The 143,646-nt window shown below is 44.0% G+C and overlaps 7 protein-coding genes across 9 annotated transcripts; 1 reads left to right on the top strand and 6 right to left on the bottom strand.

Annotated features, from left to right (window-relative positions):
• Nucleotides 1–4,607: 4,607 nt before the first annotated feature.
• LOC131496619 (olfactory receptor 10X1-like) lies at nt 4,608–5,563 on the bottom strand. Its single transcript, XM_058702413.1, has one exon. It carries the CDS (start codon nt 5,529–5,531, stop codon nt 4,608–4,610), a length of 924 nt encoding a protein of 307 aa, XP_058558396.1. The 5' UTR covers nt 5,532–5,563.
• A 12,066-nt stretch (nt 5,564–17,629) lies between these two features.
• LOC131495238 (olfactory receptor 10Z1) lies at nt 17,630–18,589 on the top strand. Its single transcript, XM_058699984.1, has one exon. The coding sequence runs from the start codon at nt 17,630–17,632 to the stop codon at nt 18,587–18,589; it is 960 nt and encodes a 319-aa protein (XP_058555967.1).
• A 5,122-nt stretch (nt 18,590–23,711) lies between these two features.
• SPTA1 (spectrin alpha, erythrocytic 1) lies at nt 23,712–89,307 on the bottom strand. Of its 3 annotated transcripts, none has more exons than XM_058700252.1 (52): nt 89,006–89,307; nt 87,780–88,019; nt 86,095–86,220; nt 84,300–84,440; nt 83,426–83,572; nt 81,264–81,397; nt 80,565–80,709; nt 78,256–78,410; nt 77,156–77,291; nt 76,954–77,055; nt 75,332–75,469; nt 74,629–74,739; nt 73,050–73,127; nt 72,747–72,902; nt 71,189–71,393; nt 69,547–69,728; nt 67,689–67,932; nt 66,331–66,453; nt 63,257–63,474; nt 62,388–62,480; nt 60,116–60,253; nt 59,196–59,347; nt 58,892–59,078; nt 57,212–57,313; nt 56,146–56,237; nt 55,218–55,362; nt 54,276–54,457; nt 52,217–52,316; nt 51,905–52,102; nt 50,967–51,110; nt 50,025–50,128; nt 49,256–49,418; nt 48,863–48,994; nt 48,225–48,362; nt 47,953–48,057; nt 46,450–46,658; nt 44,961–45,081; nt 44,335–44,456; nt 43,437–43,569; nt 39,666–39,764; nt 38,568–38,730; nt 37,870–37,946; nt 34,494–34,703; nt 31,041–31,337; nt 29,881–29,993; nt 28,698–28,715; nt 28,159–28,210; nt 26,972–27,159; nt 26,002–26,055; nt 25,471–25,617; nt 24,714–24,858; nt 23,713–24,194 (listed from the first exon to the last, which is right to left on the bottom strand). In XM_058700252.1, exons 2-52 carry the CDS (start codon nt 88,014–88,016, stop codon nt 24,069–24,071), a joined length of 7,227 nt encoding a protein of 2,408 aa, XP_058556235.1. In that variant the 5' UTR covers nt 88,017–88,019; nt 89,006–89,307; the 3' UTR covers nt 23,713–24,068. The 3 variants fall into 3 exon arrangements, with proteins under 3 accessions (XP_058556237.1, XP_058556235.1, XP_058556236.1); XM_058700253.1 differs by lacking the exon at nt 89,006–89,307 and adding an exon at nt 88,855–88,984; XM_058700254.1 differs by lacking the exon at nt 31,041–31,337 and having other exon boundaries at nt 23,712–24,194.
• A 10,761-nt stretch (nt 89,308–100,068) lies between these two features.
• Nucleotides 100,069–101,031, bottom strand: LOC131495625 (olfactory receptor 6K2). The gene has a single exon (XM_058700638.1). The coding sequence runs from the start codon at nt 101,029–101,031 to the stop codon at nt 100,069–100,071; it is 963 nt and encodes a 320-aa protein (XP_058556621.1).
• Nucleotides 101,032–109,971: 8,940 nt separating this feature from the next.
• On the bottom strand, nt 109,972–110,919 carry LOC131495626 (olfactory receptor 6K3-like). The gene has a single exon (XM_058700639.1). The coding sequence runs from the start codon at nt 110,917–110,919 to the stop codon at nt 109,972–109,974; it is 948 nt and encodes a 315-aa protein (XP_058556622.1).
• A 3,404-nt stretch (nt 110,920–114,323) lies between these two features.
• On the bottom strand, nt 114,324–118,068 carry LOC131495583 (olfactory receptor 6K3-like). Its single transcript, XM_058700577.1, has 2 exons — nt 117,090–118,068; nt 114,324–114,343 (listed from the first exon to the last, which is right to left on the bottom strand). Exons 1-2 carry the CDS (start codon nt 118,021–118,023, stop codon nt 114,324–114,326), a joined length of 954 nt encoding a protein of 317 aa, XP_058556560.1. The 5' UTR covers nt 118,024–118,068.
• A 3,919-nt stretch (nt 118,069–121,987) lies between these two features.
• LOC131495582 (olfactory receptor 6K3-like) lies at nt 121,988–122,938 on the bottom strand. The gene has a single exon (XM_058700576.1). The coding sequence runs from the start codon at nt 122,936–122,938 to the stop codon at nt 121,988–121,990; it is 951 nt and encodes a 316-aa protein (XP_058556559.1).
• Nucleotides 122,939–143,646: the final 20,708 nt, after the last annotated feature.

The raw sequence follows: 143,646 nt of genomic DNA, 5'->3' as shown, positions 1-143,646 counted from the left end.
GTTAAATCGAAACGATCACCTACGCATGTATCAGTATTCTCTTAATTTCTTTAAAAAGGCATATGCCCGTCTAAAAATTCTAGCAATGTGTTGGTAGATTTAAGTAAATGGAGCTATGTCATTGCAACTTTTCTATATTTTACTGGAAATCATTCAATATTAACTTTACATGGGATGTATGAAATTAAAAATGCATGCTACAATCTCTAGCTCGACGTATAAAACAATAGCGCGAGGAAAACTGCTCGAAAGCAAAAAGTTCTACTAATGCTACACTAATATCCGCATCTCGCTCATCTTTTGGACCCTCCTAACTGCTGCAGGTTACTGTGATTGACAGGGTGGTTACGAGAAGGGTTCCTGAGGCCACTGGTTACCATTTTGATTGGATTGTACTATCTTGTTTGGTTTTGGGATGGTTTTTACACACACTGTGTGTGAGCCTTTTGCCAATTGTATGTGTTGGGGGTATTTACTCTCAATCAATGGCGCTCCTTGTTTAGTCTGTATGTTTTTAAAAGAAAACACAGATTCAGAAAGTCATCCAAACAAATATAGAGCTCAGTGAACATTTTTGCAAGCAAAGACTTTCGTAATCCCTACCCAGATGAAGGAAGAGATCAAACTAGAGTTTGCCAGCGACTAGTCCTTCTGTGTGTCCCTCCCTATCCCAGCCTCCTCCCTCCAAAAGTAATCACTCTCTTAAATTGCACATTAATCTTCTCCTTCGATTTCTTTTCAGTTTTATGTGACTTGTCTGTCCATTTGCTGGCCAATTCTTCTTTAATGAACACAATTTCTCGATTTTAATTCACTCGATCTTCTCATTTTTAGGTAAGATTTTAACGTCCAGTTTAAACAATCTCTCATGTCCCAAGGATGTTGTGAAGACAATTTTTTTCATAGCAACATTTAGAAGGTTTATCATCTGCCTTTCGCAGTCAGGTTTTGATACCCAGAAACTGATTTTGCCACTGTTGTTGTTTCGGGAGACAGATTTCCTTTTGCCTCTACGGATATGCAACTTTGCAAGCGTGAGTTTTTGAAAAGTCTATTGTTGTCCAACCGCTCTGCAAAGCCATATTTATCATAAATATGCCCCAGTGCCCATGTGTGCGTGGGTCTTTGGGGCTCTCTTCTCCATGTTGGTGTCTTTGAAACGTGGACCACTTTCACACTGTGGCTGCATGATGAGACTTGATATCTGGTAAAACAAATCATGTTACGGTATTCTTCAAGAGAGTCATGGCTATTTGTAAATCCATATTAATTTTAAATCCCCTTATAGTTTTCACACGCAAGAAAGGACACTGTTGGGATTGTCACTGGGATTTCTTTGAAACCTAAGTTGGCATGGGGAGAATGGACATCTGCACCGCACGGAGTCTTCTAATCCGTGACAAAGAGCACCTCATCATTTGCATAGGTCTTTTAGGGTTATTTTAATAATGCTTTGCAGTTTTCCATGGAGACCTCTTGCATGACTTTTGGCAAACTTTTTCTAGGACTTTGACATTTCGGCACTTCAAAATGTGATATGGTTTCTGAAAACCAGATTCCAATTGTTGTGAATTTATGGGGATGTAGGTTATTTGCTCATGTACCAAGTCCTTAGCCTTAAAATGAAGGCTAATTCTAATGATTTGTCTGCTGATTAGTTTTGGATTTTCTAAATAAAAAACTTTATAATTCATGAGAAATGACTGTGTTTCTTCCTGTATACTCCTTCTGTCTTTTGCTCCATTTTACTGAACTGATTGTCTGGAATAAGACAGCAAGGGCACGATGGGAGAAGCCATTCTTGTCTTGTTCCTGAGTGAGCGGGGATGCATTTAAATGTTTCACAACGAAGTGAGAAGTTGGATTTTCGAATCCCAAGGCTGTACTCCCGAAACCAACATAACATAGTGTGTCAACTGCACTCAGATACAAAAGGAAGTTTGATCGCCTGATGAGTTTAAGTAAATATATTTGTAACGTCTATTTATTTATTTTGAGAGAGAGAGAGAGAGAGAACAGGAAGGGCAGAGAGAGAATCCCATGCAGGCACCCCACCGTGAGTGCAGAGCCAGATGCGGAGCTAGACCCCACGAACTGTGAGATCATGACATCATGAGATCATGAGCCAAAATCAAGAGTTAGACGCTTAACTAACCAGCCACCCAGGCGTCCCAGGAATATTCTTTTGATTCCTATTATGCTAATAGGTTTTGTTCATCCCTGAGTGGATATTCAACTTTATCCACAAGTTCTTCTTCATCAATAAAATAATTACTTGATTAATATCCCTTATTTTGATAATGTGATAAATTCTACTGATCTATTTCAAATGTGTCAACCTTGAATCTCTGAACTAAATCCAACTTGAGTTTTCCCTCCGAGTTCTGCGTCTATGCTCCTGAGCGAGAGGTCAAAATCCCGTTTCTAAATGGTACTGGTCCCAAAACTGAGTTGAAGAGTCTTTACTCTTTTCTATTCCAGGCAAGGTTTTGGGCACTTTTGGCATAACATCCACTTTAGAAAATTGCCAAAATCTCCTAGTGAAGTTTAAAGGATTCGGAGGTTTGTTTGCCTCTTGTTGATGTAGAATATATTAACTAAAATTCTATTTCTTGAAAATGAAACGGCTGGTTTCCTCAGGTCAGCTTTAATATGTGTTCTCTAGGAATTTTCCAACTTTGTGTAAGTTCTCAAATCCATGATCATGGAATCACTCACAGGATAGTCTCATCTTTTAGGTGTGGGTGTGAACTGAGAAGTGCCCCAATTTTCATTCCCATCATTGTTTAGTTTTATTTCCTGTCTTAATTTCTTCATCAGTCTCACCGGGGAACAAGACGATTTATGATTATTTTCAACATTCCACTTTTTGACTTTTTGAGCCACTGTACTGAAAACTATTATTTAATTAATTCTGCGCTTATCTATTCATTTTATTCTTTACGATCTTTTTGTGCTCGTTTATTATTCCTGTTTTGAATTCTTGACAGGAAAGCTTAGGTTATTAATTTTCAGCCTGTGAACTTATCTAATACGCATTTTGGAGGCTGTGGATTTCCATGTAAACACTGAAAAGCTATGTCCCACCAGCTTTGACTTGTAGTGTTTTCATTTTCTCCAATTCAAACCATTTTTCCAGGATTCCCAAGATTTTCATTTGATTCGTGATTTATTTACAAGTGTGTTTCTTGACTTTTACACCTGTAGGTATTTTCCAGCTCCCCTGCAAGTACTTATTTCTATCTCAGCAATGAATATTAAGTAGGCAACTAGCAATGCCTCCACAGTCACCATATGGGGCAGATGCAAGTTAATGGGTCCAAACTCAAGTTTAGGAACTTGAGTCTACACTTCATCATATTCTCTATGCCCACCATGACTGGGTAAATTGTTGGCATCTGTTTACAAGACTTTATGACTTCCTTAGATTGGATAGTCAGTTCTCAGGGTGGAACCAAAGTCGAAGAAACATTGTCATGGAGGCAGTGAGCACAGATTGAAGAGGGGACATATTCTGCCTGTATGTGAGGCACAAGATGGTCCCAGAGAAGAACATAGAGTCATGGCAAGAGGTAATCATAATCAGAGTGTGTTCATAATATTTTTTGTTCATTATCTCAGTTAGCTTAATAACTTCCCCGTAAATGATGGGGAACAGACATTGTCCCCACATTTGTCAAATACCGGATGCACACGAAACCCCAACACAAAGGTTACGTCCCACAGGAGAGAGCACGAATTGGGTTAACAATAGAACTGAGGAAAGAAGTCAGAAAATCCCCAGGATTTGATGTGATGTTCATCTGGTTTCCTTCACTGCACATCATATGTCTGCCAAAATTGTTCCAAAATACCTTTCATTGTCAAATCCTTCAATATCATAACATGTGCTTTTTTTTACACATTTGCTCTGAATGTCTTCCTTTTAAAGACCGTGGGGGTTATTTCCAGGCCTCGTCCAGGGACCCTGACTTTCAGAGAGACTCCACTGCCTTGTTTGCCTGTTGGATCAATGTTTCAAGATATCCTGTATATTCAGAGGGAGCTTCTGGCAGTCACGTGAAGAACACAGTCATGAACAGTGTTTAAAAGAAACTTCTGTAATCGTTATGGCATAGAACTGACCAAATATACACATCAATCCAGACATGCACAATAGACCGTTGATGATTTCTACATAGTATATCACTTATGAGAAATGTTTTTCTCCTGGGAGGCACGGCACAATGCCTGACAATGTTGCTTAGAAAAATTCCTCCACCATTGAATCTTTAGATATTTTAAAGCACCTCTTAGTGTTGTGGTCACAGGGGTTGTTTCTCCCTTCCACAATCTTGCTCTTCCAAAGCCATCCATGGTGCAGGATGCCCGGAGGGTGACTGACAGAAGTGTACTATCTTGAGGAACAGCCAGGAGAAGTAGAAGTAATTGAACAACTTTTTTAAAACTAAGTAAGGTTTGTGATTGTTTAGCTCCCAGTCTCTGGTTTCCTACATGCCAACCTCTGGTAAAAGGCCAATGGCAAGCCTTCTCCTGACATCGCATGGTAAATGCCTACTGACATTAGGGAACACACAATCATGCACCTACAAGCCAGGATTATGTATTCAGAAACTCCTCTTTGCCAGCAGCTTTCTGAACGCATTTTTCATGTCTCTATTCCTGAGGCTGAAAATGAGGGGGCTGAGGAAAGGGGTGATGACGGTGTAAGGGACAGCGATGAGTGTGTCATCTCCTCCCGAGCCTTCTGGCTTCAGATAGACAATAGCCGCGAAGCCAAAGTGGACGATGACCACAGTGAGATGAGAGGCGCAGGTAGAAAAGGCCTTCTGCTTGCCCTCGGCTGAAGGGATCCTGAAGACAGTGGACAGAATGAAAACGTAAGTGGTGACGATGAGCAGGAAGGTGCCCGTCAAGGCTGACACCGAGACCATTGTTACAACGAGTTCGGTGAGGTCGCTGTCTAGACAGGACAGCCTCACCACGGCCCGCATGTGGCAGAAGAAATGGTGGATGAGGTTGGGGTTGCAGAACGAGCCCCCGAATATCAGTGCGGTCTCTGTCACAGAGATAAGGAAGCCTCCGGCCCAAGCAGAGACCACCAGGTGCTCACACACCACATTGGTCATCAGCAGTGGGTATCGGAGAGGGTGGCAGATGGCCAGAAAGCGATCGTATCCCATCAGCGTGAGGATGATGCAGTTAGTGCCACCAAGTCCCAGGAAGAAACACATCTGCAAGCCACACCCCGGGACTGAAATGCTTCTCTTCTCAGTGAGCAGGTCTGCCAGCATCTTGGGGATGATGGTCAGCGTGTAGCAGGTCTCGGAGAAAGAGAGGGCACGGAGGAAGAGGTACATAGGGGTGTGGAGAGATCTGTCCGCCCAAGTTAGACCCAGGATGGCCAGGTTACCTGTGAGGGTGAGAAGGTAGAGGCCAAAAAAGAGCACGAAGAGGAACGTCCGCACGTGTGGGTACGAGGAGAAGCCCACAAGAATGAATTCTTTCAGGACTGTCTGGTTGGCCTTCATTGTGGCATGTCTGAAATGTGAAAGAAACAACAAGGAAATATTCAACTCTCCGTTATTCTTTGAAGGTTGTGGTGTGAATAAGACAGATGATCAGGGAGTTACGATGACCAATTGATTCTTCAATTTGTGTGGCAAAACACCATGTGTATGTAGGTCACGGGTTTTCCTAATTTTAGTTCATTTGTTATACCTTTATTAGGGGTGCAATTACTGATCGCTTGGTGGGTGACAGAAGACTCTTCGTGGCTTATTGTTTTAGCAGACTTTATTGGCTGGTAATATCATAAGAGGAAAAATCCTGTAATTAATGTCTAGATAAAGGAAATTCAGGTGTCTGAGGTCGGCCAGATTTGGATCAGACTCTGAATATAAAACCATTACCAAGTAGCTAATAGACAGAGTCAGGGTCTGACCAAGCAACTTGCACACAGAATATTGTCTGTAAATATCCAATGGGTAAAGATTCATAGTGGGTTTGTTAGTAATTTTGGGACCAAATGTAGACAATGGCTTATAATCGTAAGGATGCCCAAAGTCATGAACTCTTCTTGGAGGAGACATTTAGGTCCCATATATGAAAGAAATAAAAAACATTCTCCCTTCCCTGTACTCTGAGGAGAGGGAAGATCGGATACTCCAGGACCCTCCGGATTAATAGCGATTCATTACAGTAGGTGGATGCTACCCATAAACGGACTTTTTATCCAAATTCAGTTCAGGTGCAGCTGAGATTTTCCCATTCCTTCAGTGCCATACTCAGATTCCCAAAAAGGTCAACCCTAGAATTCTGCAAATTCTTTGATATTCTGCATCTCTTTTAATCTCATCCTCTTCTGAAATCTACAATATGCTGTTTTTCCTTGCATTTGACACATTCCCTCAGCCTTGTATTATGTTGATCCATCGTGTTTCCTCTGCCACATGTCAATATATTTAATAACTAGCATTGATAGGCTCTATGTCTTGCTAGTTTCCTTCTAATGTTGTTTGGTTTTATGCATGACAACGTGGATGAGAAGTGTGTAGGACAGCTGTGCAATGTGTATGGCAGCTGAGATTATTTCCCTCTTTTTAGCAAGAAGAGAGCTGTGTCTATGAAGGGGCATATTTGTAGCGAGAAGCCAGTGTTTTGACTGAATTGTACATTCTTACAATTTATCTTTTTTTCTCCTCCCGTAAAGAGTCTACGGTCACACATCTCTGTATGTCTCCGAGCGCTAATATGGAGCATTTGAAGAAGGTAATGATTCCCAATACACGTGCACGGATAGGTTAGTGATGGCAAAGAGGCTGAATCTAAAACAGTTTCTGTTTTACCTTGTTATTTGGCATTGGGCAGAATGTTGAGCCTGGAGATAACAAGTCTTTCCAGTCTTAAGTAGATATGGTGGAGGCTAAGATTAAGCATTCCGTCAGCAGAGTCAAGCTGGTCACCAACAGACAGAAGAAGCAGTGGGAAAATTGGCTGAATCTTTATTATTATTTTTGAAGAAGTTCTGAACTATAAGTCAATAGTTTTCACATATAAATCAATATGCATAAATATAAAAAATAAATATAATGGTAAAATTATAACATTTCCCAATGAAATATGCAGCCATGTGGACTCTAGCTTTGGGATCTCTTGATTCTTTAGTCCTCTTTGACCTGACATGACTTCCTTTTTCCTCAGGCCCCCCTGACATGTGACTAATCCTTCCCTCCATCCTTTCTCCTTTCCTGTAGCATGCTTTCCCTCCCTGTGTCCACACCCCACCTTCCATAAGTGAGTAATTATATTCCCCAAAGAAGATGAGAGCATTATTTTGCCTTCCTGCCTAAGGCTGTATTCTGAGGGGCTGTGTCTAAATGATCCTTGGGTTTCCTTCTGAGGCCGTTAAGGCAAAGGTCCTCAGCACCCAAATGGAGCATGAAACTCCTTGGGATCCACACCCACTCTTGCAGATTGTGGTTCCACTTTGCCCTGAAAGAGCCTTGTGAAAACTCGAGATTGTCTCAGAAGACCGTCTCCCCTCTCACAAATGCTAGGTGCCATACACCCTTCCGTTATCATGAGCGATTGTGAAGATTTCCTGCCTCAATAGAACACTGTACACACTCACATTTCCAAATTCTCTAGACTCTCCACGGGAACCCTGTCAGTAGAGCAATGAGACGGACAGTGGAACCAAAAGATTGCCTAAGTACCCCAAAGTGGGTGAGAGGAGAGAATATTGGCAAAGCGATTGTTTTTAGTACCTGGCACCCATGGGGCAAAATTGAAGCTCTTTGACACATACGAATTGCGGACGGTCTGATTCCACACCATACGCCATATCCCCTCCTAAACAGCCAGGGGGGTTGTGTTCTAATCCATCATTTCATTCAGAAACATCTTGAAAATGCAAAGAATCAGTAATACATATTCCAACACAGCCTTTCTTACTTAATCTTACTTTACTTGTGAGTTAAATGCCTACTTGGTAAATCATCACTAGAAGAGTGTGAATTTCAGAATCTTCCCGTAGTTCTGGCATATTCTGAATGCGTGTGAGTATTATACCCCACCCTATGCTCAACGATGTCAGAAGTTGTCCCCAAATCAAGTTGTATCAAATTTAATTTGCAACCTGGATCCACTGACAAAAGAAATACACACCGTTTCCAGAGTCCCAGAGAAATGGTACTTTGGAGAAAGTGCAGAGTCCATTCACTACAAGAGTTTCCTACCTTGTGTCTGTTATCAGCGCTCCAAAGCCAATTCAATGTTAGTGTTCTATTTTCCACGATGGTCTTCACATTGTGGGAAGCCTGCTTTGCTCTTCGCTCAGAAGACACAGAGATCCACTTAGTATAAAAGCCATTGTCTAAGAGCCTGTGGTTTTAACTTTATCGCTGCTAGTTGAGTGACCTTAGCAAAGTCCTTGTGCCTTCTGGATCTAAGTTTCCCCAGCTGGGAAGTGATTTGGTGCCAGCCTTAGCTTTCTGTGGCCCTAGAGTTTTCCACATGAGCTGTGAGGCTGGGCCACACGTGCCACCGTGTGTCTCTACCACTCACTCATCACAGTGGTTAAGAACCTTTTCTTCCACCGGTTTGGAGATATTGCCTGATTATGATTAGCACTTGTGGGTCCTCAGCTCTAGAGGTTTGGCTCTGGTTAGGAGACCCTAAGGGATTCCTCTCTTCTTGCATCAGAGGGAGCAGGAGAACTTTCTGACTCAACTTTGTAATTTTCTCTCATTAGTTCCAGGGCTGTTTTGTAACATGTGACCAAGAAAACTCTGCCTGGAATCTCTGGGGATTTAAAGCTTGCAGAGTTCCTATCCAGTCCATGCTAATTCCTCAGTTTTGTTTGGCAGGGAGGGGAGTGAACTGCATCCCTAATGCTCTCCCCCTCCCTCACAGTCTGGCCCTCTCATCACCAGCTCCACCCCTGGGTATTTAGGGCCTACAATGTTTGAAGACCGTACTCTGAAGGAACTCACCAAATTATAATGGCGTCTTCTTACAGGGAAATTGTACCTTGGTGGATGAAAGAAAATGAAACCAATTTGATTCTACTACACGACTTTTAAAATGTGTTAAAAAAAAAAAACCTCGCCATCTTAGCGTTGGTTAGGATTGGAAGTAGGGGAACTCATAGACCATTGTTGGGAATGTAAAAATTATAAAATGCTTTAAAAGTTAGTCAAGTATTTTGTCAATTTCTTAGCATCTTCAGTCCATTCAAGTTCAGTGAAAGTGGTCTATATTCACATTTCTCTGCAGTGCCCTCTAAATACAACTAGAAAAAATGGAAATAATCCAACAGTCCTCATGTGACTCTGGAAGAGGCATCACGGAAGATGGATTGGCCAGGGTTCTCCGTGCTTGAAGATCACCACCACAGAGGGTTTCCAAGGATTTCTTTTTGTCCCTCAGGTAGTCCAGCTGGGGTGTGGAGAGCTCTGCACCCTGCAATCGGAAAATGTTCACAGGCAAAGGCAAAGGAAAAAACAAATAAATAAAAGCACAGATGTTCTTTCTGGCAAGGGACCAAGAAAGGGGAAGTGCAGCAGGGAATTAGTAGGGGAGACCCACAGCCGAAGGCAGCGGGGACCCTATTGGCTGTACCTGCCGGGTCAGCCCCCACCTCACCCCAGGCAGCCAGGCCTCATCTGCCCACAGCAGCATCACCAGCTGGGCCTAGGGGCATAGGTAACCTATCCTAAAAATCACACAAGAAAAATCATACCCTGGGCCTCAAGACAAATGAACATTTTTAAGTTTTTTTTTAATTCTAGTTCGTTAACAAATAGTGTCGTGTTAGTTTGAGGTGTACAATATAGGATTCAACATATCCACACATCATCACGTGCTCATCACAACAGGTGCACTCCTTAATCTATCTATTTGCCAGAAATATAAAGGGAAATTATAGGGAGGACATCTGGTTCTCTAACCATGTTGGATTCAAATCGGAAATCAAGAACAGAAAGACGGTAGGAAAATCTTCAACACATGGAGATTAAACGATATGAAGCTATCCATGGTTGTAAGGGAGATCTCAATAGAAATGAAATAATTAATAAACTGATGCAAAATGAAATGACAACATATCCAAATGTGTGGGTTGCAGCTAGAGCATCCTGAAAGGGTATTTATAGCACATTAGAGAAGAGAGGTCTCTATGAAATGACTTAAATTCCTATCTCAAGAAACTAGAAAAAAATAACAAAATTGATCCCCAATTTGATGTATGGGCTCATTGCAATCCTTTTAAAACCTCCTCCCAATTTTTTTTATAGAGAACAACAAACATATTCTAATTTACATGTAAACTAACAAGTTCTTGAAGATATGTAACAATCTTAAAGAAGAATCAAATGGAAATCATTGCGTCCAATATTAAAACCTACCTCATGCCTACACTCATCAAGATCGCGAGATATTGGCAGAATGTATTCCAGTCTGACTCCACTTTGTGGTTTTCTGAAAGCTTTTATACTTTACCCCCCAGCCCCCTTCCCTTCTGCCACACAGCTGGGCAAGCTGATAAGAAACCAGGGGCTCTGCCCTCGGGTGCCTGCAGGGGTTGAAACCACACAGTTCTGCGTGGGGAAGCTCGCCCTGCATTCACTCCCTAGCCATCACAGACATGACCAGCCCGTCTCCTTCCTCTGTCCACGGTCACTGCAGTCGGCCTGGGCAATGCCCTTTACATTGAGAGCTGTCCCTATATTCCTTTGTGTGAGTAGGTAAATATATGTGTATATATATATATATATTTTTTTTTTCTTCATTAAAATTAAAATCACCGCATATATCAAGTTCCATATAGCATATATTGATATGTTCACTCCATTCTTTATAACTCATTTAAAAAAGAAATATTCAGGGGTTCCTGGGTGGCTCAGTGGGTCAAGCATTGGACTTCGGCTCAGGTCATGAATTCACAGTTTGTGCATTCAAGCCCCACATCAGGCTCTATGCTGACAGCTCAGAGCCTGGAGCCTGCTTCAGATTCTGTGTCTCCCTCTCTCTCTGCCCCTACCCAACTCACACTCTGTTTCTGTCTCTCTCAAAAATAAATAAAACACTAAAAAAATAATTTTTTCAATGTAAAATTATCCCTGAATGGAAGTGGTGCTTTAAAAATTACCTTATATATCAATGAGTAACATTTTTTTTTGCATAAATGAGACAGTTCAGGATCAATTTTATTCTAAAAAAATTTTTTTTCTAGAAAAGCAGTGTTACTCAATTCTTTGAATTCCTTCTAAGTTATATTTCATTAATACCCGAATGGTCTATCATCAAAAGTTATTTTTAATAATTTATTGGAGTATAATTTTATCAGTTCCCTTTTCTACTTTCTCCAAAACAATGATACGGATTCTATTTGACTTGAAAACATGTTCACTGTTGATCATCAACATTCATTTTTTTCAGTTTCTGAAAACTTTATCATAATTGGGTTTTCCAGTTGTTACAAAATGATTGTCAGTTATGATTGCTTATCTATTAATTGCAAACACGTTGCCTAACTTGATGTATTCAGAAGTTTGGGGAAAATAAAAACACTGTTGATTTCAATCACCTTGGCCAGTAGATTTTTACTGAAAGCCTCTGAGCCTGCAGCACGCTGTAGCTGTCTATCTGCTTATCCCTCTATTTGCCTCGCTGTAAAGGTCCGAGATACAGGTTTCACTCGGTAGATTTAGGAAACGTTCTGATAACACAGAGCTGAGAACAATAGTTGTCAGACCCCAGAGTAGAAAGACCTTCCCCGTTCTTCCAACTTAGTACAATTGAAAATTCTGGCCATTACCGAAGAAGACACACCTGAGTGCTGGAAAGGGTAAGAGCAGCTCGGGGCTTTGGGGCCCAAAGCACAATATGGTGACAAGTTCCCTGGGTCTTGTTGCCTAAGTCCCTCAGTCTTAGAGCTGCTGGAGTCCACAACCTGGAGACAGTAATCAGACCCCCTGCAAGACTCACCAACCAACAAATAAACACCCCTGCTGCTAATTCCATCCATCTTCTCTACTGTCTTTCTAGTCTTTATTTATTTCCGTGCCCGTCTTTGTTATTTCCTTCCTTCTGCTGTCTTTGGGTTTAGTGTGTTCTTTTTCTAGTTCTGTCAGGTGTCAAGATAGGCTCTGTATTCGGGATCTTTCTTTCTTCTCAATGAGCGTTATTTATCAATACAAATTTTCCTGTAACAGATGCTTTTGATGCATCTTGTAAGTTTGGGATTGTCGTCTGTGGCAAGATATATATTTTTGTGTTTCTCTTTTGAGTTGTCCTCTGACCCACTGGTAATTCAGAAGTGTGTTGTTTAATTTGCATTTTCATAACTAATCAAACCTGAGTTCAAGACCTGGGACTTTTCTATCATTTCAGCAAGTTCCTTAATGCTGTTTTCCAATCATAGCCACAGGGACCATCAGGGAGGTGATGTCAACAACCGTTATAAAACTTTCTTGTTCTTTGGATTCAGAAACGGACACAGAGGGTGTGAATGGTGTTGCTTGTGGATTTTTTTTACTCAACCTAATGCTTCTGAGATTTTTCCATGCTGTTTCACATTTCTTTATTTTTCATTTCCAGGTATTATTTCATTGCAGGAATATTCTAGAACTTGTTTAGGCATTCACATGCTCATGGTCATTTGCACTGCTTTACGTTTTCAATAAGTATAAATTAAGCAGCTAAAACATAATTATACAAGTCTCTGTGTGACAATATGCTTACTCGCTCTGACTATAGCTTTGTAGAAATTGGCATTTCTTGTTTTGTTAAAGATTAGTTGGCCATACATTTGTGCGTCAATCCCTGGGTTTTCTCTTCTGTTCCATTGATCTATGTGTCTGTTTTTGTGCCAGTACCATTCTGTCTTGATGACGACAGCTTCATAATATAGCTTGAAGTCCATATTGTGATGAATTGAGCTTTGATTTTCTTTTTCAAGTTTGCTTTGGCTGCTTGGGATCTTTTCTGGTTCCATACACATGTTAGACTTGTTTGTTTTAGCTTGGTGAAGAATGCTGGTATTATTGCGATGGGGATTTTATTGAATGTTTAGATTTCTTTGGGTAGTATGGACATTTCCACAATGTTTGTTCTTCTAATCCATGAGCATCGATGTTTTTCCATCTCTTGGTGTCTTCTTCAATTTCTTTCATAAGCTTTCTTTAGTTTTCAGCATATACATCTTTTTATCTCTTTGGTTAGGTTTATTCCTCGGTATCTTATGGTTTTTGATTAATCATAAATGGGCTAGATTTCTTGAATTCTCTTTCTGTTTCTTCATTATTGGTGTACAGAAAGGCAAAGAGTTCTGTATGTTCATTTTATATCCTGTGACTTTGCTCAATTTATGTATCAGTTCTAGCAATTATTTGGTGGAGTCTTGCAGGTTTTCCACAAGGAGTGTTATGTAATCGGCAAATAGTGAAAATTTGACATCTTCCTCGCTGATTTATATGCCCTTTCTTTTTGTCGTCTGATTGCTGAGGTTTCCAGTACTATGTTAAATAGTCATGGTGAGAATGGACATCCCAGTCTTGTTGAGGATAATATTAGCTGTGGGTCCGCAGTGAGCTTGGAGCTTGCTTAAGATTGCCTATCTCTTTCTTTGCCCCTCTCTCCTCCTTGCACACACTCTCTCTTTAATAAAAAAGGGAATTTCTTATTTTTGGTGACTAATATGAAGAAAAGCAATTGATTTGAGAACTTTCTAAGTGTACTTATTGTATTTGTAGTCCTTCTATGGATTTAATAAGATTTTTTAAGTACTCAGTCGCGTTATCTGCAAATGAAGGGTTTTATCATCCCTTTCAAATTATTACATCTTTTCTATCTTTTACTGATATTATTACACTGGTCTGGTCTTCTGGCACAATGTTGTGTAGAGTGGTCAGATTGCTTATCCAAGGGAAAAGAATTCAATATTTTACAATGTGGAAGGAGTAGGAACAGAGTTGTTTTTTTTACATATAATAATAGATATTTATTTTTCCAAATAATCTTTGTACAAATATTGAGATGAGTAGCTTATCTTTTTTCTGTTAATTTGACTAATTTAGTGAATGGTTTCAACATATTTTCAAATAGTAAATCGGTCCTGCATTCTTGGAATAAATCCCCTTTTGTCATGAAACGTTATTCTTTTTACATACTGATGGAATACATTATTTTTCATTAAATAGGCTCAATTTTGGAGATGAGAGAAGAAAGGACTGATGAACTGAAAAATAATACAAATAAGTTGATCTGAAGAAGGAAAAAAAGGGTTAAAATGAATCCATTCTGTCAGATTTTTTGAGACGATATCGAGTAGTCCAACATTTGTGTAATGGGAAGATCAGAAGGAAATGAAAAGATACAGGGGATGAGAATATTTCAAGAAATAATAGCTGAAAACTGCCCAAATTTGGTAGAACACAATGAGGTAGAAAGTCATGATGTTCAATAAATCACAAGTAAGAAAAACACAAAAGCATATGTAAACACACCATACACAAATAGATGAAAGCCAAAGTTAAAGAGAAAATGTTGAAACAACAGGAGAATTTGCATAGAATAAAATGACAATGTCATTAAGGGCAGTGTGTGCATTAGAAATTAGGGAGGACAGAGACACTGAAAATGACATAGGGGAAGACGAAGAAAGGTACTCCATGGACTAGGAATTTTTTATCCAGCAAAACTATATTTCACGAATGAAGGCAAAATGAAAAAAATCCTCAGATAAACAAAAATGAGGAGAGTCGCTAGCCAGCATGCAGTGTAAGCTATACTAAGAGAAGGCTGAAGGAAAATGAAGCCCACGATAACCTGGATACACAGGGGAGAACAAAGAACCCTGAAATTGAATGTGAGGTTAAATATAAAAGTTTATATACGCACATGTTAAGTACTATCTTAGTTTCTTTAAAAGGCATATGGCTGTTTAAAAATTATAGGAATGTGTTGGTGGATTTAAGTAAATGGAGTCATGTCATTGCAACTTTTCCATATTTTGCTAGAAATCATTCAATATTAAGTTTACGTAGAATGTGTTAAATTAAAAATGCACGCTACAGTCTCTAGGTCGACAGATGAAACAGTAGCAAGTGCTACGGAAATTGCTAGAAAGCCAATAGTTGTACTCTTATACTAATGTCCATGTCTTGCTCATCTTTTGGACCCTTAACTCCTGTTTTTAAGTTTATTTATTTTGAGAGAGAGCAGGGAGAGGCAGAGAGAGAGAGGGAGAGAGAGAATCCCAAGCAGGTTCCGTGCTGCCAGTGAGGAGCCCGATGCGGGGCTTGAACTTCAGAACCCTGAAATCAGGATCTGAGATCAAGAGTTGGATGGTTAACCGACTGATCCACTCAGGTGCCCCTTGGACCCTTCTGACTGATGCAGGTTACCATAAATGACACGGTAGTGAAGAGAAGCGTTCCTGAGGCCACTTGTTGTCGTGTTGGCCCTTGTCACCTTCTCTTCAGTAAGTTATTTACGTTCTCTATGCTTCAGTCTTCTTATCCGAAAAGGGAGGGTAATCAGAATAATCTTTAAATATTTTGAGTGTTCAGTTCATCTAATGAAGTCAGCAAAATGTCTGGCACTGAATGCATTTTAACAATCATCATTACCATTTCTCCTGAGCCAGCGAATGGGCAAAAATGTGTATTGGAGGGGTGGATTCACACTGCTGGTGTACTCGAGAACAATGCGCATTGAGCGAAGAGTTAGATAAGATGACGAAGCCTGGAATTTCTGGATATTTTCAGGTTTCAGGATGGTCTGACGGATGGATTAAAAATCTGGGTACAGTTATTGCAGTATTGGAGAAAGATGGAAATAAAGTAAGGTTCCTTTTGAAAAATGTGTCTGGTGGCACCTGGGTGGCTCAGTTGGTTAAGCACCTGACTCTTGATTTCAGCCTAGGTCGTGATCTCACGTTTCGTGGGATGGAGCCCCGCGTCGGGCTCTGCACTCAGAGTGTGGAGCCCACCTGGGATCCTCTCTCTTTGCCCATCCTCTGCTCTCTGTCTCTCTCTCAAAAAATAGATAAGCTTTAAAAAGATGCGTGTGAAAAAGTGGAGTGGACAGATGAGGATAGGTGAAGGGGGTAAACCTGGGAAATGACGGTGCTCTCAGCATGTGAGCATGAGTGTGTGTGCACCTGTGAAACTGGACACAGGTCAGAAACAGTCATCTCCAGCTCGTGAGACAACAGCAGGGGAAGGTGAATTCCTGTGTTCTTAGTATACATCTTACAGGGAGACTCTAAGAGGTTGAATCTGAGTTCTGCGATCTTGGATGGGTCACTTAGACTCTATTGGGCTTGGTTTCCTCTTCCATGAAATGCGACTGTCAACTGTCTTTCACCAGGGCATTTGAAGCTTTAAAAGAGATTTGACAGGTGAAAATAATAAATATAATATTTAGCACATATCGAGTTGTTGTTTGAATAATGATGCTAGCATCTGTTTGTTCACGGTTCCTCTTATGGTTTCCCCAAAAGAATACTCACAGCTAATGGCAAACGCCATTAGAGGTGCTTCCTGACACTACACCCATGGGGACAGGGGACCCTCAGAGAGAGAAGCTGTTTCCGTGGAAGCAGAGATGACTCACCTCCTGGGTCCACAGGTGTGGAAGCTGTCCTGGTATAACCTGGGAACATCGCCTTTTGCCCACAGCAGGAGTTTCTGAGATGGATCTCAGGTCTCTTCTCCTGCAGGCAGGGTGGCGGGGCGGCGCATAGAGCATGGTCGCTGAGAAGGAGGGCTTGCCTCCCCATGAGCCTCTTCGGGTGAGGGTGAGTAGAGAGCCCCCCCTGCCCAGTCTCCCAGCGGCAGCCCCTGGCGGCTGATCGGTGTGCTGGGGACCCGCCCCTTCCCTGAGTTCTGATGCTTCCTCCAGTGCTAGGCGTGGACTCATATGGAAAAGACTTTGGGAGAGCGACACAGACAAGGGATTCTTGCTGAGCTCCGTGTTCATGGGAGTGCATGTCCCACGGTGTCTGAGAAGAGTCGTCACTAGGGGAAGGAATGTTAGATTAGGACGCACTTTTCCTCGAGTCTCGGTTCTGCTGCCTGACTCATAAAACAATGTCCATTAAGCCACCCCCCATCGCGTTCTAACAGGAGACGCGTATGTGTCCACGTGAATATTCTTATGCGGGTGTATATATGATGTCGGTATGAATATATGTGTGGTGCACACATCTGCTTATTTATGTGCTATCTCAATAGATGTGCAATTTATAGCATGCCTGATGTATTTGTGATTTGTGGATATGGTCATTAATGGCGAACGTGCAGTGTACTGAGGAGATATGCATGATTATGTGTGAGGGCTTTGCACCTGGTGTGCATGTACACGTGTGTGTCTTTGTGTGTGCACATGTGTGCACATTGTGTGCCTTTGTGCATGCCTGTGCATGTATATACATGCATGTGAAATGGATCCACATATCTGTGCCTCTAATGAGATAAATACCTTTCTGAGGTTTGATGGCTGTCTAAATTACAGCCATCTTTTTGAGTTCCAACAGGCACAAAGGAATGAGAACCCACCTCATCCTGCCTTGTAAAGAAACCGGGCACCTACAGACAAGGGGGAAGGGATCCACACATCTATGAGGGTACCACCGAGGATGGGGCAGACCAATGCAACCACCTGGAGGGGCTTTGTCTTCCTGGGCTTCTCCGGCTTCGGGGAGCTTCAGCTCCTGCTCTTTGCACTCTTCTTCTCTCTGTATCTGGTCACCCTGACCAGCAATGTCTTCATTATTGTGGTCATCAGGCTGGACAGCCATCTGCACACCCCCATGTACCTCCTCCTTTCCTTCCTGTCTTTCTCTGAGACCTGCTACACCTTGGGCATCATCCCTAAGATGCTCTCCAGCCTGGTCATGGGGCGCCAGGCCATCTCCTACGAGGGCTGTGCTGCCCAGATGTTCTTCTCTGCCTCGTGGGCCTGTACTAACTGCTTCCTCCTGGCCGCCATGGGCTTTGACAGGTATGTGGCCATCTGTGCCCCATTGCACTATGCCAGCCGCATGGATCCTCCTTTCTGCGCCCAGCTGGTTGGCACCTCCTTCCTGACTGGGTACCTCTTTGGGCTGGGAATGACACTGGTCATTTTCCACCTCCCATTCTGCGGCTCCCACGAGATCCAGCACTTTTTCTGTGACACGCCGCCAGTGCTGAGCCTGGCCTGTGGGGACACAGGCCCGAGTGAGCTGGGCATCCTCATCCTTAGCCTGCTGGTCCTCCTGGTCTCTTTCTCCTTCATCACCATCTCCTACGCCTACATTCTGGCAGCTATCCTGAGGATCCCCTCCACTGAGGGGCGGAAGAAGGCCTTCTCCACCTGTGCCTCACATCTCACAGTGGTCATCATCCACTATGGCTGTGCCTCCTTCATGTACTTGAGGCCCAAAGCCAGTTACTCTCTTGAGCGGGATCAGCTGATTGCGGTCACCTATACTGTGGTGACCCCTCTCCTCAACCCTGTTGTTTATAGTCTGAGGAATCGGGCCGTGCAAACAGCCCTGAGAAGTGCCTTCCGAGGGAGGTTGTTGGGCGCAGGATGAAGGCTCTCCCGTGGCTCAGCCTCCTTTGCGTAGGCTGGACTGAGAACAGGAACCCAGGCCGACCGGCCACATACTCTGCGTCTCAGGTCAAAGCTGTCCCATCCCCAACCCTCTGGGAGAGCCCAATCCTGCAGCCTACAGTCCCGGGGTGGGGGGTGGGGGAGGGCTGCTGGGGGAGCGGAGCAGGGCTTCCTGCTCTGTCCATGGTGCTTAACTCCCACTGAGCTCAGAATCTGAATTTCCACTTTCGGCCTAAGAGATGCCACCACGGAAACCCCATTCGTTAAGAAATTTCCAGCTCGGCTGAACAGAGAGCAGCTTGGCACTTCAAGTTCAAAGCAGGGCTGGCTGGGGCCCTATCAGGGATACAGTAGATATTCGTAAAATCACTGCATAATTAGACTATCCTACCTATAATGCTCTTCCAAGATCAAAATTCATTGAGAATCTATTTGACAGATTCGTTTGAATGCTCTGTTAAATGAAAAGGTAGGTTTTTTTTTCTCTCCCCCAGAGGGTGCCTTTCATCTTTTTTTATATTATTGTCCCATCTATCTCTGGCTCATTGTTTCTTTGTGCCCTGTGTTGGCCTCATGATCTCTGGTGTTAAGGACCTCCTTGCCTGGCTCACTCCCTAGCACGGACACTGTCCTGTAGAAACTGTGGTGGATACACTGTCCTGTGTATTACACTTTCCACCTGTAATATCTCGTGCACAGACATTCTTAGGGGTAAGTAAAGGTATCATGAATTCACACGGTTGTCAGGTAGGAGTTTGAATGCAGGCCCTGTAACTAACTGTGTGATGCTAGGTAAGTTACATTACCTTTCTCAGCCTCAACGTCCTCATCTGTAAAATGGTTGTAACTTGGTGGTTTTGCATGGCTTACTAAACGGAACCATGCATGTAAAGAATTGAGCACAGTACTTGGATCATAGTCATCTTCCCATAAATGTCAGCTGCTATTATTGATAACGAGCTAAGCAAAGTAATATCTGCTTTTAGTTTGGGGAGAGGTTAATTTCCGTGGAGAATCAGAGACTTCAAGGTTAACATCAGTGGATTTCAGAGGTTTTGTGTCTAAGGTGATACTTGAACTTGTTCTGCACAGATGGGTAAGTTTTAATGCAGTCAGTGGGAAGGAAGAATCTGCTAAAAGGGAAAATAGGGTAACTAAAGTCTCAATGGCAAGGCAATCTAGGCCTGTGTCAGAGTTTGGCGAATTGTCCAGAGACACTGAAAATGCGTCACCAGTGGGGCTGAGAAGTTGGTTTGGGTGAAGGCATTTTTTTCGCGGAGAGCAGCTTCAATACCTTGCTTCAGGCTTGATGCCTTCGGCAGTGGGAGAGAGGACACCGTAAAACCTCTGAGCAGAGAGCTGAGTGGCGTCTGGAAACTGATTCAGGAAGATTAATCCAGCAGCAGAGAGGATGACAGATCTCAGCAGAGAGAAAAAAGAGGCAAAGAGATCAGTAAGAAATCCATCATTATCATCATAAAGAAAGGCATGGAGACCAGAACATGGATAGTGGGGCTGGGAGCTGAAGAAAATTATGAAACATAAGAGGTTTTGAAAATGCCGAATTCACATAATTCAGCAATGAATGAGCAGTGGGGGGCAAGAGTTGAGAGAAACTCATATTGGGGGGATTTTTTTTCAAATGAGAATTCATACTTTTCTATGTTCTCAGGGAAGAAACACAGACGCCAGTTAGAACTTTGTGGAAATTAAATTTGGGAAGAAGGGAGCCAGATCCCAGAGAAGAGAACAGGTTGGGGAGAGGTAGGAGAGTTAGTCAGATGGCAGAAAGGGCCTGGGTCATTGGAGAGAAGTTGGGTACTCTCGCATCCTTTTCACTCCGGGCTGGGAGTAATCTCCCCATTGCACTGAGGCTGTCTGAGCAAATTCATTTCCCAAATCGATTCAGTCCATCTAGCACAGCATTCCCTAAATGCACAGCAAGCAGTGGTGGGTAAAGATGTTCCAAGAATTAGTAAGTAATACTCAAAGGTCCTACTGACTTCCAAATGTAGTAGTCTTAAGTTTGGAAGGACGTAAAAATCACATGGGGGTGGAACGATTGTTCAGAATAGGTGTTCCTGGGAGCCATCCCTACAGACAGAGCCTACAACTGACCTGGGGTGGAGCCAGCCAGAAAGAGTTTATGAAATCACTCTAGGTGATTCAAATTCCCTCCTTTGGTTAAATACGTGACCATGTGCTTCTTACAAAGAATAAATCATCCTTCCAGGCACATCCACGCCCACACACACACACACACACAGCAAAACAGAGGCCCCTCCGATGTGAACACGACCACATGTGCCCAACTCATGGTCCTTAAGGAGCCCATTAAGCCACGAGGGTCTGGAATCTGACTTCCTGAGGTTAAAGCCCTGATCTGCCACATTTTGCACACGTGACCTCGGGCAAGCTTCTTCGCCTTTCTGTGTCTCCGTTTCCCAGCCATAGAATGGGATGATAGTAGGATCTGCTTTCTTTTTCTTAAATGTTTATTTATTTTTGACAGAGAGAGAGAGAGAGAGAGCGCAGGGGAGGGGCAGAGAGAGAAGGAGACACAGAATCTGAAACAGGCTCCAGGCTCCGAGCTGTCAGCACAGAGCCCGACGCGGGGCTCAAACTCACAAACCACGAGACCATGACATGGACCGAAATCGACTGCTTCACCCACGGAGCCACCCAGCACCCCTAGTGGCATCTGATTTCTAGGGCTCTTTTGGAGAAGATTGTTATAAAGTTTTCAGAACAGAGCCTGCCACGCACAGAGCACTCCTTACAGCCATCTGTTATTGTTTGGAGCTTCCAGACAGCATCACTTGAGGCCGCCTGTTCATGTTGGTGGAAGCTGGGACCAGCAGTGCCCTGCATCTTGCATTCCATGATTTAACTGGACAAGCAGGAGTACAGGGCTGTTGCCTGGCACAGCATCTGACTGGAGAAAGCAGGAATCCGGACCCTGGGCCTTGAGAGGATTGCAGATTGGGAAACCGGCCTGGATACAGGAAACAGAAATCTGACAGCTTCCAGGCAAATGCCTGGTGTCAGAGAGGTGCATTAAAAGTAAAGGGGAGCATTCTTTTAGGAGTGGAAGAGTTATAGAGACACAACTGAGCAGTAGGGATCACGAAAACACCCACGGATGTAGCTGCAGGGCTGGGGCTCGGAAACAGGCTTCATTCTATATGTTGTAAAGAAAAGAATTAATAGGACTAAGTCAAGGGCTCCAGTTTAAAGTAAGTGAACAGAAAGCTAAGAAAAGATGAGTATTGGGGCGCCTGGGTGGCTCAGTTGGTTAAGCATCTGACTTCGGCTCAGGTCATGATCTTGCAGTTTGTGAGGTCGAGGCCCGCATCAGGCTCTGTGCTGACAGCTCTGTCTCTCTCTCTCCCTCCCAAAAATAAATAAAATGTTAAAAAAATTGAAAAAAAAAAACTAGAGTATCAGTTAGGTGGAACTTAAACCCAAATCACGAGGGACATTTGATGTGAGTTCTAACTGTTAAAAGTTGAATACTTACAGACCCAACAAAATTATGTATGCTGCTCCCTGCGTTTCCATTTTTACTTGTGTGCCTAGGTGGTCAGAATCTGACTTCAGAGGGAGCTGTACGTGACTCTGACATCATCTTCTTGTGGTCTTTTGTTGATTCATCAGATACATATTATCTCCTCTGGCCTCAATATGACCCAATATCTTTCATGAAATGCTAATAGTCCTTTGCCTTAAAGAGCATTTCTTGACCCATCGTGCCTAATAATCTGATTTCGGCCTTGCAGATACTTGGGGGAGGGGGAGGCTCGGGCCGAGAATGGAACCATACTTACCTTTGTCTTTGTTCATTACAAGCACGTGTTTGTTAGAGTCTCCCTATTTCTTGGTAAGTGTGATATTAATGATACTGTTTGTGATGGTCCATTGGGCTAGCTTCTTGTCAACGGCAACCATTCTTGGTAACTCATAATCAAGTGGTTTTTTTCTTCAAATCCTTTTTGATTTTCATGTTCAGTAGTCTCCAAATGTTTAAGCAAAACTTAGTAAAAAGCTTTATACATTATTAGCAGCAAAGATAGCTTTTTGGTCTTAACCAAAGGTTCGCTTAAGTGGCTCCAGGGACAGAATTTGTCCCTGGCTGAGGAAGGGCTGACTTTGGTGTGAAGGATGAGTTGGGACAAGGCGATAATCAGGTAGCAATATCCAGGGGCTGGCCGCGGACACCGTGCAGGATGCTAGCACAAGGTACAAGGCCGACTGACCTAAGAATTCTCTCCAGCGAACGACACCGTCGGCTTTCACAAGTCTGGACAGAACGTCAGCTTTGGCCTGAACGCCTTTTGGAGACAGCACCCCCCCTCTTCTTGTTTTTCTTCCTTAATTCTTCATTTTGGAAACAGTTCTACTACTTCTTACTAATTCTCTTCTTAGAGAATTAGAATTCTCTAATGGGAGGCAGAAGGAAATCAAAACCAATAATCTCGTCATCGCATTAAAATGTAAGGGCAAACGTGAGGACACACAGTACAAAAGGAAGCCCTGTTTGGCCAGAATCTCACCATTCTGAGACTAATGACATCCTCTCTCATGGAGAAGTATGGAAAAGGGACAGATCAAGAGGAAAACAGGTGCTGGTATTTTTCTTCTTCTATAGACACAAATATTGGGGTTCTCCAGGATGTCAAATATCTTCATTTCCAAATGTAAGGGTTTTATTTATTTATTTATTTATTTATTTTGAGAAAGACAGAGACAGAGTGAGCGGGGGAGGGGCAGAGAGAATCCCAAGCAGGCTCCAAGCAGTGCTGTCACTGCAGAGCCCGACTCCAGGCTCGAACTCACGAAACCGCGAGATCGTGACCTGAGCCGAAACCAAGAGTCGGACGCTTAACGGATGGAGCCACCCGGGCACCCCTCAAAGGTAAGAATTTAGACATGTTCCAAAACTCAAGAGAAGCTCTTTGTAACTCATCTTGGACTTTATCTGTTCCACCCTGGCCCTTGTTTGCAGTGTAATTACCTGCCCATGTTTAGATGGCTGTGTGATTCTCAGAAATACAGAAGCTCACATGTGTAACATGTTACTTCATATTGCCCTATTAAAAAGAAATACTTAAATATGAGGGTTTTTTTTTTTACAAAAGGAAATATTTTATTCCATAATCAGAACAAAACAAAGTAATAAAGAATGTGTAGACTCCAACAAGAAAAAATAAAGAACTTGACCCCTGAGTAGTCACCGGTTGCATAAGAAATAAGCCCGTGATGCTTCCTCTCCTCCAACTCTGTTAATGCCTTATATCCTCCAGCTTGAGATTTTTCCAGGTCCTCTAATAAGTGTAACACACACACACGCACACACACACACACGACTATCTCCCTCCCCCCCATACTTGCCTGTCTCCTTCCTCCCCCAGTACTTCCCACCACACCAAGATTTTCTATGACCCCGGGAAAGCTGTTTATCAGTTGCCAAAGTAGGAACTGGTGAAGCCCACGTAGTCATAACCAGCAAGGTGTCTTTGGCCTCGCGGGTCCACGTATTCTTGCATATGTGATGCACAGAACTGCACTTGTTCTGGGGTTAGGGCCTGAAACAAAACAGAGATACAGTCCCAGGGATGAAAAACAGCTGACTCCTTGGGGCTGGTGATAGGCCTTGAACCTTAGGGACCGCAGAGACTTAGAAGCAGCAGCCGGCCCTGTTCCCACCACACACCTTCTCCGAAATCTGTAATTTCCCAGGAGTAAGACCAGCCCATCTTTTCAACCAGCCCCGACCCAGAGGCTCCCCTCTCACTTTGACCACACACACTTTACCCCATTCCATAAACTTTGGGATAGGAAACAGTTTTCCAAATTGAGTTTCAGGTTTGGAATTGACTGCTACAGTCATTAGAGGATGACTCTACATTTTTAGGCCGGGACAGGACAAAATGAAAGGTGAGTAAAGCAAATGACAAGTTGTGCAGTAGAGTGTCTGAGCCAAGAGGACAAAAGGTGGGTGGGGGAGGAGGGTAGCTGCCAATGGGAGGCTGCCCCGGCCCCAAGTAAGCAAGCTCTGGAATACGATGGGAGCACAGCGACCATGGACACAACTGGAATCTGACCTGCTTCATGTCGTCTTTGGTAATATAGGCCTTGCCCTCTGCCAGGGCCTGGAAGCCATTCTCTATTTCATCGCTGGACTTGATGTTCTCTGACTCCTTGTCGATCAGGAATGAGGTGTAGTCCTCCAGAGTGATGTAGCCCTTCCTGGGGGATAAATGGGCTCAGCTCTCTGAGAACATGGGCTGCGATCTCTGTTTTGGCCCTGCTTCCCACACCCTTGCAGCTAAGCCAATGCAGCTTCCGCGGCCCCAGCCTCTGCTCCCGGGGGAGCCCTCTGGCCGGATGCCCCCCACAGTCTGCAAGTCTCCACCAGCCCCAGTCCCCAGGCACTTCAAGCTTTACAAATTGAATCGAAGGCCTCAATTTTTGGTCTTGTGGCACCCTTGGCATTGGAAAGAGCTAGCACCTTCATGACTGTCTCCACCCCACCCCCACCCCCCATGCACACAATCCCACCCCCGCCAGTTGGGTATCTTAGGACCTTACAGGGAAAGATGCTTCTCTCAAGAACCAGTTGAAATTCATAGATCAAAAGTGAGAAGCAGGAATCGAGCAAATTGCAGGGGCTGTGCCTGAGCTAGAATCAGTGCCATGCACTTCGGAGCCGATCCTACCGAGGCAGAAAAGGCTGCCCAACTCATGTCTATACAGTCTGTGTCTTCCTATTCCCGAGATGAGTTAACAGAGTCATGTTTTATGGGTCATTTCACTCTCTGCGCTGGTCTCCAAGCCCCATTCCCTCAGTCTCCTTCCTACCTCCCTGGATCGACGACATCCAGGAACTTCTCAAACTTGGGCTCAGGTTCATCGTCCTCCACCATGGGCAGGTAGTAGTTGAGTCCTCTGAGGCAGGACCGGAAATCTCTGTGACTCAAGCGCCCCGTCAGATTCTCATCAAAATGTCTGAAGAACAAAACCATTTTATCAAGTTCCATGGAGAACCAGATAAGAACAGAAATGAACAGTTCTTGTGGGACTGGCTGAGGCTTTAACATGCCACAGGTCGTCAGAGGGCTGAGTAGAGAGCTTGCCTGTGTTTCTGCACTATTTTTAACCCGGTGGATGGAGTAAAGACAGTCAAATGGGGAGCATGAGAGAAATGCATTTTCTCAAGTCCAGGAATTCTCATAGACACATTCAAAGCCGTGACTTGAGGCTCATTAACACATCTAGATCTTCATTTAAGATCTTACCAAGCCACACTGAGGGGACAAATTTAGTTATTTGGAGATTCATTCTGAATGTGTTGGAAACCAAAGAACGGGTCAACTTTGAAGATCTACTCACTTATAGGTTGTGCTGAACTCCTTCAATGTCTCCTCACTCACACCTATGGTGTCTCTGAAAGCAAAAGCATGAGTTGGCCCATGAAATGAAACAGAAAAACATCAGAAGGCTTGCCATGTGGAGGAGAGAGGGATGTCGGTGGATAATATGCTATTCAGATCATCTAGTTCAGGGCTTGGCAAACTATGACCCGTGGGCCAAATCTAGCCTGCCACTTGCTTTTGCACAGTTTAATGGGCTATGGAGGGTTTTTACCTCTTTATGTGGTTGGAAATAATTAAAAGAAGAAGTGTTTCATTCAACATTAAAGTTGCACGAAATTCAAGTTTCAGTGTCCATAAATAGAATCTTATTGAAACACGTACACGCTCATGAATTTGTGGGTTATTAATAGCCCTTTGTCTCTACAACAGCAGAGTGAGTAGTTGCAAACAGAAACGACATGGCTCTCCAAGGCTGACGCATTTACGATTGGTCTGTTTACAGGGAAAGTTTGCCAATCCCTTGTCTAGATAATAATGCTGTCATTGTTATCGACACCTCAAGCTGCTTTGACGTAATTAATTTATTTGGAAAAACAAGCGAATTTTGCTCTTCTGGCTCTCCACCTTGACTATTTCTTGCATTCTAGACATCTGAGACAGGCTTTTACAAAAGGGACTGCTTCCTGAAGAGATCGCATAAGATCAAGGGACTCTGAGAACTGAATGACAAATAGCTTCAGGGGGATGGGGCGCTGTCTCCTGTCTCAAAATAGATTCCCATATAAAAAGAAATCGTCATTCTGTGGGGCAGCAGAGAGAGAGGGAGAGAAAGAGAATATTGATTAGTCTGGAGACGGTGTGCGTACTACCTCCGAAGCAGCTCTTTTATAAACAGTACCCCAAACTCTAGCCCTTGGGGCTCACTAAGTTCCTGACACCCAGTACTGCCCACGCCCTGCCCAGCCCTGGTCACGGGTCCACAGTACTTGGCTTGGATCTGTTGTTCCAGGTTGTGCTGCATCCGCGTTCCCAGCTGGTGGAGCTGGTCCCACTGCTGGGCCAGCCCGATGGTGCTGTACTTGATGTCCAGGACCAGAGCCTCTTCTAAGTTGTCTCCCAGATCCTCAGTCTTGGTCAGCTGGCGCTTCATGGCCTGAATCTCCTTCTGTTTCCGCTGGAGAAGACCGACAAAAGGAAAGAGCGGTCACACAGGGTAGCTCCGAACCAGGCGATGGTAGAGAAGATTAAGAAGCTGATGGGTTTGGGTTTCCCCTGCCTGCTCCTGAATTATTTTCAGGCATCTTCCTGTCCTCTGTGAAAAATGAACTGCTCAAGAGGTCCACTTCTGTATTCCTCATTTATGCGATGGTGGGAAGGTTAAGTGATGGGACGTCTGTCATTCTGGACATCTGCCATATAGAAGTCTAAGAGTTAGCAGTTACGTGCTGCAGGAGAGAGGAGTAGCACCTCCAGGACGCCTCGAGAGATCCTCTACATTCAATCGTATTATTTTCCCACGTCAAATGACAACAGAAATTGGGGAATGCTCCAGATCGTAGGCCCGGAGCTTCTGTATTTGTTCTCATTTTTTTTTTAAGTTTATTTTAAGTTTATATCTCTCTCAAAAATAAAGAGAGAGAGAGAGAGAGGAAAAAGAAAGACAAAGAACATGCATGTGCACAGGCACCGGGGAGGAGCAGAGAGGATCTGAAAGATCTGATGGGGACAGAGGATCCGAGATGGGCTCCATGCCGAGAGCAGACAGTCCCACACAGGGCTCAGACCCACGAACCCTGAACCTTGAGATCATGACCTGAGCTGAAGTCACACGCTTAACTGACTGAGCCATCCGGGCACCCCGGCTCTCATTCTTAATCATCATCTTAATCATAATGATGTAGGCATTATGAGCTCCATTGTACAGATACAAAAACTCAGGTTCAGACATTGAAGTGAACCGATGTCCTTGTCCGTGAAGTGTCAGTCAATGGTTAGAATGCAAATGGCAGGCAGGGTTGGGATTAGAACCTTAAGCTCTTGACCTTCAGGCCCAGAAATTTACCTAAAAGTACTACCAGGGTTGCCTTTGGGTTCACGTAAAAGCTCTCCCGGTTTTCCTGGCACTCCTTGTAATTCTGGCAACATCCTCAGCTGATGCTCAAGCATTACTTACTTTATTTGCTTCCAACTGGGATTCCAGGGTTCCTGTCTCTTTGAGCAAAGACCTAGTTAGGAAGCAGACGAAAATGTTACTCATAAAATCAGAGTCAAGATTTCACCCAGACGGACTGATTCTGACAGCCTACGTTTCTCCACCTCTGTATCTTATTATAATGGCCTCTTCAGAATGAATTTTCACACCAGATTTCCATGAAACCAAACCCTTCTGTCAGCTAGCAAGTTGCTGGGCAGATGAGAAGGGGAGGAAGGTCTGTCCTCATTCTTCTGTGCCTGTGAGAAGGCTGCCATAGTCCCCCTGATTCTTACTCTGGGACATACCCTTAACCTAACAAGGGCAAGTCTCCCCCTCGGGGGGTACAGGGCAGGATGATATACCCTGTACTTCTCTTTCCACCCCATGCTTCCACTTAGGTGCCATCTCAATCTGATGGTGACAATGGCAAAGATGTCCCATGCTGAGTCCTCCGTTTGGCTCCAGAATACAACAGACACATCTGTGACAAAACAAACACGGTAACACAAAATACTGACCCATCCAGAAAATAAGCCCTGGGCGTGGAGGTCGGGAGCAGCGATCAGAAGAGAGAAAAGAGAAACCACGTGTTAACATGGATGACTTCAATGATCTTCTTTCCTCAGATCTAAGAAATATTCTAAATCTTCTGAAACCAGAGAAGAGGAACCTGTTTTGCACTGTCCCCAGAGTCTCGCCCCCTCAGAGGAGCCTCTGTGCGGCTCCTCCTGTCCTGGGATGGAGAAGAGCTCAGGTGTCAGGTGACCATGCGAGGTGTCGGGCACACACTGCTGGGGGTGGGGGTGGGGGTGGGTGGGAGGGACCACACCAGAGGCAGAGGATGATGCACTTTGCTTTCTCTGCCCTCTGTCACATGAGTTTCGGCCATGACACAGGATTGCTTTCTGCTCATTGTCTGGTTTTTCCTTGCTGGGTTTGTGGGAGCAGTCGGTATATATCACAGACTGTCAAAACCACCACTCTGACCACATTTCTGACCCACCTGCTGGAGACGGCCTACAAACCTTGACATTTATGCTAATGTATTACACCTTCCGAGTCTCTTCTTTTCCAGATCATTTGCCCCGGAAGATGACAAATGTTATCATCATGTATAGGACATTCTGCATTTAATAAAAGCAGCCCGCACCTATTATCTCACTGATTTTCACCACGGCTTCTTTTTAGCGATGGGGCAGCCTGAGAGCTTCATAGCAGGTGTTCACAGTAGGCTCCGCCTTTGGTCGTGCCCATAAATACACACGTGACCTGGAGCAAGTCAACTCGTCTACTGATCTTCTTCCCACACTTGGGGACAGAGATAATCGAATCGGCTCTGTGCACATTTCAAGGTCTCTCTGAGAGTGAAGGTAGGTGACGGGTATAGAAGCACTTTGTAAAGTGCCAACATAAGGGACTGCTATGGTTTTTAGACTTTAATCACAGGCAACAGGGGAAAATGAGAGCCTCAAGGAGAGAATATGGAAGGCAACACGACGGGCAGTGGCACGAAATTCTCGTTTCTTGCTCTTGCACGGACTGACTTAGAAAACCATCAATTCCAGATGAAAAACACAGACAGGATCTGGTGATTTTAGAACACCATAAATCCTGTAGGACCCCCCCCCCCACTCTCCTCAGACACGCATTTCACCCCTGTGGTGACACAGGGATCATGGGTTTGGGGACAGCACCACGCACCTGGTCTCCAAGATCCACTGAAGGAAGGCACTGGCGTTCTGCTCAAACTCCTGGCACATCTCAAAGTTCTTGACTTGTCTCTCCTCCTCTTTTTGTAGCTCCTGCTCCCGTTCCTAAACCCCGAATCACAGAGAGAAGAGTGAACGCTGAAGACCTTTCTTTGTAGTAAAATAGCTGCTTTGTAGCTATTCTCAGCTGCACATCTTCCCCTGATCTAACCTGTCTTCCAGAAGCATGTAGTACGTGCTCCTATGTCATCCCGCCCTCTCCTCGCCCCCAAAGGAGAAGGAAGCTCCCATCACGCATCTGTAAGACCAAGCCCAGTGACAAATAAGCTAGTAATAAAGGCAAATCATCTTTCTTCTCATTTGTTTTCTGGGTGAAATTTTCATTTAAATGAACATAAAAGGAGCCTTTTAAGGGAAAGCAGCCTTCCTTTAGGGAAAGGTAGTAACGAGAGTTGCCATCTAAAATTGGTGATATTTTCATGAAATTTTTCTGCTAAGCTTTTTAATATCTTCTCCAGTTTCTATGATAAATGTCATTATAGACAGACAAACACAAACACATAAAAAAAAAAGGGACTTTGGAGGTATGTATAAAATGCGTGCCTTGGATGGGGGAATTCTAGAGACTGTGGACATATATACGAACTTCGTGAACTTTCCATAGCCCATTTTTTTTAAACGTTTTTATTTATTTTTGAGACAGAGAGAGACAGAACATGAGCAGGGGAGGGGCAGAGAGAGATGGAGACACAGAATGTGAAGCAGGCTCCAGGCTCTGAGTTGTCTGCACAGAGCCCGATGTGGGGCTCGAACTCACGGACCGTGAGCCCTGAGCTGAAGTCGGACGCTTAACCGACAGAGCCGCCCAGGCGCCCCTCCATGGCCCATTTTTACAGCCACCTCCTGGAACTTGTGTTCGCCTCCCTGAATCACTGCTCACCACCCGGAGGCATGAGAGTGTCTGATCTCTGGGGCGTAGGGCTATACCTTACTGTGGACATATTTCCAACATTTTCTTAGATAGATTCCGTTGCTGTCCCAACATGGTTATTAACAGCGTCCTTTCCTTCTCAAAAGGCCCCCCAACTTGTATACTAAATTAGGTGGTCACGCTCGCCACAGCGAAAGAATGTCTCTGCCGTGTGCCGTTACCTTGGTGGTGTCATGTAGGTGCTTCCAGACCTTCTCCAGCACCTCCATCGTCAACCAGGTGTAAGGGCTGGAAGGCACGTCTAAGGCCTTAATCTGCTGGTCCAGCTCCAGCAAATAGTTGAAGTCCGACTGGGCCCCCACCAAGGAGGCCAGGAAGGCCTCCTGGTCCTTCTGCAGTTTCCGTATCTCGTTCAGGGAAACGCAGTGCACAGGCTCTGACAGGTCCTCCTTGGCGTTCTCACACCAGTGGTTGAAAGCGGAAGCCTTGTGTGCAAATTCCATGAACAGCTCCTCAGCCTGCAGAAGAAAAAGTCACCTCCATCTTGCCCGATAAAACCCCTCAGCAAAAGAGAAGACTGAGGATGTAAAAAAGAGGAATGCCCATCTTCAAATATCAGGCGGGTCAGCAACTGTGGGAGGGCAGAACGGAAACCACCGGGCACCATGTGCTCAGCAGGCGGGCAGGCGAGTTCGAGGCCTGGCGCCCTGGTTGAGAGTGGCCGAGGCCTCCGCCACCTGCACGTAAGGAGGCGGAAGGACTCTGAGCAGCGTTTTATTTTATTTTATTTTATTTTTTAATTTTTTTTTCAACGTTTTTTATTTATTTTTGGGACAGAGAGAGACAGAGCATGAACGGGGGAGGGGCAGAGAGAGAGGGAGACACAGAATCGGAAACAGGCTCCAGGCTCCGAGCCATCAGCCCAGAGCCTGACGCGGGGCTCGAACTCACGGACCGCGAGATCGTGACCTGGCTGAAGTCGGACGCTTAACCGACTGCGCCACCCAGGCACCCCTGGAATATCTTAATACTAATCTTTCTACTTAAGAACATTTCCCATTTATTTAGGTTTTCTTTAAAAATTTTCAGCAATGTTTTATAGTTTTCTATGTACAAGTCTTTTACCTCCTTGGTTAAATTTTATTCTTAGGTATTTTATTATTGTAGACGCTATTGAAAATAGAATTACATTCTTCCTTTTTTTTAATTTTTTTTTCCAACGTTTTTTATTTATTTTTGGGACAGAGAGAGACAGAGCATGAACGGGGGAGGGGCAGAGAGAGAGGGAGACACAGAATCGGAAACAGGCTCCAGGCTCCGAGCCATCAGCCCAGAGTCCGACGCGGGGCTCGAACTCACGGACCGCGAGATCGTGACCTGGCTGAAGTCGGATGCTTAACCGACTGCGCCACCCAGGCGCCCCTCTGAGCAGCGTTTTAACTCCGAGGGTCCAAAAGAAGCGAGGGCCATTTTCAGCCATACGATTTCACAATTTGTTATTCTGAAGTCTGTACTCCCATTCTACTGTCACACAGGGAACGTGCAAACATCAGCGTTACATGAATGCATGGACGAACGTTTGAATAAGCAAATCATTTGTGGGCTAGGCCAGTCTGTCCACCTCTCTCTGATGTCTCTTTGTCTGTACTGAGTTCTCTTCCTGCCTTCCTTCTAGAACTCGTTCAGGGCTCAGCTCGTGCTTGCAGCCCCTGCTTAAACCCAGCTCCCACCCTCTGGTCTGTACCCTTACTCCTATGTTACTGTCTGGCGTTCTCCATATGCTCTCAATGACTCTGAATTCTCTGAATTTCTGAACAACAGAAATAGCATGGATTGTTCCAAACACTGGTGATCAAAACTAGTTTTGGATTTAAAATGTATCATAGATTTGGGGCACCTGGGTGGCTCATTCAGTTGGCCATCCGACCCTTGATTTCGGCTCAGATCATGATCTCGCATTATGGGATCGAGCCCCATGTCCAGCTCTGTGCTGACAGAGTGGAGCCTGCTTGGGATTTTCTCTCACTCCCTCTGCCCCTCCCGCATGCTCTCTCTCTCTCTCTCCTTCCCTCTAAAATACCCACATACATACATACATACTCAGAAGTTTATACTTCCCAAGAGATTTATTTTAAGCAAATATGAAAATGAGTTTTCATCCCCAAATATGGAGGTTAAAGAGGAAAACATTGGCCTAAATGGAAGGGAGATTACGAACCATTACACCATTACATCTTACCCTGTACTCATTTGGGCAATGTATATGCTAAAGATAGACCAGTACAGAGAAATTGACTTGGCTCCTATACAGGAAATAAAAAAAAAAAAACCTATAAAGTATTTCGTATTATTTTTGTAATATTCTGGATCACCTGAGTATTTTACAAAGATTTTATAATCAGAAAATAAAATAGCAAATCTCTTTGCAGTTCAAAAATTAAGCTAAATAGAATCAGAAGGTAAAGCATCTTTCTATCTAGAATGCATATATGTGTGTAAGGTTGCCCCCAAATTGATTTAATTTTTCACTTAAGATTTATTTCTGTAGGTTCCATACCAACAGAGTAGTTAGCTAAGCATCCGGACTGACTGATTTTTGTCCGTGCGTCTGTTTCCTAATTCCCCTGCCTGCCTTAACTTGCTGCCCGGTATAATACTTATGGCCTAGGAGTGCTCAGTAATGTCACTGACCATCCTGACTTCCTTTTATTATTGGTATTTTTTATGATCAACATCCAATACCCTAGCGGCCACCACTAGAAAGAACATTTTCATCACTTATACCTACATAGAACTTAGTGGTTTGCGCTGCATTTTCAGATCCATTATCTCTTAATAGTCATAACAGACCAGCAGGAAACAGTCGTACTATGATCCAATTTCATAAATGGCGGGATCAAGGCTCAGAGATGTTAAGGGACATATACAAGGTCTCCCAGCCAAGAAAGATCAACACAAGGTGGGAACTCAGGTTTTACTGGTTGAGTGCTCCTTGTGTCTGGGCTAGAGAAAAGCCCAAGGACAGCCTTACCTCCCGCCTGTCTGTTTAGTTCTTTCAAACACTAGGACCTTTCACCCTTTGACCCACCTACTTCTTCTACTACATGTGCCTGGCTTCTCTCTCAAGTCAGCTGGACAACTGACAAGTCAGTCTTAAAAGAAACAAACAAACACACACACAAACAAACAAACAAACAAACAAAAAACACAACCTATCAATCTAAAAAAAAACCCAGTAACTTCTTATTCAGTAAGAATGCCAGGGCGCCCAGGTGGCTCAGTCGGTTAAGTGTCCAACTTCGGCTCAGGTCATGATCTCATGGCTGGTGGGTTCGAGCCCTGCATCGGGCTCTGTGCTGATGACTCGGAGCCTGGAGCCTGCTTTGGATTCTGTATCTCCCTCTCTCTCTCTCTCTCTCTCTCTCTCTCTGTCCCCTGCTCATACTCTGTCTCTCCGTCTCTTAAATAAACATTAAAAAAACTAACAAAAAATTAAAAAAATAAGAATGCCTTCCTGATCCTTTCCACGCACTCACTCCAATGTCTCTAGATTACCCAAACAGGGTTTCCAGTATCTATTTCTGGATTCCATGGCTAATAGAATATACAGATAGTGGACGACTGATTATGGCTCATCTCTCTCTCTCTCTCTCTCTCTCTCTCTTTTTTTTTACCTTCTTTAGGGGAAGCTGCTTTTCCAGCAAGTTCTGTCTGTGGGCTGCAGAGGCTTCCAGCAGCTCCCCCCAGCGCCTCAGCAGGGCAGCATGACGCTCCTCAATGGCTTTGGTCTGGCTATGCTGAGCGGCCACCAACTGGTCCTTGAGGTCAGTTATCTCCGACAGCCTGTCTTGCTGGAAGCTCTGTAGGCTGGCGTCCAGCGTGTCCTGGGAAAGACCCAGACAGAAGCTGTGAGCGGAGATACAACCCAGATTCCCGGGGCCAGTCACACCTGGGTTCTACTAGATCTTTTATCATGGACAAGACAAGGTCTAGGAAAGGATTAGAGTGATGACCAAGCAGAAGGAGACGTAACTTCGAGTCTTAAGTGAATGTCTGTGGTTGGAAGTATGGCTGAGTTTGAGTGGATGTGTGTTTTATAACCAGACCTTAGGGTAGGTGTAATATTAATATTAAGGGAATACGGGAGCATGGGACGATCTTCTGCATTTTTTGAGTCAAAACTAAATGCTTCCTCCAGCTCGTATCCTTTCTAAGACTCTTTTGCATCCTCTGTTAGGTTTTGTGCTCTGATTGGTAGCAGACAGCTCACTATCAGAGATCTTGGAGGTATACACACCGACAACAGACGTCTTGCGGGGCTCAGTTAGATCACGATTCATGGTGTGTGTGTGTGTGTGTGCGTGCGGTGTTGAAATCAACGTCACAAAGTTCTGGATACTGAACTTCCAGATTTAATAGGGTGGCTTGCATATGATTAATTCTCCCTTTGAGAATAACTATAACTGCTGGATAAAAGCACAAAGCATCAGCTGTTTGAAAGAGAGCAGAATGCAACTCAGGTAACGACACCTCAAAGGATCAAAATTCTAGAGAAGAGGAAACAGTATTAAGGTCAGAGTAATATTCTCTGTCACCTTTCCCTATGACATGCAGCCCTCACAGGCAAGGGTTGAGGGCAACGCAGCTGCTCCGAGCTCTTGATAATCTCAGGAGGCTAAAGAGACAGTTTCTGGGGAATTGGGCAGCCAGGGTGGAAAACGAACTGCAGAAAAATAGGTTCGATATTCTGTCTGTTTTCTCCTCCAGACGTCTACAGATTCCTAAACTGCACAGGCCAGGAGTCCTAGAAGCCCAGCAGAAACAGTAGCAAAAAGTCAAAGATGCTAAGTAGGCTCCTTGCTAATCTCACAGCACTGAGTTGAAAACACAAAGAGGGGAAGCCCCCCTGAAAGGCGTTTAGTTAAACCCTTGAAAGGCCTGAGTAAGAGCCAATGAAAAAAAGGCAAGTCCTCACCCCAAAAAATAAAATTATGTCTCATATCATTTCAGTCCCTGACCAAAAAGTAGGGGTTGGATGGGGGATGGAAGTGTTAAATCATAAACATAAGTAAATATTCATCAGTTACATTACTTTAAATGTATATAGACTCGGGGTGCCTGGGTGGCTCAGTTGGTTGGGCGTCTGATTTCGGCTCAGGTCATGATCTCATGGCTCATGGACTCGAGCCTCGCATCAGGCCCTGTGCTGACAGCTCGGAGCCTGGAGCCTGCTTCGGATCCTGTGTCTCCCTCTCTCTCTTCCCCTCCCTCACTCACGCTCGGTCTCTGTCTCTTTCTCAAAAATAAATAAACATTACAAAAATTTCAAGCGTAAATAGACTCACCCCTCCAATAAAATGATCAAATTAGATAAATAAAGTAATCCTCACTGTGAAATTTATAGCAGACACATCTAAAATACAAAGATACTCTGCACTTCCATGTTTATTGCAAAATTGTTTGCATTAGCCAAGATATAGAAACAACCTGAATGTCCATGAACAAATAAACAGACAAAGAAGATGTGATGTGATGTGATGTGATGTGATGTGATGTGTGTATAAAATGGAATATTATTCAGCCGCCAGATGGAAGGGAATCCCGCCATTTGTGACAATTTGGATGAAACTTGAGAGCGTACATTAAGTGAAATAAGCTAGACAGAGAAAGACAAACGCCACTTGATATCACTCACAAGTAGAATACAGAAGAGCTGGACTTAGAGAAACAGAGCAGACTGGTAGTTGCCATGGGCTGGAGGGTGGGGAAGATGGGAGATACTGGTCATAGGATACAAACTTCCAACTAAATGATTGACTAGTTCTGGGCATCTCACGTAGAACACGATGATTACAGCTAATACTCCTGTGTTATACACCTAAACCTTGTTAAGAGAGTAGATCTGAAATGTTCTCAGAAGAGGCAATTATGTGATGGGAGGCAGGTGTCAGCTACAAGGGTAATCATTTTGCATTCTATACATGTATCAAATAAACAACAAAAATTATAAATATAAAGACATAAATGTAAAAAAGAAAACAACCAAAGGATAGAAATATGGACTGCAAACACTAAACAAACAAACAAACAAACAAACAAACAAAAAACACTGGTACTCTAGATTGTGAAAAAGTAGACTTTAAAGCAAGAAATGTTATTAGAAAGAACATTTCATAATAAAAAGGATTCAGTTCATCAAGATGACTCATAATTCTAAATGTCAACACAACCTTTAACTTAGCTTCAGAATGTATAGAAATAATGGAGCATTTAAGCAACATGATTAACAACTAAAACCTGACAGGTAACAAAAAACACTGGAAAGTACACATTCTTTTCAACTGGACATAGACTATTCACCAAAACAGACTATTTTCCGGATGTAAACCAAGCTTCTAAAATGATAGAGGGTGTGTTTTTAAAACAAAGTGGAATTAGACAAGATATAAATGTCAAAAAAGATAGTAAGAACATTTCCAAGTGTTGGGAAATTCAGCTAAATACAATAGGGGATAACCAATGGGTCAAATAAGAAATTAGACAGAAGCATTTTAACTGAGTGAAAATAACAAAAGTAACATATGAAATTGTGAGGTGCTGCTAAAACTTTACTTACAGGGAAATTCATATCCTTATATCAAAATATTAGAAAAGGAGTGGCTAAATATTTGATAATCTAAATAAATATCCACCTTGAGAATTTTTTAAGAAAGAAGTTCATCCCAAGGAAAGAAAAAGAAAATGAGAAAGATATAAAAAGGTATGAGTGGGATAATATCCAAAGATATAACAGAGAACAATAAAAAAACCCCTAAAGTTGGTTCTCTGATAAAAATGATGCACACCCAGCAGCAGCAAGACTGAGGCGAGGGAGAGGGAGAAAAACACTAGCAAATTATGCATATGGGAAAGAAAAAGAGGAACAATATTGCAGGTCCTACAGACAATAAAACCACAGAATTTGGGAATGGAATAATCCTAGTGTTCAGCTTCCATGCACGTGGGCTGTGGTCACCATGGGCACCTGCCCACGAGCAGCCCTGTCCTTACCTGCTTTGCCAGGAGAGCAAGTGATGCAGCGAGGTCTGTATCATTGCCATTGGTCTTCAGACTTGCTTCCTTGTCAGCTAGAGAGCAAAGACAATTAATTAGAGGGGAAACACGGTTGCTCCTGAATCAGCTTTGGTAAGGAGAAAAGGAATATTCCCTACAAGCCATTAGAGAACCTCCTGACTCCCGGAGTGAGTCATTTATTGGAATATGGGAGCAGTGGGGGGCTGATGGGTGGTCTCTCTGGACTTACGCAGTGCAGCCCTGACTGAAGCTGAGCTGGGACCAACACTTCTGGGTGGTTTGGAAAACAAAGGAAAATTGCAGATCAGGCATGAGTTAAAAACAATCAAACACGCTATTTTTTTTTAGAATGTTCTGCTATAGCTCTGCCCTTCTGAATATCACATGCGAAATCACCAATTCCCCAAAAATGTGTTTTATGGAATTCTGGTCCTCAGTCACCCCTCAGCATGTTTGTGTGTGTGTGTGGGGGGGGGGGGGGGATGAATGTGTGTGTGTGTGTGTGTGTGTGTGTGTATGCACATGTGAGTGTAAATATGTCCAGAAAGGGTAGGAGTGAGTAATGAGGGAGCATCTCTTTTCTCACCAGAAGCGAGAAAACTGCAGAATCTTTCTACCGATGGAATTTACCAGCATTTCTCACACCCAAGGACCTTGGCCTTCACATGCCATACCTATCCAGGCCTCCACCACATCAGCCTTCCAGTTGAACTGCTGCAAGTCATAATCATCTTCCAACTGCAACTTCCAAGCAGCCATCGCCTTAGCCAGAGAAGGGATCTTTTCGGTCAGAATCTGTATCTTGGTGGCTACCTTCTCCGTGCGCTGACTTTTCTCCTGAGACACCAAGATGGAGAAGAGAAGGAACAGATACACATTGGTGGATGTCCATGGCTAGAAGTTGAATTCTTCAGTATGATAAAAAGGTGGCATCTCTCTCATTACAAATACGTAACTATTCTCCTCTGGGTCGACTGCAGTTATCGTATTATTGTATTTTTCATCCGTGCCGGGATGGTTACTTCCACTCTAGCATTTAGGAGATCTTCTCGTGTGGGGCCACATGAGTGTGACTTTCTTAGCCGGAGTCCCCTCTGTTTAAGGATCTTTGTATAGTAGTTAGATCAGTGAGAGTTTATAAAAACAAGCATTTGTACCAAAGAATGATTCTCAAATTACAAAGGGGTTTCAGTGTGGTCCTCTTCCCTAAAGGCGCACAAAGAACTTCTTTATGTTTTTACAATACTCTATAACCAAAGCACGTGATAAGATGTTTATAAATGTCTTACAGTGAGTAAGAGGGTCAACAGAGGATTTAAGGAAATCTGAGAGATATGCCTGTAAGAACTAGAAAAAAGAATTTCCAAAAAACAGCGACTGAACAGATAATTATGTGCTCAGAACAAAAATAAGATAGCTAGGAAGAGATTATTAAAATTCAATGTGTGGGGGTGCCTGGGTGGCTCAGTCGGTTGGGCGTCCGACTTGGGCTCAGGTCATGATCTCATCGTTTGGGAGTTTGAGCCCCACATTGGGCTCTGTGCTGACAGCTCGGAGCCTGGAGCCTGCTTTGGATTCTGTGTCTCCCTCTCTCTCTGTCCCTCCCCCACTTGTGCTCTGTCTCTCTCTATCAAAAATAAATAAACGTAAAAATATTAAAAAAATAAAATAAAATAAAATTCAGTGTATGGTTTTAGCACTGCTCATGATTCTGTATTTGGACCAATCCCTTTTGGAAAATGATCTTGGCCTGGAATCCCTGAAGTACTCACCTTATTTAAAATATCTTCTCCTTGAGCACACACATCTTGCAGTCGGGTCTCATGGACAGCAAAGTCATTTTCCAATGCTTCGTGCTTCTTTAGCAAGCTCTGTGGAAATGAGTCCGTGAGAATCGACAAATCCAAGCCTGGACAGTCTAACCCACCCATATTCTGACTCCCGTTGATGCAACTCACAGGAACGATTTGGCTACGCTAGGGGGGCGTCCACTTTTTCCTACACAGTGCCACTAAATGCCTCCCCTAAAGCTCTCCACTTGCCAAACAGGGCAATCCTACCAGAAAAGAAAGAAGTGAAAGAATACAGTGACACTGTTTCTAACTTACTAGGGTGAACATAAGCTTCTCTGGACTTTGGAATAAGAGTGTTGGTCAAGGTAATACACACAGATTCCTCCATTTTGAAATGTACATAATTCCATGAAATGTTGTATCTCACAGAAAAAGAATAAGTATCATCCTATACTAAGAGTAGACATAAAGGCAGGTAAAGAAGGCCCTGAGCTGTTTTGAATCTCAGTCTTGAACTTCTCTGGGTCTAACTGCTGCTGGTAGGATGGGGAAAGGAGTGTGGACAAAGCCCAGAAGGAGTGAGTCTCCTCCTTCTTTGTATTCTCCCGAGTGTTTTCCAGACAAGGCAGCCCTGCCCACCACCACCCTCCATCCATGAGGGCCTGGGCTGCCTCGGCTGCCTCCTCCTGGTCCTGTCCCCAAAGCACCTGCCCACTTTTCCTTCTATACCACATACTAGCCTGGGCCAACAGGAAGAAATGGATTTTGTGTGACTAACACGCTTTTTAACTGCCACATTTTGCAAACAAAAGAATTTCAGGATATAAGGTGTTCTTAGGCATGGTTATTTCTTTAAATACAAGATGCACTGCATGATATTGGATGACTGTATATTTCATCTTTATGCAGAAACTGTACATGGAGATTGGATACGGATCCACAATATAAGATAGACTGATTTAGCCGTGTTTTATGTACACACAATATATGAAATAAAGTCTCTTTAACCCCATCTCCTTCTGTTTCCAATCTCTTTTCTGTGTTTCCCCTTGGACACTCTGGACAGCTCAGGTGCCTCACATCTAATTCATGCTTCCTTTAAATAAAGTCTAGGTGTCCCTCCTTCAAATATATTCCTAAGTCCTAAGTAGCCTCCTCAATGTTGTGTTAAAAGTTGATAAGGCCAAAGCTTAAAACTTAACTTTAAATATATCTTTTATGGTTCTTGTAGTTGTAAGAAGTTGATCAGAAATATCTTCTCTTCTCCTCACATGTTAAACAAAGAGAGAATATGAGATTGGGGGCAGGAAATCTAAATCCAACGACAGGTAGGCAACTCTCTTTTCTTATATTTGCCAATCTATACGGGTCCAAGAACCCCCAAACTCAGAGGACCAATTGTTTTCTTGATAAAAGATGACACAGAAAGGCTAGGTGGATAGGCATCTTAAGGTAATGGTGAAGATTATTAGCAATAAATCCTCATAAAAATCTATTCCTGGAATTTGTATATTACTGCAAAGACTTTTCATTAAAACGAGTCTTTGAATGCGATGGTCTAAGTGTACCTATTGAAAGATCAAGATTGGTTGAATGGCTTTAAAAATGTGACCCAGCTATATGTGGTCTACAAAAGCCGCACTTCAAATAGAACAGCATGAGTGGGCGTGAAAGTGACAGGCTGGCCGGGAGGGACACCTGCGGAACAAAGAGCCACTGGACAGTCACAGGCACAAAGATGAACCGCGCCCGATGCCTCATCTCAGACGACAGTGAACTCAAAACAGCTAATGGACCTAAAATGAACACGTAAATCTCTAAAGTTCTAGAAAAAGACATAGCGGCTTTTCATGATCTTGGGCGAGGCCAAACGTTTGCATTTTTGACACAGAAGCACAGAAGGTCAACAGTTAAAGCAAACAAACATTACGCTGAAGAAAATAAGGCAGCAAATAAGCACACAAAAAACTAGCCATTAGGGAAATGAATATTGAAACCACAAGGAGATACACCACACTCCTATCAGATTGTGTAAAATAAAAATGGTGACGGTACCAAATCTTGGCAAGAATGTGCTGGAAGGCGCCATCACTCACGCGCTGCCAGCGAGTGGGTAAGACGGTACGGCCGCTCTGGAAACAGTTGAACACTTTTATAGTTTTATGCATATATACTTTTTTTTACAGAACCAAATATGCAGTGATCCTACAGCAATTCGATTCCTGGACATTTATGCCCAAGGAAGGAAGACTCATGTTTACATGGAAGCCTCTGCATGGATATCGATAGCAGCTTTACTCGTAACAGCTCCAAAGTGGAAACGACCCAGACACCCTTCAACAGGTGACATCCACGCCATGACATGCCACCCGGCAATAGCACTGAATGAACTGTTGTCACACACAAGCTGAGCGAGTCACCAGGGAACGACGCTGTGCGAGAGGCCAACTGCCCAAAGTTACGGACTGTATGAGTTCATCTATGCAACATTCTTCATACGTCCAAAATTTCAGAGGCGTAGAGTAGATTAGGGGTTGCCTGGGGTTAAGGGGGGCAGAGGGAGGAGGGTGTTCTGCAAGATGGTGACGGTGACGTGCTGCCTCTTGACTCTGTCAGTGTCGAAGTGCCGGCAGGTGTTACCACGGGAGGAAACTGAGTAAAGTGCCCATAGGACCTCTCTGTATTACTTCTTACAACTGCACGGGTACCTACAGTTCCCCAAACGTAAGGTTTGATTTTAAAAAGCAAAGCCTTGGGAATGTTTGATACGAAAGCTTAAGCCACTCATACATGTGCAGTGTGTGCACATGTCCCAGAAGACGTTTCAAACGAGAGGAGTTAGTGGTGGGGATTTCATGCCACGTGCAGGTTTTAAGTTTTCCATCGCCAGTGTGAACCTTCCCTTATGTCATCACGTAAGAGTGAATGAATCTCCACAGAGACTTCTCGGTAAATCCCTAAGTTTTAAGGCTACTAGGCAGAGACCTCAAGGTCCCAAGAATATCATTATCTTATGATCACCTTCTCAAAAGCTCTAAAACTCCATCTTAACTCAAGATCACATGGACCACTTGGTCATTTCTTGATTGGAAAACTCAATACTGTATTCACAAGGGTGTCTCTAAATTATAGCACTAGTCTACCTGCCAGGTCGCCCTTCTAAAATTTGATTTTCTGGAAACTGCAACCAGTGGCCAGGCATGAGAATGTTTCCAGTTACGCGTAACATTAGTATTTGAGGGAATCTTTAGGAAACCTACCTCTGTGAGGGAAGGCCTGTAAGCATGAAGGACTGAACTCACGAATCATGGGATTGAGACTTGAGTCCTGTCTTCACACCCGATTGATTCTGTGATCTTGGGCAAGTTGCTTGCATCCTCGGACCTTGATTTTTCATATTTAAAATTGGCAGGAGTACCCATATTTCCGTCATCGTTTCCTCCCACCAGGAGAACGATTCTTTTCATTGGTGAAAATGTTGACTACTTAAGAAAAGATTTAAATCAGGGGCATCTGGGTGGCTCAGTCGGTCGAGCGTCCGACTGTGGATTTTCTGCTCGGCTCATGATCTCACAGTTCGTGAGATTGAGCCCCGCGTTGGGCTTTGTGCTGACAGCATAGAGCCTGCTTGGGACTCTCTCTCTGTCTCTGTCTCTGTCTCTCTCAAAATAAATAAGTATGCTTTCTAAAAAAAGAAAGAAAATATTCAAATCCAAGGGAAGAAAATCGATCGTTCAGCCTGTTACTCACCTGAGTAGCGGCCAGTGTGTCCCCAGAACCCCCTCGGGCAACCATAGCTTCCTTTTCACTGATCCAAGCTTCTTCCTCCTCAGCATTCTCCATGAACTTCAGGTATTCTAGGGATTCTTCCAGTCGGAGCCCTCTGCAACAGGGCAGTGAACCCCAGTGAGGATGGGGAGAAGTCAGCACGCGGGGGGACTATGCTGAGCAGCACAGTCGCACGAGGCAGACGCACAGGACGATCTGATCTGAGCTCCTGTGAACAGGGGGAGGCCCTGACCCCAGAGGTCCTGTTCTGTGGCATCTCCTGCTCCCTGGGAGTCTTTGCTGCTGGGAGGGAGCCTCGTCCAAACACGAGTGCCCAGCTGGAGAACAGCACCAGTGAGCTAAGATCTCTTTCTATTCTGTGTGCTGCCTCTTATATAGTGAAGACACCTCAAAAAGCAAGATGTTTCCTTCTACTCCCCAGCAAGACACATCTTCTTACCGCCAACAGGTATGGAATTATAGGCAGAAATTATTTGCTTTGGCCATCTGGCTACAAGGGAGGAAATCTACCCCTCGTTCTTTGCTTCCTAGGGGCTGCACAAAGCGCCAAGCCTGGGAGCGGGGTGGGTCATACAAAGTAAAACAGACCCGGGGGCCACAGCCCGGTGAGAAGGATGGCTGGCATGTGGGGACAACCACGATAGCCGTGAGCGCAGGAGCCGGCGGGTGGCGAGGCCGTGGCGGTGGCAGCTGCCTGGCCTCTTCCCCGGGGCAAAAGGGGGCAAGCTGAGTGGAACACTGACATCTGGACAGGGACTTTGAAGATCAATAGAGACGGGGGGCTGGGGAGAGCAGCCAATGCTAAGCCCAATACCAACAATCCAGGAAGACAACGGCCTCCGTCCGATCCCCAACTCACCGAGTGCTGGCCAACTCTTTGAGCTTCTCCCATTGTTGAAAAAGATGGGTCAGGCGCTCCTGGATCTCCTCTCGCCCCACAGCAGCCTTGTCTCCCAGCCTCTCTGCCGCGTCCAGAATATTCTGAAGGACACACCCCCATGTCACACTACTCCACGGTCTCTCTCTCCCTCTGTCTCCATTTAGTCGTCGTTCCCCCCAGCAAGGTACCCGGCCCTTCCGACCCTCCACATCATTTACAATCTCCAGTGCTCGCACCAGGCTACACTCTATGACCCGCTTTCCGGATTATTCACGGTCGCAGGGTGACCCTGCTGCCGAGCCAGACCCAGACTTGTCTCCTTCCCTTATGGCTCGGCTCAAGTACAGTTTTCCCAGAGGTCCCAGCCTGCATCCTAACACCAGCAACGGTGCCTGGGGTGTTGAAAGTGCCCCTTCCAGGGGAAAACATGGGTCTCCGCACAGACCCCTTCTGTCCCTAGGGGGCAACAGGCAGAGGAGGGAAGCACACCTGTGAACTCCATGCCCAGCTCTCTGTGTGCCCGCAGGCCACCTCCGCGTGAGGCAGCCTCACCCCGCTTGTCTGCGGCACGAGGGAGGGCTTGAGATCGCCTCCACTCTTCCTACCTGGATGGTGGGTTCGTGTGCCTGCAGCTCCCCTGCCAGGCGCTTGTGCTTCCTCAGCAGGTTCTGAACGCCCTGCAGGTCCCTGCCGTAGTCCTGGGAGCTCACTCGTAACAGCTTCTCCCTGGGACCAAGGAAGGAAACCCCAAATGCAGTTTAGACGTGTGAGGCCATCCGAGAGCGAGGGTTTTCGAAGAGTGGGTGTGTGGCTGGGGGGTGAGGAGGTGGTAAATTCCGGTAACCACAAAGGTATTTGGTGCCAGAGGCTTTCTGCCAAGCTCCCGACTTAATCCAAACACCAAGGAAAGTAACACACTGGGGGCGCCTGGGGGGCTCGGTTGGTTAAGTGTCCGACTCTCTTGATTTCGGCTCAGGTCATGATCTCATGGTTCGTGAGATCAAGCATCTGACTCTGTGCTGACAGGGCAGAGTCTGCTTGGGATCCTCTCTCTCTCTCCCTCTCTCTCTCTCTCTCTCCCCCCTCTCTCCGCTTGTGTGCTGTCTCTCAAAACAAGTAAATAAACATTAAAAAAATAACATACTGATCCCCACCATACCCACAGCTGTAAGAGCCTTCCCTTTCATTCTCTTGCCTGCCTACTGGCACACCTTTTCTTCTTTGCTCAAGAACATACGCTAATGATTGGTTTTCAAAAACATTAATACATACATATCAATGAAGCCATGCACATACATGACTTTCATGGCTTTATTATTTTTGTCTACTAATATCAATAGTGAACTTAGGTAGCATGGGTGTAAAAAGTTGATACTATACGAGTCATGGCAGTTGGATTGCTTCCAAGTGAACAACGTTTGAACATCGCCACAAAGCACAAGACAGGGCTACGTAGACAAGATCATATTATCTCATTGCTTCTAAAGCTTTCTAAGATGTTCTCCATGCTGCCCTATATACAACACTTCCCTCTAAGTCATTGATTACCAGCGAGAATCAACAGGTTTGTACGAGAGGAGCACGAGGAGGCAGGTTAAATGGGAAGTCGGGAAAATAATTTGATTTACTAAGATTTCCCCAAGTGTACTTTTTACAACGAAAGCAGAATTAGTAACAAACCCATGGCAGGTCCTGTGTCCAGTTCAGTGGCACCTTCGAGTCACAGGATAAACGGGGAATAAGGACAAGGATGTCGCCAGCTGAGTAAGCTGTAAAGGCCCAGCTGTCTCATTCTGACATCGCACACACTGTGAACCCTCTAGAACAAACACACAAGGTTTCTTAATTTTGTTCCCAGAGTGTACGTGAATTGCTCCCTACTTCTCCAAGCCTGCCTCCTTCTGCCTGCATCCAGTGAAGGAATTTGAGAAAAAGGAAACCAGTGTTAAATTTAGGCTAAGGCAGACATGATTAAGAAGTACTATCAACTTTGAGAAACAATGACGCGTTTCATTTCAGCAGCAAATGGGAACCTGTTTAACAGATCATCTATTCTCCTGGATCATTCACACAGTGTGAGTTGGTAGTACATACTCTATCCACGATTCCTCATCGTCTAGATCCTGGAAGAACTGGAACAAGGCATAGGCCTCTTTCAGCGTCTCGTGGTGTGCAGCCGCTAAGTTCCGGACATTCAGGAAGCGTTCATTGACATTATCCCTTTGCTCCACAATCTGGTCAACATTGAAAGTCCCACTGGAGAGCAGACGAGTTGCTGATTCATTCAGGTCCTTGAGAGCATCCTAGAAAGTGCAGGGGTGCTCAGTGAACGGAACCCCACAGGCTTTGAGTACATTCTGGATTTCAACTACCACTGGTTCGTGTTCGAGGACTGGGTGGAACAGATTGCTTTTGAAGATAATTTGATGATACGCCCTTTTAACTCAGATGGGATAAGGGTAAAGACAGTAACAAGACTATGTTCCTTAAACCGTACGTTTTGCCTGCTGGTGTTCTGCTTTGCATTTTCCTCCTCTCCCCAACTGGAAAATGAGTGTGAGTAAGTGTGTCTCCAAAGAGGACTGTCCTCTTCACGGTAGTCCTGGATTTGGCAGATGGATCCATAGGAGTATTCAAGAACAGCTACACGACCATAACGTCCCTAGGCTGGCCACATTGGGAACACACCCAGCCTGTTCTGCCTGTTTTTCTGCCCTTTTAGCGATGTCGATGTCGTGGGGGAATATCATCGAGTCCTAAAGATCTGAACTTAGAAAGCATTTGACTTCTTGCCCTTCCTGTGCATATCTCTGCCGCGAAATAAAATCGATAATATAAAATTCTTCAGTATGAGCAGTGTCCTGGTGGCTCAGTCGGCCAAGCTTCCAACATCGGCTCAGGTCCTGATCTCACAGTCCGTGGGTTTGAGCCCCACGTTGGGGTCTGTGCTGACAACTCAGAGCCTGAAGCCCCTTTTGGATTCAGTCTCTCTCTCTCTCTCTCTCTCTCTCTGCCCCTCCCCCTCCACGCCCTGTCTCTCTCTCCTTCAAAAATAAATAAACATTAACAAAAATTTTTTAAATTCTTCAGTATGAAATTAATACCTGCCAACCTGTTTATCGTTGCTCCCAAGACACATATCTGCTTGATACTGGAATGCACTAGAATTCTCCATGGAAATTCCAGAGTGCATATTTAATTCAACTTCATTGCACCTGATATCCCCTTCTCATCTTTTTGCCCTCTGTAATTATGTAAAATAAAGTTGCAGTTTCTTTCCAAGACAGATCGAATATGAACTTTGGAAGATAGTGAGTTTATATGCGTGCATCGTTCAAAGGTAGACACGATAACTTTAGGCCCCTCTTTCTGGAGCCTTAAAATCTACAGTTTCATGATAATTGGTTAGCAGTGATCATTGCCACAGCTCTGCAGCTCATGAATTTGACCTGACAGTAACGACTGCTGGCTGAGGACACTAGTCAGTTTTGGTCAGGTTTGCCAAGAAAGCGTTCCCCAACAGCCTCCCGAGATGAGGGAAGAAAGCCAGAAGCATTTGCATTCAGCCAACAGGACTGAGATTCCAACACCACCTACCTCTCGGGCCGACATCTCCGTTTCCAACAGCTGATGTTTCTTGAGCAAGTTTCCGGCCGAAGCCAAATCCCTGGCCTGATCTTTCATGGCCAGCAGTGTCTCTGCCTGGAAATAAAGGGATATGTAGCGAAGCTTCCAGATGAAGCCTGTCCTTAGGGAGAACAACATTAGCAACCATGTCCCCCAACTTTGCCCAAGAGAGTCAAGTTAAATCCATTTAACTGGCAACATTTACTAAGCTCCCGTGCCCCCGCCCTTCCAGGTGCAATTACCTCTGAGAGCCAGAACTTAAAGTCCTGGATGCTTGTGTTGAACCTCTGTTGGCGACTCGCCTCATCGAGCTTCTGTCCTTTGTCAGCTGTTTTCTCAAGCAGGTAGTCCCACTGTCTCTGCACTTCCTGAAGTTGTTTCTGACCCAAAGAAATCTGGGGGTTACTATGGTCTTTAGGATCCTGAATCCTGTGACAATGTGGAAGGCTTCGGTAGGGGGCTAGGAGTTAGGGCTTAGCCAAAGTCGGCCGGCACTGGAGGGCCATTTTAAGCCAGTCGTGCTCAATCTGGGTAAAGAACAGCAGGTGCTGGGAGGAAGTCTGAAGAAAGGGCCCTGGGTTGCTCCCACAGACTGATGCCTAAGTGGCAAAACCCTCGGCAGGAAGGATAGAAGATGCTAAGCCAGTACGATATCACTTGGGCATTAAGTCTGAGGCTTTCTCGGAGCCCTAGGTCCTGGGTTTGATGAAAGTGGTAAGGTCTGAGCCTCACGGTTTTCTCACTTCTTTTGTGTGGCAGCGGAGGGAAGACCGGTAACCACAGAACACGCTCCACATTCCTACCCACAGAAACTCTGAAGCGGGAAGAGGCTTCTCCTCATGTGCCTTTTAGCCCAAACCATCCTGAGCAGAACCCTTACCCTCACGGTTTCTTCATTGCCATCACATGCCTGCCGCTCAATCAGAGAGTTCCCCAAGGTGAGGACTCCCTTCACCTGCTCAGTTCGGCCGTTGACCTCATTTTCAAAAGCCTTGTGCTTCAGGTATTTCCTCTGAAAGGAAATCAGAAACTAAATCACCCTGGAATCTAGGGAAGTGAGATAGATGCATTCTGGGTAAAAGAAAAGAGTGAATGCGCTGTCATAAATAAGGTGGTGACTTCTGAAGGACTCACCCCTTCACGTTAGACTCAGATGCCCCTGAGGGCAGGGCAGGGATCTCAACCATTAGGAAGAGTTGAGTGTTAGGGAGATACCCTGCATCCAGAAATCTGGGGATGCCAGAGTTTTCCAAGATTCCCATTTCGAACTTGCCTGAATGTTGGTGGGATCTTTGTAGGATTCATCACAGGCCGTGGGCAGCATCTCACCGATCCATTCCTCCAGATCCTCGAGGTCACGGTAGAATTGTTTGAGGTCAGCATAGTCACCAAGTTTTGTCTGCTCAGCAACCAGTAGTTCTTTGAGAGCCTTCCATCTGGAGGAGGAGGCTAGGTCGCTCTCTGCCCTCGACCCTCGAGGGCAAATGCCCAAGTGATATCAAGCTTTGATGCCATACCCACTGATCTTGCCATTTGCCAAACTGTGCCTTCTCCTTTCATTATTTATAGACTGAAGGAGGAAGAGACTTCTCCTCAGGTGCCTTTTGGCCCCCACCATCCTGAGCAGAACCCTTACCTTCATGGTTTCTTCACTGCCATCACATGCCTGCCACTCCATCAGAAGAGTTCCCCAAGTTGAGGACTCCCTCCACCTGCTCAGCTCGGCCATTGACCTCATTTTCAAAGGTCATATATTATTATATATTACCCGTTTTATTATATTGATAGGCTTAGTTGTCACAGAATCTCATTATTTTCAAATATGAGATACAGTGGTTAAATCAGGTAATTTTTTTTGTTTTAAGTTACCTTCCATGACTTTAATTCTGTGACTCTCGATCAGAAAGGCTTCCAAGTGTCAAGACAGTTTCAGGCATTTAGAAATGAGAAGGACTCAGAGTGTGACCCCCATCCTCCATGCTAGCCAAGAGGTCCCTTCGTTCCATTTTCCTTAGCTCACAAAACACTTGCTCAGGCCTGACCTGTCCAGCACCCGTTGTAACCGAGCAGCAATCTCTTCCTTGGCATAGTGGTCATCAGCAATGAGCCGCTCCGCAACATTACCTAGCTCCGTGGTCTTCTTGTCCTGGACAGAGGAGAAGAAAAAAGCCCAGATGCCTAGAGATTAGACCTCCGGGGCAATCACAGACTCCTTCCTAGAAAAGAACAGAGACACCCTCTGTGGCTTCACACGGTGGGGGGGAACCAGAGCCAGAGGGTACATGACTGCCACGAAGGTGGATTTAAACTCAACAGGAAGACAAACATTACGAATGACACTAAGATGGGCTCTTTAGTACTGAGCTCCCTTAAAGAACAGACTCCTCCCATGGCCATCGTAGAGGGTGAGTCCTGCATTGGCTGAGATGTTGGGGTAAACAGTACTTAAAGTCACTTCCAATGCTAAAAGTTAGGTTTTAAAAGGCCGGGCTGGCAGTAAGACGTTCCGATGTCGTGTGTGACCTGGGTAAGACTAAGCCACGGTATCAAGTTGCCCTATCTACCTCATAGGTTTCTGTAAGAAGCAAACGGGAATTAAAATATTTCTAAAGAAATAAGTCATACAGAGAAAGACAGATAGCATACGTTTCACTCTTATGTGGATCCCGAGAAACTTAACAGAAGACCATGGAGGAGGGGAAGGAAAAAAAAAGTTAGAGAGGGAGGGAGTCAAATCATAAGAGACTCTTAAAAACTGAATAAACTGAGGGTTGATGGGGGAAGGGTGGGAGGGAGGGGAGGGCGGGGGATGGGCATTGAGGAAGGCATCTGCTGGGATGAGCACTGGCTGTTGTATGGAAACCAATTGGACAATAAATTTCATAAAAAAATATTTCCAAAGCATGAAACGACATGTATGTATTGGTATTTCTGTTATTATTACTAACATTTATTATTGGAACTCTTAGATTGGTTGTTATTACCTGGGCATTGATTGCTTTCTCCAAATCATCCCGTTTCTTCATCAAGGCCTCCAGACTGTCTAAGGGGCCCGCTCTCTCTGACCTCAGGAAATTCTCTCGTGCCATCATCCAGCTCTCGGCCTGATCACAGCTCCCATGGAACAACTACGGGGAATTAAAGTAGAGGTTATATTCAATCCAGGGCGCCAAGGACAGAATCTATCCTTCTCCTACGACACTGATATAAGAGATGCCATAAGGGGTGCTTATATTCTCCCAAGAAACATTCATACCATGAATCTTACCTATACTGGACCTTTCACTCTTCCCTGAAACCACATCTTATGTTTTCAAATAAGCTATAGTGTATATTTATATAGGCTCCATTCTCAGGGTGAGGTTTCCCATATGGTGTGCCTGGTGGATGCTGGCTGGTTATTTCTTTCAGACTGTCATAAACACTACCCTCACGGTCGTCAATGACCCGCTCGTACCTTCCCTCACTGGCTATAATCACTCCCTCTTCTTCAGCCTCAAAATATTCATACATTTTGTTTTATTAAGAATCATCTTACTGTGCTAGAATCGGCTGTCTACATGTCTAATTTCACTATTTAAGAAAAGGGACGTTATCTTACTAATCTTTCTGTTTCCGGGGTTTCGCACACAGTAGCGTAAGAATAAGAATCATCAACCAAACTCTCAATCAATGAATACATTATAATAATAATCACCCCATCCCATGCCAAGAGCTGACCCCCATTTTGTTTGGCTCTTCTAACAGGGATCAGAGCAGAGAACACCACAATGATGAGAATACAGGGGCAGATAGTCAAGGAATGTCCTTGTGCTTATGGGATGGTAAGTCCGGTGAAATGAGCATCTGGAGTAACCATGCACACTAGCATAGAAGGAATGGTCTGAGGCTATCCTGCTAAACGGTGTGAAGTTTGTTTTACCTGCAACTCCAGACATTGATGCAGCATCTTCTTGCGTTGATCCCAAGCTTTCTCCAAGTCACCTTTCTCTTGCCTGACCGCTTCAAGCTTTTCTTGAATTTCAGGGCTGTCATGGTGCCCACTTCTTACAAGTTCTCCGCCGAATTCCTCTAAGGCCTGGAAGGTGGGAGCCTCAGCCTCCATGTCAGCATAATGCCCCTGTGTTGGAAAACGGAAGAGACTGGTGACGCCAGTGACATCTCATCAGAGTCGTAAGATGAGGGAAGGTCGGGAGGTCATGTGGTCGGCGGCTATGGCTTTTGTAGCCCCTACCGAGTGTCGCTCCAGCAGGATCTCTGTGCCAGTTAAATCCTCAGCCAGCTCCTCTGATGATACCATGCCACCAATGCCACTCATCCAGTTCTCTAGGTCCCTAGAGAAACAGACATATTGGGATTGATAGGACGACCCTGCAGCTTGTTACAGGGCTACCTGTCCTTGGGTTTTTCCTCTCTAGAAAACATTTCTAGAGGAACACTTTCCATCTGTCTTTCTCTGCTTTGTAGGCCCTCTGCAAACAGCCCTTTCACTGTTTGACTTAATAATGGCAATCCCCCATGTTCGAAAACGTCTCTGCATGTATTATCTCTTTCAGGTCTTGCAATAATCCTGTACAGGATTCTGGGAACTGTTTTGTTGTCAGTTTGGAGATGAGGAGGCCAGCCTAGAGAATGTAAGTGATGTTCTTATGCAGTATGAGCGAAACAGACATCTGGACTGGAACCCAGACACTCGAATCCTGGACCGACACATATTCCATTACCCGTAATGATTCTTGTCCCTAAAAAGTGGATTCTTCAGTTTAAAGATCAATCTTTTATGGAATCTCAAGGAAGGCATGTCTTTGCTTTTACTTTATTCCTAAAAGAATCTAGTACGTGCTCTGCCAGCATGCACACACACACACACACACACACACACACACACACTCCATGCTGTCGATGAGACCAGGGCCCATTTCTTACTCCAATAGCAGCCAAGAGGTATGACAAGGAGAGCTAAAGTCCATCACCCCAGAGAGTAATGTCAAGTAATAACGTCCTGACTAGCAACCCTGCGTGATGCCCAAATTAAGCATCACATAGAGGGCGTCCTTCCTCTTGTGGGAGAAACAGCAAACATCCACTCTGAGGCAGAAGGGTCTTTTCTCTTGTAAACTCATGTATTCACTTAGTCAAACAACTAGGGTTCACTGGGTGCTCATTAAGTACCAAACATTGCAGAAGAGACATATTTGTGTCTCCAAGGAGCTCACACTGTAGACTGAAAGAAAACAAACAAACAAACAAACAAACAAAACACAGAGGCTAATACCTATTTTTTCAAAAACAGCCTGAAAAGCAAAAGGGTCATAAAGAAGTAGAATCAGGTCAGAGTTGTTTGGACAGGGGGGATATTATTTCTGCATATTGAAGAGTAAGATTTCGTAAAGAGAAGGAGGCAGCATTTGACTTGGAATCTGAAGTCAGAGCAGAATCTGTATATACACAGAGCTATGAGTACATATATGATTGTGGGGGGCATCTATGGATGCTATTTATTTATATTGTATGAAAAATGATAGCTTTCCAGAGAACCTGAATTGGAGAGGGGATTGCCAAGTGCAACTGCAACTATTTACCAAAACTTGCCTCCTTTTTTTTTTTTTCCCAAAAGTATTACATTGTGAGCTACGACTTTCTGGATCCTCAATTCCCAACACTCCTCCCAGGAGACTGATGAGATGGGGCAGAATGTGGAAACTGTTTCACAGATAGAGTGTATATTTGCCCAATTATGATAACGTCTAGACTCTCTAGCAAGGCGATGGAAATTCTCTAAGATTCTATCTCAACATGTCTAAGCTTATGTCTTGATACTTGTCTTGACCCCTCTGACATGCGAACTGCTGCGCCAGCTGCCCCCACTTCATGAACATGGTACACCTTTCCTATCCTTGTGCCTTTGTTTGCTAGTTCCACGCATTTGTTAGGATGTGTGTTTGGGCTGTGTTGTGTTCTACCATGGTTATCTGTGCTCCTCTGTCCTTTCTAGTAGAAAGAAAACATCCATATTCTACAGCTGCTGACATAGCTCCCTGTATACCGTCCATGCTCTAAGCTTACTTGATTTACCTAGATGGTGTCACATTCCTTCCAACTTTGGTATCCTATGGCTTGAACTACCAAGCTGGAGCTTTTTGTCTTGCCAGAGGTGTGATCTGGATGTGGACATACCCCCCAAACCAGCCATGAAGAACACCTATACTCAGACTGATCCTAGAAGGTCTATGTAGAGACCAAACATGGAAACCGCCCACCCCACTTGGCATAGTCTGCCTCTGGAGCTTTACCTGGCTTTGTTGAGGAATGTGTAGAATTGCCGGGCCTCATTTAAGTCGTGCTTACGGTCCTCCGTGCACCCTAGAAGGTCATCCCACGTCTCCTTCAGCTCCATTCCCTGGTTCTGCAGGTCACCAGCGGCATCTGGGTGGGACTCACTGAGCCGCTCTGCCGTCTCCCTCAACATGGTCACCTGAGGAGGTGCAAGGACTGAATCTCAGCAAAATAACACTTCTGAGCCCTGGCCATGTCCACTCCTCAAATAGACATCAGTGAGGTACAAAAACATCTTACTACTTCATAAAATAATGCCAACCCTTTGGGTACACACAATAACTCCCAGAAACAGTCAAACTCGACATTATCACCCTTCTTTTTAAGATAAGAAGGTGTCAGTTAAGTGACTCTGCTGGTCAGTGGCAACATCAGTTAGGAGCCCCCAAGGGTCCTGACTTTTAATGTGAAGGTCTTTTTAACATGGACATTTTCTGTGCTCTTTTTGTTCTGCACGATAGTACCAAGCCACATGATGCCCTGTGTTATTCCAGTGCGCATCTGGCAAGTTCCAGGGCTTTTTTATAGTGGAGGGGGATTACGTGCTGTCAGTTCCTCACAAAGGGAACGGGAACATGATTGGCCCAGGCTATCCTGGGTGTGGCCAGTTCCCCCTCTGTCTGAGGCTGTGGGCCTTCTGTATGGTCTAGGCACCTGGAACCCACTACAGAGGTACTTGGACAGTACAGGTCATTGCAATATGCTTTTCCCTCTGTGTTCATGGTCCTGGGCATGTCCTTTTGGTGCACCTGCTGTAGGGACAGATCTAAAAGCAAGTATGGAGTAAGATAAGGAGAGTATAAGAGTGTGGGACTGGGGAATGAAAGCAATAATGAGGGCACGGACAGGTGTAAATGAGAGGGGGGGACGTTGGGACACCTTGGGAGCGCACACCTCACCTTCTCTTCCAGAGGCATAAGGTCTCTCTCAAAGACCTCATGCTGCCGCTGAAGGGCCTGAACGCTGAACAGGTCTGAGCCAGGATCAGCAGCCCTGAGGGCCTGGAGCTTCTTCTCAATCTGCTCCTTTGTGTCATCTGCTTCTCTGGTTCACGAGAGGAAAAGACTAGAGTGAGAGTGGATTCCACAGGCAGACCAGCTGGCTCCAAGGAAGTCATTTCTACCATCATCCCTGTCACCCTTTCCGATGTGCTAGGATGTAGGCTCATTGAATTGTCCCACCAATACCTGAGGCATAGGTACAATTACCATTCCCATTCTCTATAGGCAAAACTGAACCCCACGGGGGCCATTTTCTCAAGGTTATTCCACCGCCACCTGCTGGAGCCTGTCTGCACCAGCTGGCCTGGCTGCAGAGTGCACCCTTGACTGCTTCCTGGCTTTCCACCTTCAGTCCTTCTAAGCAGCCAGACCCGTCTGCATTTTCCTTTCTCTCCTCTGCATGCTCAAAAATACACGTATACACGGTCAAGGCATTCGGTCACCATTTTTTTTTGTTTGTTTGTTTGCTTACTCGCCTATGGATGTGTGGACAAAGATTTGGAATCAGATGTAAAAAATGGTCGAATCGATAGTCAGAGCCAATGTGATAACCTGTTGCCTACTGCTAGTTCAGAAATATAATGACTTAAACCTCTTGTGTCTACTCCCCGTTGCATTAACTATCATGCAACTTGCGAATTATGCACCAGGATCCACGAACTAGAAAATTAGAGTTCCTTGTCTGGGAGGACCCCGCGTGCCAAGAAAGGAATCCACTACTGAGACGCCCAACCCCCTCTTATCTCTGTCTCAGGGGTGCTGTGCTGACCGCTGTGCGTCCCCTGCAGTCGTCAGCCTTGGGGGCCTTTCTGGGGTACCTCCTCACCTGTGAAACATCTGGACGGCATGGGCGCTGCCCAGCAGCTGTCGCTGCTCTTCTGCAAGCCTCTGCAAGGAGTCCCAGCGATTATTCAACTCCTGAAAGAAGCAGACACACAGGAGTCCGCTGGAAAGCTAACGCAGGTCGCTCAGCACTGTCCAAAGACCAGACGAGGCTTGCATCATGGCTGTTTCCACGTGATCTCTTCCGAAACTGCACAGGTTTCTTTCTTTCCTGGATAGTTTGAGCTTGGCCCTCATTCATGCTGTTAAGCAAGGGATCATTTTCCTTCCCCAAATGACATTCCAGGGTGGAACCATCAACCCTAGATCAGCAACCGATGTTTGCTGCTGCAGAGACTAATTACAGTCTCCAAAAGGTGAATGGAATACGTAGCCTTGGTAGTTAGAAGTTTTTACCATATTTCTGCATCCTAGATTGACCAAGCTAAACAACCACTTAGAGCTGTACTTCTTTATAAAGAGGAAACAGGTTATTCCTATGCACACGCCTCTCCCTCTCACCCCATGTCGACCGCCATAAAAGAGGCAGAGGACACATCTTCCCTGGTTTATGACAACCCAGAGAGCTGGAGCGGACCTCCCACTCACGTTCATCAGATCTTTTATAAAATCTTTATGATTTTAGGTCCCGATCTAAATCAGGTCTAGAATGCCCCCACCTCCCATCTCTACTGACCTATAGTTTTCTCCTTCCTTCATCCGATCTCATCAGCGCTTGTCCCTTCCACTAAGCTTTCCTGACTAACCCTTTTCCACTGTCAGAGCTTCTTAACTGCATTTTCTTTGTATTCATGGGTTTGGGCATGAATTTTCCGTGTTTGTAAGAAAAGATGGAGGTATGTGCTGCGATCTATAGATTTCAGATCAGTTTAAATATATACATGGTTAGACCGTTTGAACTATTGTCTTTGACCTTATCTGAAGCCAGCTTTAGACCTTCTGCCCGTTCTAGCTGATCTGTGGAATATGACGCTGAATGTATTTAAGTGAGACGTAGACCCCCAGACCTCAGCCTGGCGGTGAGGAGAAATGGAAGAAGCTTCACTTACCTGACGTAGCTGAGCTCCTTCTGGCGTTAGAAGCTCTTCAAACAGAAGATCATCTGCCACCTTGTTGATATCCCTCAGCCGAGGCTCATTGGCCTTCAGATCCTGGGTGGGAACATTTGTCCAAAGCGGTATAAATCCCCTTCTCAGGAATCTTCATACCTTCCGGCTCACCTCTGCCCCAACTTGACTAGATATTAAATATACTGCTAACCTCGCCTGTGAAACACAAGAAGATGCCCTCCGATCTGCTGCTAAGAAGAGTTACCTTTAAACTCCCTGACCCTCTGTGGCTATCAAGAACTTGGCAAGAGAGCTTCTATTTTTCTGGAGTGTGGAGCACATCCAATTTCCTAGATTCCTTAAAATTCTCTCCTGGATTAAGTGACGCCATTAAAGGAGTCTCTCCCTGAGCCGCATACTGTGGTTTCCAACCAGTACAAATTCCTTTGCTTTCTATAGAATTTCACAGACTAAGCAGTGACCTGCTTGCTTTAGGTCATGTTGTAAGAAACCGCTCTGAGGAGTTTAGCACCATGCCTATGGGGACGATATTGTCCATTACATTGTACAAAGGCCTCCTCGTGGGAGGCCACGAGCTTCCTCGTGGGAGTGTCATTCTTGGTGTTCTTTTATAATTTTGTCCTTGCCTCCCTTCCTTTCACTGTCCTCTTTTCTCTTTCCTTATGTATTCTGTGTGTGTATATACAATCCATATAATCCCTATTATCTATCTATCTATCTATCTATGTATCTATATATCATCTCTCTATTTATCTATCATCTATCTACCCATGTCTGCCTATTATCTATCTATCTATCTATCTATCTATCTATATCTATATCATCTATCTATCCATCCATATGCCTGTGTATCTGTCCATCTATCTACCCAGATTTCTACCTATCTGTCGTCTATCTATCCTCTATCTATCTATCATCTATCTATATGTCACCTTGAATTCTATGTAGAAGGCATCATAAGAAAAAGAAAGGAAAGGAGAGGTTTATATTTGCCACTAGATAACGTATGGAATAAATCTGTGAGAAGAGAGGACAGAGGGTTTTAGGCAGGCAGAAACTTAGAAACTGTCTAGCTGTAGGGGCACCTGGGTGGCTCAGTCAGTTAAATGTCCAACTCTTGATTTTGGCTCAGGTCATGATCTCATGGTTTGTGGGATTGAGCCCCATGTCAGGCTCTGGGATGAGAGCTCTGGAGACTGTTTGGGATTGTCTCTCCATCTCTCTCTCTCTCTCTCTCTCTCTCTCTCTCTCTCTCAAAATAAATAAATAAAAACTTAAAAAAAAAAAAAAGAAACTGCTTAAGTGTAAAGTCAGGTTGTTTTCCCACCTTCCCACCCCAGCTTCCCCCCCTCAACCTGAGCTCCCAGAACACAGCGCAGTGTGGGGCAAGTGCTGAAGAACTCAGGGAGACCAGCAGTCCCAGAAGGGTCTAGGAGCAGCAAGGACCACAGGCTGCTGAGTCAGGGACTAGTCTCCTCTGTGTTTTCCTTCTAGCTCCAATACCCAGGCAGGGATTTGAAATGTGGGACCCTCAGCAGCTCTGGGACGGATATTTAGCAAATGTGAAGTTGAACAACCGCTTAGGGGCAGGCGTGGAATAAATGGAAACAGTAGTCACTTCCAGAAAGCCGTCTAGAGGAGAAAGTCGCTCGTTCTCACCGTTTGGAACTCGTCAAACTTCTTCTGCAGCTCCCAGACATCATCCAGTTCCACACCAGTGTTCTCTGCCTTTTTCTCTTGGATCCACTCCAGCATGTCGCCCGCCTCATAGGCCAGCAAGAACTCGTTGTAGCGTTGCAGCAGGCGACATCTGCGTTCCTCGGCCCTATCGAGGAGGGAGTGGTACCTGCGCGGAACCAGGGAGAAGGGGAAGGCGTCGTGAAACACGAAACATGAGACGCGTCTTTGCCAATAAGAAATGATTAGCCAAGTACTGTCTGGGTTGGCAGCCTCCAGAACTTACCGTTTCTCAATCTGTTCCTGGCGCTCAGTGATGCTGCCTGGTTCTTCTCGTCGCCGCTGCGGGAGCGTGGGAAACTCATCGTGAGCCAGTTTCCTGACGTAGACAGCGGGCACAAAGCCTTGGTGGTCACCAGCTTCCACCTTCCACCAGTCCTGAGGAGAGAGAGATCCCCACTCCTTCCTTAGGTCTCGGAAAAACACAGGTAGGAGAGGCTTCAACTCTCATAACGAAGCCTGTAGGCGCAGGCACAGGCTGAGGGCAAGAGAAGCAAACCACTGCTTATGACTGGCGTGTGATTTTCACAGATGTTGGAGGAGGTAAATAAGGACTTGCAGGGATTGTACAAGTCAGCCTCTGAAATCAAGGATCTTGACGTGTGACATTAGACTTTTAACTACAGTGGAGGTTTTCAAAAACCTCCTTTTTCAAAAAACTCATTTGAGCTCTTTTGAAAAGAGCCAATATTTTGTTACTTTTCTCACAGATCTGTCTCTGCCACATTGAAGAAAACTGAGTGGACAAAAGACTTCTCTTTTTTCAGGGTCCCCCTAGCCCCGACCATTGGCGTCCCATCACTAGGGCCATTGGCACAGAAGGGAGACAAGCAAGGAGATGAGAAGAAAGGGACAGTTTAGTATCACAGACCTGCCATTCATAGCTTATATGTCTTTGGGCTAATTACTGAAGCTTTTTGGGTCTTCATTTGGTTCACTGTAATTGGTGTTGTAACCCCAAAATATAACTACAGGATCTTACACGATATCTGGAAGAAAGTTACAACTTAATAGACTGTGGCGATTTAAGAGAGACTGCAGTAGAAAGGTGTTGGAGGCCAAAACATGGGTATCTGGCAAGGTTGGGCGAGTTGACCGTGGAAGGGCCGTCTTGCCGACGGGAAGAAGGTCAGAAGGGAGACTCACCTTGTTGATGGAGCTGAGCAGAGTTAAGACGTCATCTTTCTTCATGGTGACTTCTCGATTGCTACGGGCCTCGAAGTCATACAAAGCCACCACCCTCTGTTCTCGGGCAGTTCCCTCCACTGGTGCAGCCTGTTGTTGCTGGACAAAAGCAGGAAGCAGATCATGTCAGACACCTGTTGGACCCAAGGGTGGTGGGTTGCCCTGGGCTGAACGGAAGGGAGAGCCTCGGGCTGGAACCTCCCACACGGCTGCCATAAGAGACAGATTGCAACATGTCGCTCCCAGAGATATTCTCCACCCTGATACAAGAAGGGACAGGCCGGCTGGGGAATATGAACACAGAGTGAGCAAGTGAGTTTGTAGTTTGTCAGAAACATGGCAAATGCTCTAAGCCACCAGTTCGTAAAGCAGGTAATAAGGGATTAAATGCACCAACATTTCAGAAGATTGTTTGAGAAAATGAAAGACCCACTATCTCTCATCACCTTCTCCATTTCCTGGGCCTCCACTGACAATCCTTCCAACCTGTTTTTAAAAAATATTTTTTTAACATTTATTTATTTTTGAGAGAGAGAGAGAGAGAGAGACAGAGCATGAGTGGGGGAGTGGCAGAGAGAGAGGGAGACACAGAATCCGAAGCAGGTTGCAGGCTCTGAGCTGTCAGCACAGAGCCTGATGTGGGGCTCAAACTCACGGACCATGAGATCATGACCTGAGCCGAAGTCGGATGCTTAACCGACTGAGCCATCCAGGTGCCCCAATCCTTCCAACCTCTTAACCCTTAAATTATCATGTCAAGAAAATGTGGGCCTTTGTTTTTATGTTTTATTTATTTTTGAGAGCAAGAGAGACAGAGCATGAGCAGGGGAGGGGCAAAGAGAGAGAGGGAGACACAGAATCCGAAATAGGCTCCAGGCTCTGAGCTGTCAGCACAGAGCCTGACGCGGGGCTCGAACCCATGGACCGCAAGATCATGACCTGAGCCGAAGTCAGACACTCAACCGACTGAGCCACCCAGGTGTCCCCTGGCCTTTGCTTTTAGAGATGGGTGACCTACAGCACAGGAAAGGCCACAGAATTTCATAAATTGAGACCATAAACTGAGATCAAAGACCTTGTATCTCTCTTTAGCAAGCAACCTGCTCTCCAAGGTATTTGATTTCCTACCGATATACTTTCTGCCAACATCACATCTCTGAGAGAAGGAACAAATTACGATCCCCCCTTTGTAAGCAATGGCTCACCCCTTCTTCAGATCAGAGCGGAGGGTGTATACCTCCCCTCACAGGCCCCTCTGGTTTTCTATCCCTCGAGTACCGCGTGTCCTCCACACACACAGACGCACACCCGTCTGCTCGTTTAGGCTCCACCGCACCAGCCGAGGACGGCGGGCACGCAGGCTCTGTGCACACATGGTTACTGGGCATACACCGCCTGTCTGTTGTCTACTCCTGGCATGTGAGTCCACAGCCTCTCCTTGGAAAGGCTGTTCCTGGTGTTTCTGTTGTTCCTTCCACTACCCCAAAGAGGCACCCCCATCCTCTTCGGAAGAAGCCTCCACTGCTGGCTCTGGCTCTGGGCCAGCCTCACATTCTCCACCATTCACATGCGCCATATCCCAAATGCACCTGGCCATTCTGTGCCCTGGTGCTTCTTGCCTAGAGAAGCCCTTCCTGTCCTCGTCTGCACAGTGAACCACCTTAAAAAAATAACTCAGATAAAGCGGTTCGCCTCAGCTGTGAGGATCTTCCTAGCCTCCATCACTCTTATTTCAGGAGAGGGGAACACTCTTTTCTTTTGAGACCCTTTCTCCTGTTCATGTATCTATCATATGCACTTATTTGCTGAAATCTCTGATTTCCTAATAGACTGGAACTGTCCTGCTGTCGGGATTATTTTTTATTCCGGCTCACATCGGGTAGACATCTAATAAATGTATAAAAAACAACTAAGAAAGAAGACAAGGAATCAGGAAGGACTGTAAGAATGAGATATAAACAAAGGATAGGAGTGGGAATATAAAAGGAAGGAAAACAGAAAACAAGAGTACATCAATGAGAACATGATCGCTCTTACGAGGAGAACCCCTTCTGGATTAAATCTCTGCAAACGCTATGAAGAGGCTACAATTTCTGCTGATAAGAACCCTATAATTTAGCATTTTCTTTGCAATTGTTTCCCAGTTATTGGAAGTAAAAGCCAGTCATAAAAAGAGTCCTGTGTCCTCTGGTGGGGATTGTGGCTTCTGGCATCTCAAAGCCAGAATTCTCACCTGGCAGGCCTCTGCCTGGTCCCTCAGGGCTTGCATACTGTTCCCAAAGGCACTCAGGTCCAACAGGAAGGCCTCGTGCTTCTTTAGAAGAGCCTGGATTTGTTGAGGAGGGATCGTTAGAATCGAATACAGGAAGAATGCTATGCATTCCTGGGGGTGGTGGGGCTATAGTCTCGGGTTATATCGGTTGTCCTCATTCTCGGTAAGAGACACTTTCCATCTATAATAAAGAGGTCTTTTGTTAACTCTAAATTGACAAGGAGTAGGAAAACAGGAGTTCGAAGGTCAACAATTTCGATATATTTGCTTAATCAAAATGAACTCAAAATAGCACGAGTGTTTTATCAACACACATCACAGCTAGTGACGTTACTGTGTGGGATTCGACATTAGCATACTTTAGATGCCCACTGCAATTATCCCCAGCACTGAAGGTTTGCTAAATACGATACTGGCTTACCATAAGGCAATGAGCAAGACCTAGAAGATAATTATGACCCTTAGGGTACATGCCTGCCCGGTTTTATTTCAATAAAGTAATTACAGCGCATATATGTTAGAACCATGGTTGGCTTGCGAAATTCCAAGGCTAGCCTTAGAAGGTTAGGATGGGACCAAGACAGGGATGGCTCTCTGGTCATGCCTTTTCGGGTTTAGATAATCTTTAAGGAATCTACAGATCTCTGTGGAATCGGGAAAATGTAGTGTACCTCTTAGGACCTGTGTCCACTCCAAGGTTATCCCTGCTGGTGAAGGCCAAATGTGTTTACTCTGGAAGCCCCAAAGAATCTAACAGAGCGTGCGGCTGTCCCGCAGTCTCGTGCCATTTGGTACGTACTAGACGATGTCCACCCCCATGCCCCCCTTACCCCAGCTGCTTCTTCATCGGCCCCATAGTTAGTGTTGTCTACAATAGGCGCCTTCTCTTGGATCCACGCTTCGGCTTCATGCAGGTCAGCCAGGTACTGCTGGAACTGGACATTGGCCTCAAGATCGTTCTGCCGTCTAGCTGCTCGAGCCTGGAGAGACTCCATGTTGTCATTCAAAGCCTTGACCCTGGAGGCCACATCTTCTGCAGCAAAGTGCCCTGTGGAGTAGTTAGTTAAAAGAAGGGTGAGTACTCCCTTCCTTGACATCACCATACCTCACTCCTTTTGGTGACCTGGGAGAGACAGAGAGGGAGGTAGGAGGACGCTACCGTGGGCAGTCCGTGTGGTGATGATAGAGGATGGGTGGATGTGTGTGGCGGTGAGTGGGGTGGTGTGGTCTGTAACACGCGGACCTGAAACAGAATACCCAGGTGTGGGTCCTGCTCAGAGTTCCAAAAACATATACCGTCTAGAGTAAACAGAAAATCCAACCGATCGTTGCTTCTGGCCGGAAGGTGCTTAGTACATAGGAACAACTAGAAAACTGGGCAGATCGCAAGATCCGATGATGTTCAGGCAACAGGCTGAGGATCGTGACTCATGAGAGAAGGGGCAGAAATGACGTGTGCCCCCCATGCACGGGGCAGTCTCTAGGCTGTGCCGGAGGGTGAAGCCGGCTATCACACTGAGCTCAGCAGGCGGACCAGAGCTGGGGCAGGTGGGACAGCCGGAGCCCAAGGAGCAGAGGGCCGAAGAAGGGTGCCGCACAGAGATGGGGCTTCGGAGGTGTGTGCCGAGGTCCCCTCGCAGGTTAGACTGGTGCCCCCTTGCGCACGTGTGTAAGAAGACCCCTCCAGGTGAGGACAAGGTGGCTGCAAAGCAGGAGGCCCCACTTCCCTGGGGCCCACACAGGGCTGCAGATAAAGTCAGCGCCCAGCAAAGTGCACTGGGATTACAACACATGAGCTGAGTTCTGGCAGAATTGCACCCCAGTAGTGGCCCCGTCTCTAAACCAGCTCCAGGATGCAGTCTTCCTTGGGGGTTCCGAGAGGCTCAGTGATTGCCATACCCAACAAACAAAGAACAGCACACCAGGTTGTACTGTAATCAAATTTCTGAAAATCAGCGATGAAAAGTATAAAAGGGTAAGAGAGAAAAGAGACACATTCCACACGGGGAAGCAGAGATTGTGGCGAGAGCGGACTTTACATCAGAAACCCCGCAAAGTCAGAAGACAATTCAGCAGTGTCTTTAACGTACGGAAAGACAGACGCTGTCTCTGAAGAATTTTATGTCTCCTGAAAATGGGTTTCAAAAAGAAGGCAAGGAGCCCCTGGGCGGCTCAGTCTGGTTAAGCGTCTGACTCTTGGTTTTGGCTCAGGTCACGATCTCAAGTTTCGTGAGTTTGAGCCCCACGTGGGCTTTGCTCTAACCGTGCAGAGTCTGCATGGGATTCTCTCTCTCTCTGCCCCTGTCCTGCTCTCTCTCTCTCTCTCTCTCTCTCTCTGTCTCAAAATAAATAAATAAACTTAAAACATTATTTAACGGTCACCCTTTCAGATACTGAAACGGAAAATTTTAAAACAAAAGAATAGACAAGTGTATATTCTATTCACCGTTAGAACAAAAGGGCATTATCACACATCATGCAGGGAACCTCACTGTGCATTTATGAAAGAAAGCCTATGAAAAAGGCAAGTAATGTGTTAGCATTATTATGAAACCCACAAAACCACAAGTGGAGAATCACTACTCTAAACTAAACACACATACACACAACTCCCCTAGACACATACCCCACAGAACTATCGCTACTAAACACATATGGAGAGAAAAATGGCATCACAAAAAAATACATGATAACCCAAAGACCGTGGAAACTGGTAAGGAGAAGTAAATAACAAGATGCTAGATTTAATTGTAACCATATTGATAATTGCATTAACTGCAAATGGTCTAAACGATCCCAATAAAAGGGAGAGATTATCAGATTGTGTAACATAAATTCAAAGCTTAACTGCATGCTGTCTACAAGAAATCTGCTTTAAACGTAAAGAAACAGAGTACGAGCAGAGATAGAGAGATATATATTGTGCAAAGATGAATCAAAGACAGCTGGTGTGACTGTATTAGAGTCGTGCTAAGTAGGCTTCAGGGTATGACCAGGGATACGGAGAGCTATACCATAACGTTAAGGATTTAAATTCATCCAGAAGGCACAACAAGCCTAAATATATCCGCACACAATTAACATAGCTTCAAAATACATGAAACGGAAAATGATAGAACTGAAAGAAATAGACAAAATCCACAATTACAATTGGAGATTTCAAGGAAAAAAAAATAAGGTGAATCACTATAATAACATAGCAACCACAAATGAATCACTATTGAGATCTGAATTTTTGCAGAGCCATGTGAATTTTAAACTATACTTTCGATAACTGGATCCTGGCTGGCAACGATTTATTCTTTTTCTGGCCCCAATTTATTCTTGAATCAAGGGAGAAACAATCCCAGTGTAATCTACTGTTGCTTGGAATTTGATGCTTGGTTTTGAGCATCATATTTAAGCAGTAGGGGTTTCTGAAGACGGGAGGCCAGGAGGGAAGAGACATATCAAGACTATATAAAGTAAGGGATTTAAATAAATGGTGCTATTTACCATCAAGACTGTAAGACATTGGGAACCTAAGGCAAGTCTTCACAGATCCGGAAGCTCCCAAGTGGGGAAAGGGTGTGATCTGTTTTATGGGGCTTTAGAACTTCAATTCTAAATTCTGCAACTCCTAGAGAATATATCGGTTATTGGCATAAAATATTTTCTTTATTGGCTTAATTGGAAAATAGAAATGACTGGTTTGTGAGGTAGGAGGGTTCCTATTATTGGAATATATAAGCAACATTGTGTCATCATTGCACCTGTCAGAAATGCCCAAGGGGAATTTCTGCATTGAGGGGGAAGGTGGATCATTTGTATCTTTCAATTCCCATGAAGCCCTAAAATGGAACAAACTTCTTCCCTTAAGTTTAACATAGTGATGATTGGCCAGTTCAACCAGAACTGATCGTACCTTCCTCTACCATTTTGTTTCCCCTCTCCGTTATCGTTCGGACGTGTGGCTCATGATTGGCGATGTCATCCTGGATGACCTGGTGTCTGTTCAGAAGTTTCTTGGAGGCAATCAGGTCCTTGCCTACAAAGAAAAATAATTTCAGGGCTTGGTGTGGTTCTAGTGTAGAGAATAAGAAGAGGCTGTCTATTTCTTTGTAACTCTTCGACCTACAAGTTCTTCTTTTGAGGTTGTGATCTCTGAGTGCACTTCCCGAAATTTATATTATTTGTCTGAATTAACTTTGCTCAGCGTTGTTCTTCCCCTTGCCTCTTTGTGCTGAGAAGTTTCAATTCCTCATTTTACAAAAGACGATAAATAAATCACTGTTCTCTTCCGAAGATAGGTAGAGAGGCGAGTAACTCCTCAGCTAAAACTTCCAATATCTTGCAATCAATTGTCTTTCATCAGATTACTTTCTAAAAGGTAGGCTCTTGCACTGACTAATACCCACGGGTGTCAGAAAGTTATTAAATCTTCCAACTTAGGTTGTTTCACCAAGAAAATGGTGTGTTATCTGTCTTGAAGTTTTCTTAGTTAAGATTAGAAATGACATATAAATGCCTCCCTTGCTGTTAACATTCACAAGCACCTCCTAAGCGGTATGCATGCTTAATTTTCCTCCACCTTCTTGGCTCCCGAGTTCCAGGTGTTGACTTTACCCTCCCCTGTCTCCTGTCCACGGGTTCCTCCCTCTTCCTTCAACATTCCCTTCCTTATACTTCCCACTAAATGACTTTCCAGAAACTGTGCCCATGGACTCTTCAAAGAGGTCTTTTCTCTTCTAGAAGTTTTCCCAGACTGTCGTCATCATCGGCTTCTCATAGACGTGGACACTGAGTTCTCCTTCCACCTGTGGCCTCCCACTGATGAACTGACAGCTCCTTAAAGACAGGAAGTCTGTACTTTCTCTGCTGTTCTGCCCCCTTTTACCCTTTCAGAAGCGCAGATCATTACGAAAGGGAGGCACTGACGCTACGGACAAAATCACTTGGCACCTTAAACACTAACCATGGCTGCTCAGCCAATGACCTTGGCAATACGTTAGAGTAAGTAGCAAAAAGCTGAGCACTCCAGCTCTTCCCAGAGGTCTTCCATTCACGACACTGTTTGTGACTTATTCTAGGAGGTAAACTTTTCAGTATGAATTTTTTTAAAAAACCTCCTATGGAAGACTGGAAAATATTTTCCCGAGTGTGCGGGGAGAAAGCTGAGAGTAAACCCTGAAAGCACCCCCACCATTGCGTCCCAGCTCTCTCAAAAGGTCTGCATACCTGGACCTCCCCCGTGGCTCTGCCCACTCATGGTCAAGGACTCACCAAGGTAGGTGGAAGCCACGGAAGGCTCTGTCTCTTCTATCCAGGCTTCCTCATCCTCTGTGTCCCTGAACAGCTGCAGCAGGTGCAGAAAGTCAATGAGCTTCTTTTTCCGGGTGGCCAGTGGCTCCTTCAGGGCTTCAAACCGGGACACCAGGGACTCCCGCCTTGCTTGTATGTCACCAGCATTGGGATGGCCTATTCCTTCAAAATATGCTGCCAGGTCTGTGAGGCTGTCCACCTGATCCTGAGGGAGAGACGGAATAGGTGTCAGGAAATCCCATCATTTAAATGTTTTTTTTGTTTTAGATTTATTTATTTCTGAGAGACAGAGAGAGACAGAGCGCAAGCAGGGGAGGGGCAGAGAGAGGGAGACAACAGAATCCAAAGCAGGCTCCAGGCTCTGAGCTGCCAGCACAGAGCCCGACGTGGGGCTTGAACCCACGAACTGTGAGATCATGACTTGAGTCAAAGTCGGACGCTCAACTGACTGAGCCACCCAGGCGCCCCAGGAAATCCCATCATTTAGTAGAAAGGGGTGTGGGGGGATGGCATGGGGAGGTCGTGGGGAGAATCAACTCCCATTGGTACCGCGTGACGACTTCTAATCACATCCGTGAGACAGTGTGGCAGGGGTCGCTAGATTGAGGACCCCTTCTTCACCTAAGAGCTATTTGTAGGAAAGTAATTCTTAAGCCACTTTGCAGAAAGACTGAATATGTATAGAGCGTGCCAAGGGAATCAGGGAAACCACAATAATCAGAGCCTTAACTGTCGGGGAGTGTTAATAAATCGTGGCCCTGAGCAAAACAGAGCTCTCTCGGCTCCCCTTCTGCTCCTTTTCTCCCCTTAACCTGAGCTGCAGCTATAACTAACACGGGAACTTGCCAGGCTGAACTTGGTTGTGTAGCAGGAACAATGCCCAGGGGATGAAATGTGAGGCTTCCAAAAGGAATGTTGCTGTTTTTGTCACCTCATTTCAACCTCCATCAACCGCCCCCCCCCCCCCCACACCTGCCACCATGGGGGGCAACCGAAGAGTCTGGGTTTGTTTCAAGTTTTCTTTTCCTGTAGATTACTCTGTCTGTCCCAATTAACCCAAAGAGCGGACATCATAAAAGTCTATTTTAATAAGACAGAGCAGTAGGACTTTCTAGGGAACAACAGTCATTTTCAAATACAAGCTAGGACCCCAGGGGATGAGAAAGTGAGTTAGCTAGAAGCGGGCTCTCCGGAACATCGCACACAGTGTCTACACTCTAACCGCTCCATGGATGAGCTTAGGTCACAGTCTGGTGGGGTGTCAGGGGGATAACCCCGAAACTAAGAGCCTAACGTATTTGCATCATAGTCCTCGCCCTGCTGGCAACGTTCTCTGTGACCTCGTGGAAGCCGCGTCACCACTGTGGGCTTCAGTGTTCTTAACTAAAACATAAAAGAAGTGGGATTTGAGATATTTCCAAGCTTTGCATCCCAGGGTGCCGGAACAGGAGGAGGCAATGTTGTCCAAACCTTCTCGTACAGGTGAGAATCGGGTGAAAACACACACCGGAGGTGACCTAACTAGTGAGTGACGAGCCGGAATACGAAGCCCAAGTTTCTGGCAGGGAGGGTGTGATGCCAAAGGTAGGAGAGCCCACAAAGCCCCACGAGCCACGGGGTTCTGACAGAGGCCACGGGCACCCAGCGCCATGGCCACGTTAGAGAAGATCTGAGGAAGGGGCAGCTGGCCAGCTAAAACTCAGGCAATTTTACCTTTGGTGCCTCGCTCTCTTTTTCTTTCGAGAGTTACTTATCACGAGTGTGCTCGGAGCACGTAGGGGTGCCCCGGCCTACCGCGGCCAAAGGGCTGGCGACCCACCTGGCGGGTGGCCACAGCGGACTCCAGGAGGCTGTGTTTCCGGAGCAGGCTTTGGATGTCTGCCAGGCCTTTCCCATAGTCCTCGGAGGCAGCCTGCTCTTCTGCCTTTTCCAGCCAGTGTTCTAGGTCCTCCGCGTTGTTCTTGAACTGTAGTTCCTGGTTAGCGTCATGCAACTGCGTCCCTGGAAGAAGGCGTTTGGATTGAGACAGGGGCCATCGCTTTCTCGTTACACAATGGCACACCTTCCATCAACGTAAGGAGGAATACAGTATGTTGATGTTCTGATGAGAAAAAGTATAGATACCCATCCCGGACGTGGTTATACAAAAAAAAAAAAAAAAAATCACCTTGAATTTGTAGAACTCGGATGGCATTTGTTTTTAAATAGGGTAGCGTTCATTCTCAAAACAAAGGTACACAATCAGTTTATTCCCTGGTGACTTACAGTCCCCCTGTATTAGATTTTAACCATCCTGGTTATTTTCCTACAACGTTTATTACTCTCTAATGAGGCCTCCTTTTCAAAGGAATCTAAACCCAAGTACCGCATTTCTCCAGGGAAGGATAAAATCGGGATTGGCTCCATTTGAAATTTCGAAGTGTCTTTTTTATAAATGTCTTTCTCAGAACATTGCCAGTCCTTCTTAGTCCCCATCATGAGCCACGCCTCATGATTATCTCTTCCAGAAAATGCCTTGATCATCCACACTGTTCTCAACTAAACGCTTCATTCTTTGACCTTACAGCAATTATTTGCATTATATCTGTGAGGCAATTTATGTGTCCCCTGATGGGGGGGAGTAGCAGTGACGTCTTACTGTTACTGTCAGGTTAGATTTTCCCCTAAACCCAAAATTAGAATGCTATCCAACAGAATGAGCCTGGCACATCTCTCCTATAACTAGGGCAGAGTCATGTCTATAGATGGAGTCTGCATCTAACAAGGAGGTTATTGACGGGAAAACCTCCTTGTTTGTGTCAATTTACTACAACTGATTTTCTTTTTTTTTTTTCCAATATATGAAGCTTATTGTCAAATTGGTTTCCATACAACACCCAGTGCTCACAACTGATTTTCTAGAGAAAAGAAGTTAAAGGTGCCTAGAGATTATTCAAGTAGACATACGGCGATTTGTTTTTAAGAGCTTACGGCAGAGCCTGAACACTCTCAAGGAGGCAAAAAAAGCAAGTCGTCAAGCCCTATTTATAAGAATAAATTTAGCAGGAGCATCACATGTGGTGCTGACAGCCTTAATGTCTAAGTTAATAACCCGGGTCATAATATCTCATCTATAGAACCCAAATATGTGGAACTTGAGTTAAGAAGTCTAGTTCTAGGTGCGTAGCCAATGTTGGATTCATGGCTCCAGAATGTTTATTCGGGAGAAAGAAAAAAAAAAGTGGGAGCAAAGTGAAGAAAACAAAAGTAATTTCGCTTAAACCTACATACGTGAAGAGAACATAAAACTGTCCATATCTAATGCTGTGATAAATTCGGGTTGGATTGTAAAAACCCCTTGATCAATACAGGAAGAGACGAACGGCATTCCTTCTCACGGTGGTCATTCAAGGTAGCAAAGGTGAAAAGGGTAGGTTCCAGAATTTAGGAAGTAGCCTTTGACCAAAACCCTTGCTCCTCACCTTTCTGCTCCATGGCTGCCAGCAGCTCCTTCCAGAGACTGACAACCTCAGCCACACGAGCCATCACCTTGTCCGAGGCGTAGTGATTAGCCTCAATCATTTCCTGGCCAGTTTTCTCCAGCGTGTGGAGCAGGCGTTGATTATCTTGCAACTCCTTTTTGAAGTCTTCTTGCTTTTTAACCCGGCTCTTCAAGTTCTGAGTATCCTGAGACAAGACCGAAGACAAGGAAACTATTAATCTAAAGAATGGGGAGCAGGAATTTTGAGGATAGGGGTCACTTGTCCTTGTAAACACAACGGCATTAAGGAAAGGAAACAAGGCAACAGTCGTGGTCCGAGTACTGAGCCAGAGAAGGTTAGCAAACTCACGTGGCCATCCCCTCCATCTATCCACACAGCACATGTGGCTAATCGATTCTTACACGTATTTCTACAGAGCCTAGATAACTCCTGAAGATTAATTTTGAATAAGGCACGCCATGCAAGTATAAACAATCAGAGAACCATCATGAAAGGTGACAAGTTTTCCTCATTCCTGTCCTGATACTTGAACCATTCACCCCTTTGCCCCATCTGGAGAAGATCTGTTTACCCTCCATTCCCTGGAGGCACAGCTCCTCTGAAGAATGCAAACACAGATTATGGAGTTTTACAAAATGAAAGGTACAGATAAGATGCTCAGGATCAAGGTATACACTGAAGACCGAATGAAGTCAAGAAAAGTAAATATTGTGAATAGATATTGGCCTAGAAATTAAGAGACTAATTCCAGCCTTGACTGTAAATGTGGAAGTTTATGAGTATGTATACGTGTATGTAATAGTTTATATTACATAACACCAATGAGTGAAAAATACGCATGTTACACAACCCCAAGGTAGAGAAATCTATGGGTCAGAGGTAACTCAAGAATTTGCCTAAGTCGCATAACCTGAGACAGAACAGGGAGAGAATTCAAGCCCAGGTTCACCTTCTCCAGAATTCATGCTTCAAACGCTTCTGTTAAACTGCCTTTTAGATAACTGTGTAACTTTGGGCAATTCACTTTCCAATTCAAATCCAAATTCCCTTTCCAATTCAAATTTTATTGGTTTCTCATCAGTAAAAATAAGGAGCCATTCCCTTCTAGATAGGAAACTGTGTAACTCTGTATTATGTCAAACCTTGAGGTTACATTTAGGTTCCTAGTAGCTTTCAGTAAACGTGAACATCCACCAGGATCGGACACAGAGTGTTCCTATTCTAAAGGTGCCCAGGAGAGCAGCAGAGGGGGCCAAGGGACAATAAGCAGCCTAATAAAAAACAGTCCCTCCTTTGCCCCGTTACATTACAGGACATTAGAAGTTGTGCCAGGGAAGAGGTGAGAGGCAGCAGGGCACGGGAAATCCAGAAGCCAGACTCTTGGCTTTCAGCTTGATATTGCGTCTTGAGGGATTCATGACGCTCCTCTGTAAAGGAGGCTCGCCTGTTGAACACTACTGTCCTTTCCACGCTAAGACTTTCGTCCCCCGAAACTCAGTCCTGCTGAGTGTGCCCAGGATCTGAAAACCCCGCTTACCTTGTAGTCTTCATCATCGGCCAACTTTTTCTTCTTGTTGACCCAGTTCTTTAGGTCATCTGAGTCCTCATACAGTTTCTGCAGAAGCCACGAATCCTCCAGCAGTCTGCGCCGCATGGCAGCCCGGGCACGTAGGGCATCCCGCCGGGACAAGAGCTACAAAAGCCGTGACCACACTCATGGTCAGCACAGCCAAATATGGACACCTGAGATTCACTGCCCACCTCAGTGCCCATGCCCCCAGCGCCTCCCCTGGCCCCTCGGCACAAGCAGGCAGATGTGCGTCTGTGGCCTCGGACGTACGCTATCCCGGAGAGCAGCGATCTTCTCGGAGTCATAATGGTCGTTATCGATCAGCTTGGTGGCATTGTTGTCTAAGGTCTGAAAAACAGAAACGATAAAAACTGGAGTGGTTTTTCTACTGGGGCCCCTGAGTCAGTGGCCAGCATTTGGCCAACTGTAGACAGGAAGCCTGGAAGTGTGAGAAGAGTACAAGTTTTGGGATTGGAGATCTGGGTACTAGTTCCGACCTCTGTCACAACTTCTGTTTCAAAAATGTATACCTGACAAATTAATTACCCATTTATTCCATAATATTTTTAAAATCTAGTTTATAGTATATGAATTTTGGTGTCACTTGAAGGTGAATATTTTATCTATTCTGAAGTTTTCAGGAGGATGCACTGTGGATATAGTCATGTCCAGTAGCCAGCACCTTCTCTCTCTCTCTCTCTCTCTCTCTCTCTCTCTCTCTCTCTCTCCTCTCTCCCCCTATCTGTTATACATCTGTATCTCTAGCTGCATGGGAACAAGTATCCAAAACGTTTACTCATATTCATTCATCAACTCCTCAGATTTTTAGAGCTCAGAATGGGTTAAGGGATCAGGAATAGGAAAGTAATCTTAAAATAAATGAAGCATGGGGGCAGCTGAGTGGCTCCCTCGGTTAAGCGTCCAACTTCAGCTCCGATCGTGATCTCACGGTGTGTGGGTTCAAGCCCTGTGTCAGGCTCTGCACTGGCAGCTCAGAGCCTGCTTGGGATTCTCTCTCTCTCACCCAAAAATAAATCAATAAACGTTTATAAATGATATCATTTTTAAAAGAATAAATTATTTTAGCTTTTACCCGTGACAATCAACAGAGTGATCACATGGACTGATAAGAGACCATAGTAATCTCCATGTTGACTGAAGATTGATTGACAGACAGGGCTTAGAATTTTATTGTTAGGGTTGTTGCTGCTGGTTGTGGTCCTATATGCAGAGGTGTGTGAGTTAAAAGCCAGCACCAGCCTAGGAGACAGCCAAAGACATAGAGTCTACTGGACCAATAAAATCTTCCTGCACTTGTCTGAGCCCTGCTTATACGTTGACCAGTTCTGGGACATGGTAACGTAGGCTTCACAGGAAGACCGTGGTTGCATTAGATGGGAGACACAAAGCCGAGGATATACAGGAATGCATAGATGTTACTTAGGCATCTAGATTATACCAGAGAAAACTAAATGGAGACATTCCTGGAGAAGATAAAGCTAAATAAGTAATACGTTATAAGTAAAATACCTTTCAAACTTCTAAGTAATGGTTCTCTATCAGATGTGGATCCAATAACAACCATCCACACTGTAGAAAAAATAAGGCAGTCCTGCAATTCATCGGAAAATGCGAATGGCCAAAATCTTTAAAAACTTTCGAAATAACGCTTTGTGGAACAAGAAATGTGATGGCAAGATGGGTATGAATACTTTTCTGGATGTTTCCTCTTTTAAAAATAATCCTCACGTTATGTCTGGCAGTGACACGTGGTCCTCTCTGAGGACGGGAGTTGTCTCATGACGCAAACAAACATGGAGGCAGCGCCCACACCGGGGGCGCTTCTTACTGTGATCTTCTCCTCCTGGGCATTGAAGGCCTCCTCAAAGTCATCATGCTTCTGCAGAAGGGCTTCCACGCTGCCCAGGGAGTTCCCCAGGTCCTCATCTTCCAGGAAGGCCTGTAGGAGACAGAGAGACACATCTCCGTTCTCCTCACTGGTGAGAATCATTGCTTTTGGAACACCTCTGACACAGGGACTAAGGATGGAAGGGAGGTGGTGGGAGAGCAAGGTGGGATTAGCACATGGCGGGGTGGTGTGTGGGGACCAACCTCAAACAGCAGGAACTTCAGATGCCTTCCTAAGCCTCCCGCACACTTTACCACCTCTGTCTCTGGGTCTGTCCACATAGAATCCGCCCGGCCAATCCAGGCACCGTTCTGAGCCCCCAGCGCTGCCTCAAGAGGACCCCTCACCTCCTTCAGGACATCTCTGCTTAACCCTGACTCATCACCACTTTCTATCCCTGATCCCTTAGCACTTTGATACACATTTGGCCTCCTGTTGGCTTGCGGTTAAAGCCTCTCTGCTGTGTATTTGGGTATTTTTCTAGGCTTCTGTTCATGAGGGAATTATAAGAGCCTCATGGAAAGGGCTTCTCTCTTCTTCTCCCCACGGATCACCCTCCAGGACCTGGGACAAGCCCCAGCCCTCAGCAGCAGCTGTGAGGGTACCGATGGCAGTCCCGTGGTAAAGGGTCCCCTCCCGTTACCTCCTGTCGGCTCATCCAGCTGTCCACCTGCTCACTGTCACGATAGAAGAGGTGTAAATACAAGCACTGTTTGTACTGATGATTCCGCTGGTCCCACAGCCCTCGCAGGGCAGCCCAGTCGCTGGCGAGTATGGTCATCTTTGGAAAGGAGGAGACAACGTGAGCGTCCAGTCAATGCCAGGCCTTCGGAAGGACACGCAAATGAACAAGAAGCGGGCTTTTCTCCGCAGACGTCAATGTCTAGGTGAACAACGTGGCAGGGAAATGAGGGTAAACGCCACAACAGAGGCACAACGATACGCTTAATACGTAGAAATGACGGAGAAGAGATGAATTCCGATGGGAAGAAGCGGGGAGGAGAGTGTGGCAGGTGTTGCACCGAACAGGGATTTAAAGGGTGGGGATGGGGACCGGGATCATAGGAGGGCACGGGGATGGGGACCGGGATCATAGGCGGGCACGGGGATGGGGACCGGGATCATAGGAGGGCACACCATGACAGCATCATCACTCCAAGTGATTGTTAGATAATACAAGTGTCCCAGAGCAAAGTGCAGTGTCTAAAAAAGGTGGACGCTGGAGGAAGGTGACGCTTATACAGCACGTAAATGATCGTTCTGAGAAGTTTGCATTCCCTTCTGAAAGCCAATAAGAACCCCCAAGGAAAGAGAAAGGTGACATTCTCAAACCCATATGAGCCTTTTTCTCCTGCTCACACGTCTGCCCAAGGAATCCCAGTCTATTGGCAATGCTGCTGTGCTAAGTCCAGCAAAAAGGCAGCACAGATTTCTCAGGCTCCCAGGATAATAGGCGCATTTGCAAGGATCTCGGTTTCCTTTGGCAGAAAATTGTTAAAAAAACGAAAATCCCTATTTTTTATTTTTCCCAGAGAGTTCAGGGTGAATTCAAACTATGGCCATCTCAACCTCACCCACCCCCAGCACTGGAGGCTGTGATTGGAATCGGATGAAAGGCAAAGAGGCTGCAAATCTTATTTTATTTATCATCCCAAGGAGTTTCGGTGACTCTGCGTCTGAAGCAAAATCTCTCAGGGGTCAGGGGGATGAGGTGAGTCCTTGCGATTCAGGAGGAGACGATCATGGCCAACCTGATTATTCAGCGGGTGGGATTCAGACTGTGTAAAGCTTTCCTGTTATTTAATGTAGATTTGAAAAACACAGGTATAGAAAAATCAGTGCGATTTGAGGTTGTCGAGAGGGGAGAAGAAAGCCAGCCGTGGGCCAGGCACCTTAGGGAATCCAAAGATGCGTAGGTAGTGTCCTCAAAGAACTTACAGTTTAAGGCGAGTATGGAAAAGAGATAAAACAGCACAGGTATGACAAGGCAAATGGTATGGAGGTTTTCAATTAGGTAGAAGGCGGGTCGATGAAACTTGGTGGGTTCGGGAAATAAAGGCTCAGAGGTGAGGAAGCACGCCTCACGTCCTGAGAATTTCAGATGACTCATTTCAGCTGAAGCAATATGTGAAGGGAGCATCTCAATATTGAGAGGTCGATATGACTTCTACCCTCGTCCTGTTCGGAGATGATCATGTTATCTATCATGAGATTCAGTGGGGCTAAATGTGTATCATAATTTCACACACTGTTAAACTGGATTACCTTTTCCAGAACTTCATCAGAGGCTTCGTGACCGACGTCCAGCAGATCCCGACCAGTCTCCTCAGCAGATTGGAATCGGTCATCATAAGAGTCAATCTCGTGCTAGGGTCACAAGATGGAATGTCTTAAAATTCAGCAAGAAACCTTCTGGGGGGCTTGGCGCCTCCCTCTTCCTCCTCGTGGGGAGGCTCTTCTTCTCTACCTTGTGCTGCCCATGCCTGTCCAGCAGGGCCTCCCCACCAGCCACATCTGTGGGCAGCTCATCAGCATTGATCAGAGCAGACTTCTCTTTCATCCACCCTGAGAGCTCCTCGTAGTCAGATAAGAAGCGCTGATACCTGCAGGGAAGTTAAGGTAAAGGGCCAGAAGGAGAAACCAGGTAGGTGTGAGCAGACTTGGGAGCCTGGGGTTAGGGTTGGGTTGAGCTGAGACGTCCAACGTGCTCCTCACCCTTATCCCCGCCCCCCTCCCACTGCCCTGATGCACTGCCTGTTCCTTTAATGGTGCGGGCTGTCCCTCACTCCGGGCTGCAGACTCCCCGGACGGGTGCATTGTTGTGTGACGAGGCACAGGGGCCCTGCTTCTCCAACATCACAAGGTCGCACCTACCCCGGAAGCACTCGAACTGGAGTAAAGCACTTTGGCCAACGAGGCCAAAGTATAAGCCCTGACATGTAAATAACAGGAAGCAGCTGGTAGGAAAGGGGACCAGAGCTGGGGTTAGAAGCCCTCATGCACCTTAGCTCACCCTTGACCCTATTCATAAAAACAAAACCACGAAAACGGTTACTTAGTCAAACATTTAAATGCTCACCAGTTACTTTGGGATCATAAAAGTAGGATGAACACTGTCTTCTGGGGTTTTAACGATTAACCATAAACATTAACTACTGAAATGGTACCCGGCTTTTTGGCAAGCCAGCCCACACGGCATTCAGGAAATAATTCCAGATTTATTTTTACGCCCTTCAGCCTGGAAGCTTATTTCGGTGCCTAAACTGGGGCCAGGATTTTGGCATTTCTTAAGCTGCTTGTCCGGGTCCCCGGGCAGCTTCCTAGCATCCTACCACCGTGCAAGTGGAAGAAGACGGACGGGTGCAGTGAGTGGAGGTGCCATTCTGACCGTCACATCAACCTGCAGAGGGCTCCTCTTAACAAATGAAGCTTCTTTTTGCCTCGACCATTGAGGAGGCGGGAGGGCTGGGTCCCTCCTCATGTCTTCGCTTTCACTCTTAATTTCTGCTTTTGACATTTTACCCGAACCCTATAGAGAGAGAGCAAGAGGGAGGAGGGGGTTCCCACCAATAAGAAGCCTGCAGCTTCTCATATCTGCTGGCCGCCAAGGCGCGGATGTGCTCCCAGTTGGAGACCAGCTCCTCCTTCATTTGCTGGATCTGAGATGCATCTGAAGGGTGGGAAAGCATCAGCCTGTCTGCTTTGGCACTCAACTCCTTTACCTTTGGGTAAAGAGAAAGAGAGAAAGGGGATGAGAAAGAAACGCGGTGGGAAATCCAAGCACTCTGATTCTCCCTGACAAAGTTTGGCGGGAGAGATCCGAGAAAGCAGCCGTATGAATACTAATAACTTAATACACGTACACTGAGCCTTTTATGTTAATATGCAGACGTGCTATTTCAGCATTAATAATTTACTGACCATGTTTGTTTCTTACGGTGCTTAGCACTTCACACGTGTTTGCTTGTTTTCCAGTCTTTTGAAAATAGTACTCAGAGGTAGAAACTATTCTTATTCCCCTTTTATGCGAAAGCTGGGATGGTATTTATTAGTGCAAGGGCATTTAGCGACTAAGTACCAGGAGCAAGGTTTAGACCTCAGGCTGTCGCTCACCACCCTCTACACTGTCTCCATAAATATTGTTGTGGGAATCATTATATTCAACTATCATCAGGTGTCATCTAGGATTTGAGGTTTTGTTATCCGGAGAAAACAGTAAGACAAAATGCAAAACTGCTCCAGGGACAGAGCTACGGTCAGGGCACAGCACACGGGGCCCTTCGGTGGGCTGACTGCTGTGCATACTCCATGGAGTTGGTTGAACTTATGGGTGATGTTGTGAGGGGGAGGAAGCAAAGATGGAAGTCAGTCTGGAGTCGGGGCTTCTACTAAGTTCCGGCATGCCTATGTCTACTCCTCTAGGGATAGGGACCCGTGTCTTCCAGCTTTCAGGTAAAGGGTTAGTACCCAAAATCTATAAAGAACTTTTCAAAAAACAAAGAATCCAGCGAAGAAAGGGGCGGAAGACACGAATGGACACTTCTCCAAAGAAGACATCCAGATGGCCAACCGACACACGAAAAAATGCTCCACATCACTCATCATCAGGGAGACACAAATCAAAACCCCAATGAGATACCACCTCCCACCTGTCAGAATGACTAGCATTAACAATGCGGGAAACAATAGATGTTGGAGAGGATGTGGAGAAAGAGGGACACTTTTGCACTGTTGGTGAGAATGCGACCTGGTGAAGCCACTCTGGAAAACGGTATGGAGGTTCCTCAAAAAGTTAAGAGTAGAACTACCTTGCAACCCAGAAATTGCACTACTAGGTACTTATCCAAAGGATACAGGGGTGCTGATTTGAAGGGGTACATGCATCCCAAGGTTTACAGCCGTGCTATTGACAACAGCCGAAGTATGGAAAGCTCCCAAACATCGACTGACGAATGGATAAAGAAGATGTGGTATATATAAACAATGGAGTATTACTCGGCAATCAAAAAGAAGGAAAGCTTGCCATTTGCAATGTGGATGGGACTAGTATACTATGTTAAACAAAACAAGTCTGCCAGAGAAAGACAAATATCATATGATTTCACTCATATATGGAATTTAAGAAACAAAACAGATGAACGTGGAGGAAAAGAAGGAAAAATAAGAAAAACAGGGAGGGAGGCAAACCATAAGAGACCCTTCGATACAGAGAACAACCTGAGGGTTGCTGGAGGGGAGGTGGGTGGGGGGATGGGCTAAATGGGGGATGGGCATTGAGGAAGGCACCTGTTGGGAAGAGCACTGGGTGTTCTATGTAAGTGATGAATCAGTGGATTCTACCCCTAAAACCAAGACTATACTGTATGTTAACTAACTTAAATTTAAATAAATAAAATTTTTCAAAAAAGAGAAGAAAACCCAAAGGTGGACCTAGTAACGTGCCCTAGGTGTCTCTGAGTTTCTTATAGAAGAGCAAGAAGAAATGTCTTCCTTTATCTACCGAGTGCAGGAAAAAAACCAAGCAAGATTGAGCTGGAACTGACGAGTGCGTTTTGACCAAAGAAAAAATTCCCTGGCTGCAGGTACAGAGTGAGATTAGGAGGTCATTCTGGGAGGTAGCTTTTTTTCTGTTTTTAAATCACGAAATTCATTGCAAAAAACCACAGGACTATATAAAAATCTGTGTATCTGTAAAGAAAACTAAAGGACATCCAATGGCCATGTATAAGTTACGAACTAGAACAAGAAGAATATTCAGGGCCGAGGAATTTCTCCCTCATTGAAATAATGAACTTACTGCATCCTCTGGAGGCAAGATGGCCAGCAAATACCTCTTCTAGCCCAGGACGCTGGCCGTTCTTCCAGTAGTGGCTTACCTTGTCCTGCATGACTGCAAGGTTCCTCTCAAGACCTTTGTGACTGTGGAACAGCGCCTCAGAGCTAATGAGATCTTTGCCATAGTCCTCAGAGGTGAGTTGAGGCTCCTTCTCTTTGATCCACTGGACGGCCTCCATCACATCCCTGCCAGACAGCCACACGAGCTCCAACAAAGAAGATGTCAGGAATTACAGGGCAAACAACACACACGGCAAAGGCCGCCCTGGTCCACTCGGCTAGCAATTACCTGGAATTCCCACTCACTATCGAAGAGTAATGCAAAGAGTTCTTGCTTTTAATGGCTCCCATTGACATGCAGGGGCCTGGGCGTCTCCCTCGTCATTGGGCCTCTGCATATACTTCCTGTATCTGGGTCAGCTCTTAATGAGTCTTTCTTCTTCCCAACTCAACCTTCCACTCCCATCCAGTTCGTAATATGCTTTCCTTGCCTCTGCAGCCTTTCTATCACTAATTCACCTGTGCTACTTTACAGCTTTCGTCTCCAGTCATCACACGCTTGGCCACGGGGTGGGTCACGGTTGTCTTAACTACGCTCTCCCTTGCTGCCTTAAATGCAAGCACATGATTTCCTTTGGTTTGAGGGATTGGCCAGTAGTTGCCAGCAGCAGACAGAGGCTAGCACAATTAGACGGGGCGCTGTCGTAGACTTTCCCATAACGTGTGGGCCAGATTCGTACCTTCTGAATCGCTGGAGGTCTGCAGCATTGGCCAGTGTTTCCTGTCGCCGCCCAGCCAGGCTGAGGAGACGCTTCCAGGCGGTGTTCACCTCATCCTGCTTCAGCTTAATCAAGGGCAGGTCAGGATGTTTCTCCTGCGGGAGGGGACCAGTGCGGGAGTGAGGCAAAGGTGAGATCATTCCAAAAATCATTTGACATTTCTCATTTCGCGCTAGTTTGTACTTTGCCAGGCACGGAGAACGACCTTTTGGCCAGATCCCAGTCTTCGCCTTAGCCCTGCGCCCTGGCTTTAACCCGATCCACATTGCCAACATCCAGAGACCAAGCTCCCAGATACGGTCTCTTTCACTCGCAGCCCTGGGGCACCCTATTAACACACATTGCTCAGCCATGGTGTTATTTTCAGAATTCCACCTTGTTGGTGCCTGTTAATCCCCTGAAAATCCTGAAAACCAAGGAAGAAAAAGCCCCGTCTGTGAAATATGACTTTATTTTCCAAAACTCTGCTACTGTGGTTCTTAACGCCTCTGGGGTCCTGATGCCTTCGAGAATCTACTGAGAGATTATACAGAATTATACACACATGTATCCACATTTAATTTTGGAGAAAAACTTCATGGATTGTTGCAAAGCATCTGAAGCACTGAGATTAATGAATACTAGGTTAAGTTAACAGCATAAGCCTATGTTGACACTTGGCACTTTTGAGTAGTTTCCACGTGTCTGTCTTTCTGCTCCTCCCGTCCCTGTCTCTTCACATTTCCATTCCCAATTCTGAAGCTGCTCCAGACGGGATTTTCGAGACTCTCCTTCCTGGATAGATGGTCCTTTCTGTTTGGCGCTGTGTGGGTCCCGGTCCAAAAGAGCAGAGGACACGCTCTAAGCTGTGTTGATCCTTCCCGTGGTAGGTTAGATAAATGGCCCTGCTATTTTACCAGGAAGCCTTCCTTTCGAGAAGTGAAGTCCGTTTCCTCACGCTTTGAATCTGGGTTGGCCTATGGCTCGCCTACCATAGAATGTGCCAGAAATGATACGAGCTCCTGTACTTTCAGCTTCTGTTCTAACCTTTGGAACGCTGACACATAAACAAACATGAAAGACCGTGTGGAGAAACCCCTCATTATCCTCGCCAAGGCCGCAGACATGGGGGCAAGGCCGTTTTAGACCCTCCGCCCCAACTGAGCCACCAAATAACTGCAGCCACTTAAGAAACCCAGGTGGGACCAGGAGCACTGTCTAGCGGAACAGCTGAACCACTGAATCCGGAAGAAGTAAAACGTTTGTTGTTTTCAGTTTTGTGACGGTTTGTGAGATAGCACCGAATAACTAAACAACTTCCACAACAAGACAAAGGTGGCGGAGAGAAAAAATTTAGAGACTGTTGGAAACGTGGCCTGGAAAAAAACTGAGAGTCAGTTACTTTCCCCCCTCAGGTACCCATTCGTCCTGAAATCTCGGTTCTGTTAGTACAGAAAGATCGGTGCCGTTCTGGAGATGCAGTGAGGATGAGACCATATGGAAAAGCACAATAGCCAACGCTTGGAGTTTCGAATTCCTTTATAGCCACATAAAATTTCCTTTATATACAAATAAAACCAGGCTGGCTTCCCGGTTTTCTTGCCACATCCTACAGTTATGTAGCCCCACACTGAATTGTTTGTCTGCTCAGATATTGAAAGCTTATTTAAACATTTTCTTAAGTAAAGGAAGGTAAATCTGCCTCCCTTCTCCTTCCCCCACCCACAAACATCATGTATGATGACATCGTCCATATTACAATAGCCCACCATTATTTTACACTCTTTGCTGCTTTATTCGGGTTCTTCTTCACGAAAAGGGTGCTGCATAAAACTGAGTGGTTGACCGATTGGTGTTCCGCACAGGAGTTACCCGGTTGCGGGTCTCATTCCTCCGCGCGTGTGCACAGGCACACCCACAGGTGTGAACACATACGCTCTCCCTCCCAGTCACGCCTCTATTTGCACAGACTGGCAAGGGATGGACCCGGACAGGAGAGGAAGTTGCCCCGGACCTGTCATGACAAGGACACACAGCCTTGTTTTCTCCCGATGCCCGTGTCCCTCCCGTCCCACCTGCTGATGGCGGAAGGCTTTGGCAATCAGGAGCCCTTCCCTGCATTGACCCTCTGCTCCCCACCTCACCTCGGCACACTGGTTGGCATACTGGTTCATTCCATCCAGTTTTCTTTTCTGAGTTTCCAGGTCCGCCTGGAACTCCTCAAACTTCTTATGCAGGACCTCTGTGCGTTCCCAGTCCTCACCCAGCTCTGCTGACGTCACTATAGCCTCCTGTGGACCAGGAAAGTCTGTTGAGTCACCGGCAAACGTTTCAGAATTCCTGCAGTTCAAATGCCCCAAACCATTGCCCACAGTCCCCGGAAATCTCAGAAGGAGGGGCTGCTGGGGCCTGGGAGAGACCTTGAGGAAAGAGCCAGAAGCAGGAGCGGGTGTCTGGAGGGAGCACTCTGGCCCAGGGCATGGCACTCTTTGAGGTAATCTTCCAGAAAGACCAGGGACATGGTTGGCCAAGGCTCCCGGAAGCACCCTTTGTACTTTGGAACATGAGAAATAAATTCATCCTGGTTCTACTCAGGTCAACACACTGAGTATCCGCAAAAGGGCTGTGCTACGCACTTACTTGCTTACTTGTTATCTTCAGCCCTAACTACGGGATCATTCTTTCAGTGTCTAGAAAAATAGTTACAGGTACTGAGAGGCAGCCCTTAGGGAAGGAGCAGGCAACACCACCAGCCTGGACCCAGAGTCAGAGCAAAAATTCAGGAGAAAGAGCTGAGGGGCACGGAAAGTAGCCGGGGACAGGCCGGGAGCTCTTTCCCCCCACATTGCAATGTCAGTGGTCTCCAGGATACCCCCACATCTCTGCCAAAATTCCTACTTTCCGGGAACAGAGTCCAGGAACAGGCACCCAGACTGGTCTACGAATTGCCTGCGTTCAACTGCCGCAGGGTGCCTGGGACGCGAACGGGAAGTCCTCTGTGTCCTGCGCGGTCCCCACCTTGTCTCCGACCCACTCCAAGGTGTCGGCGCACTGCTGCAGGTACTCCTGTAGACGCAGGGCCCGCAGCAACAGGGCGCCCCTCTCCCGGGTCAGCTCCAGAAGGAGGTCCCACAGCGTGCGCAGCTGTTCCAGATGGGCCTTTGGGAAGAGAGGCAAAACCGCTCAGACACCGCACCTGCCTAGGGCAGCTGGGGCAGGTGCACACTCCACCGGGGGGCAGGGGGGCTGGATAAAAATGTCATCCGCTCGTGCATTGACGGCTCCACAAACATTTACAGGAGGAAATCGACATGCACGGGAGTAGCTGCTAAACCAGGCCGGATGTGATCTGCCACGAGAGAAAAAAATGTAAACGTGCTTTGAGGTTTTACAGGATGAAACGATTGCCGACCACAAGACAGGAGGCCACAGAGATTCCTGGAAGAGTGCTCATGTGAACTGAACCTTGAGGAACAGATAGGATTTGGAAAGGTCCATGATAGGCAGAGGGCGTTCTAAGTACTGGCCAAGGCGTAGAAGAAACTTAGCACGAACTGTTTGCCAGAAGGAGTGAGAGTTACAGTTTTGCTAACTTGTAGTGGAAATTAGTGGCACCAAAACCATAAGAGAATTTTTGGACTATGCAGTCGAAGGCTTTGATGCCAGGTTAGCTTAGAAGATCATGTATTACATAACTTGAAAAACTGAAGGCATCGTCTGTGTTATGTCCACAAGAATCTTATATTTTCCAACTGGTCCACTGCATAAGGTAGCACACAGACCACACTTCTCTCCGAATCCTATAGCGGTGCAGTCTGATAGTTGTGAAAAGGTTTCGAACGTGGCTCAAATATTGTAATTGATGTAGGGGACCTGTGGCGCACAAAGCTGGGAATAACACAGAAACGATTTCAATTGTGCACCAATAGGTACGTTTTGAGATTTTTCTTGTTACAGACTCTTCTTTCCAATAAGGTTCTCTTCTGGTTAAAGTCTGTGTTCTCTGACCATATTTGGTTGACAGTAAAATGGACCAGAATTTGTATGCTAAATGTGGAAAGGCTAGACCCAATTTTTAAATACGTAACGTAAATCTGGGAGGACGCTTCCAAAACAAAACAAAAGAACTCAGTGAAAAAAAGAAAAAAGAAAGAAAGAAAGAAAGAAAGAAAGAAAGAAAGGAAGAAAGAAAGATTTCACTCATGCAGAAGAGATCCTGAAGTGACTTTATCAACACAAGCATGTTGGAAGTGTGTGTGAATGAAGTCAGAAAAGAGTTGATCCGTTAGTAATGGATTCCAAAAGGGTGATGGTCTTCAGTTCTCAGTGTTCAGGGAGGACTTTCTGAAGACGGGATTTGGGGAGCAGATGTACAGAACTACAACGGTAGTCACAGCATGTGGGCTGTGAAGAGAAGGAGGCATCACAGGCAGACAGGTATTTCAGAGAAGATTCAAATGGCAGAGGTCAGAAGAAAGAATCAGAAATGACATTTGGGAAAGCCAATTCATCTGGGACACGTGGAACTAGGTTGAAAAGGACTTGATCTTCAGCGAAGTTATCCTGCGGTGGTCAAGGAGGAGTGTGATGCTATCCCAGGAGAGCTTTTGTGTCATAGCTCTTTTCCCACCCCAGGAACAGGAGGACATCCCATCATTTTTCCTGCCCCAGCCCAGTAGAAGATCAGAGGCAGGAACCCCGGTTCCAAGCCAGCTGCATCTAGCTGCATACCTGGCATAATCAATGAAAATTCTGATAACGTAATAAAAAGTTGGACTCATCTCTTCCAGAGAGAGGCATGTCGTATAGTTACCTTGGTGTCCTCATGGGCAAAATGCCCCTCGGCAAACCGGGTTTCCCTGATCTTTTCCAGTTCAGGAATGACCCTGGACTTTGCTTGCACTTCTGCTTCCAAGGATTCATGCTTCCGATACTTGCCCTGAAGTTTAGAAATCAGAGGACAAAGTTACAGAGACAGAAGGAGGCAAACCATAAGAGACTCTTAAAACCTGAGAATAAACTGGAGGTTGATGGGGGGGTGGGGGGAGGGGAAAGTGGGTGAGGGGCATGGAGGAGGGCACCTGTGGGGATGAGCACTGGGTGTTGTCTGGAAACCAATTGGATGGTAAATTTCATATTTAAAAAAATAAATAAAATGAAAACGTGTAAAAAATAAAAAGTGAACTAAAACTCTAAAAGTAAAAATAAAACAAATAAAGTATGGATATACTTAAAAAAAAAAAAGAAATCAGAGGACATGGCTAATGAAACCTAGCGTCCCTGGGTCCTAAAAATGTTCTTCTGTTCCTTTTTTTTACTTTCGGGCGGAACTACTTTCTTCACAACCTAGATTAAGTGGTAACCCGTGCTCAGGGCTTTAGGAGTCACATCCTACAAGAAATGGTCACTCCTGGCCCCCCCAGGCTCAAAGTCAAGGGCCACAGAGAAATGTTTTGTCCTGTTCCCATCGCCTTTGGGGAGTTTCCAGTAAATACCCTCCATCGCCATCGGTGGGAATGAGAAGATGCCCCACGTTTGTTCCTCTTCAGAAAAGAGGAAGTAAGTGCTATGGAAAGTTGAACGCAATGAGGAAAGTGATTATTACAATAATGGCTTTTTTGTGATTGAGATGTTTTCGCTTCTCAGATTATGCTGTTATTGGCCTATATAAATGGATTCACTTAATCCATATCACTTTGTTCTTGACCCAGTGCTTCCTCTCCAACATCAAGTACCCTTTTTAGGCAGGTTACCTTTTCTCCTGGTCGTGACTCTGTCACATACTGTAGGACAAGGAGGAGAAGAGCTTCCACCAAAGCTCTCCTCCTGACACCTGTCATGTGGACTTATGAAGGGCATGGATAGCCCCTTGGGAGAAACCCAGGAAAAATTCCACTTTATTCCTATCCTTCTGAGCAGGGTGGAGGGCAACTGATTCTGAGGCACTGACGTTTCTTCACCTCAAAATATTAAAATCACAGAGTGTGTCATAAATTCTTTGAACTCTCAGTCACTGTTTCGCTCATGGCTTAATTTCAGATTCAGAATACATTCATAGAGGGGCACCTGGGTGGCTCATCAGTTAAGTGCCCAACTCCTGGTTTCAGCTCAGGTCATGATCTCGTGGTTTGTGAGTTCGAGCCCTACATTGGGCTCTGAACTGACAGGGCAGAGCCCGCTTGGGATTCTCTCTCTCTCCCTCTGTCTCTGACCCTCCCATTCTCTCTCTCTCTGTCTCTCTCTCAAAAATAAATAAATGAACTTAAAAAAAAAAAGAATACATTCATAGAGCGAGTTTCGCTTGTAAATAGGGCACTGAGGCTTGAGAAGTTAAAGACACGGGCCATTTAGAAACAGAATTATGGTCCCTAATGGGTAGTCTGATCTTTCTGTGACATTATCGCCTGACAGTTAACTAACTAGGCACTTACATTACAAGAATGTTACCCTCCCTGGAGATCTCAGGGTCTGCTCTGGGGAAGTCAAACGACTGAGTACCTGTATGTTAGTTAGATCTTCGTAGCTCTTATCATCTGCAATCTTGAGTTTCTCCAAGACCCACTTCTCTAGGTCATCTGCATCCCGTCTGAAAACCTGGTAATGATAGGATTCTTCGAGCTTCTGACCCCTCTCCGCAACCAGCTCCTTGAACCTCTGGTACCGAGTCAGCACCTCCCGACGTCTCTCCTGGATCGCCTCCGCAGTTTCCAGCACCTTTGGGCCACTAGTCTCCATAGCCTGAAAGTTAAAAATCTTCTCTTACTGGTGCTCAAATCTCTATGATGTCCCTTTTGTATGTCCCAAGGCCTTTACTCGTGTGGGACTTAGATTCAGATGTCTCGAAGCCTGTTGTTATTAGGGGTCCAGTGTATCTACATAATTTCAACCTTATCTAGCTACCCTTTTGGCTAATAATTCTTTAGCACTCAGAACATTCTTCCAACTTTTCACATAAATGTGGGCCAACATCTATTACATTCTATAAGTTAGTTAAGATACATGTAAACATAAATATATATATAAATTAATTAAGATATGTAATATATACATTCTGTAGATAAATTAAGTCAAAATTAATCTTCTCTACTTTTTTATTTGCTTTATATTTACAAACACTACAAACAAAAAGTTCAGCACATCTTTTATCCAATTATCATACATTTCAACTTATTAGCATCTCAGTAATTGGCTTCCACAACATAAAACATTATACTGTTAAACACCATAAGTGGGACCAACCTGTTTAGGGCAATAACTTGAAAAATCTCCATAGGATTACCTTCATTCATCTGGATGTGGGCACAGTTTCCCCTAGCTTACCTCCGCCAGGACACTGACTATCAAGTTCGAATTTTAATCTTCCTCTGAAATATAATTGCTACTCTGTATATCGCTTTTACTACTTGGGCTACAGAATCAACTCATTGTCTACAGACCCAGATCTTTCTTGCGTACTATTTTGCTCCAAGTTCTCTACTTGTTCCATATACGGACCCGTGTAAATGGGTCATCGCTAGATTTTCATGCTATAAAGCCCCAAGCTTAAGGTCGTGGTTTAAAAGGGGATACTCACAAGAAGAGAGTCAAAATCAATCTTCTCTACTTCTTAAAAGCCAAGAAACAATGCTTACGGATTCTGTCCAAGACGGTACAGAAAGGTCAAACGAGACTGCTTTCCTCATTATATCAATGACAAACTGTACCATAAAGAATTCCATACTCACGGTTTCCTTCGGAAAGCGTTTCACTTTTCATAAAGGTCAAGAACCTGGCAAGACAAAATGTTTCCAGAAGAGAGAGGAATAGAGAGAAAGAAAGAGAGAATTCACACGGAATTGTTTAGGCTTCCTCCCATAAAGATGAAAGAAATGGTACACATGTGGAAGAGTCAAAAAGAAAAAAAAAGAAAGAAAAGAAAAGCCCTGGGCCCAGACTCCCGCCAGCTAGAGTCTCTGTTATCTTCAGAAGGCAGGAGACACGTTCAGCAGAGGCAGCTGTTAACTTGTGCAGTTGCTGGGTGACTCAGCGGTTCAGAGACTGTAGCTCTAAAAGTTTCTCAGGAGGACTTCATAGGAAATAAAAGGAGGGTTTTTTCTTTAAATGAAAAATTAGAAAGCAAAAACCATTACAGATAGACGTAAGATAAAGAAGCCGTGTTATAATTCTGTGTTGTTTCTTTGACTCATCTTTGACTCGTCTTAGATGCTATGTCTGCGAATGGCAAATCATGAAGGAATTCTGGGTCATCCGCTCTCTGGACTCTGCAGAATTACAAGAACTGCAGAATTACAAGACTCTGCAGAATTACAAGGCACACATAGGTTCTTGTTCCAACCCATCTCTAGGAAATACAACTCAACCACTTCATGAAAACACAGAAGCAGATTTTTAACAGCCCTGAAATCAGTAAGATATGCTAATTCTTGCCGTAGAGCCTTTGTGAAAATAGGAAGAAAATTGTATTCCTGGTCTTCCAGGCTGGGTTTTTAAAAATCTCATTCAGCCGTTCCCTTAACCATTTAAAGGGAAGGGATGGAGGAAGGAAGACATGTGTGTGTTTATTCGTATTTCATGAAGCAAAAATGAGCATACCTCATTTGACAAACGAATAAAATATCTGAGAATGGGACAGAGTTCTAAAATGTGGGATAAAAGTCATCGTGTTTTATGAATTGTTTTTAATGGAGTGTAAAGGAAGCAGAAACAGTTCTCCAAAGGCATAGTTCTTTTTGGCCACGTTACAAAAATGAAACAAACAAAGAGAAATACCGGGATGGTTTCAGATCCTCCTACAAAGCAGGGGACTGCCCAAGCCAAGTATGTGACCCACACTTCATTCCAGGTTGGATCCACCTTGAATAACCAAGCGTTCATAGTCTATTAAGGTAGAACAAGGTTCTATACCTCTGATTTCCCTCTTCCCTCTTCTTCACCCAAAACAACTGAGAGAGCTTCAAATTCTCTTCTTGAACGTCTAGTCTTACTTTACTTTTCCATACAGTTTCATTCTATTCAAATCAAACAGGGTACTCAACGCAGCAACACAAATCTTAGTGGATGTGTTATATCACATGCACCAAGGAACCTGTGACTGGAGTTGAGGTGGACAGGACATTTAAAAACTTTTATCTAAGATGTAAGGACCACCATCAATTATCCTATCTTCAGGTACATATAATTTATATGTTGGCATGATCAATTCACATTGATTTCCAATCTTTAGAGGATTCTGGGAAGCAGGGATTATCATCCCCATTTTTATATGAGAACAGAGGTGGTGTCTGAGAGGGATCCCATCCCGTGGCTTTCAGTTTGGGTGCATGTAAACAAAGAGTCAAGTCCCCATGAGGAACACCGTTCTGCCACCCTGCCCTCCATCTGTTGTAGCCAAGCACCTCTTAATCCATCAACATTGCTGGTTGTCCCATTCCAGAATCTTCCTGGCGACAACCATGTGATAACCTTGGGACCAAGGAAACAACAGGGCCCCATCAGCACGACTGGTCACCATGAAATAATGAAATAAAAGTGGGTGAGAACAATAGCCTTGAGAGCAGGTAGAGATGTGCAAACGCACAAGAGTCAGGAAAGAGGTTTCATGCATCAAAACCCAGCGTTGCGTGACTTTTCCACCATGGCAGCCAGGAGGGCTCCTGGTGCAAGCTTCTCTGTCAGCAGTCTGGCTGCCCGTGTGGCAGCTACCAGCTAAGTCCCTCCCCAGCCCATCTTCTCAGGCCCTCCAGGTTGACGGAGCCACTGCTGGCCCAGAGCGCCACCCTTGTTGGGTGCCCTTGGGATGGATGGAGAGCCATGACAAGAACATCTCAGATCCTGGTGGCTTCACCCTTGGAGCCCTGAGCCCTCTTGCCACTTTCATAGTTTTCCAAGAATGCTCATCGGCTCTGATGATAGACAGACTCTGATTCCAGACACTCAGGTAAAGAACGCGAATAGAGTGGAGGTTTAGAATCGTGTACTGTCTTTAAAATTTTTTTTTTTCAACGTTTTTTATTTATTTTTGGGACAGAGAGAGACAGAGCATGAATGGGGGAGGGGCAGAGAGAGAGGGAGACACAGAATCGGAAGCAGGCTCCAGGCTCCGAGCCATCGGCCCAGAGCCCAACGCGGGGCTCGAACTCACGGACCGCGAGATCGTGACCTGGCTGAAGTCGGACGCTTAACCGACTGCGCCACCCAGGCGCCCCATCGTGTACTGTCTTTAAAATTGCGTGTTGCTCTGTATGTGAGCGAGGGCTGAGCGGCTGCAGACGAAGGTGGAGGGCGTCCCCGACAGCTTCATCAGAGACCAGTCTCAAGTTCAGTGGTACAAGGGCAGGGTGATCGGCAGGGCCCTTGCATGGGTCGTGGGTATCGGCTCTGGGCAGATCTGTACTCCACACGGCGGTTAATCAGCCCTGCCCAGCTTCCCTGGGGCCCCCTTTGGCTATCAGATCTTTTCCTGGGCCCTGAACTCCCAGAGGTGCTCCACACCCCAAAGTCTGAAGCAGCCCCAAGCCGCAGCACGAACACCCCTATCGTGTTGACTGTGGATTTTCTGGAGTCCCACTTTCTCAGCTCATCTGCCAACAAGGAAAACTATGTTACTTTTAGTGTCAGACTAATCTTTTCTTCCATGGGATAAAGGTCATTATTAGTTTATTTTTTAAACATTTTTATTATTATTTTTTTTGTTTCTCCAGAATTAGTTCTCATTTTAAAACGTCTCTACTTTTTTTTTTTTTTGTCTCTTCTAGGGGTTAGAATATGAGATAGTATAATTCAAAAACATAAAACGATCTCTTTGCAGTTAACTGTCCCCACGCTAATTGTTATCACTGCCTATCCTCTAAAGTTATTTGGGATATATATTATTCAAGTTTGCAATCCTACAATAAAAGAAATATAATTCTTTTCCCCCTACTACAGTCTTCTCTCGCTCTCCCTTATGTATTTTATTATTATTATGTTTTCCTTGGTATCCCTGCATGGAATAAGGAAAAACAAAACCCATGACATGCGCTTTCTGCAATGAACCATGTGATTGAGGCAGGAAGGAAACTTTGGGGATAATGGCAAAACCCCTGGGTCTCAAACCGAAACATCTAACTTGAAAGCTTGATTCTTCCACTTAATAACCTGATGAGCATAGGAAATTCGCTTAAATTTTGTTAAGTATATAATGGGGACAGTTATGACTAATCTACCTATTTCAGGGTGTTGTTATATGACTCACTTTATGTTTCAGTTACAGGTCATACATTTTATTCTGAATCATTAATTCTGAAAATCAGAATATAAAGGGCAGGGATGGGCTGTGGGATAATCCCCCATAAAGCTAAGGGCTTATCTTTTCAAGGATGATTTGCGATGCATCATTTAAAAGTCTTACATAAAACTGGTTGATGTTCCCAGCCACTAATAATTTTCTTTGAGTACAGCAGCACTAAAGGAAACTGTATAAACCTAAGTCCTCATAAACCTTGTAAAGATAGCAGGTTCAGTGCCATGGCCCCACTCGGGGCAAAGAAGAGCTCAAGTAAAAAATATTATTTCTCATTAAAATAAAGGGAAGTAGGAGCCAAGTGCCCAGACTGAACATATTACTTCCTTCACAGCCCTGATTAAACTATGAAGTTTAGTTCTTATATTTAACAGACTAGAGCCCCCCTGATATCAGTGAAAGTTCTATTTAGCATCTAAATATATGCCAGTCATAGAAATTTTAGTGGACTATCTGTGACATGGCTTCATTTCATTCTTTAAAAACTGCTGTATGTGTATATATCACATACCTTGCCTTTACCCATTACTTGCCCTCCCCTGCCGTACCCTGGAGAGTATGGGAACCGTCTGAGTGTTTTCTATACCTTAACTTTTTTATAACGTCTAATTTGCCAAGAAGCATAGACTATCTCTCTTCTAAAACTTTACACTTTCAGGGATGCCTGGGTGGCCCAGTCGGTTAAGCATCTGACCGGCTCAGGTCACGATCTCACAGTTCATGGGTTCGAGCCCCGCGTCGGGCTCTGTGCTGACAGCTCAGAGCTTGGAATCTGCTTCGGATTCGGTGTCTCCCTCTGTCTCTCTGCCCCCTCCCCTCAAAAATGAATAAACATTTAAAGAAATAAAAAAAAAAACCTTTACACTTTCAGCAAACTATTATTGAGCCTTTTCATGGACACCGAGTTCTAACAGGCAGAGGGAACATAGAGGTGACCGAAGCAAGATGCCTGCTCTCGAGGAGTTTACAAACCAGAAGCTGCACTTCCACACTGCATGTGTAGGATTATGCTAATGGTCCGGCACTGAGAGCTGTCTGAGTGCAAAATACATGTGCTACAGCAAAGTGATGTCAGTAACACTGGATTTTCTACAAAAAGACGTAAGCATAGTTCGTAATTGCAAATTTAAGCCACTTGAACGGGGACGTTTGTAAATCGGTCACTGAAAGGGAAGTTTTCATGTCTACGTCAAAGTTTTCCATTATGGCCTCTCTTCCCCGTTTCTGAAACAAATTAAAAGATAACACGGCCCTCTGATCAGTTGGTGTCGAAGGGTTCAGAGGAATTTCAGTGAGAAGAATGTCAGAGCTGGGGCGCCTGGGTGGCTCGGTCGGTTACGCGTCCGACATCGGCTCAGGTCATGATCTCGCGGTCCGTGAATTCGAGCCCCGCGTCAGGCTCTGTGCTGACTGCTAAGAGCCTGGAGCCTGTTTCAGATTCTGTGTCTCCCTCTCTCTCTGCCCCTCCCCTGTTCATGCTCTGTCTCTCTCTGTCTCAAAAATAAATAAACGTTAAAAAAAAAAAAAGAATGTCAGAGCTACTTTTGAGGTGACTTTGGAGAAAACTTAGTACCGCTTTATGGTCTTTCGAAAATCTGGTCCAGAGATGAGCCTCCTCATTGCCAATGTTATGTGAACGGAGGCGAGAGTAAGCCACCTGGGGCATTCAGAGAAAGGTGATGATAGCCAGAGACTCCAAAAGAAAAGGAAGCGGTCTCTGATTTCTTGAACTGCCATGTGTTCCCACCAAGAGGACAACACCCTGGTAAGACATGCAATAAATATCTACCTTCGAGGTGCAAGAAACAATCCTTATTTAATAGACAATAGACACTTGATAAATCTTTTCTAAAAGAATGAATGAATGAATGAATGAATAAGTAAAGATAATTTTATCTATTATAAGTGTCAAAAGTTCAATCGGAAACGATGTTTAAAACACATTTACCCCAAATACATTCGGGGTGTGTCAGCTCTTGGTTTTACTTGGAATAAGAGAGGACACTGCCTAGAAAGCAGCTTCCATTCCTCCCAGAGAAAGCTCTAGGCCACCATTATTGGGGATGGAATAGAGCAAGGTATTCCTTAAAAGCAGTCCATTGTCTGTCCTTGGTTTGTGTCAAGAATTTTTCCTAAATTGAATGTGGATGGAGATCTAAAGGTAAATAAACAAACATAAAGAAACAGTAAAGGTTCTGCACGTCTCAGAAGAAACAGGATTTCTCTTTGAAGTTTTTCTTGATTCTGCATAGTTTCTATTTCCTTTTTTTTTTTTTTAACGTTTTTGTTTATTATTTTTGAGAGACAGAGGGAGACAGAGCACAAGCTGGGGAGGTGCAGAGAGAGAAAGAGGGAGACACAAAATCGGAAGCAGGCTCCAGGCTCTGAGCTGCCAGCACAGAGCCCGAAGCGGGACTCGAACTCATGGACTGTGCGGTCATGACCTGAGTCAAAGTCAGACGCTCAATCTACTGAGCCACCCAGGCACCCCGCCTAGTTACTACTTCTGCTATGATTCTATGAATTTTGTTATTACTTCTTTTTATTGTACCTTTACAGGCCTCTCTCCAGGGCTTCAGTGGAAACTCTTTTGTTCAGAAACTATCAATGCCTCATGTGTAAGAACTGGTCAGTAATGAATTGTTCAGTAAATCCATGCAGATGAGATGTCTGAGATTAAAAAAAAAATGAGGGGAGCTCCTGGGTGGCTCAGTCGGTTGAGCGTCCGACTTCAGCTCAGGTCATGATCTCACGGTTTGTGAGTTCAAGCCCCGCATCAGGCTCTGCGCTGACAGCTCAGAGCCTGGAGCCTGCTTCGGATTCTATGTCTCCCTCTCTCTCTGCCCCCCCCCCCCGCCCACGCTCTGTCTCTGTCTGTGTCTCAATAAATAAACATTAAAAAATTTTTTTAATTAAAAAAAAATGTGGGACAACATTAACAGTGAACATAATGACCTTCAAATTACATGCTGAATTACTTATGAGGGTTTTTCAGTATATAATTATATATAATAAACATAGTAAACTCTAATAAGCACACTGATGAGGTGGGAAGCAGGAGGAGGGCTCGTGGCTCACCCTCGCAATGTGGATGCAGGGTCACTGCAGGGAGGCACGGAGGTCCCCTCTAAGTAACCCTCCCCTTTGCCCCCAGCACTGACTCGAGATCGGAGCAAAGCCCCAGGAGATACTTTGGATTCGATCCCAACATTCAACTCGGGCCACAAGGTGGTAGGTTGGTTAGCAATTATGTATGATCAATTCCCAGAAGTAGCAGCCGCGGTTTGAAACTTTGGGGGCAGCCCAGGATGGGGGAGGTGACAGGTGGCCTTCGTGCTCAGTGCAGCCTCTTCCGAGATTCCAAGTGTTGGAGGACAAGTACCTTTTCAGGATAAAGTCGACAGCATCTCTGTGCTGGTTTGCAAGCCCCCACCCCACCGCAGGGAGTTCTGCAGGTGTAATCTGAGACCAGTCCCCATATGTGGAGGACAAGGAGAGACCCAGAAAGAGGTGGGCCACTCCAGGTCGGTAGGTGGCAGGTATAATAAGCAAAGGGAACTTACATACCGGGCTTGTCTTGGGCGGCCACAGGTTCCTGTACCCACTCGCCAGGGTCTTAACAGTTTATAGTGAGACATTAACAGGGTTCAGCGGCATATACTGGCCAGCAGCTGTGAGCATCTGGGTCCTTGGCCGGCCTCCAAGAGGGGGAAGGGCCAACGGAACCCACATTCCAAGGACAGGGGAGGGGGTTTGGACCTCCCATCCCCGGGATCCAGCTCATGGGTCCCGTCCTCTTGATGAGCTTCCCTAGCTCTCTGTGGTTCTTTTTCATCATCGGTTGTAGCAGTTTCTGTTGTGCTTCAGTGTGGACAACATCTCTGATTTCTTGTAGCAGCTTTCCAAGAGTGACACAGCACCGGGTCAAAGGTGCACGGGCTGAGCAGGCAGAAGTTAAATATCAAAACGATGCAAGTCGTTAGATTTGCAATAGCGACTAATAGTGCAAAGTTACTGAGAATTAGCATCCTGTGTTCTATCCTCCGGCAACTTAATAATATCCTCCTGAATACAAACGGGTTTTTATTCTTACCTTGTTTTGTGATTAAGGAGTAGTCCCACAGCTGAACTCCACCATGCAAACGATGAGAACAAATGTGAAGCCAGCTCCATATTTTAATAACAGTAATTTATTAATTACAGTAATAATTAATAACAGTAAATTAATAACAGTAACTTATTCTATCCCACCACTTACGGAAGACCCTTGCTAACCCTATGCATGCTGATTTTTTTTTAATGTGGACGAAGTTTAGTGGTTGCTTACTGGATGAGGAAAAGCAAAGTAAATATTTCAGCTCCTTGCATTTGATCAACTCGGATCCTGGACCGTGAGCTTCCAGACATCAGAGAATGTGCCTCGTCCCGGCATTATTCCAACACACATCACTCTCCCCTGCATATGGTAGATAATCTTTAGACGTTTCTTGAAGAAATAGGTGAAGTATTTCAATAGCACCTATGGGAACCTCAGGGATGGTCTCTGCTGAGTAGCTTCTGAGAAGCGAGTCCTCTGCATGTCACTGTTTTCTCAGGAACATCGACGCAATATTAGGAATATAACATGGTGGTTAAGAGCAAGGCTTTAAAATTTTTTTTTTAATGTTTATTTACGTTTGAGAGACAGAGAGAGACAGAGTGTGAGCGGGTGAGGGACAGAGAGAGAGGGAGACACAGAATCTGAAGCAGGTTCCGGGCTCCGAGCTGTCAGCACAGAGCCTGATGTGGGGCTTGAACTCATGAACTGGGAGATCATGACCTGAGCCGAAGTCAGAGGCTTAACCAACTGAGCCACCCAGGCACCCCTAGAGCAAGGCTTTTGAAATAATAGAATGGGGTGCAAATCACAGTCCAGCCTCTTACTTAGACAAATCACTTAAACCCTATGAGCCACAGTTTTCTCACTTATATACTAAGAATGATAGTAATTAATACCCATCGCTTAGGATTGTTATCAAGTAACATATATACAGGAGACATTTATTACAATGTCTTGTATATAATGCACGCCCAATAAGTAGAAAATTGTATTATTGTTATTATTAATATAATATTGTTATTATTGATATAATTACAGCCGTGAAGATATAAAATGTTATTTTATTATTAGAAGTGAAAGTAAGGTTAATAAATGCAGCACACTTGTTGGGAAAAGAAATATATTTAAAATTAACAAGAATGAGCTGGCTGTTCCTGTGCTGACCAAGTCAGAAGCCACTTGACCCCAAGATTTACTAAAAGCAGTGTTACAAAGTAACACATGAATATCAACACACCCCATGAGCCTTCTTTTCCTGTTTCTTTTGCTTTTATTTTTCCCTTCTCTTGGAATTTTCTTTATTCAACACACACACACACACACACACACACACACACACACACAGACATTACTTACTAAAATTCCACTCACAATCTGGAGTAGGGTGGGTCTAATCACAGGATTTCAAACAAAGTAATGAAGTGGTCAGATCTAAGTTTTAAGAAATAACTTAGCCTCACTTTGGAGAGCAGCTTGGGGGTGGAAAAGTATAGATGTAAGTGAGAGAGTTTTAGGCTATATTAATATTTAGGGACATTGATAATATCTGGGAAAGGTTTATATAATATAAAATTGAAAAGTGGAAAAAACAGATAAGAAAATTGTGTAAACCTTTCCCATGTTGGAGATTTATGTGGATCGATTCTCTAACAAACAATATTGTACTTGGGAAAATTCAGTTAAAATAAGTAGTCAGTCAGTCAGTGAAGTAATTCCATTCCTGATTTCTCTGGAAGAATGTGAGGCATAGATACATTACGTGAACCCAGCAACGCTAATGATCTCCCTTTTTCTCTTTTTCCTCATTTTTTTTATGCCAAATATTCCCTGAAGACTTCCCTTGTCAAGACATCTCCACCCACAACCTATGGCTTTTGCTTTTCTCTCATTTACCTTTTCTTCTCCGTCTGGGCTCTTTATGAGATAGTATTAGCCTTTTCTCAGAAGCCCTTTCCCCTTTCTCCTGTCCACAGAGCCCGACACAAGGCTCGAACTCATGAACCGCGAGGTCATCACTTGAGCTGAAACCAAGAGTTAGACGCTTAACCAACTGGGCCACCCAAGCAGCACTTCATCACATTCTAACTGAGGGGTGAGCCTTGGAGAAAATCACCCTTTATGAAACGTGTAAGAAAAGTCAGAAAGACAGAGCCCTCAAACAAAGGAGGACAAGAAGAGCCCACCATCCTTAAAGCCAGGGGAAAAGAGATTGAAAAGGGAAGAGTTTCTCAATACCAGTGATTGGTGGGCTGGATCATTCAGCATGGCCATACTGGTTTATCCATTCAATAAGTATTTATCGATGTTGTTGCTTAATTAATACAATACCCTTTATGACGTTGAAAACAAAGATTAAGTTTTTCAATTTACTATGAAAAAAATACTGATTCATTAATGAATAGATTAGTTATATTTGTTCACTTTTTTGAAGGCCAAGTTTTGTTTGTGTTGTTTCGTTTTGTTTTTGCTTTTAAAGTACTATTTAGTGATCTTCTTGCTCTAAGATTCTTTGTCATCGTCTTGAACCACCACACAACTGCAGCCAACTACTTTTTTGGGTCTCATCCCCTGTCAATTATACAGAGGCCTACCCATTCTCCTAGTTTCTCATGGTCACCAATGTACGTGAAGTTGATTTACTGTTGACTACAATGGCCTCCACTAGCTTCACACATTACAGTTGGCCGCAAGCACACGAAGATGGCCTTGACTCATTACTGACCCAGAATGGAACTCACCTTGCACAACATTGTTAAGGTACAAAAGGAGCAGGGGAGTCATAATAGGACCTGCTGAAGTATGTCTATATGGCTATTTATCAATAATAAATATTCAAGTTAGGAATTAGGGTTATTTTTCAACTATATCCATTGGTAGTACCGTGGAGAGAACTTAGTCTTATGAAGATAATTTTTCCATTACCATATCTTACAAACAAATACTTTGACAATGCTAAAGTTAAATGTTTACCCAGATCATTTCCAGAAAATCAACTTGTCTTGACTAAAGTGAGTGGCAGAAAGCTTAATTACCATAGTCAGATCCAAAGATATGTCAGGCGCCCTCCTTAATGCACTTGACACATTTGTTTTTATCTGACTAAGGAGGGCACTTGTCGAGATGAGATTGGTGTGTGTAAGAGATGAATCACTGGGTTCTATCCCTGAGACCAATACTACACTGTGTGCTTCCTAACTTTAATTTAAATAAATAAATTATGTACTCTAAAAAAATGTGCCAAGTTGGGTACAGAGCAAAAGAAACTATTGAATTCAGTTATTAGGGAATTCTGTTTCTTGGTGACCTCTGTAAGACCAGTCTCGGTGAACAGCTGATGGGAAAGGACAGATCACAGAGCTGAGAGTGAAAAGGCACCAGTGGCCATATAGACGTCCAATAATTAGATCTTACTTGAGGTCCTCGGTCTTATGAAAAAAGATTTTAGCTTGACCCAAGTGTTTTTTTATAGCTTCCTTCATCTCTTTGTTCCTCAGACTGTAGATTATGGGGTTGAAGAAGGGGGACAAGACTGCAAAGGCCAGAGCAATGGCTGTGTCCCAGAATAAGGAGTAGGTGGCCGAGAAGCGTAGGTACATGAGGGCCACACTGCCAAAGAAAAGCAAAAAGACAGTGATGTGGGAGACGCACGTGGAAAAGGCCTTGCGGCGGCCTTCAGCTGACCGAATACGTAGAATTACAGCCACAATGCCAACATAGGACATGAAAATGAGCATTACAGCTGTGATAATCTCCACTGCGTGGACAGTATCCACCACCTGAATCATGACGATGGCTTGTGTGTCTGTGCAGGCCAGGCGTAGCACGGGGAGGAAGTCACAGAAGATATGCTCCAGGCGATTAGAGCCACAAAATGGCAGTGTCGAGATCCAGGCAATCTCAGGGAGGGGTGTGATAAAGCCACAAACACAGCAACCTAAAGTCAGTTGGGCACACAGCCTGGGGGTCATGATAGTGGGATAATGAAGAGGGCTGCAGATGGCCAGGTAGCGGTCAAAGGCCATGGCTGTCAAGAGACAAACCTCGCTGATGCCAGTGGAATGGAAGAAATACATCTGCAGGAGGCAACCATTTAAGGAGATGGTCTTCTCACCGAGCAGGCTGGCAAGCATCTTTGGAATGGTCGCTGTGGTATACCAGATCTCCAGAAAGGAAAGGGTGCCGATGAAGAAGTACATGGGTGTGTGGAGGGGAGCATTCAGCTGGACCACTGTGATGATGACAAGGTTTCCAATGACAATGAAGGTGTAAATGAAGAGCAGTGGAATAAAACAGGTGACAGAACTTCCCCAGGAATAAGGGAAAGCAGAGAAGATGAACTCCTGAGCGGCACTTTGATTGGGGCTCTCCATTTTCTAGTTGAAAACAAGGACTTCCAACTCCCAGTTCACTCAAGCCTTGTAGGAGGTGCCTACTATTATTGGCCAGGAAGTAAACATGCCTACCGAATGCCAGCACTGTGTAGATCCCTGTACTGGGGATGCAGAGGAAGACAAAGGAAGAAAGAAATAGTCCATATTCCATATGCTTACAACTAAGGCTGTAGAATGGAAAAATATCCAGGCAGAAAGCAGAGTCAACATTTTAGACCAGTGATTCTCAAATTTTAGCATGCATCAGAGCCATATGGAGGGCTTGTTAAAACACAGATTGCTGGTCCATATCCTGAAGGTTACTAACTCGATCGATATGGGATAAGGCCAAAGAATTTGCATGCCTAACATTTCTAGGTGATGCTAATCCTACTGGTCAGGTGTGTTTAGACAAAGAAAGAATTAGACAAGGCAGTGAGGGAACAGCTAGGTGATGTTTCTTCTGTATTCAAGTCTCACTGGTTCCCCAACGATCTCCCCAAAATGGTTTCAAAATTCTTTCCTCAAACTCCCAATTCCTCATCTAATTCTTGGCATATGATTTCATTGAATATTCTAATGCCAAAGACAAACCATCACTGGTGAATTTCACCCTCTTCCTTCCCTTTCTGCCTCTAAATAAGACATCCTCTGTCTCTCTCTTTCTCTCTCTCTCCCTTCATCCCTCCATGTATATATGCATAATATACATAATATGTATTTAACAATTATTCAGAGAATATTCAGAAAAGAAAAACCACCGTTCATCTTTTTTTTTAAGAAATGATGGGTCATTCTACAATCTGAAACATTTCAGTAATCAATCACTATGCTCACTTGTTTTAAAGCAAAAATCACGTAAGCTTTGGCCCCATTTACATCCCACACGTTTCCTGGGAAATTTTAATATTTTGATATTTAATCCTGGGAAACTTTTATGCTTTGTATGAACTTGCCTTATAACGTTTTCTCCTAATTTCTCCTTGCTCCAAATAATCTCCACAGATATTCACAGTATCTGCGTGCACTCTAAGGTTATCTATTCTTATGCAGGTGGGTTATTCTTTTCCTAGGTAGCTCCAATTCCCCCAAATTAGTTAAGTCACTGACCTTCCTGCTGTTGGACTCCAAAGTTGGACAAACATTGAGAAGACTCAATCTTTCTCTACCCTGATGTTGCCAGCCATATAGAGTCACTAAGACCAACTGCCTTTGCCCTTCTGCTGTGTTTCTACCCTGAGTCCTCCAACTGACCTTCGTTTCCTTCACCAGGTAGGGATTTATAGATCTGATGCTTCCTGTAGAACTCTCTTTCTCTGCCCCAGCCCCATATGTATGTATGTGTGTATCTTTTTCTGAGCATAACCAGTATGGGAAGACAGACTCTCCTGGGGATTTTACATAGGCTAATTAAGATAACTAAGAAAACAATCATTCCCATAATAGCTCCAATTAAGTAAAACAGTTCAGCCTGGTAATTAGGAGAACCCAGTCACAGGGAACTCCCAGAGAACTCCAGTCCAGGACAAATGAGATAGTCTGGAAGCCTGAAGCATTGGAATAAATGTACTTTTCTAAGTTTGTCTGTCTGTCTGTTTGTTTGTTTGTTTGTTTTAGAGAGAGAATAGGGAAGGGAGAGAGAGAGGGTGAGGGAGAATCCCAAGTAGGTTCCACACTCAGCGCAGAACCTGACCTGGGGCTCAATCCCACAACCCTGAGGTAACAGCCCGTGCCAATATCAAGAGTTGGACACCCAACCAACTGAGCCACGCAGGAGCCCCAGAATGAATGTACTTTTAAAAACTTCCTTTTCTGTGGTACTTTTGGTTGGCTTGGCTTTTAAATGAATCAAACTACTGAAAATCCAACACTTGGATTTGAAGGAAGTTGATTCAGCAGAGAGGAGCGGATTGGTGGAACAATGAAAAGCGAGATCCAGACTTCCATCCTGATTACTTATTTCCAGCCATGAAGCCAAATTTAGGAAAAAGCAAATTTGCTTTTAAGCTATAAGACATTCCATTCTCTCTTTGAATTTCTCCTTCTCTGTGTTATGGGCTAAACTCCTCTGTAAAAAGTTCTGGTTCTGTTATTAAAAACAGCTGTTAGGAACCCAAATCTGAATTTTAGGAAATGACATTTTTCTTTTAGTATATTTGACATGGGAATTGACAGTCAATAACACATTCTCCTCAAAATTTTGTGTTCTCATTGACAAGTTCAACTGGATGCTAACATGGTACTTCAAAAAATGACTGCTTATTAATTCTTACCCTATAATTAAACTACTCTTTATACTTGTATCAGTTAGGAATGCTCCTTGCTTATTTGATCCCGAATAGATGAGTCACTCTCTTGGACTTTTCCTTAAGGTTGCAAAATAGATCTCTAAGTGCCAGGCATGGTTTCCACACTCACGGCAAAAAAGTTGTGCGGCTGGGACCCCACCAGCAATAGCTCTCCCAGAAATCCTAGCAAATTGTTGCCAACATCTCCATACTCAGAACCCCTTCAGAGACATGGGCAAAATAGGTTTAGGTATGGGTCCTGGATTAGACAACCGAGCCAACAGGATCTGCTATATCCCTGTTCATCTTAAAATACTAATTTGGAAATTAAATCAAATTTTAAAATTCTGTATAATTTTAAGCATCGTGTTTGCTTTAGGAGACTCTATAAAAGGTATTGGTTATTTACATGGAAACAAATTTACTTGACAACCCGTGATGACATTTAATTCTGTATCATCGATTCCAAACTCAGGCAATGGTTCCCTTCAAGTAGTACATGAAGTCATGTCTAAGAAATTTATATAGTTTCAGCCATTTTAGACTTACTGGAACAATCCACTATTTTCATAAATGACATTAAATTACAATATGAAAGTATAAATTATTTTTTAACGTTTTGAAGCATGATAAAAACAATGAAATACATATCCATTTATTCAATGAATGAAATTTTATGAAACAAAGGACTCAGTATTAAAGTTGTCAACGTGTAGGGGCATCTGGGGTGCTCAGTCAGTTAAGTACCCGACCCTTGGTTTCCGACTTTGGTATCATGACTCAGGTCATAGTCTCACGGTTCATGAGTTTGAGGCCTGTGTCAGACTCTGCACTGACAGTGTAGAGCCTGCTTGGGATTCTCTCTCTCTCTCTCTCTCTCTCTCTCTCTCTCTCTTTCAAAAATAAATAAACTTTATTTTTTTTAACGTTTGTTTATTTTTGAGACAGAGAGAGACAGAGCATGAATGGGGGAGGGACAGAGAGAGAGAGGGAGACACAGAATCAGAAGCAGGCTCCAGGCTCTGAGCCATCAGCCCAGAGCCTGATGCGGGGCTCGAACTCACGGACCACGAGATGGTGACCTGAGCTGAAGTCGGACGCTTAACCGACCGAGCCACCCGGACGCCCCAATAAATAAACTTTAAAATTAAATTAAGATGCTTATTTATTTTGAGAGAGAGAGAGTGAACGCAGGTGGGTGGGTGAGGAACAGATAAGAGAGGGAGACGTAGAATCCGAAGCAGCCTCCAGACTCTGAGCTGTCAGCACAGAGCCTCACACAGGACTCAAACTCATGAACTGTGAGATCATGACCTGAGTGAAGTCGGATGCTTAAGTGACTGAGCCACCAAGGCGCCCCATCAAAATAAATCACCAAACTTTAAAAAAAAAGCATATTTAAAAAAAAGAAAAAGAAAAATTGTCAACACATAACAATTAAGAGTTAAAAGGGAAAACAGAAAAGATCTGCACTGGTTATTAAATATATGCGATATTATACCAGTGATTCTCAAATAAACGTGTTTGCATTCCTTTTGTTTTGTCTCAGATTGACGAAGAATATGCCAAGGGATACATGCTACAGGAGGTAATGTGTTGAAATGTAAACTCTCAATGTTGCTGACTATACAAATTTTTAGGATATTGAGAATCGTGATTTGGCACTATTTCATTTTTAAATCCTGAATATTATTGAATATTGCAGCTGTATTTCTAGGAATTAATCTTGCGACAAGATCGCAGTCTACACACGTACATGCCGTTTTTCACTGTGACATGATTTCACTGTGACATGTTTATGCTTAGATGTGATTGAAATAAACTTCAATCTGCAGCCATAGGGATAAGGGGTACAACCATAATACAACATACTATGCTGCGGTTGTTTGATATGTAAATACTAGACCTCTGTGCTGTGACTTGGAAAGACATAAACAAATATGTTGTTAACTCTGATGGCATGCGATCTGCTTTTGTTTTTAGAGTTTATTTATTTATTTATTTAGAGAGTGAAACAGTGTGGGGGAGGGGCGGAGAGACAGGGGAGAGAAAATTCCAAGCGGGCTCCGTGCCATCAGCGCAGAGCCTGATGCAAGGCTTGATCTCACGAACTGTGAGATCATGGCTTGAGCCAAAATCAAGAGTCGGACACTTAACCAACTGAGCCAACCAGGCGCGTCAATGATCTGCTTTTGTAAAAAAAAAAAAAAAATAGAGAGAGAGAGACAGAGACAGAGAAATGTACATGGAAATATGTTTTTATTTATTTTCCTTAATTTTCATACTTCCTCCTATTTTCTCCATAGACAGCTATTTAAATTACTTAACTGTAATCGTAAGATATCTTCCGCAGGTATGTTTCCTTGCGAAACAAGCATATGTGTTTTGTGTACATGTGTTTTTTGTTCACATCAATTGTATCAGATTGATTTCGTTGCATTGTTGATTTTTTTTTCACTCAGCATTATTTTTTAGTTATTTAGGTTTCTTTGTGTTCATTGAGTTCACACCATCTAGCACCTATATGATCCTCTGAAATATTCACTGATCTTAGTTAAAGCAACTCTTCCCCATCATAGGGCACAGATTGCTTCCAACTTCCCCACACCCAACTAACATCTTCACGCATGTTGATTTATTAACACGTGTGAAAATATGTTTGGGACACATTCCTAGGAGCAAGATTACTAGGAGAGAGGATACACTCGAGTTTAAGTTCTACCAGAATTTTCTCCAGAATGGCTACACTAGTTTATATTACCTGCTGGGTATTTGTGTTTCTTTGTCTCTACATCCCCTCCAACACTGAGCCTTAATAAAGAGTTTAAGCATGTCTTTTTCTTTCTTTCTTTCTTTCTTTCTTTCTTCTTTCTTTCTTTTTTTTTTTTTTTTGAGAGAGAGAGAGATAAAGAGAGAGAGAGTGCACATGAGCAGGGGAGGGGCAGAAAGTGGGAGAGAATCCACACTGACAGCATGGAGCCAGATGCGGGGCTCAAACCCATGAACTGTGACATAATGACTCGAGCCAAAACAAAGACTAGGGCACTTAACTGACTGAGCTTCAGGTGCCCCAGAGTTTAAGCATCTCTTTATGTGATTATAAGCCTTTTGCATTTATCTTATTTTAAATTACTTGTCTATATTTGTTGCTGATTTTCTTCCAAGTTTCTTTTCTTTGTTCTTCTTTTAAAGAAATCTTTTACTTTAAGGAAAATGATTTTTTTCTCACCCCAAATAAACTAAACAAATATGCAACAAGAAATGGTATTATGGTTTCAGAAAAAGACACGCTCAGCAATTTACCTAACACAGCAGTTTCTAATTAGAGACTACTATAGAGAATTCATACGAACTTTATGCTATGTTTGGACAAACACAAAACATTTTGCTTATGTACGTTTAACAAGCGGTAAGAATACAAAAGTAGGGGGTGCCTGGGTGGCTCAGTCGGTTAAGCGTCCAATAGCAACCCAGGTCGTGATCTCATGGTTCATGAGTTCAAGCTCCGCATCGGGCTCTGTGCTGACAGCTCGGAGCCTCCAGCCTGCTTCCGATTCTGTGTCTCCCTCTCTCTCTCTGCCCCTATCCTGCTCATGCTCTATCCCTCAAAAATAAAGTTTAAAATATTTTTTTTAATTTTTTTTTTAAATTTTTTTTCAACGTTTTTTATTAATTTTTGGGACAGAGACAGAGCATGAACGGGGGAGGGGCAGAGAGAGAGGGAGACACAGAATCGGAAACAGGCTCCAGGCTCCGAGCCATCAGCCCAGAGCCTGACGCGGGGCTCGAACTCACAGACCGCGAGATGGTGACCTGGCTGAAGTTGGACGCTTAACCGACTGCGCCACCCAGGCGCCCCTAAAATATTTTTTTAAAAAAGAATACAAAAGTAAAATCTCTACAATTCTTCAATATGGCGTGCATATGTTTTTTTATTTTCACATTGTTTTCAAAGCTTTTGTAGTTAACTATTATTCCACCTTAAAAAATCTTTAATGCTATAACATTATTTCCAAATACTGATCAAGTGCAAGAGGACTAAAAACCACAAAAACGGTGAGGAAAATGGTAGAGAAGAAAGAATGGTCTTTCCAAAGAATGGCCCACCTGCATATCCCACCCCCAACCCCCCACTGCAGGTCTCCAGCACCTTCTCTGTTTCTAAATGATAAAAAAAATCTATTAATTTTTTTAATGTTTATTTATTTTTGAGAGAGAAAGAGAGAGACAGAGCGCAAGCAGGGGAGGGACAGAGAGAGAGAGAGAGAGAGACAGAATCCGAAGCAGGCTCCAGGCTCTGAGCTGTCAGCACGGAGTCTGATGTGGGGCTTGAACCCACGCACCATGAGATCATGACCTGAGCTGAAGTCTGGCGCTTAACCGACTGAGCCACCCAGGCGTCCCCCACAAAAATCCATTTAATGTGTAAAATATCTTTCCCACACATGCACACACACACACACACACACATATGCACACACACAGCCAGGTGGCATGGTTAAATAATTACACATATGATGCAGATAATGTTTCTGAAAATTATAGAATTATTAAGAAATAATTAACAATACGATTCTAAAATACTTACAACCCAAAAGACAATCTTAAGATTCAGATAGTAAGGACTAGTTATTAAATTTCGACAATTCCGGGCTGGTACGGTGCCAGACAAAGCCCACGCACAGCAGAACGCAGTAACTTATGAAGTGTTTCACACATGGATATTAAAACAATAATCATTTAGCCTCCTACTGATGAGTCTGCTCGTCAGCTGCAAGAAGGTGACTTAGGCTGGACTCCTGGCTTTGGGTTCTGGTTCTGGACTCCAGGCACCAGGCTTTGGGCAGATCAGCCCCCCATGTCTCTAATTCTCTGAACCAGGGGCTCCCAGGCACACAGCCTCATGAGTTCAATCCTGCCAGAAAAGCAGCTACCAGAGCTAACCCAACCACAAAGGCATCGATTCAACCCCTGTAATGTCCACTGACATCCCAATAGTCAAAAAAAAAAAAAAAGAAAGAAAGAAAAGAAAAAGAAAAAAGCCAATCCAAAGTTATGGGGCAGAAAAATATACCCCACCCACCCTGAAGATTTGTGAACTTGTAATTCTGTTATAGGGATGTGAAGAATCGAGACCGATAACTCAGTTTATCACTGCAACTTATCACTACCCTTTATGACAGTCGTGCTACAATTTCGCCTTGTCCGTGATAGAATTGGCAGCTTCGCAGAGCAGCTCGACTTCTTACTTAATCCATGTAATCAAAGTTGTACCGAAAGTGCCCCACCGATGCACTAGTGCAACCATTTGCAAAAACAATATTTTTACCAACAGCTATAAACATGTCAGTGCATGTTACTTTAGTGAGTCAACTTCTTGAAATTTATCTTGAGACAGAAGTTTTTGAAAATGGAAAGAACTCTATGCAAAAAAAAAAAAAAAAGATAATTGTCATATTTATAAGAATGGTGATAGCCAGGGGCACCTGGGTGGCTCAGTCGGTTGAGCGTCCGACTTTGGCTCAGGTCATGATCTCAGGGTGCGTGGGTTCGAGCCCCGCGTCAGGCTCTGTGCTGACAGCTGGGAGCCTGGAGCCTGCTTTGGATTCTGTGTCTCCCTCTCTCTCTCTGCCCCTCCCCTGCTCACATCCTGTCTCTCTCTCTCTCTCTCTTAAAAAATAAAATAAATATTAAAAAAAAAAGAATGGTGATAGCCAGGAAACAATATAAAGGTTCAAAAGAGAGAAATAATTTGCATATCCAATCCAATTTTTGCCATAATTAAACTGATGGCCCTAAGTACTTTGTAGAAACATGAATAAGTTTTAGTATATAATTTTGAATTAAACATTTTTTATTACCAAGTCACATAGGTATTAGAGGAAAACTGCTACACGAAATATATATGTTAGCACTGATATCTGAAAAGAGACAATATCTTAGAGGGGTGGAGTAAATCATCAATAAATTTCATTGCCTATAGATGTAAACATATGCATTTATTATGTCAACATTTTCTCACACTGATCCTACGTGAGATACTAAGTTCCCATGGGGAGGGATCTGATCTACTCAGTTGCTTTTCACAGTTATGGGGTTAACATAACTGCACATCATCCGTGATGCCCCTGTTCACGACAGCGTCACAGGAAGAGCACCCCAGTATGTAGATCTTAAAAATACCAGCAAGGCTGACTGGAAAGGAAGCAAAGATGGGGGATCCAGTCTATGGTCTGGGTGCCAGAAGCTCTTGCTTCTGCTTAATGTCCAGTAGCTTCCAGAAAGAACTTGGACCCGTCACCTCAGTGTCATGGGGAGTGGGCTCCATGGGCTCCATCAGGTCACTGGGAGCTTTGTAAAGATATTCGATACCAAAGAAAGGTAATACCTATGAGTATTATTAATATTTATACAATTAACCGCCTTGAAGTAAAAGAGCAAATTAAAATCAAATGCACAAAATGAGAGATACAGAAAAGAAAATGGTGTTTTTGCCGTCTCTGTAAGTCCTCATAGGACTTTCTCTGTCAGTCTTCTCACCAACTCATGGAGAAGAAATTTGGGCTAATTGCATAATTCTTTTCAGTTCTCGTGTCTGTGGGGTCGGTATTTTGCGAAGAAGTTCCATCCATATAGAAGACTGCTTCCTAAGTTACCTACCACGTACATGAAACACCTTTTGAGGGCAAAGGAGCTTCTTAATAGCATCTTTCATATCATTATTTCTCAGGCTGTATATCATGGGATTGAAAAGGGGAGAAAGGACAGAGAATGTTAGAGCAATGGCTGTGTCCCAGAACGGCGTATACATGGCAGAGAATCTGAGGTACATGAGGGCCACGCTGCCAAAAAACATCAGGAAGACGGCAATGTGGGCGACGCAGGTGGAGAAGGCCTTTTTACGACCCTCCGCTGAGGGGATGCCCAGGATAACAACCACAATTCTGATGTACGAAAGGGAAATAATCAGACTCGTTATCAGAATGGCCGAAGCATGAATCACGTCTTGCACTAGGATCACAGAGGCATCCGTACAGGCTAAATTTAATAATGGACCGAAATCACAGAAGATCTGATGGATTTGGTTGGGGCCACAGAAAGGTAGGGTAGAAATCCACACAACCTCAGGTAGAAGGATGAGGAAACCAAAGACACAAGAGCCTGCAGAAAGCTGAGCGCATAGTCGGGGGGTCATGATGGTCAGGTAGTGAAGAGGGTTGCAGATGGCAACGTACCTGTCGATGGCCATGATGGTCAGCAAGGCTCCTTCAGTGTTTCCGAGTGAATGGAAGAAGTACATCTGCAAGAGGCAGCCAGTAAAGGAGATGGTCTTTTGGCTGCTGATCAGATTGGAGAGCATCTTGGGGATGGTGGCCGTGGTGTACCAGATCTCCAGAAATGAGAAGATACTGATGAAATTGTACATGGGGTTGTGGAGACGCGTGTCCAGCCGGACAGCAAAGAAGACCATCAGGTTCCCGACGACAATAAAGGTGTAGACGAAAAGTAGGGGGAAGAAGTACAGGAGGCCGCCATCTTGGAGCTGTGGGAAGCCAGTGAAGATGAATTCAGTCACGGCTGATAGATTTTCACTCTCCATTATCCCCAGAAGAGCTTCCTGTGAATAAGGGAGAGGTTATACCCAAGTAACAGAGAAGGAAATCGACGCAGTGTAAACATAAACAGTATTTTGGTTACGTGGCGTTTTTTTTGCGTGTGTTTTGACACTTCCTCAGTTCAAAATGACCAGTGGCTTGCCTGTATCTGGAATCTTTATTTGGGAGACAGTATAGCTAATGATTAGTACAGCCAGGGTTCAAATCGAACATATCGAACATACTGAGCCTGAATTCTCATCCTGCTGCCTATTAGTTGGGCGATAATGGGCAAGTCCCACAATCTCTCTGAGATTCAGCATCTTCTTCTGTAGGTGAAAACCTATTTGTCCAATCGGAGTTGTATTACATGAGTTAATGTATCAACGCCCCTGACATTCATGATCAATATCTGTTCTCATTTCTTTCCGAGATCGGCTTTCTGAAACAGTAATATTAACAGTATCTCATTCAGATCTTGTTCACTCCTCCACCATTTGCTGTGTGAATTCTTTCTTTACTGCCACTTACAGAAGACATTTTGTCCTATGTGTCAGTGACATGATAACCACAAAGCAACATAAATGTTTCAGTTATATTATGACTACCCTTTTGCGCCAGAAACTCCTGATTACCGCTACTTGAAGATTTTTCTCCCTTGGCTCTCATGCAACCCCACTCCAGGTTCGCCCTGTTCCTATATGGAGGCTTCTTCTCATGTGTTCGCTATATCATTATTTCCTTCTATGTGTTATGGACCCATCTTCTTTACCCACTCGGTACATGGCTGTGTATGGCATGTTTCTGCTGTGGCCCCTGAAGTCCTGTCTTTCCTCACTGTCTGTGGATGAACAATACATAGGCATCAAGCCTCTGTCTCCAGCACAGGTGTGTTTCCAGACTTCAGATCCGCACACCCAGCATATCCCCACCCGCCGCTCCCTCCTCCTGCACGATGGCAGATTTCAGGGTCTACCTCCAATTCCCCGAGATCATTGCCTTGTGAAGGCCAACACTCTTTTGGGAAGGCATTCAGACTCGCTTTTCTTCACCAGGATGCTTCTGGCTCCCTTTGGGTTTCAGCTCAGCCTCTGCCTCCTGTCAGAAGTGCGCTCATGTCCTTCCCCACATTCACACACACACACACACACACACACACACACACACGTACACATACGCCTTATTCTCATCTCTGTGTCTTCAGCAGGGCCTCTACCATTAACTTGATTAAGTTTCACTGCAATTCTTGTTCTCTGTTTAACTTCACTAGACTGTGAGCTTCCATTTGGGCAGGATGAGCCTTTGTCTTTCACGACCCCTAGTATATATTAAGCACTTGAAAGTAGCTTCTTTTGTAATGACTAGGTTTGGATCTGACTTGCAAACATCATTAAAGCCAGAAAAATCCAGAAGCAAGGCAGGTAGAGAAGAGAGGATGAGCATTCATGTCTTGGACCATCACATGGTCTGAATAACTGGATATAATTTCTGATTGAAAATATGCAGAGCCCAGAATTCCAAAGATGGAACTTCCTCAGAAGCCCTAGTCCAATGCCCAAATTCAAGCCTCCCCAGATCTTCACTGAGTCTTTAGAATGTGTTTCATCCTTAGCAAAGAAAATGGATAATTTCTCCCCAGCTCTCAGTGACCCTAAACTCACCTCTGCAAAATACCAGAGGGCTCTTCCTTTTCCCTGGGTCTCTGCATTGCCGAATGTTCTTTCACTGTCTCTGGAAGTGTTATAGCCATCCTACAAAAGACACCAAAGGGAAAATGAACTCCACTGAGGTTTTATCCCTCGGTAATAAGTAGAAAGCAATCTATCCCCTCATGGGGTCAATTATCAGACATCCCTGCCCTGTCTTCTCATTAAATCTTCAGGTCGGAGGAGAATCAGTGTCCCAAGGAAGACTCACAGATCCTGGTGACCATTGTTACCACCATTTTCTTGTTACTGGTTACGATTTAACCAGTCAGTTCCCATCTCGGTATGGAATTGAGAGGGTTTCATACAAAGAACAGCTTTGATAGGACTCTACTCTCACAAAAACACACAAGAAATAGAACAGTGTTAGAGTGCCTCGGTGGCTCAGTCAGTTAAGCATCCAAATTTGGCTCACGTCATGATCTTGTGGGTCACGAGTTCAAGCCCCACATCGGGCTCTGTGCTGACAGCTCAGAGCCTGGAGCCTGCTTTGGATTCTGTGTCTTCCTCTCTCTCTGCTCCTCCCTGCTCATGCTCCATCTCTCTCCCTCTCAAAAATAAATAAAAACATTTTTAAAAAATTAAAAAAGGAACAGCATTGAAGGTGATTTACTGGCATGTTAAGTATCATGGATAAAGTAGTGAAGAAAAAAGAAAACAATTTCTGGGAAAACATGTCGTTTGGAAAAGTGAGCCAGTACTAAAGAAGACGATGGAAACCCCCCCACCTTTTTCCTTCCAGCAACATATACGGGGCTCTCCTTCAAATTATTCCTATGGAGTCTGATGAATTCCTTAAATTTTCTATTTTTCCCCACAAATATATGAAAGATTGGTCTTGTATACCACTTTGTTCACAGTGTGTTGCAAACATCGCCAAATGCAACGACACATATATTAATTCGTTTTCTATTCACCATTCTTACGGAAAATATCTTAGAAGTTTCCTGATATGGTAGCAAAGCAATGGGGTCACGTCTTTCGTGTGTATGTGGTTACGGAGCCTGGCTCAAGAATACACAATGTTAGGAAGAAGGACTTCTCATCTCTAACCATGGAATTTGGTGACTTAGAATACTTTATAAAAATAAATTCATATTAACGACGACTGTGTAAGATATGTTTATTTTTAACCACTGAAAATTATCAGGGAAGATTTTTTTCCCTTCATGTTTCTCTCGAGTGTAATACCAAAACCTTATCACTAAGAAATATTTATATGCTCCCTTGAATATGCAATTTTATCTAGATTGTCTATCCCCCCTGCCCCCCCCCCCCCCGCCCATGAAAACTAACCTGATTTTTAGTATCAGCAACATTTGGCAAGTTTGCTTTACAGATATAATCTGTGGTTCATCTGTTTCTAGAAATAAAATTATTTCTATGAGAAAATGCATAAATTAACAAGAACGGAAAGTGACTCACTTTAAGAAAAAGAAATGTTGGGATGCCTGGGTGGCTCAGTTGGTTAAGAGTCTTACTCTCGGTTTCAGCTCAGGTCATGATCTCACAGTTTGTGAGTTTGAGCCCCGCGTTGGTCTCTGTGCTGATAGCACAGAGCCTGCTTGGGATTCTCTCTCTCTCTCCCTATCTCCTCTTATGCTCTCCATCTCTCTCTCTCTGTCTCTCTCTCTCTCTCAGAATAAATAAATAAAACTTTTAAATAAAGAGAAAAGAAATGTTTAATTTGTCTGTATTTGCCCTTATCCAGGTGTTAGGAAATCTGGAAATGGAAATAGTTGAATGACCATAGTGCCCCCTTTTTAACCTAACAGACCAGACTTCACCGTGGGCTTGAATTGTCAAGAGTTGCCCCACTGCAACCCAAGTGAATGTCCAGTTGGCAAACGGGCACCAATGGTAGCAACGTGGAGAAACACACTTGCACAGTCTCTTTATTCTCTGATTCTCTGATTTGTTGCTTTCTGAATAAATAAATAAATAAATAAATAAATAAATAAAATAAAATTCTTCTCCCTGCTCTTTTTCAAATGTACCACATGAAAAATATAAACAGTTGGGTATATGAAGCCCTTTGTGACACTTGGAGGAATAAGTTCACTTTTAGATTGGCAGAGGCATTTTTAAACCTTTATGTTTATTTTCCTTCAGGATGGAAAGTTATCCGATACTTAATTGACAATAGCAAGCTTTTGTATGTGGGAGTGCCGCTGGGATGCGTCACACATCCTCCACTTCTGTGGATCCTCCTGCCCTCGTGGTGCATTTGTCTTTCCAATGCCTGTTCCTGCAAACTCAGGAATGTGAATCTGACCGTTTGAATTCTGGCTGCCCACAGAACAGGAATGCAAATTTTCTGGCAAGGCTATGGTGAAGCCGTGAAGTGCAATCCTAAGTCGAGAACAGGTGTTGTTGGATAATTTCTTGTTTCCTTATCTGCTTTTGTTTGTGTTCGTTATTTACGATTAGCGTGGCCCAAGTTCAAAATCACGGGGTTTGGCTTCGGAGGCCGAGTAGGACTGAAGTTTGTATGTGACTGCATCCCAGGCCTCCTCTCCATTTCCAGCTGCTTTTGTCAGCAGCCCTTTAATTTAAATGGTTTCCTTGATGGGATTCGAACCAAGTGGATGACACACAGCCACTAATGTGCCTCTTCTCTGTTGGTTGTGGAATCCTAAACTCAGACTTTTGAGGCAAAGATGTCCCAACTTCACTTCATGTGCCATCCACCAAAGGAAACCCAGGAGTTGAAGAGGTAAAGTCCCCACTTGATAAACAGAAATATGCCAGATACTCATTCATGAGCCCCCATCCCAATGCATATCTATCAAAATCCAACTTCTGTTTGGAATTTTCAACACTTGAAAAAAATTTTTGTAATGTTTATTTTTTGAGAGACAGAGAGAGACAGAACGTGAGCAGGGGAGGGGCAGAGAGAGAGGGAGACACAGATTCCGAAGCAGGCTCCAGGTTCCTGAGCTGTCAGCACAGAGCCTGACGCGGGGCTTGAACTCACAAACCACGAGATCGTGACCTGAGCTGAAGCTGGATGCTTAGCCAACTGAGCCACCCAGGCGCCCCTGGAATTTCCAACACTTTTATCAAAAAAGATTCCTGCAAAATATTTCCCAGATAGGGCCTTCTCTTGCCTGTACTGAATTCCCTTAAATTTTGTGTCGTATATACTATGACTTTAAGAGATTATTTACATTTTGTCTATTGACTTCACCTTTCTTTGTTTTTCAGGACTTACAGAGGTTTTTTTCTTTCCCCCCCTCTGGAAGGATGCTTGTGATGTAAGCTAGGTGGGGTTGTTTCATGTTTTGTGCGTCTTTTGGGTCTCTAAAGAAATTAATATCCACGTGGTTTGGGCTGTTTTATTGGACTGTCGGGGAAGGAAATTTCAGTACACAGGATAAAATTGCTATTTTTATACCAAAACTTTTGTACATGTGTTTTATGAAGATAATTATAAGAGCTGTGCATGAATTATGATAGAAACTTCAGGCAACAGCACTGGATATGGCAAGGAGAGGAAAGTTTCTTTAGAGCTGTTCGGTTAGAAAGTCAAAGGAATCATGTTATTTGAAGCGGCCATTCCATAGATGCAAAGTAGACTTTTGTGTTGAAGAAAATGAAGATTCTTAGCCCCGGGAAGACCAGCAATAACTAACGTTCCTCTCTCTGTGTATCTGTGTGTACTGAAGTGTATATGTGTCAACAGTATCCTACACGGTAGGTTTCTTATGAACATGTCTGGCAACAGGAATCATTTAGTCTTACTAAATGTATACGCTTATTATTCTAATGAAGAACTAATTACACAACTAAAAAGGAAAGTATACTTGACTTCCTTAAGTATTATTATTATTATTATCATTATTTTAAGATATCTGCTTCCCGGCGCTCCCGGATGGTTCACTCAGTTAAGCATCTGACTCTTGGTTTTGGCTCAGGTCATGATCTCGCCATTCGTGAGTTTGAGCTCCATATCAAGCTCCGTGCTAACAGTGCAGGGAGTGCTTGGGATACAGTCTCTCTCTCTCTCTGTGCCTCCCCCCTGCTTGTGCTCTCTTTCTCTCTCAAAATACATAAATTAATTTCAAAAACTTAAAAAAAAAAAAGATATCTACTCCCAACAAACCTAATCAGGTAATCCATGATCCATAATGAAATAGAGAACTTTCCCGAGATCTATTGCCTGAAGCACACGGCCAGCTTCTGGAGTGATGAGCGAGCTTTCCTTTAATTACAACCATTCAGAAGAAAGCAAGCAAATCATCCCCATAATAAGGTTCTTGACCGTATGTACATCATTGTTAATAGCTATGACCTAGAGTATAAATGTGTTTTCCTAGATATCAGGGAAAATAATGAGGAGAACAGACAGAAAGTTCAGTGTGATAAAGAACTATGTATAGAGTGGTTTCATTTTTTTTTTTTTAATCTGTTACAGAAAACAGTAAGACGGGGGGAGGAGATTTGTGGCTCAGAATTAACCTCCAAACGTGTCGAACATTTTCCGAAGGTGAACAGTGTTCTAATCGCGTTCTTCATGTCCTTGTTTCTCAGACTATAGATGACGGGATTGAAGAAGGGGGCAAGGATAGTAAACATCAGTGCAGTTGTGGTGTCCAGGACTGGGAGGTAGGTGGCATTGAATCGTGAGTACGCGAGGGACACATGGCCGAAGAAAATCAGGGACACAGCGAGATGGCCTGCACAGGTAGAAAGGGCCTTTTGCCGAGCCTCAGCAGAGGGGATCCTCAGGACCACAGTGACCATCCTGATAGAGAACAGGGCAATGATTAGGACGGTAGCGGTGATGGCCACAGCATGGGTCGCATCTCCAACCAGAGTCGTGGACGTGTCTGTACAGGCCAGGCTCAGCACGAGGACCAAGTCACAGAAGATTTGACAGATTTGGTCGGGCCCACAGAGAAGCGGTGTGGAAATCATCACAGTCTCAGGAAGCAGGATGAGGAGACCCAAGATGCAGGAGCCTGCAGAGAACCGAGCACACGGCCGGGGGGTCATGATCATCTGGCAGCGGAGAGGGTCGCAGATGGCCACGGACCTGTCGATGGCCATGGTGGTCGACAGCATCCCCTCGGGATTTCCCAGTGAATGGAAGAAGTACATCTGCAGGAGGCAGCCAGTAATGGAGATGGTCTTCTTCTCGCAGATGAGGTTGGAGAGCATCTTGGGGATGGTGGCTGTCATGTACCGGATCCCCAGGAAGGGGAAGCTGCTGATGAAATTGTACATGGGGTTGTGAGGATGGGTGTCTAGCTGGACAGCAAAGAAGACCATCAGGTTCCCGATGACAATAAAGGTGTAGACGAAAAGTAGGGGGAAGAAGTACAGGAGGCCGCCATCTTGGAGCTGCGGGAAGCCAGTGAAGATGAATTCAGTCACGGCTGACAGGTTTCCCCTCTCCATATGCACAGCAGAGCTCCCTGCGAATGAAGGAGAGGGCACACACCAGCTCACAAGGAGGCAGAGAAGAACGGGTGGTGAACAGCTAAGTAACTTGGATGAATAACAGGAAATAACTTGCAAGTTTTATTCTTTCCGAATTTCACACTCTTGTGCACATTGACTAGTATTTGACTTTTTCTCCCCGCTCCTTCAGAGGCACGATCACAGAAATAGCGGTTCCCAAATGTTTTTAAGTGTTTTCTTTATTATTTATTTTTGAGAAAGACGGAGAGAGTGGGAGCAGGGGCGGGGCAGAGAGAAAGGGAGAATCTCAAGCAGGCTCCGCGCTGTCAGGGAAGAGCCCGATGGGGGGCTCAGACCCATGAAACCGTGACTGAGATCATGACCCGAGCCAAAGGCGGACGGGAGAAAATATTAATACTAGCATGGAAGGCTTTGAGAATGGCCAAACACTTTACAATAGCAAGAACCGCATTGCATAGTGGGCTGGGTATGGAGTCAGTCACTGTGGCAAGCACCACCCCAAGCACAGGCTGTATTTTTTTCCCTAATGCTCCAGATGCTCTAGGGAGGCAAGATCATCCTCATTTTACAGAGGAGAACACTTAGACACAGACAGGTGAAACCCTTTTCCGAGGGATTCTCGCCTGAAGTCAGAATGTAAATCCGTGCACTGTATCTCTAAGGAAGCGCTCAAACCCACTGCCCCTGCCCGTATGTGTAAACACACTTTCAGGGCTTAGAGCAGCGTCAGGAAGATAGTCAACAGTCCAGAATATTGGGCACTGTTACACTGGGGTTTCTGGATTATATTTATCATGTTTCATCATCCACTACTAGCTTTTCCTTCCTTATTTTTTTAAATGTTTATTCGTTTATTTTGGGAGAGAGAGAGCAAGAGTGAGTGGGGAGGGAGTCAGAGAGAGAGACAGAGAGACAGAGAGAGAGAGAAAGAGAATCCTGAACAGGGTTCACACTGTCAACGCCGAGCCCAACTCAGGGCTCAATCTCATGACCTTGAGATCATGACCTGAGCCCAAACCAAGGGTTGGACTCTTAACCAACTGAGCCACTCAGGTGCCCCTGTTTTTCCTTCTTTAGACTGGGCTCTTCCTTCAGGGAAGTAACCTAGAACAGGATTGGCCTGTAAAAAAAAAATGGTTGGTGTCAAATAAATTAACTTGGAAGCCATACTCTTGATGCAATTAGAATTAAACCCACAAGACAGCCATGGACAAGTGAGAAAAGAAAATTGGAGACTGTTTGGAAAGGGAAGTATGACAATTCACACACACATGTATATATGTGTATATGTATATATATATGTATGTGTATATATATATATATATATATATATATATATATGAAGTTTATTGTCAAATTGGTTTCCATACAACACCCAGTGCTCATCCCAACAGGTGCCCTCCTCAATGCCCATCACCCACCCTCCCCTCCCTCCCACCCCCCATCAACCTCAGTTTGTTCTCAGTCTTTAAGACTCTCTTATGGTTTGGCTCCCTCCCCCTCTAACTTTTTTTTTCCCCGACAATTCACTTTTAATGAGAGTCCTAAGCAAGTCTGGAAAAACTGGCCTCTCAAAGGATGGCATCATAATGGAGTAACCTGTTTTATTTATGCCAGTGCCCAGTAAGTTTCCCGCTATACTTGCCTTTATGCACTACCAACATTTGAAGTTTCTGAATCCTCAGGCTTTTTTTTTTTAATGTTTGTTTATTTATTTATTTAGAGAGAGAGAGAGGGAGAGAGAATCCCAAGAAGGCTCCGCTCTGTTAACAAAGAGCCCGATACGGGGCTTGGACACACGAACCATGAGATCATGATCTGAGAGGAAATCAAGAGTTAGACACTAACCCACTGATCCACCCAGGAACCCCTATGACTTTCTTGTGCATGGTGAGTGAATTCTTTCTCAAGCCTTAGCCTCCTGCACTCACTTCTACCCAAGACTGCAGGGGCTCCCCTGTCTGTGTGGATCTCTGCACGCTTGACACTCCTCCGGCCCCTCCAAAAGGCATCTTACAGTTATTTTCACAGGCATCCCAGGGAATAGCAAGAAGGGTAAGCGGGCTCCATTGGGGATTCCCTCCCTGCCCCCCAGCACAGAACATCACTTTCCCTCACGGGGTAACTAGCAGAAAGGTCCCCATTGTACACTTGTCTCATTAGATTTCGGGATCAAAGTCGTCATGAAGTATTTTTTCCTGATTGAACTCCTATCTCTGGACATGGCAAACTACTTTCCCCACCACTGTGGTTATCGCCCCAGGTGTTCGTAAGTCTACCCTGTGCCCTGCAAAGAGCACTTTGTGTTGGTCCTCCTCTTCTTACATGAACACACATGTGTGGAAAGTCTTGAAGGAAACATACTTGAAAGAAAAACTTGAAAAATAGTTAATAGAAAATAAGACCATTTCACAACAGACATGTCATTGGGATTTTGTGCCAATAGTGAAGTGAGGGGACAATGTTATTTTTTTTTTCTCATGCCACAAATGCATGTGAATCTCTCTTCCCCTAAACAATCCACGTGGGTCCTGCTGACCTCTCTAGTGACAGTCAGTGTCTCACCACTTTTCACAGGATTATTCTGTATTCCAAGTGCTCAATCCACTGCTCTGTTGAAAACTCAGAGTTGTTGTTGTTATTTTCCTTTTCCTCCTCCTCCTCTCCTTCTCCTTCTCTTCCTTCTCCTTCTCCTCCTTCCCCTTCTCCTCCTCTTCCTCCTTCTTCTTGTTTTTTTTATTTAATTTTTTTTTAACGTTTATTTATTTTTGAGACAGAGAGAGACAGAGCATGAACAGGGGAGGGACAGACAGAGAGGGAGACACAGAATCGAAGCAGGCTCCAGGCTCTGAGCCGTCAGCCCAGAGCCCGACGCAGGGCTCGAACTCATGGACCGTGAGATCGTGACCTGAGCTGAAGTCGGACGCCCAACCGACTGAGCCACCCAGGCGCCCCTTCTTCTTCTTCTTCAAATCTAGTTGCTTTTATCATGTAATCCCCTTTGGAATTATGTGTCAAATTTTGGATGGGAAGATGTGCTTTCTTTCTCTCTTGAGTTTTGTCTAACATTTCTTCTTGTGACATAGGGACGTAGTTCCCTTGTCTAACTTCTTATAATATTTTTTCTTGAAATTCCAAAATAATAATAAGCCATTGGAATAAAAGGTCCAGCATAGGGAACATAGCACTGCATGATGACAGATGGTGACTACAGTCGTGGGGAGCATGATGTACAGTATAGAGGTGTTGAATCACTATGTTGTACACCTGGGACTAATTAGCATTATGGGTCAACTATACGCAAACTAAAGAAAAAAATCACATGAGAAGATCTGGAAAAAAATGTTAATGGGAAAAAATGTCCTTTCTAATGGTTTACCGTGGCATGAAATGGTCTATTTTATTTTTAACAACTTTGTTGAGGTATACTTTGTATACAAAGAAAATATTTAACATGTGCAATAGATGAGTGTGAACATATGCAAACACCACATATAAGCACCACAGTCAAGGCAACAGATGTATCCAACACCTCTCAGACCTACTTCATGTTTAAGGTCACAAAACTTGTATGTAGTCCAGTAAAATATGAGCCTCTCTTCTATAGATCTTATGCTCTTAACCACTGTATCTTATAATCTGCAGTTGTTACTAATGCTTATGGAATAATAAGAATAATACTTATGTAATAGAAATAAAATTAATGTTTACAGCATATATTTTAATGGCTTAAACGTCATATTTCCTCCCTATTATCTATCCACCTACGCATGTCTGAACAGGTAGTCTGTGATACATTAGACATGTATAAATAGAACAAACATGGGAAGAAATGGAATAAGTAGAAACTATCAGTGTGACAACGAATGAGCTATATGCTCGTTTTGTGGTTTAGTATCTTAGAGTAACATCCAAAGTGAGAGGTGCCTATGGGGTAACATCAACTTGCAGGTGCATTAAACACCTTCTGAAGGCAGAGAAGCTTCTTAATCGCAATCTTCATGTCCTTGTTTCTCAAGCTATAGATGATAGGGTTGAAAAAGGGAGCAAGAACGGCAAACATCAGTGCAATGACTGTGTCCAAAGTTGGTGGGAAAGTGGTGGAGAAGCGCAGGTACATGAGGGACACGCTGCCATAGAACATCAAAAAGACACCAAGATGAGACGCGCAGGTAGAGAAGGCCTTCCGGCGGCCTTCGGCAGACGGGATCCTCAGGGTCACAGTGATGATTCTGACATAAGAGACAGCGATAACCAGGACAGAGAAGATGATGGCCGCAGCATGGATCACATCCTCAAGCAGGATCACGGACGTGTCTGTACAAGCCAAGCGCAGTACAGGTTCAAAGTCACAAAATATCTGATGGATTTGGTTGGGCCCGCAGAAAGGCAGTGTGGAAATCCAAACAATCTCTGGGAGCAACACAAGAAAGCCAAAGATGCAGGAGCCTGCAGAGAGCTGAGCACACAGCTGGGGGGTCATAATTGTCGGGTAGCGGAGAGGGTCGCAGATGGCAATGTACCTGTCAATGGCCATGGTGGTCAACAAAAGCCCCTCGGAATTTCCCAGTGAATGGAAGAAGTACATCTGCAGGAGGCAGCCAGTAATGGAGATGGTCTTCTTCTCGCAGATGAGGTTGGAGAGCATCTTGGGGATGGTGGCTGTCGTGTACCAGATCTCCAGGAAGGAGAAGCTGCTGATGAAGTTGTACATGGGGTTGTGGAGACGGGTGTCCATCCTGACTGCAAAAAATACAATGAGATTTCCAATCACAATGAAGATGTAGATGATGAGCAAAGGAATGAAGAAGAGGAGGCTGCCATTTTCAAACTGGGGGAATCCAGAGAAGAGAAACTCTGTCACTGCCGAAGTTCGGTTATTTCTTACCATGGGCTCAACAGCCTTAAGTGTTTTGGGTAGAAAGGCACAGCTCACTCCCTAGATGAAATGTAAAGAGTTAGATCTCTGGGTTCAAATAAGATTCAAAGGAAGAAATGCTTTAGTTAGATGATTTATCCCTATCATTCTTGGGTTAATGAAACATGTCCATTTAGTATCTACTATGTGCCAAACACAACTGTAGGCTTGTTGAATTCAGTAGTGAAGAAAACACTCCATTTTCATGGAGCTTATATTCCAATGAAGGAGACAAATAAAAATAAGTAAGATTGTATAAGGTCATCTTTATAAGCTATGCTAACTAAAGCAAAGTAAGATATTAGGGGGACTACTAATAATTACTTTTTATACGAATTCCCAAAATCATTTTGAATCACATACCGGATACATTCTCTAATGTTTCTTGGCTATAGATTAGACGATCAAGACTTTTAGTTATTTTCCTGTCTACACAGTTATTGTCAAGTTGTATTCTGCATTTTCTGGAAAATCCCCAGTTTTCGGTATTCAGTTCCTTTATCAGACCACAGAGGAATTCTGAGTGTAGTTAGAGAAAGGGTGAGGTTTTTAGGGAGATATTTCAAGGTGAAGCTATGGTAGGAACCTATTCCCAGCAGCGGAAGAGATAAAGCTAGTGGAAACTGGCCAGCACAGAGGGAAGAGAAATTCCAGAAACTGAGCTTTAGAGGGTTCTGGAAGAACAAAGAGGGCCCAGTCTGTGAACAGGGAGTTCTCTCTTGAGAAACCTGTTCTTGAAATCTTTCCATCACGCTTCTAAATGTCAGTCCACCAGAGATATTAAAAAGAAGCAGAGAGTGTTTCTGAGCTAGCTAAGTCTCCCTGCATGGATTGTTTATAGTCTGACAAAGACCATCAAGGAATTAGAAGGTGAGAGCCAAAATGTGACATTATAGCACAATTTGGGTCCCTTGAAATTGCATGAAGTATGAAGAGATCTCTAAAAGTAGTTCAAGGAATCTCATCAAGTGTACTGGGTACTATTCCCCAGCAATTCAGAAACCTGAATCGAAAATGAGCCAAAGAGAAATATTGAGAACCCAAAGGAATTTGAAAGATAAGTTCTCTTTTGAGATCGTGTAGAACCTTTTAAAAATGAACTCCTCACGGGGTGCCTGAGTGGCTCAGTCAGTTGAGCGTCTGACTCTTGATTTCAACTTGGGTCATTATCCCAGGCTTGTGGGATCAAACCCCGATCCAGCCTCTGTGCTGAGCATGGAGAGTGCTTTAAGATTCTATCTCTTTCTCCCCCTACCCTTCTCCTCTACTCTCTCTCTCACACAAAAATAATAAATTAAACAAACAAACTCCTCATACAATGAAATTAGGACACTTGATTATGCTGTATGCCAATATTCCCTAGGAAGGCAGGGATATTTCCCCTGAATTAACACTACTTGAAAAATTACTTATAAGCAGAATCAATGTAAAGCTTACAACTTTATTAAAAAATACCATTTGAAATTCCAAATTAAAATGAAGCATTTGAAACATAGATGGAGCCAATGGAAAATATTTGGCTCATTCTGAGATTTTTTCAGAGATCTCATTACAAAACTAAGTATATATCTTGAAAATGTTCTTTTAAGAACTGCGTTATTTATATAGACTAAATCTGACAAATATCACTTCGGCAACTTCTGGAAAATCAAGTGCCCACAGAGAATTAGGAAATGTTTATTATTCTTATACATGCAAATCCCTCACATTTTCATAAAATAAGAGGATTATAAATATTCTAAAGATATTAATTGCCATTCATTTTTCTGCCATTTATAGAACTTATGCCATTATAGGACATCTGGCATATGAATATGCATATAGAATGTATACATACATACAATGATTGTATATGTAATATAATGTATACATTCATTCAATGTAACCTCCTTTAAAACTCAGGTGGGTTTTTAAAATACATATCAAGAAGCTGATTCTAAACCATAAATGAAAAATCGAGGGACAAAGCAAAACATCTTGATAAAAGAGAACAAATTTGGAGGACCCAGAACTGCTGATATACATTTCCAGACTCACTGTAATGCTAAAGAAATCAAGACAATGTAATATTGTCAGGAGAACAGACACCCAGATCAATGGAGCCAACGAGAGTACAAAAATAGACACTCACATATATGGTCAAGAATTCAACAGAGGAAAGAAGGTATTTTTGGCAAATGGCACTGGGAAAACTGGGCATACGTGTGCTAAAATAAATCTTGCATCATACCCAAGAATGAACACAACATGGATCACAGATCTAAATGTAAAACCAAAACCATAAAGTGTCTCCCAGAAAATGGAAGAGAACATCCTTATGACCTTTGGCACAACAAAAGTGTGGATGCTCTAACATCAAAAGCTCAATATGTAAAAGAAGAAACTGACAAACTGAACCTCATCAAAATTGATGGCCCTCAGGAATGAAAAAAAAAAAGCCACCCTGGGAGAAAGTATTTGTGAGACATGCATCTGCCTAAAGACATTTCCAGAAAACAGGAAAACTCAAAACTCTTAAAACCGCAACGAGATACATCACCGTCACACATTTATAAGAACAATTAACCTATTTTTTTTAAACAAAACAGCTGGTGATGCCAAGTGCTGGGAGGGTGTGGAGTAATTATCTTTCCTGCAGGTGCTGCTGGGAACACAGAATGCTGCAGCCTCTGTGGAAGAGAGTTTAGCAGTATCTTGTAAAATCAGACACGGATGTCTATCACCTAGCATTCCCACTCCTAAGTATTTAGCCCAAAGAAAGTCTATGGCCACACCAAAACCTATAAACAAATATTCATAGTGGCTTTATTTATAAAACTGTAAACAACCCAAATGACCTCCAACTGGCAAAGGGATAAACGAACTTGGTACACCCGTATAATACTATTCAGTCATGAAAATGAATGACAGACACACAATGTGGATTCATCTCAAATGCACTGTGTTAAAGGAAAGAGGTCAAAGGCTACACGTTGTATGATTCCACTGCTAGGACGATTGTGGGACGAATGTTTTGCTCTCTGCCGCTCAGATTCACACGTTGGAACTACCTCCCAATGTGATGGTGTTAGGAGAGGGACTTTGGGGACGTAATAAGGATTAGATGAGGTCATGAGCACGAGAGGCATTAGTACCCTTCTAAGAGTCTCGAGAAAAATAGCTTCTCTCTGTCAGCTGCCATGTGAAGATTCAGAGAGGAGCAGTCATCTACAAACCAGACCCCAGATCTTCCTGACCTGGGCCTCAGTCTTCCAGGCTGCAGAGGTGCTCGATAGAAATGTGTGTTGTTTAAGCCTTCCAGTCTGTGACACGTCTGTCGCAGCAGGCTGGATGAACTAAGACAGAAACTGATACTGAGAAATAGGGATGGTCCTCTAATGAAATACCTGAAAATATGGAACTAGCCTCGGAGCTGGCCAACAGGCAGAGGCCAGAAGAGTTTACAAGAAAGTATTTTTTGCCTAAGAAAATCTCAGTTCCGGGGGGATGGACCATTGCAGTGACCCACATCTGTAGGGAAATCATCAGCAGTAACTTTGACTCGTCACTCTTGATAAAGCCAAGGCCAAATAGAGAAGAAGAATGGTATGAGCCTGGGGAAGTCCATTGGAACAGACTTGCCCTTCTCGGTCCTCCGGACTCTGAGAAGCTTAGAAGAGGTAAGTGGAGGGGCTTGGAGAAACCCAGAAAGGTTGGAAGAACAGGGCTGAACTGAAAGTCCCAGCAAGGTTAGGCTGGCCCAAGACCCAAGCAGATGGAATCAGCTTTGCTTGAGAAAGGGAAAAGATTTAAGTTATGCAAACGTTTCAAATAAAGGACTTAAAAGTCCAAGGCATAGGGATAAGAATAAGGGAACAGATCTCTCCCACTCTCCTCTCCGCCTCAAAATTACATATGCACTGAGGAGTCTGGCCCCTGGCAGAAAACCTGTATGATTTCCAGCCGTAGCTGCAGGTGATTGCAAAGGCTTTCCCAGGCAGGACGCCCAGGGCAAGCCGCCCCATTGACACCAGACTTGGTCCTGGCCTGTGCACCACAGACTAAGGGGATGGCAGTGAGGACTGTGGCTCCTCTGGCCGGTCATGCCCTTTGTGTGTTTCCAGTCAGCCCAGCAAGCGTACTCCTATGTCTGTGTCTGTAGCCATGGACCAAGGTCCTCTTCAGGCACCTCTACTGATGCCTCTGCAGGGGACAAGGGAGAGGAGTGGACTTAGCTGACTCAGTCCACGCTGTATCTTCTCCATCTCAGGGTCCCTAAAACTGCTGGATCCTTTTGTTCGGGGCTCCCACAACACTGAAATGACCCTCGGGCTTGCGCCGCTGCTCCTGACCCCTGATCAGTGCTCATTTTCACAGGGGATAAGAAATGGGCTGCAGGAAAGTGCTTTCTTTGTTTTCAGCCCTTTGCTCATGCTGTCATAGTAAGTGACTACCACGGTAAGGGATCAAGAGCTTGGCGGTTGCTTTCATCCGGCCTCAATGTTGTTTCAATCTGCTGCTCTCTCTTAGCTCAGCTGAACCCCTGGCACACATGTAGATTGTCCGGGAAGAGGCAAAGAAGGTTCATACGTCTCTCCATTGGCAAATCAGTACAAAGGTGAGCACGACCACCGTCTTCGAACCGAGACATCTTGGACCCTCCCAGGCAGACACAGTTATTGTCTCACTGTGTTTCTGGCATCTCAGTTTATTTCTTCGAAGTGAGTGATGATCACCTCTTTCATAGAATCTGGGTCCTTATGTCTTGGCAAAAGCAATGCTCTACTCTACAGAAATCAATGTGCCAATTCGAAGTTTACCTGTTGGAGACTGGAAGGAGACAGAATGAGCTCACCTAATCCTACCAGGCGAAAGGAAGGTGGGTAGGAAACATTAGTCAGGGGGTGGGGGGGCCCAGACTGTGTTCAGTCTGACTCACTTCCCTGATACAAGATTTTCAGGAATCTGAAACTCAGGTATGTCTGCACGCTTTATTCATGACCTTATTTGGTTTATAGTCCTCTGACTGGGAACAGAGACCAGTATGTAAAACGGTGCCCTCCTGGATCAGAATTAATTTTGAAAAAATCTGAGGATGTGCAAAGAGAGGAACAATATCATTAGGGGAAAAGTCTTATTCAGCCATCATGCCCCAGACGTATGACATCATCACTATTTTTTTCTTTTTTGAGGGACAGAGAGCAAGAGAGAGAGCAAATATGAGCAGGGGAGGGGCAGAGAGGGGGAAGGGGAAGAGAGAGAGGGAGAGCGAGAGAATCCCAATCAGGATCCACACTGTAAGTGCAGAGCCCGATGTGGGGCTCAAACTCAAAAATCATGAGATCATGACCTGAGTGGAATCCAACGTCCAAAGTTTAACTGACTGAAACACCCTGGCACCCCCATCACCACCAATTTAAAATCCTATAAATATATCTCCTCCTGCCTGAGCCCAATTGCTTTCTGCCATTCATGCAATCTCAGATATGTCCCCAGATTTTGCTAGTGAAGTCAACATAAGGAGCACAGGCTAAGTGTCCTTTTCTTCTACCCACTAGGCAATTCACTTTCTCCTTGACTCAGGACAAACCCGCACCTTGGACCCACATGCCTTTTTCTCTTACCCCCTGGCAGAGACGAAGGAGGTCCTTTCTTGGGTTTATGCGGCTGAAGTCCCTTCAGTTCATCAGGTGGACTGTTGTAACCTGTTTCTAAAATACTCTTGGGAAGATTTCTCTACCGGAGATTTCCCCCGATAACCAGAGAAAAAACATCCACCCCATTTCCCCACAGATTAATTAGTGAGACCTCCTCCTCTGATCTTTTCTCATCAGTTCTCCTGAGTAAGAGGAACTCCAAGAGTCTTTTTAAAATATGAGCCTTCTTTTATAGATTTGCTCAGAATTAATAGATTATATAAATACATATTTTTTTCCAGTTTTATTGAGAAAAATTGACATCCATTGCTGTATAAGTTTCAGGCACAGCATGACAGTTTGATTTACATCTGCTGTGAAATGTCCAGCTAACATCCATCTTCCCATGTAGATACAATGCAAAGAAAAGAAGAAAAAAAGGAAGAAAATTTTCTCCTTGTGATGAGAGGTCTTAGAATTTCCTCTCTTAAGAACTTTTCTATATACCATAGAGCAGTGTTAGCTCTAGTCATCACGCTGTACATTATATGCCTAGGACTCATCTATGTCATAACTGGAAGTTTGTACCTTTTCACCACTTTCCTCCAGTTACCTCTCCCCTCCCCTCCCCCTCTACCAGAGTCTGATCTCTTTTCTGAGATTTTTTTTTTTTTTAAGATTCCACATATAAGTGAGATCATATGGTACTTGTCTTTCTACGTTTGGCTTATATCATTTAGCATAATGTCCTTAAGTTACATCCATGTGTGGCAAATGATAGGATTTCCTCTTTTTCATGACTAAGTAATATTCCACTATATATATGCATATATATATCACATTTCTTATATATATATTTATATATATGTGTGTATATGTATTATAAATGTGATATATATATGACATAGGTTGTGATATACATATATATCTGATATATATGTATATATATGTATATATATATATGAGATATATATATATATCATAGATATATATAGATATATATATATCTATGATATATATATATATATATATATCACATTTTCTTTATCCACTCATCCATTGATGAATACTTAAGTTGTTTCCATGTCTTGGTTACTGTAAACAATGCTTCCATGATCATGAGAGTGCGAATATCTTTTCGAGTTGGTGTTTTCATTTCCTTTGGGTATATTCTCAGAAATGGAGTTGCTGGAACATATGGTAGTTGCATTTTTAATTTTTTGAGGACCCTCCATATTGTTTTCCAGAGTGGCTGCACCAGTTTGCGTTCCCACCAACGGTTCAGCAGTGCGGGGGGTTCCCTCTTCTCCACATCTTCACCCGCACTTGGTATCTCTGGTCTTTCTGGAGATGATCATTCTACCAGGTGTGAGGTGGTATCTCATTGGTTTTAGTTTGCATTTTCCCAATGACTAGTGATGTTGAGCCCCCTTTCATGTACCTGTTGCCCTTCCATTTATCTTCTGTGGAGAAATATCTATTTAGGGCCTTTATCCATTTTTTTAATTGGGTTGAGTTTTTGCTTTTTAGTTGAATGAATTCTTTATAGATTTTGGATATTAACACCTTAACAGATACATGGTTTGCGAATGTTTTTTTCTCATTCTATAGGTTGTCTTTTCACTTTGTTGATGGCTTCTTTTGATGGCTGTGTGCCACCCCCTTCTGGTTCTCCTTTCCCACTAGAGGAACCTAAGGCTCAGGGAAACTGCTCCATGTGCTGGCCTGCAAGGAAGGGTGATGGGTCAATTTATAGACACTTCTCTTCCCCTTCGACTGCAGTCTGTCACGGTCTTTGTGGTGAAGGGCTGCTTCAGACCCACCCCTGAACTCTAGGGTTCTCTCAGGGGTGTCCTATTTTTGAATAGTTGTTATTTGTTCTTGTGTAGAGGAGTGAAGTCAGGGACAACCTATGTCATCATCTTGGTGATGTCACTCCTGAAGCCACATTTTAATGAAGAATTGCTTTCAACTGGATTAGGGATTTTTTCCTCCTCTTTACTCTCTGAAAGAGTAGTAGCATTTTCCAAGGTCTGTTGCGTTTCCTCAGCACACAATTTCCATGGCAATAGCATTGTTGACTATGTGATAGGCAATGTCATAAGAAGTTTTTTACCAGCCGCTGCGTGAACAACACACACTAGCCTGTGGAAGGTGAAAGAACACAGGGAAGAGAGTACAACTGTCTTAGCTAATGCCAGCCTGTTCAGCCCGGGGTTCCTGGCCAGCCGCTGACCCTGGATTACATGAGTGAACCAGGACCAGAAGAACCACCTATTTGATTCCAGGCCAAATTGTCAACCCATAAATTAACAGACAAATAGTTTCTGTCTTAAGTCACTAATTTTGGGGATGTTTCCTTTCTGTAGTGAAAGACAATTGATACGGTTTCTTAAACCAACCTTTCCACCTGTACCTCGGCTCCACTCTGATCGACTATCAATACAATAGAAATGTGATTCTAAGAATGTAATTCCTTACTTAAATCTTTCCAGGGTTCTCACTTAGCAATTGAGATACATTCCAGTATCTTACAACATGACCTCCAAGGTTCTGCATATTTTGCCTCTAGCCTTCATTTCATGACTCTTCCTCTGTCCCATCTGCACATCTGCATTTGGTTCCTATAGTGCACTCAGCTGTTTAATCACCTCAGGGCATTTGCACAAATGATTTCCCTTACGCACTTTCCTGGCTGATTCCTTCTCAGTCTTCAAGTGTCAACTTACATGGTACTTCATCAAAGAAGCTTTCTCTGGCATTACTTCCGAATAGATGTCGATGTTTATTAATTCTTTCGACACATTTTGTTAAATCACTCTAGAAAAGATTGTGCCATTTTGACATCTCATCAGTACTGTTGGAGAGTGTATATTTTCTTCATCACATTTAAACTATCATTTTTTAAGGTAAAACGTGGCTTTTAATAACATGCAATACTCTCTTATAAATAAATTAGAAACTATAATTAAATACAAAAGTGAACATAGAAACAACCTGTGAAATATGTATACAAAGGTAATTAGAGTTGCCTGAGTTCTCCTCTCAGATTTAGATGGTTTCCTGTCTCACATTTAGTCTTTCATCCATTTTGAATTTACTTGTGTTTATGGAGAAAGAAAGTGGTCCACTTCCATTCTTCTGCATGTTGCTGTCCAGTTTCCCCAATACCATTTGCTGAAGAGACTATCTTTTTTTCCCATTAGATACTCTTCCCTGATTTTTCAAAGATCAGTTGACCATATAGTTGTGGGTCCATTGCTGGGTTTTCTATTCTGTTCCATTGATCTATGTGTCTGTTTTTGTGCCAATACCATACTGTCTTGATGACTGCAGCTTTGTGATATAGCTTGAACTCCAGAATCATGATTTCTCCAGTTTTGTTTTTCCTTTTCAGGATTGCTTTGGCTATTCGGGGTCTTTTGTGGCTCTATATCAGTTTTAGGATTGTTTGTTCTAGCTCTGTGAAATGCCGGTAGTATTTTGCTAGGGATTGCATTAACTGTGTAGATTAAATGTGCTTTGCAGGTGTTGATGAAAATGCAGAGAAAGGGGAACCCTCTTGCACTGTTGGTGGGAATGCAAACTGGTGCAGCCACTCCGGAGAACAGTATGCAGGTTCCTCAAAAAACTAAAAAGAGAACTACCCTATGACCCAGCAATTGCACTATTAGGTATTTACCCAAAGGATAGAAAAATACATATTTGAAGGGGCAGGTGCACCCCAGTGTGTATAGCAGCATTATCAACAGTAGCCAAATTATGGAGAGAGTCCAAATATCCATCCACTGGTGAATGAGTAAAGATGTGGTGTATACACAAAGGAATATTACTAAACCATCAAAAATAATGAAATCTTGCCATTTGCAATGATGTGGATGGAGCTAGAATGTATTACGCTAAGTGAAATAAGTAAATCAGAGAAAGACAAATACCATATGATTTCATCAATATATGGAATTTAAGAAACAAAACAGATGAACATATGGGAAAGGGGGGGAAGAGGAGAGAAGGAAGCATACCACAAGAGACTCTTAACGATAGGGAACAAACGGAGGGTTGATAGAGGAAAGAGGGGGGATGGGCTAGATGGGTGGTGGGCATGAAGGAGGGTACTTGTGATGAGCACTGAGTGTTGTATGTAAGTGATGAATCATTCAATTCTACTCCTGAAACCAGTATTGCACTCTATGTTAGCCAAATAAAATTAAAACAAATAAACAGAAACACACACATAAACAAGTGTAATTAGAGTTAAAGTCTCCTTACGTTAAAGTTCTTCTTGTTTTCGTACTAAGGGTTGCGACCCGTTAATAGGTGGTGAAATCAGTTCCAATGTTAATGGAATAGAATAAGGAGGAAAAAAAAGAATACAAAAGACAAGAAACACTGAATGGAGTAAGTGTAAGTACTGTTTTATAAAGTGTTTTTGTTACAAATATGGAAATGAATATGTATGTATGTGGATCTTATATTGTGATTTAAAATATGTTCTTTATTGTGAATCACAGTTAAAATATTTCAGTGATCCCACTTGTTCCTTAATACCTTACTTCTCTGCTTTCATCAGCAGTTAAACTCCATGAAAGAATGATCTGTACTTGAAGTTTCCAATTTCTCTTTGATTCTTTTCTATGGCATTACTCAGTTCGGGTTTTTCCTTGCAACATTTCATGCACGCTTCTCTCATTGAGTTCAAGAGTGGCCTCCAGGTGACTACGTCCATGGCCAATTTTCAGTCTTCATTTTACTTGATTATTGCAGGATTTGGCAAAGTCAATCACCTCTTCCTCCTTTATTTTGTTCATTTGGCCTTGGGGACGCTTGTTTTTTTTTTCCCATTGGGCACTCTTTCTGAGTCACATTTTCTGATTCTCCCTATTCCCCCAAATCTGTAACAGTGGAGTGCCCCAAAACTCATACCCTGGGTGGTTTCCTTCAGTCTCACGGCATTAGATACATGATACACGCTAATGATTGCCACATATGTCTTCATCCTGGCCTTCACTCCCAAGTGTGAAGGCCCACCTACCCAGTGTTTTTAGATTTTCAAAAGTCCAGTTATGCTTAAACTAAACTTATGATTTCTCTCCTCCCAACATCCCCTTCTGGTTTCAGTTAATGGCATCTCTGCTATCCTAGTTGGTCATCCTTGACTCTTCCCTTTCCCACTTCATTTTCAATCCATCAGAAAACTCTGTTAGCTCTGTTGTCAAATTATATCTAGAATTCAGCCACATTTCTTCACCTCCATTGCTGCCATCTTGACCTAGGCCACCATCATCTCTCACAGGATTGTAGCAATATCCTCCCCAGGACTCCAGCTTTCTCCGTATCTCCCTTCATTGTCTTCTCAACAGGAAGCAGCCATGTTTTTTGTTTGTTTGTTTGTTTGTTTGTTTTAATTCTAAATCAGGATAACTCTCCTGTGTTCCAAACTCTCACTGGCCCCCATTCTCAGAATAAATTAGGAAATTATAAATACATACAATAGACTTTGAGGCCCTAGAGATTCCATCTTTTTTATTTCCCTGCACTCTCCCTGCAGTGGTCTCCCTCCACCTCTACTCCATTCCAACCACAGTGGTCTCCTTGAATCCTTGAGCAGGCCAGAGCCCCACCTTGGGGCTCTCTCACCAGGTTTACCTGCTTCCTGGATTATTCTCCCTCCACATAACCATACGACTAACTTCTTGTCCAAATCCTTGTCCAAATGTGACCTACTAAATGAGGTCCAACGTGACCACTCTGCTTAAAATTATGATCTCCTTACCCATACCAGACCCTCTTGTCCTGCAACATTTTCTTTTCTTTTTCCCACAGGACATAGTTTCATATAATTTGCCAATTTTCTGGTTTACTATTAATATGTATTTTAAAAAACATCTCCCCTCACCACAGTGTTAGCTATATAAAGGCAGGAAATTGTTCTCAACTGTATCCCAAGCACCTGAAACAGTTCTTGGCATAGTAGCCTCAGTAAATAATTGTTGCAGGAATAAAGAAATGGGTCATATAATAATCCTTAAAAAAGGATATCGCAGTAGCCGTATTTTTTATTTCTTTATTATAAAGGTTATTTTTAGAAACTGTAGAGGCTTTGTTATTTAAGTTAGAATATTGAGGTTCTTAAAAACAAAATAATGTATATCATTGAAATGTTTAAAAGGATTTAATCACCAAGCTTATCAATCAGACGAAATAGTTGTCAAACATCTTTAATAGTGAGGGATAAAATCTATTAGATTTATAAATAGAATGCTAAGATTTTTAAAAATGTTTTTTAATGTTTATTTTTGAGAGAGAGAGACAGAGAGCAAGTGGGGGTGGGGGAGTGAAAGGGAGACACAGATCTGAAGCAGGCTCCAGGCTCTGAGCTCTCAGCACAGAGCCTGACGCGGGGCTTGAACCCACAAACCAAGAGATCATGACCTGAGCCGAAGTCGGACGCTTATCTGACTGAGCCACCCAGGCGCTCCTGGAATACTAAGATTTTTAAGCAGTAATTCAAATATCAAAGAACTAGATTCTTAAATATTTACTTCAAATAAATGTAGTTTGATTTTATAACCAGAGAAACTTCTGTACAATTTTCTTCACACAGAAAACTTCTTTCTTGAGTTTCAAAAAGCTCACAATAATATAGGAAAGGATTTACATTTCCAAGGGTTGAGGGGTTAAGGTAAGCTCTTCTTCTTCCAGGTCGGCACCCCCAAATGGGCCTGAGAATTTATCCAGCTACCTGGATGGAGGTGACTGAGATCAGCTTCTTGTGTCCTATGCTACTGACATTTCCATTCTTTTTTTTAATTTTTTTTTAACGTTTATTTATTTTTGAGACAGAGAGAGACAGAGCATGAATGGGGGAGGGTCAGAGAGAGGGAGACACAGAATCTGAAACAGGCTCCGGGCTCTGGCTGTCAGCACAGGGGCCCGATGCAGGGCTCGAACTCACGGACCGCGAGATCGTGACCTGAGCCGAAGTCGGCGCTCAACCGACTGAGCCACCCAGGCGCCCCTGACATTTCCATTCTTGACACGTCTCTCTTCTTCCCCCAGCTGCTGGCTGCCTTCCTTCTCTTCACGAAACCCCTGACAATTGCCCTGTGTCCTTGGTCTGTTTTCCACAGCAGCTGGGCCAACACTTACTTTTCTAGAGACATTTACCTCAGTCCCTAAAATTACTAGTGTCGTTTGGGGAGAAGGCAGAGACCTTTATCCCAGGGGACAAAATGTGTGTGGCCTTTGTAATGGTGAGTATAAATTCCACGGCAGACAGAGAGGCAGGGAGAAACATTCCGGGGCAGAAAAACAGTAAGCAAAAAAGACACTGAGGTGAGACTGGTGTGAAATTTTAATACAGCCTGACACAACACAGAGCATTTTAATATAGTGCTGTTAATTTTAAAAATGGACACATACATGTGTTTACATGATGTGTACATTTTTTGTTTTGGTCCCAAACCTATGTAGGTCATCTATTTAACCTTCAAGCTTCCAAGAGGACCTACCTACTCTGGAATTTTTCAGACAATGTGAACCATAAGCACAATGGGGTTGATGATGACAAGATGACAGAGACGTCACAAAGTCAGTGCCGACATGTGTCTGTGAGTGGCTCTCCAAGCTATAAGGTGATCCTGTCTAACTTGCGAATACTTAGCAGTAATTATGACACCATATGTGACCAACTATTCTGTTAACTAGGCAAGTGATTTTGCTGTTCGGACACTTAAGTTGGTATAGACTCTTCTCAATGACATTTTGGCAATTTTTATTGAGACTCTTGAGACTGTTTAGAGCCTCCGTTTCACCAAAATAGCACGAGAAAAATATTCTGAAGAGTAAAATATTGTATACGAAGACTCATTGGAGTATTTGTTATACTAGTAAATTAGAAACAACTTAAGTCGGTAGACATCTTTATTGTTTGGGATGAAATGTTGGAGACACAAAATGAGTTGTGACAGAATGATCCCCTCTGTGGGTAAGAATAAGATCATTTAAAGTGGGTATCTTAGGGGCACCTGGGTGGCTCAGTCAGTTGAGCATCTGACTTCAGCTCATGTCACGATCTCAGGGGTTGTGGGTTTGAGCCCCACGTTGGGCCCTGTGCTGACAGCTCAGAGCCTGGAGCCTGCTTCAGATTCTGTGCCTCCCTCTCTCTCTCTGCCCCCCCCCCCCCGCCCCTCACTCTCTCTCTCTCTTTCTGAAAAATAAACATTAAAAAAATGTTTTTAAAAGAAGACTAATCGGCAGTCCACACTGAACAGGTTTTGTAAGAGCGTCAAATATCCACGTCTGTATCCACACCATAGGGTTCATTAATTAGCATAGAGCAGGTCTCCTCAACTGACATTTCGGACCAGATAGCTCTTTGCTGGAGGTGAAAGGCTGGAAGCTTCCCTGTCCATTGTAGGACGATTGGCAGCAACGCTGACATCTACCTCCTGGGTGCCCGTGGCATGGACCCCTCCCCCAGTCATGATCACCAAGATGTCTCTAGACATTGCCAAGTGTCCCTACAGGGGAAAAGAGGGAGTAAAATTGTCCCAGTTGAGAATCCGTGGCATACGGAATGCTAGAATTGGGGGGGAGGGTAGCAAAAAAAAACAGGTGACCAGGATATGTAGATTGGCTAGAAATACACCTGCCCCCTCATCTGAAATGATAAAATAACACAACAAGCCAAGCAGCCTCTGAGGCTGGAGGGGAGGGGATAGCAATAGGACTGTGACACATACATTTCTGTGCCCCTGCCTTAACAGACGGTCCATCACCTGATCTCACCAGGTTAGCTTTTCTGCCAGAGAGAATTCTGATAATTTTGTCTTTAATTTGTCTGATTAATTTTGTCTTTGATTTTTTCTTTCTTCTCATAATCAGAGACCCTGAAGTACAGAGATTTGGATGAAGGGCATTAAGAGGCACTAACACATAGTTATCAAATAAGTCATGGGAAAGACAAGTAGAGCATAGGGAATACAATCAATGTCATAATGACAGTGTATGGCGACAGGAGGTGGCTGCAGATACCGCGGTGAACACTGCGTGACGCATACAGGTGTCAGATCACGATGTCACACACCCCGAACTAACCTAAGACCGGATGTCAATTATATTTCAGTAATAAAAAAGAAAAAAAAAAGAATAAAGTTGGGACTTCCATGAACTTCGAAGAACAGGTGTGATAATGTGCCTGTTTGCCCTTAAATGCTTGTATGTGTGGCGGAACTCTGAGACGTGCCTTCGCTGTATTAAACCACCTCGGGGTGAAATTGTCAGAGATGGGGACTCCACAGTCGCATGACGGGGGAGCGATGTTAATCGAGCTGCGGCGGGAATCACACCGCAGTCTACAAATGCATCATGCCGCCACGCACACCTTGAACTTACACGAAGTTAAGTGCCAGTCATATCTCAAAACTTTTAGATTAAAATAAATACCTCGAAGGAGAAAACAACTGATACCAATCCCAAAGAGTCAAGGCAATTGTGAGCTGACAATAGATACAAAAAATAGATAAAGTTATTCTGAAAGCAGAATTCCAGAGGATTTAAACAAACGGAGAGTCAGCATGGTATATGGCAGCCAAATATTTTTAATTTTTTTCGTTCTTCCTTTTTGTAAATACAGCAGAATATTAAACCTATGTTGAAACAGGAGAAATACGAAAGGCAAAATTTCCCTTTGTTTTTCTTTAAGAAAACGTCTACTTAAGAAAAAACAGAAGTTCACAAGCAAAAGCAGTGTAGGCTCTGATGGTCTCTTGCCTTAATTACTCTTATCTAGACTCATTGTTTTCAGACTTGATTTGTCCCAATTTACCGTCCACTCAGATTCTGGAATAATCTTTCTTAAATGCAAAGCTGTCAATACTGTGTCTGAAAACAGACGTGGAGGTGAATCGTAGAGGCTGCCGAATAAAGCCTAAACTTCTTAGCATGATAAATAATGTGAATGTACATGAGACTTTTAAATCATTTTGACATCCCAAGATCTCTCAGTTCTATTATTCCCTGTATAAATTCCTCATGACAGAAGTTAACACTGTTATAATGTTCTGGATTCTTCTTTCAGAGGCAGCGGGGAGATCAATAGGGAAACTAACATTTTGCTCTGTGGCCAATACATTTTGGAATTAGGAAATCGAAACGTGGAAAAGAGGAAAATTGGCAGGTCTTCAGAAACTTGAGTCTTTAGGAAAGGAGATGCATATAGGAAGGCAATATTGGGCCTTCCAATCATATCTAATTGGACTTGTGTGTTTTCTGGAAGAGTGGAGCTCCCTTTTAGAATCTCAACGACTAGTCTCCTCTGGCTACCATGGCATTGCTTTATCTTGAGGGCATTTTCTGATTCCGCTAAATAAAACGCAAGCTTCCTGCATCAGAAGTTAACCCGGAAATCATGGAGGCTAGGAGAGTCATACAGCTAGTGGCCCAGACAAAATTCAATGATGTTTGTTATGACTATTGGTAGTCTTGGGAAATCCACCAATCCCTGAGCTATGGGCCTTTCCCCCTACCTCACTCATTCTGCTAAGCCTAGACCAAGCTTCCACAGGTCTGCACTGAAAATGAACAGAAAAGATAAAATTCCCCAATACACAGCCCCAAATGCCACCCATGCACACACCAAAGTACAGAGCCCACCCCTCATCCCAAAGCCACCTCTTCCAGAACCCAGGGGCCACCTCTGTCTGATGAATGTCCTCATCTCCATGGTTGTGCAGTCTACAAACAGGAGAGTTATGACTCCAAGCACAGCCCTGGGCGTCTCAGGGGATCATCCAGTGGGAGAAGGGCTCTCTTCAGAAAGGTTCTCTCTGGTCCCAGAGAAAGCAACTCCATGTCCCCTGTGGTTAATTAGGGGAACCCCGGCTGCCATGCTCCCCTTTCGTGAAGTTGTCACACCTTTGGGAAGCCAGGTCTTTGAGTCTGGCTAGATGCCACATGGCAAGGGATACTTGGTTTTCTTTCTTGTCCAAAGGGTGAGAGGATAGTTTATATAGAAATTATCTGCCGAGACAGAAGAAGGATGAGGAACAAGAGGAGTGAAGCTAACAAAATGTGGTTCAAAGGCAGAAGGTTTTCTCCACTTTGCACCAAAGCAGCTTCAGAGTAGTTCAGCAACACACAGCAACCCTGTAGAACAACATAGAAGATTCTGCCAGCAGCTGCCCAGCGAGGCTCAGCAGAACTTTTCAGAGGCATCCCGGGGATCACAAGGCCATTAGCAGTAGCGGCAGGAGTGAGAACGAGGGGGTCCCATGGAGGGTATGTGGCATGCCTCGATGGTCTCAGTGGCAGGTGCCTTTCCTGCCACTGGAAAGAGGTATTGACGAGCTAGCCCTTGGAGAGACCTGGGGTTCGACAAGTTCCCCCACATAATGAGTGGGAAGTACAACCAGAAGGATACTTTCATTCTTTCTTTTTCTCTTTTTTTAAACTAAAACGTGAGTCTAACATTTACCTCCAGGTGAGCAAAGCCAGAGGAAGAAAAAACGTACACCACAAGATGATTTTTATTCTTTTACAAAAAGACATAGAAAACAGGCATGAAGTGTTAAAAAACTAATGGACTGGCAGCAGTGCATATAGAAAGGAAATAGAATTTGAAAATGGATTTGAGTTAAAAACAAAAACAAAAGCAAAAACAACAGCAACCCTGATAATGAAAGGAATATACATGGTAGAGTAAGGGTGACAGTGTTGACTCAGTGACCAGTTTTTAAAAAGATAGTATTTTATTTTACTTTATTTTATTTTATTTTATTTCATTTCATTTCATTTCATTTCATTTCATTTCACTTCACTTCACTTCACTTCACTTCACTTCGCTTCACTTCACTCCATGTCATTTCATTTCATTTCACTTCACTTCATTTCATTTCATTTCATTTCATTTCATTTCATTTCATTTTATACAATGGAGCTTTAATTAAACATTTGTAGTACATGCTGTTTGCGATATAAATCACCTTATGAAGGTGGCGCCTGGGTGGCTCAATTTGTTAAGCATCCAACTTCAACTCAGGTCATGGTCTCATGGTTCGTGGGTTCGAGAATCTGTTTCAGATTCTGTGTCTCCCTCTTTCTCTGCCCCTCCCTTGCTCGCACTCTGCTCTCTTTCTTTCTCTTACAAATAAAATAAACATTAAGATAATTTTAAAGAATCACCTTATTAAGGTGGCATCCATCAATTATAGCAAAATTATTTATTCATTCAACAAATATTTGCATGTAAGAAGGTGGCATTTTAAAACAGACCCCTGATAAGCACTTGATGAATGGATACATTGTTAAAAAAAATAAGTAATTGGATGAATGAGTGAATTCACTAATTTTAAGAATCTTCTCACTGCTTCCTCTCTATGTTGTCTGCTCCTTCCGCTTATAAATCTGTTCAAATGCATTCATCTTAAAATACATACTCACCCTCTATTTATGGTTGCTTTTGGGCTACCACACGGCCTTCATTTCCCCCTTCTTGCTTTTCTTTAGAGAGTAGTTTACCTTTTTATGTCCATCTTGCTTTACATTTTTACCTCTCATTCACACAAACCCATGACCCCAGGTAAGAAAGAACATTATTAAAACTTTGAAGTCCACTAAACGCTCCTCCTCAATCCGATCCTTGCCCCCAAACCCTCAAATGCTGCATATCACCGTTAACCTGGATGTTGTGTTCATTACCCTGTAAGCGTGTGGATATTCAGTCAAAGAAACACAGTGTTTAGTTTTGTCTATTTAACTCTGTGTAAATTGAATGATAGTTTAGGTGTTGTTGCGCAACTTGCTTATTCACTCAGCATATTTTTGAGAATCATTCATATCAACCTACGTGGCTGCAGCTCTAAATACATACTTCCATCTCGTGTTAATGGGACACAAATTAATCATTCGCTAGGTGTGAACATTTTGTGTTGTCGAGCATTCACGCCTTCAGCTCTGTGAGAGACGACCAAATTGTTTTTCAACGTCTGTATTCCATCAACGAAGCATGAATTTCTACTACTGTTCATCATTGTGTGTGGTCACATTTGTTGCTGTTCAGTTGTACGTATAAATAATACACTATTTTTTCGATTTGCATTTCCCTGCTTATCAGTGAGGCTGAGTGTATACGTGTGCATCTGTGTGTATATTATATGCATGTATTCACCTGTTTTTTAAAATCGTTTTCTTTTTAGGGGCGCCTGGGTGGCTCAGTCAGTTGAGCGACCTGACTCTGGGTCAGGTCATGATCTTGCCATTCATGGGTTCCAGCCCCGCGACCGGCTCTGTGCTGACAGCTTGGAGCCTGGATACTGCTTCGGATTCTGTGTCTCCCTCTCTCTCTGCCCCTCCCTGGCTGACACTATGTCTCTCTCTCCCTCTCAAAAACAAATAAACATTAAAAAAACTTTAAAAAAACATCATTTTCTTTTTAATTTGCAGGAGCTATTTACAAATACTTTTGTCAGTTATATCATTTACAAATACAGCTTCCTAACGGGTACTTTGTCTTTTTATTTTCTCAATGGTACCATTTGGTAAATGGAAATACTAATATACCTGAATTTAATGATCTTTTCCTTTGTAATTTATATTTCTATTGACTTAAGATATTTTCCCTATGTGAAGTGATAAAATAGTCTCTCAAATTTTATTTTAAGTATTAAAGTTTTAAAACTAAAAAAAATTTTTTTTCAAAGGGAAGCACCTGGCTGGCTCAGTCAGTAGAGCATGTGACTCTTGATCGCAAGGTTGTGAGTTCAAGCCCCATGTTGGGTATAGAGATTACTTAAAAATAAAATCTTTAAAAAAAAAGCATTAAAGTTGATTTCTCATATTAGACCTTCATTCTATCTGTAGCTGTATGGGAATGTAATGTCAGGACAAGTTTTATTTTATGTCTCTCGTATGTTTAAATCGAGATTCCCGCACCACTTAGTAATAATCAGCCCTTGCTCTGTAGACCCACTGTGCGTCTCTGCCCATCCTCCCCCCCGTACTCTGCTCTGTGGTTTCTGTTCCGCCATATGTCAAAGCTCCACACTGCGTCGGTCTATTCCCTGGCTTCCATTTGCTTGTTATGTCGCTGTTATAACCTTTGATCCATAGTAGGACAGGCCTTACCATTTTAATCTTCTCCTTTGAAATATCTTAGTCTTGTCCCTCCTCCTGACGTTCCCCACTCCACCTACCCAAATGGAATTTTGGTGGAAATTGCATTGAAGGAATGGACTCATTTGTGTAGAATTGCCGTGCTTCTGTAATCAAGACGTTCTATTCATTAATACATCATATCAATCCATTTATTTGGGTGTTTGATATCTTCCAACATAGTTTTATAAAGCACTGCATCTTTGTGTGACACATTCTTTACAGGTCCTTATTTTTGTTGATGTCCCAAGTGATTTATCATTAGTATTATCATCATTGTTCTGAGAGCAGCAGAGGGAATGGACAGCATGGTGAAAGCTGAGAGAGCGTTTCCAGAGAAGCAGGGCCCCGACTGGTCAGTTCTGACGCCCACCACTACTCCAGCCCCAGGGCCCAGCTCTGTACTCCCCTGTGCGACACAAGGTGATTTGGCCACAAGGAGGCCTTTGAGACCCGACCCTGGGGAATCTCTAATTATTATGTGACTCTTTCCCCTTAATTTATCCCTCAGAGGGGGAGAATCAAATACACCACTTGCCTTCGGATCTTGCATCATCTAAAGAGAAAGTCCCAGGAGAGGATTTTTTCTCTAGAAATTCCCCGAAGGGCCTTCTAAGACATCAATACCCCTGCTGACAATCTTCAGGGGCTGGTAGCTGCAGAGACTCTGAAGAACGTCATTGTGGTTGTGGTCTCAGGCAAGGTGAGTGCAACAGACTGTTGAAAGGAAGTTTTCCAATCTAACTGCTAACCCGCCTCCACTCCTTCTGCGTCTGCCTACTGCTTTCTTCGTATCCTTAACTCCTCCGGACTCGGATTTGCCCTCGTTTTCCAAGGTAAAGTTTCCTCAATGTCTGGGGTAAAACTTCATATTTTTAGAACTGTATTACATGAGCGAAACGGTCAAAAGAATGA

Source organism: Neofelis nebulosa, chromosome 15 (assembly GCF_028018385.1).
Source record: "Neofelis nebulosa isolate mNeoNeb1 chromosome 15, mNeoNeb1.pri, whole genome shotgun sequence".
Taxonomy (NCBI): Eukaryota; Metazoa; Chordata; class Mammalia; order Carnivora; family Felidae; genus Neofelis; species Neofelis nebulosa.
The sequence above is the reverse complement of the archived record's forward strand: the minus strand, read 5'-3'. Positions and strand labels throughout refer to the sequence as shown.

Excerpts from the sequence above, each read along its gene's own strand:
- LOC131496619 (XM_058702413.1), bottom strand. The coding sequence starts at position 5,531 with ATGAAGGCCAACCAGACAGTCCTGAAAGAATTCATTCTTGTGGGCTTC.
- LOC131495238 (XM_058699984.1), top strand. The coding sequence starts at position 17,630 with ATGAGGGTACCACCGAGGATGGGGCAGACCAATGCAACCACCTGGAGG.
- SPTA1 (XM_058700252.1), bottom strand. The coding sequence starts at position 88,016 with ATGGAGACTAGTGGCCCAAAGGTGCTGGAAACTGCGGAGGCGATCCAG. Across the intron at positions 59,079-59,195 it reads CAGGAACAGATTGAGAAACG|GTACCACTCCCTCCTCGATA; the intron begins GTAAGTTCTGGA and ends GGTTCCGCGCAG. Across the intron at positions 26,056-26,971 it reads GAACAACAGATCCAAGCCAA|AGACACCATAGGTGTGAGTG; the intron begins GTACTGTGGACC and ends TTTTGCTTTCAG.
- LOC131495625 (XM_058700638.1), bottom strand. The coding sequence starts at position 101,031 with ATGGAGAGCCCCAATCAAAGTGCCGCTCAGGAGTTCATCTTCTCTGCT.
- LOC131495626 (XM_058700639.1), bottom strand. The coding sequence starts at position 110,919 with ATGGAGAGTGAAAATCTATCAGCCGTGACTGAATTCATCTTCACTGGC.
- LOC131495583 (XM_058700577.1), bottom strand. The coding sequence starts at position 118,023 with ATGGAGAGGGGAAACCTGTCAGCCGTGACTGAATTCATCTTCACTGGC. Across the intron at positions 114,344-117,089 it reads CTTCGGAAAATGTTCGACAC|ATTTCCTAACACCTGGATAA; the intron begins GTTTGGAGGTTA and ends TTCCATTTCCAG.
- LOC131495582 (XM_058700576.1), bottom strand. The coding sequence starts at position 122,938 with ATGGTAAGAAATAACCGAACTTCGGCAGTGACAGAGTTTCTCTTCTCT.